At 42.8% G+C, this 110,072-nt stretch overlaps 1 protein-coding gene and 1 pseudogene across 2 annotated transcripts; both read right to left on the bottom strand.

The window, feature by feature from the left end:
• Positions 1–8,008: 8,008 nt before the first annotated feature.
• BICRAL (BRD4 interacting chromatin remodeling complex associated protein like) lies at positions 8,009–104,454 on the bottom strand. 2 transcript variants are annotated; one of them, XM_036248073.1, is made up of 12 exons: positions 104,421–104,454; positions 48,321–48,366; positions 47,585–47,633; positions 47,428–47,496; positions 42,733–44,409; positions 20,538–20,643; positions 19,684–19,784; positions 18,566–18,627; positions 17,572–17,717; positions 16,062–16,156; positions 13,431–13,533; positions 8,009–10,871 (listed from the first exon to the last, which is right to left on the bottom strand). In XM_036248073.1, the coding sequence occupies exons 2-12, from the start codon at positions 48,359–48,361 to the stop codon at positions 10,084–10,086; spliced, it is 3,237 nt and encodes a 1,078-aa protein (XP_036103966.1). In that variant the 5' UTR covers positions 48,362–48,366; positions 104,421–104,454; the 3' UTR covers positions 8,009–10,083. The 2 variants fall into 2 exon arrangements, with proteins under 2 accessions (XP_036103966.1, XP_036103965.1); XM_036248072.1 differs by lacking the exon at positions 104,421–104,454 and adding an exon at positions 49,218–49,964.
• Positions 73,961–74,321, bottom strand: LOC118620958 (annotated as a pseudogene).
• Positions 104,455–110,072: the final 5,618 nt, after the last annotated feature.

Here is a 110,072-nt window from a genome sequence, read left to right as displayed (position 1 = left end):
TAACTGCCTTGCCTTGTCTCACGAAGTCATTGTTTCTCTACCCTTTAAAAGCAAGTGGCAGGTGAAGGTGGGCAGAGCAGACTTTACGGGCTGACCCACTGCTCTCCCACACTGCCAGCATTATTGCCAGCTTAATTGGCTTAAGTAGTGACAGGCAGCCAGGACTCGTTTGTTGTGCAATTTCATATTTATTCTAAGGGTCTAGGGCAATGTCATTATTTGACAGTCGGCACTTACAGGGGTCACCACAGCCTTTATCCTGTACTGTTTAGCTTGTAGTTCCCCTGATCAGATTGGGTGCTCTGAAGGCAGGGAACTTGTCTCATACTTCTCTGAATCTTCTATAGCACCTATCTCAACAATGGACACCTACGGGCTTGTTAACTGAATTCAGGGCATCATATTGGTATGTGTTATGTAACTAGTCCAACCACAAAGATAGTGCCATGCACAGAGCTCACTACCTGATGAATAAATATCAAAGTACAGTACGGTCTTCAGGGTCGCAGACTGTGGTGTGAGGCTCATTCTCACCTCACTACGTGTCTCACTTTGTAACGAGCCAAAAACAAGGGCCACCAAAGTATAAGACATCCATTAGATAGTGATCAAGGAACAAAAGTCAGTATTTTGTAACTTCCCCTGTCTAGAGATAAAAGGTAGGTTCTGTGGTACTGACATGCGCAGAGTATTTCGGGGGTATCAACACTGGCTGAAAGACCTCGGAGGCCAGGATCGGGAAGGTTTGCCAGCGCCAGCAGATGGTGCTAGGAGAGCGCGTATTCGTGCCAAAGCCGGTGCTCCACCAGGCTGATCCGAGAAAAAAGGCTGGAGTCCTCTTCAACCAAAAACTGTTCACTAACTGAACATGTTTACTGAGCTTCGACCATGTGCTCTAACACTAGGTGAGATACAGGGTTTTTTTTTTTTTTTTCCACAGTGAGGTTACTGAATGAGAACATGGCATGGCCATTTACAGCCTCAAGAATATTATTCTTTTTAGCTTGTCCTCAGAGGCCTCTGTTCTCTCTCTCTCTTTTTAAATTCTGATCCGAGGATATTTTAAAATTTATCTTCAGATAGGGCAAGAGGGAAGGAGAGAGAGAGAGAGAGAAACATCAGTGTGACAGAGACACATTGATTGGTTGCCACCTGTACAACCCTGGTTGGGGCTGGGGATGAACCGCAGATGAGGTACGTGCCCTTGGCCGGAATCGAACCCGGGAGTCTTTGGTACATGGGCCAGTGCTCTAACCGCTGAGTCAAGCTGGCCAGGGCCTCTGCTCTCTTTTTGCTTGACCACCTCAATTGTCCATCATAAGGGAATGAGTAAATAAATTATGGCCCGGGCGGTGTGGCTCAGTGGTTGAGCGTCAACCCATGCACCAAGAGGTCGCCAGTTCAATTCCCGGTCAGGACACATGCCCAGGTTGTGGGCCCAATTTCCAGTGTGGGGCATGCAGGAGGCGGCCAATTGATGTTCTCTCTCATCGATGTTTCCCTCTCTCTCGCCCTTCCCTTTTCTCTAAAATCAATAAAGAAAAAAAATTATGGAAGGCCCTGGCCAGGTAGAGTGTTATGATATGTGAAGGTATGGGTTCAAATCCCCAGTCAGGGCACATACAACACAGGAATCAACCAATGAATACATACATAACTGGAACAACAAATCGATATTTCTCTTCCTCTCTAATATCAATAAATTTAAAAATAAACAAATTAAGGAAGACTGTGCACTTATATGCAGTGAGGTAGGTCTTCAAGTTCTGAAATCATAGTGGTAGGTGTTTCTCATTTTTGGCCTGCTGACATCCATTCCCATTTCCTAACAGTGTCCCGTTTCTCTTGTGAACTGTTCTCTCCCTCATCATGTACATTCTGTGCTTCTCAAGCCTGGTGTTTTTTTCAAACTTCCCTTCAGTCCTTACCCTTCCCATAAAACTCCTTTATGCTACCTAACCAGATTGGTTTCTGTTGCTTGCAAACAAAGAATTCTGACTATAATATTCTAAGACATTTTGAAAATGTCTATATTGTATTTGAAAAAGCAAGATACAGAATAGGGTGTAAGAGAGTGGTTTTAGTTTTTTTGTTTTTTGACTATGTACTTTAAAAATTGATATTTTAGAGAGAGGGGAAGGGAGAGAGATAGGAACATTGATATGAAAGAGAAACATTGATTGGCTACCTCCTGCACGCCCCCTACTGAGGATCGAGCCTTCAACCTGAGAATGTGCCCTGACTGGAATCGAACTGGGACCTCTCAGTCCATGGGACAGCACTCAATCCACTGAGCCACTGGCTGGCCTAGGTGTATTTGTGTGTAATAATTTTGGAAGGCTATACAAGAAAGCGTAGATGGGTGTTATGTTTGGAAAATGGGAGTGGGGCCTGGAATGGGAGCAAGACTTACATTTTGTGGTGTGCCCTTTTTTATTTTTTTTTATCACATATTTATTAATTTAATAAAAAGCTCTCTAGGTCATTAGGTTCTTGTGATTTGCCTGTTTTAGAAACTTCTTGACTATATGTTTTTAAGACTCCTTTCAGGACCAACATTTTGTGATTCTCTGAATCGACCCCATGATCCTTTTGCTAACACATCCCACAAAAAGTTATGTCAGTGTTCTCTGCACTTTGGGATTATTTGGAATCCTACTCGCTTTCACTTCGACATTTGAGCAATGCCTTCTCAGTAAGGCAAAACCACCACAGCCAACACACTTGAAAGGGGGCTCCGTCCGTAGTTTCCGACCTGCCCAGGTTGGGACCCTTCTGGCAGCCTCCTCCGTGTTGCTTCAAGCTTTCCCTGCTGCTTCCTCAGTGACTGGGTCACCAGGAAGCACGTGGGAAGCGATTACAGGAGGTCATGGAATAACATCGTTTCATTGTAACGTTGATGAGATGCAGTGAGGAACTTCACTCTTGTTTGTATCAATTAGCTTATGGTAAGATTAGTTTCACTGTACAGTTCCAAGAACCTATCAATGTCCTTAAGTGGAAACTTACTGTAGTGTGAGAGCAGCCAGAGGAGCCTGGAGTTGGGGAAGACAACATGGACAACAGCTTTTTTTCCTTCCTTTTTAAATAAAAGTATGTTTTTATTAATTTCAGAGAGAGGACAGGAGAGGGACAGAGGGATAGAAACACTGATTGGCTGCCTCCTGCCCGTCCCCTACCAGGTATTGAGCCCGAAACCTGGGCATGTGCCCTGACTGGGAATGGAACCTACAACCTCCTGGTGCAGTGGACGATATTCAACCAACTGAGCCACACTGGCCGGGCTGGACAACAGCTTTTGATCATGAAAACAAGCATAAGGGAGCAAATGTGGGAAGGAAAAAGGAGAGAACAGGTGAAGGGCAGCAGCTGTTTGAGGGTTAAGGATAGACACGGGAAAGCTAGGGTAGGAAGGACCAAAACTCAAACCTTCTTTGAGTTGTTGCAGGGATAATGGATCATTAGCTTTTTCTACCTTCCATACTTCTCCAATAACACCTCATTTTACACCAAGAAATGGAGGGTCAGGACAAGTCTTCCTAGTTTATTGGGAGGAAGCTGAGGCAGAGAGGAACTTGCAGTGGTAAGACGCACAGCTGAATTCTAAAGGAGCACTTTATTACATCGGCGGGCTGAAGGGGGCTCTCCCCAAATCGACAGCCCCGAGACTTCTTTGTTGCCCGCTTTTAAATGCACAAACTACAGAAAAAAACTATATTCTCTTGGTGCCACTTTTGGCACCATTAAGGGGCAGGTACTGATAGAAGGGGGCGAGAGGAGCTGTTAGGTCAGGGCAACCATTAATCTCTTTTTTCTCATGGTTCCTCGGAGTTTCCCAAGGCCTTCATTAACCCCTTATCTTTATAGTTTTTGGGTTTCTCAAGGCCTTTATATTTACAAAAAAAGAAACTGCCAGGGTGTATACGTGCAGTAACTGAGGGTCAGAACGGAGTTATTACACAGTAAGGTATCCGGTTGCGTGTTAGATAAAGTCCCGGCACCTGTTTCCAGATTCTGCTGCCAGTGGCACTTTCTACCTGCCCCCGTGCACCGCTTCCCCTGACCTTCGCAGAAGTGGTTTGTACCCAGAGGATCTTGCCTTTGCTAGGGCTGTCGAAGGCCAGGCTAAAGCACATGAGTGTGAGGAATACAGGTCTGGGTTTCACCCGCAGCAATGTAGACACAGACTGTTCATACAACAGAATCTACTGTATACTACAAGCGTGTCTACCATCTGTGTGTGTACTGACCCAGGTTTTCCCACGTAGTTAACACTAGAATTACAAAATTCCTTTACCTTCATCCCTGCAGAAAGCATATTTTTTTTCTCAAACAGAAATCTGGAACCTGTACTAAGAACCAGGACATGGAAATGTGGCTTATAGCTCTCTACCAAGTGGAAGTCCTAAAGAATTTTAGCCCGTTTCTTTTCTCTGGAACTCCAGTCAGTTCTCAAACTAGGTGTAATTATTTGTTTGTTTTCTCTCTTGAAATCATACCTGCACTGCACATGTCCGAGTGTCTAGCACCTGCTCCCCCGGAGTCCTGGAGAGAACACAGGACTGGAGCAGAGCCAGAGCCTAGACCCAGGGCTTCATCCCTTGGGAGAGCAGAGCTAGTCCTGCTTGAGCAATGCTATGCCAGCGACCCAGACAATGGGGTTTCTTTCCTTTTCCTTCCCTTTTCACCCAAGAATCCACTGGCTACTTTCTCCACATCAGGGAGTACTAGGGCCCCTTCCGAAACAAGGCCTCCCAAACCTGGGGCTGAGGGCTTCAACCACCCTCAGAGAAGATGCCTGGTCTCTCCTCTCTGGGCCTGCCCCTGGGGAACAGAGGCTGATCCGAACTAAGCAGCCAGATGATCCCACTTCTAACTCCTCATTCAGGGGGCACCCCCACTACAAAGAGTCCGGAGAGGGACAAGAATGTCATGATGGACATGAATTTATCCTTAGCAAGAAGAGAAGCTCAACATCAGGGCAACACTACAAAAGATATTAAGGGGCCCAGCTGGTGTGGCTCAGTGGTTGAGCGTTGACCCATGCACCAAGAGGTCATGAGTTCAATTCCCAGTCAGGGCACATGCCCAGGTTGTGGGCCCGATCCCCAGTGGGGGGCATGCAGGAGGCGGCCAATCGATGTTCTCTCTCCTTTCCTCTCTCTCTACAATCAATAAAGAAAAAATAAATAAAACAAAAGACATTAAGAGATCTATCCTCTGATGTTAACGATTCAAGCAATACTTACTCTAATTTCTGTTAGTTAGCCCTGGCCAGTTTGGCTCAGTGGTTAGTGTGTCAGCCCGCAGACCAGTGTGTCCCAGGTTTGGTTCCCGCTAAGGGCACATACCTTGGTTGCGGTTTGTCCCCGGCCTCGGTTGGGGTCATGTGGGTGGCAACCAGTCCATGTGCCTCTCTCGTATCGATGTTTCTCTCTCTCTCTCCCTCCTTTTCTCCCTCCTGTTCTATCTGAAGATGAATGCAAAAATGTCCTTGGGTGAGGATAAAAAGATGATAATTTCCGTTAGTTATATGAGGACAGTTTCCTATTTATATACTGACTGTTGCTGAATCTTGTGTTCATGACTGCTACTGCTTTAAGGGTGGAAGGGGAAGCAATGAAACCATTAGGTAAGGGCGTAAGTACAAATTCTAGGCCAGTTTAAGGAGTCTTACACCCTCATCCCTAGAAATACATTTCATCCTCGGGTAGTTTCCCGTATACTTTGGGTAAAATCACTCTCATGAGGACAAGCACTCAGAAGGGCCCCATGGGGCTGATTTGATAGATAAGGTTATTGAGGTATTTCTCAATACAATCTGGCCAAAGGTGTGACTCCAAAGAGAAACATGTTAATTCTGGAACAAGTCTTTTATTTAATTTTTAATTTTTAAAAATTTCGAGAGAGGAAGGTGGGAGTGGGGAGAGAGACAGAAACATCAATGTGAGAAACACAGTTGCCTCCTGCACGCACCCTGACCTGGGATAGAACCTACAACCTTTTGGTGTACGGGATAACGCTCCAACCAACTGAGCCACACTGGCCTGAGCTAATTTTTATTGATTGATTTGAGAGAGAGAAGAAAGGAGAGAAACATCAGTTTGTTGTTCCACTTATTTATGCAGCCATTGGTTGATTCCTGCATGCGCCCTGACCAGGGATTGAAAACACAACCTTGGTGTATGGGGATGACGCTCTAACCAATGAAGCTACCCGGCCAGGGCTGGAACAAGTCTTATTTAACAGTTTTATTTACCTACTGCTTAGCCTTCTTATTTTTCTTTTTCCTCTTAGCTTTCTTGTCCTTGCAGAAACAAAATGAATATATATAAGCAGATACGGAAGAGCCCTGGCTGGTGTGACTCAGCTGGTTGAGCGTCATCCCATGCAACAAGAGTCGCTGGTTCGATTCCAGGTCAGGGCACATGCCAGGTTGTGGGCTTGATTCCTGGTAGGGAGCATGCAGCTCCCTTTCTCTCTAAAATCAATACAAACATACTAAAAAAAAAAAGTCCTGACCAGTGAGGCTCAGTTGGTTGAGGGTGGTCCTGTGCACTGAGAGGTCGGGTCTGATTCCCAGTCAGAGCACATGCCCAGGTTGTGGGCTTGATGCCTGGTCAGGGTGCAGTCGATCAATGTTTCTCTGTCTCTCTCCCTTCCTCTCTATGTAAAAAAGTCAAATTAAAAAATTAAAAGAAAAAAGAATATGTGGAAGAAAACTTTCTACAGATTGAGGCTCACTTATCTAACTTTTCAAACGACCCCATTTTTCCTTCCGTGGTTAAGGAAGGACCCACATGACAGGAGTAGGGATGGAGGCCAGAGATGTAGGTGACTAAACTTCCTGGCTGACCAACTTTGTTTAATTTGTAACTGTTTGGAAAGGCCAATCCGCTGAAATCCTACCCCCTCACTGGTGAGGTTACTTTTTAGCAATGGTAAGTATGTTTAAACAGAACTCCCACTGAACACTTACCCTTTCCTCCAGGTAAAAGCAGCCATTCCTACTTGCAAAATCAAGACAATCACAGTTGCACATTTTCCCAAATCTTTGGCTGTATTGCAATGGTTGTTTCATTTTGTAATCTCCAACTAAACATTTCCTAACCATGAATTAACAATATAGTTACTGACTGGTTTCTTTTAACAGTATTTATCCAACATAACAAAATAAACTGCAATTTGTTATACTTTTTTTACAAAACATTTTATAAATATTTTTACAAAATGTATACAAAGCAATTTCAAGTGAGACATACTATACAAATGAAGGTATTTAAGCAAATAAAGCCCACACCACACTGACAGTGAGTGACGCGTCCTCTTTTAAGTAAAGTCAGTCTGTAAGGCCTCCCTAATCTAACAAAGTCTACTAAATTCTTCAGAGCTAAAATAGTTCTCTTTTCGTAATTGCCACTTTAAAATTTGCTTTATCTTTAGGCAGTACTTAAGGACACAGAAAATCAAATGCTTAATAACAAATACACACTTTTCCACAACAACAGAAAAAGAAAAAAAGAAAAAAAAGAAAAAGAAAAAGAAAATGATTTTTGTTACCGAGTACGAGGAGTTCTAAAACTTAACTGACTATGAACCTGAACAGTTGTGTTGGCCATCCGAGGCTGAGCCCGCCCGCGCCAGAGGGCTCCACATGCGGGTATGACCTCTGTGCGCGTAACCTAATCACAGGAGTAAAATACATTTTGCAATCTTCATTTGTCATTATCTAGAATCTTTCCTCCATAAAAAGTAAACTTACATACAAGGACACAGAAATTTACAAGTTTCATTTTGGTAAATTAGGCTCTCCATTTGATAGACAAACGATGGGGCTTAACAACCCTTTACGATGGTACCGAGCACAGCGAGGCCTGGGCGGCAGGGCAGGAGAGGGAGGAGGTGTGACAAACGCACACAAAGCTGATCTTGTCTCTTGAGAATTCCACTGATTCGCAGTAATTAATGTAATTCATCAGTAGCCTTTGCAAAGGCTTCCAGGTATAAAGTTCCACAATGAGGAGAATTTGATCAGGAGGGACCATCTTTAAGTCTTGCTAGGAATTAGGGGAGCATGAGCCCTAAGGGAAGAAGAGCCTGTGAAATCATGGGGTCCAGGGCAGGGTGCTACCCCAGGGCTGCCCAAACAGAAAGTTTCAACTGGCAACATCAACTTATCTTTCTAATATGTTACAATAAAGGAAAAAGGGGAAATCTGCAACTTGGACATTGGCACAAATAAGGAAAAAATGGTAACCCTAAAATGGCCCAGATTTTCCAGTTTCTGTTGGCTGGGGAGTGGGCGTGGGGAGAAGGTACTCTGCTTTTCTGAGGACTGGCTGTCTCACAGGGCTTGTTGGTGGGACAAAGGGGCAGGGAGATAGGTCTTCTGTTGCTGTGTTTTCTAGTTACCAGAAGCCTTCCTTTCCAGCACAGGGAAACCTGGAAAGGAAATGTCCAACATGATGGCAATGGGAGTCATCCCCATTCTGGGGACAGCCAGAAGCAGGTCCTGGCAACGTGTCAGAGTGGAGACCAGTGGGTGCACCAGAGTGGGAGACCAGGGGTCTCTGAAGCCAGAGACACACACGATAACCGAGAGCGTGCACACACACAGGAGGGAGCGCGGGGACTCGCTGCAACTACAATGACCTCTGGATCGAACAGCTCAGGCACATTCACACATACGTGTGTGATAGTACACAGCAAATACCGTAATGTAGCTTTCCCAAGGACAGGACATAACTGATGGTTACAATGACATTGAGAATGGAAGTAATAAGAGAAATAGGATGACCTGGGACAGGTACAGAAGAAAGGAAAACGGGGAAAGTTCCCTGAAAAGAAATATAAATAAATAAAGCAATAAGTCATGTTCACTAATATGAACATAGGCCAAACACAAACCATGACAGGGCATGTCCTTTGGCTCTCGAGTGGGAGTCCCCCGTCTCAGATCTCTTCATCCCACGGTGGGCTGGCCGGCTGCCTTTGGTTTGTCTGTGTTTTGGTAATGATTGCTGCCAGGGGTGCCTACTGCTTTCAGACAAGAAGCATGAACGAGGCCAAAGTCCCCTTAAGTTTTAAACTGAAAAATTACAACATAGTTTTCAAATGAAAGTGCTTTTGACGCCTGACTATTTGTTGTGGGAGAGGGTGCAAAGAGCGGTTAAATGAAACAAAATCCAGCAACAAACAAAAACGTACATCACATGTTGACTATATCCAATCATAAAATGCAAAACGCTTGTTTTTTTTTCTCAATAGTTAACATATATATGCTTTTACATATATACATATTACATTCCGCATGGCGCCACCCCGGCCTCCCCTGTCCACTGCGCACTCAGCTGGTTTCCATCTTCCTTCTTTGGCCTGGTGCAGGGACCTCAGGCCGTGCTGTTGCTCCGGGGAGCAGAGCACTGGATGGGGCCCAGCACACGCTGACACGCGTGAGGCTCTGCTCCAGGAGCGTGGGAAAAGCACGTGAACAATGAACAGGGAAGCCCTGCTCCTGCTCCAGCTGCCACCTCAGGGCTGTGGGGTCCCGCCCAGCGCCTGCAACTACTGCTCGGAGACGGCTGGGGGGCAACCATGGGTCTCCCCTCCAACAACAAAAAACCCAAAAAGCTAAAATTTGGAGATACAATGGGATATTCTTTAAAAAAGTAGCTTCTATCAGTCCTGTTTGATTTTCTTTAATAAGTCTGTTCTTTTCAAATGACTTATGATTGTCAGAATTTACTCAGGGCCAAGTGTACTATGATCTCATTGAGTTACAGTATTTAAAAAAAAATAAAACAAGTAAACAAACAAACAAAAAGACTAAAAGCACTTTCAGAACACTTGAAATGTGTAGGGCCTCTCAGACTGCTTTCGAACAAGGATTAACTTTACTAAAGGATCTCCCTGTAACCAGACGAGTATTGCTCTTAAACAGAGACCAGGACTGAGATTGGAAAGAATAACCTGTGATGAAAGACCAAGCAGGCTGGAGACAGGAGACGTTCCATTCGCTTTCGCCAGGAAAGACTGTAGCTTGTCCGGGGCGGTCTGGGCGAGGGGAAGGGAGGACTGCTGCTATTAACACTCTAGGATACTATTTACAGCTGCTTCTAAAATGGAGTCAGTTTCTACAACGCCTTCGCTGTGGTCCGGGATGAACTTTTCCAGGCAGTTTTCCTGCGAAGCCATTGGAGAGAAGTTGGGGAAATCTAGCTCAACAGAGCCGCTCATGGCGGGGTCACTCGGGGTCTGCCGCCCCGCCTTTTTGAGTTCCAAGATGTTCTTAAACGTTGTTTCCAAGCTCTTGGTGAGCTGGAGGTCCGGCTGGGGCTCACCTGACCCCTTCATGATGTCTGTGTGTAAAACTTCATTCTTTGGAGAATTCCTCAGAGTCTTGTCCTGGAAGGAATTGTTGCACGTCATCTCCAGGTGGGGGTCGCCGAGGCCGCCGGGGAGTTTGCTCTCCGCGCCGCGATCCGGGCGGGACGCGGCTTTGCGGGGCCCGTCGGGGCCGGCCGCGCACTGGCTGCCCTGCGCCGAGTCCCTCAGGCTGGTTTTCTCCGCCGCCGCGCCCGGGAACGGGGGCATGCCCACCCTGTCACACTTCAGGGCTCTGCCCAGGCATTCCGTTTTTTTAGAAATGTTTCCTTCCGCGGAGACCACGACGTGATTAGGCACTAGATGAAACTGGTCATGATTCACTGGCTCTGCTGTGCCGGGTTTGGCTCGGTCTCTGCTTGGGGCCTTGGCCGGCAGGTGGAGGGAGCTGGCTGCTTTGCTGCCATGCTGCTCGCTCTTGCCAAGCTGCGGCTCCTGGGCAGCTTCATCAGGTTTGAAGGAACAACAGAAATCAGCCTGAAAACCCTCTGGAAATGGGAACAGAAAGAACACGAATGAAGGAGAGAGTAAAGGCGACGCCACAGACCCTCTGGGTCAGGTGCAAAGCGCCCCGCCCCATGGAGACAGCTGCTGTGTCCAAGAAGCTGCAGAGGCACCACACTCGGGGGACATCCTGCAAGTGACCAAGGCTGTGGGCCACAGCTTCCCCACGAGCAGCTTAGACCTCTTTGCAAAGGTAGCTGCTTGATGACAGAGGAGAAAACCAGACGGGCAAAAAGCTCCACTCTGTCTTGCTCTCTTACTGTTATTTTTAGTTATTATCATTTTTAAAAAAATTAATGACTGCTTTGAAACAGTCTGAAAACAGAAATCACATGCTAGGATCAGCCTGGTCTCTCCCTGGGACCAGACAGCTCTAGGATGAGGCTCTGGCAGGGTGGGTGTGATGGACACACTCTCTGTGTTTGGGAGACGGCAGTTCAGTCCCTCTGCACACACCGAGGGGGCCTGCTAACTAGATGCACTTTGCCAGGAGTGCACTGTGAATGTCAGCACGCATCCAGAAGGATGTCTGCTTGGAAGGACAGTGGGGTTTGGAGGAACCATGTCTCTGAGCAAGCACTGAACTGGGCCAGTCTCGAAGAGCCAAGGACAATGGCAAGCGACATGGCAGTAAGGATTTAGGGGGTTGAGGGCGCAGAGGAAGAAGAGAGACTGTTGTTATTATGCAAGGGAAGAGAAAATGCTAACCCTGGAAGTAATGAAAATGAAATAGGGCTTTGATGACATCTGTAAAACCACAAACATAAATTTGTTCACCAAATCCCAAAACAGGAGGTCTAGGGGATATAGCACTGAACTCCAAAAGCAGATTCCATCGACAAAGAACCGGCTGTGCAGGCAGAGCAGAGGGGAAGGGAGCAGGTCCCTGCCCAGTCACACTCACGCCCGAGGAGTGACAAAGTAGGAGGGTTTCTCCACAAACCCAATTCACCAAAAAGCAATAGATTTCAGGTTCTAGGAAAAAAGGTCAGAAATCTATCCTACATTATTCTCTTCTTCTTTGGAAAGATTTGAGGATTCTCCTAGGTACATAGCAATTCTTTTGGACTCTCCCTTTACAGATTATATATTCTCTCTGGAAATTTCTTGAGCCACGCCAAGCACAAGGCAGAACCTTAATCTTTAAGTAACAGAAAAGACATTCATGGACTGAAGTGAAGCCACAGGAACATACAGTAATACTCAAACAATGCTGTTTTGTTCAACACTGTTTCTTTATATCATTGATGAGCAACAAATCCTGATTCCCTGCTGGGGTTACTGTCTCTGTGGAGTGTGCACGTTCTCCCCATGTCTGCGTGGGTTTTCTCCAGGGACTCTGGTTTCCTCCCACATCCCACAGATGTGCACGTGAGGTGAACTGAGTATCTACCCTGCCCGAGTGTGGACGGATGTGATGTGTCGTGTCTTGCCATGGAAGGGCCTCCAGTCCAGGGATGGAAAAAAAGTATCTTACTTGTTTTTATTAATCTTTCTTAAATATATGTATGGCTCACAATTTCACTGGATTCACAGTGCTAATCATTATACAGTGGAACCTCACCGTTCATATTTATTTCAACGTTTAATATTAGAAGTGTTTTAAGTCCTTATTTATAAGTTTGTTGATGTTTCTGTGACCAGAAATACAACTCTTGTTTATATCAATTAATCTATGGTAAAATTTGTTTCCTTAAAGTTGTTTTACATAAAATCGCAATTTCCAAGAAACTATAGACAACATTAAGTCAGAACTTACTGTAATAGTCCAATATAAGAGAGTGGACCAGCTAAAGTATCACAGTAATGCACTGAAATGTATTAAATGTATTTTGAAGTCTTTAGCAACATGACAAAACTTCAGATAGTTCAATGGAAGAAAACTAGAATGAAGTTATATCTAGCATATGGCACGATTATAACTATCTGTAAATGATGCATGCAACTGGGGACCAGAACTAGAAGAAAACTTGGAGAAAATCTATATTTTCATGAATTATTATAATGTTATTTGATTAAAACAATTATAGACACTAGAAAAAAGTAAAAAGAATTCATTTTAAAGGCAGGATGTAGGTCAAACCTAACATGTACATATACTCAGCAGGACCTGGTGGGGTGAGAGAGAAGGACTAATGGGAGCATTACAATTTCCCAGTTTGTGGGCAGGGACTGTGTTCTACGGATTTTTTTCCTCTAACAAATGCCATGTACATGGTAAGATAACCCAATAATTTGCTAAGGTTTAATTGCTTCGGGGAAGGCTTCTGACGTAATGTAGTTCTCAGATATTAGAGAATGACCGAGAAGTTTGAGTTTACAGTGGGGAAAAGAACTACTCTGAATGTAAAATTCCAGTTTGGATTTGTAGACTACAGACCTTCTCAGAGTATTCGTATCCCACTCTCAACTCTGGGTTTGTCCTCCCAGGATTCATGTTCTGCCTTCAGGTTTCGTACCGAAAGTGTGTTCAGACAGACCCCCAAAGGCCTACGGCCCTGGGCCAGGGCGGCAGTGCTCCTCCACCTTCACCAGCGTCTTACCAGGGTCCACAAGTGCCAGACGCTTGTCCCGGGACAGGGACGCTCTCTCCTCCTGGTTGAACATTCTGTCAATCATCACCATCTCAGCAGAGGGATTAATCCGCTGAAAAGGAGAATCCAGTTATTTCAGGTGCCTTTGAACAAGTGCAAACATCTCCCTGCATCTCAGGAACAACTGCTCCAATCAGAAATGAGAGTTTAATGTCTAAGTTCCAGTTGTGTCCCATCCCATTTAGTTTTCCTTGTCACATAGGATGTATTTTTTAAACTGTATTTTTTGGGAAAACATAGTTTACACATTGGTACTAAAGGGGATATGAAAAGTAAGCCTTTCTTCTTCGCCTCTCGGGTGCACCAACCTCGCCCCACCCGCAGTGTCTCTCCCTGGAGGCACCCCCATGCGTAGAGTTTAATACACCTGTCCAAAGATATACTATGTACATATACACATTTATGTTCTTGTTTTATTTTCTGCACACACAAATGTTCTGTACCTTTCTTTCTTTTTTTTTTTTTATCCTCACCCGAGGATATTTTTCCATTTTTTGTACAGATAGAGTGGGAGGGAGAGAGAGGAAGGGAGAGAGAGAGAGAGAAACATCGACGTGAAGGGACACATCGAGTGGCTGCCACCCGCATGACCAACCAGGGCCGGGGACAAACTGCAACCGAAGTACGTGCCCTTAGCGGGAACCGAACCACGGTCTCTCCGGACCGCAGGCCGACGCTCTAACCGCTGAGCCAAACTGGCCAGGGCCTGTACCTTTCTTATTTCCCCTTCTGCTAAATAACATGTTGGAAATCTTTTCATTAGAATGAACTTTTACTTTATACTCTGCTATGCTTTTTTTTTTTTTTTTTTAATTTTTTTTCTTTATTGATTTTAGAGAGAAAGGGAGAGGTAGGGGGAGGTAGAAACATTGATGAGAGAAAACATCGATTGGCCGCCTCCTGCATGCCCCCCACTAGGGACCTGGTCCATAACCTGGGCATGTGCCCTGACCGGAATCAAACCAGTGACCTCTTGGTGCCTGGGTCCGACGCTCAACCACTGAGCCACACCAGCCAGGCTATGCTTTGTTTTTATTAGGGCTTTCCTTAAAATTAAGTTTGTGCTGTACAGAATCAAATCTTTTTTTTTTAAAATATGTTTTTATATGATTTTTCTAGAGAGAGGAAGGGAAAGAGAAACATTGACGTGAGAGAAACATTGACTGGCTGCCTCCTGCACGCCCCCTACTGGAGATCGAGCCCAAAAACCCAGGCATGTGCCCTGACTGGAATTCAACTGGGACCTCTCAGTTCACGGGATGACGCTCAAATCCCTGAGTCACACCAGCTGGTCCAGAATCAAATCTTAAATTACATTTCTGGGTCTTACTTAAATGAAAACTCATGGTGGACACAATTTGACCAAATAAGCGATAGTCTTTTAAAAAATGATAGTCTTTTTGATGTCTCAGAGTTTTGTTTTAGAAATGGTTGTCCGTATAAGAACAATTATTTCAGACTTTGGAGGCATAATTTTAAGTAAAAAAAAAAATACACACACACGCACACACAGTCGGCCTTCGTTTATTGCGGTTAATCAGTTCCAGACTCTACCGCAATAAGTGAGTTTCCACAGAGTAGGAAGCCGCGAAAGTCGAAGCGCCAAGTGGCGAGGGTCAACTGTATATAAAAAACGAATCCTACTCTGTGGAAACTGACTTATTGCGGTAGAGTCTGGAACTGATTAACCGCGATAAACGAAGGCCGACTGTGTGTGCGTGTGTGTGTATTTAAGTAAGCACAAACACACACACCTACATGTTTATACTACACTGTGTATGTGTATAACGTAGTTCCACTAACCCCCTATGGTACATTTCCAAAGTTGATCTCAAACTGAAAACCACTGTAAGAGACCAATTTATAGGTTAAAGCCCATATGATTTTAGAACTGCTTCTAAAATCTCAGACTAGTTTTGGTCTTTCATTTCCTGAGATATCCTACTCTTTTCTCTTATTAACTAGTGCTTTAAAACCAATTTCAGTTCCTCTCTGAGGTGATGAGAATGTTCTGGAATTAGACCGTGATGATGGTTGTGCAATCTTATGTATACACTAAAACCATCAAGATGGATATTTTAAAATTAGGCATGAATTTATATCATGTTAATCAATTAAAATCAAGGTGAAACTAATTTGAACATCCGTCGTCACCTGGTCTTCTCAGAGGTGAACAGCCTTCCCTGGCAGTGCCCCTGCCCTACCTCCCTGGCTGGTGAGGCAGCACACGGCACCCGAGCGGACCAGGGCGTCGGGGGTCCTGGCCTGCATCCTGGCTCTGCTAATGGCCCTACAAACTTACCAGCTGCGTGATCCGGGGCGAACTACTTAACCGCAGCCCTAGCTCCTCACTTGGAGCAACCACAGCAGCACTGCTGGAGACGGAGCACAGAAGCGCAGTACATACAGGCTGCTGGTAGTAGCAGTAACAGTCAAGCATGAGATTTTCTACAAACTTAAATATCTGTGCCTTTTAAACTATGCTGGGGAAATGTAACTCCCTGAAGTTTTTCTCTCTGAATTAGTAGCTGTGACCTGTTGAGTTTTAGAAAACGAGCATGCGTGGTAGCGGAGCTGTACCATGGCATCTTCCAGGAGCAGGCATCGGTACTTGTTGAGCATAGCTTGGGTCCTTTTCAGGAGCTGAGTGGCAACTGTTTCGAATTCATTGTCAACTGTAAAAAGAGACAGAGACAGAAAACTGTAAGAGAGTGCAAATCACCTACTAGGTCTTACATTTCTCATGACTGAAATGCATTATTCTTCCATTGCTCAAACAAGTCATGTGTGTGACGATTTTCTCAGACGAGCGTTTCCGTGATTAAACGGCCCGCTTCTGCACTGATTCTCCTCTCTGTCCACTGGTATGTGACCATGGAATCTCATTTCAATACTAGCTTATATGAACTTTCATTACGAAACCAAAAACAGCCCAGTTGCTGTGGTTCAGTGGTTGAGCATTGACCCATGCACCAAGAGGTTGCTGGTTTGATTCTCGTTCAGGGCACATGCCCAATAAAGAAAATAATTTTTCTTTATTGATTTGAGAGAGAGAGGAAGGAAAAGGGAGAAAGATAGAAACATAGATGACAGAGAACATTGACTGGCTGCCTCCTGCGTGCTGAGGATTCGGCCCACAACCTGGGCATGTGCTCTGACCAGGAATCAAACTGACGACAAAATAATTATACTTGACAACAACAAAAAGAAACCAAAAACAGTACTTTTAACATCATCTATAAAAGAAAACCATATTACACAGACGAGCAACAAATATCAAGCCTCCACTCCCTTCAAATAGCATGAAAAACTAAAACAGTTGAAATAATGAAGTCCTACTGCCTGGACTGGGCAGACAGCTTTATCTAAAGACACAAACTAGTTCCTGATCTTGCAGGTCATGTGCTGTGGCTCTGTCCTTGTCTGCCGTCTCCAAAGGTCTCCCATTTTCTGTTTAACTCGTCTCAGAGTCATCACATCCCTGTTCAGTGCTGGATCTGGCCCTGTTCCCTGGACGTCCCGGGAAGCTCGCAGTGGACTGCGGAGACCACGGTCTCAGCTCTGCGGCCCCGGCGGGGCTGCGGGGCAGGAAAGCAGAGGAGGGAACTGACGGAGGCCAGGCTTGGGAATGGTGGTGGTGAGGAGGAGGAACTAAGCTGCACAGCGGGGAGAGGCGGCGGGGCCAGGCATGAGGAAAGGCTGAGTTTTAGGTCGGGATAGGAGTGCTTATCCTTAACTCTTTTTTTTCCCAGCGCCTAAACACAAGGGCTGTGCCTGAGTCGCTGTGTAGAATACCGAGTTTAGAGCGTCCCATCTACAGCCAGCCGGCAGCCCAAACAATATTTTACATTCATTGTCCCCAAATTTGTCCATAAAAGTCCCTGATGTTTGGGTATCCCTTCAAAGAATACTGAGAAGAATAAGTCACAGCCCTAAACAAGGACTGGGAAACAGAGTGAACTGGGAACGAGTCAGGTCTGTGATGAAAAACAACCTGGCTGCCATCTGGGGGCTAAGGGCTGTCGTTCTGTGGGGCGTCCGCAGAGGATGCCTGGTGTCCAAGTGGCCTGTGGGATGACAGCCTGTTTACCTTTCCTCAAGTCCTCCTCAGTGGGCATGGAGCCCTGGCACACGTGGTAGGAGAGCAGCCTCTGCACCGCGTCACTGAGTGACCGGAACTGACTTTTATCGGGCGTCACCGCGTGGGCTTGGTCCCTCTGTAACTGCTGGAGAATGCTGTAAAAGAGAAACAATGTTACTGGACAGTCATGTTAAGAAACGGAATCCTTTGCATGTGAAGAGAGTAAGACATTCAGGAATGTTATAATTCATAGCACAGCAGTTCTGGTTCTTCAGTTTCACACTTTGTATACCAGGGCGGGTTTAGAGTTTGGTCTAACCCGCTCCGCAGGGGACTCAAACTCAAACTCTGTCCCTGGCCTCAAAAACACTGTTCCCACCAACCATTCATGTGTTGGGCTCACACAGACCTGGGCATTGCCTGAGCATTGACCAACTCCGCTTATGCTAACATTCCTGTTCTGAATTAGTTTATCAAACTGCGCTTCTCCTCAGAGATGCTTAGGGCGACCAAAGGGTATGTGGTATGCTAAACCAGCAAAGACCTCATCTCCTTAGGAACAAGAGAGCAGGCAGTAGGCCCAAACAACATTTGAGGTGTGTATAGGTCCTAATGGAAACAAACTATAGGAAAAGATTTTCAAAGTATATTTTAAAAAATACTATATAGATCTGGCCGGTTTGGCTCAGCGGTTGGAGCGTCAGCCCGTGACAAAGTCTTGGGTTTGATTCCGGTCAAGGGCACATACCTCGGTTACAGTTTGGTCCCTCATCCTGGTTGGGGTCATGCGGGAGGCAGCCAATTTATGTGTCTCTCTCACATCGATGTTTCGCTCTCTCCCTCCCTCCCACTCTATCTGAAGATGGATGGAAAAATATCCTCAGGTGAGGATTTTAAAAAACACAACTATATATATTATTATAACCTGACTTCTGTTGTCTATGTATCGAAGGTTAGAGATTTTGAGAAATGTTCGAAATGAGTCAATTCCAAGGTCACTCACAAAGCTCCTTTCGTTAGTTGTTTTGTAGCAGGCCTCTTTTGTCCTCCCAGATGACCATCCACCTAAAGACAAAACACACCTCTTTAATTCCCTTTTGTTGAAAACATAAGCAGAATACAGTTACACATAAAGGTCCCTATGTTTTGAATACTTTCAACTCTCTAACAAGAGCATATTCGAAGAATGTAGATGTGACCTGCTAAAATGAGCAGGCACGCCCACAGACCCAGGCGGCGAAGCGCACTGCATCGGGCTTCCCGAAAGCGGCACTGTCAACTCCCTGGAAGGACTCAGCGTGGACCTTAAAGCCCGGATCCCCAACTCCCTCTCCAAATGCATCACTATATTTTTGAAGAAGTGCATTTGTGGGTACCAACTCCATGAACGTCTGAAAATGCAGTCGATATTACCTGATTCATCTTCTCAGTGGTAAACAAGGGAGCAAAACTTCTGAGCTCCTGCTTCATACAGAGAGGTGTGCAATCTACTAGGCATTTCTACATCACATTAAGGAAACACATGCGCCTACATCAGAACCTGAGAACTCGCCCAGATCCTTCAATGAGTGGTCCAGACAGGCTCAGACTATAACAAGTTTCATTAACTATTAATTGCTAAGCTTGATGGAGAAGAAACTAAGGTCCTAGTAAGCTGAAAACAACTTTTTTCTGTTCCTCTTTAGATTACTTGAGTTAAAAGACCATAGGGACTACACTTCATGCATTCCTGGTTGTTACTACAGAAAAAAAAAAATCTCTCAGTATATAACTAAGAGGAACAGATCCACTTTTGATATGATAGTAAGTAATATCATTCAACAGTAAACTACATTTTTTGAGTGTCTACTCTGTGTTGGCTGCTGATATTTTATTAATTCATGAAAAATGACAGCACTGTAAACATGTGAGATATAGAAGAGACACATTCATCCTTTAAATTTCAACATAACAAGGCTGGACCGCTGGGAAGGTCTCCAATGAGCACAGTTTTGTGGACACACAGGCAACTGGGCCAGCTGTGGAGACAATGCCAGGCTGCGACAACCAAGCAGAAGATAACAGCTGCATTTTCTTTCAATTATGCTAAACATTAGAAGAAGCTATGTAAACTCTGTCTACCTGCACAGTGGGCTGGCCAGGAGAGGATCCAACTACTTTCTCTTGCTGTGGTTGTGCAGTTCCTAAGGACGCTGGTATAACTTTGCCTCCAGAATCCTGCCCTATTAGAATTAACACATAAGAAAGACAATGCTCAACAGAAACAGTAAATCAGGCCCATCACATAACCCTAGAGTCCCATGCATGCAGGCTATGGAATATTCTGAAAGGGATTTCTTTCTCGTGGATGCTTGATGTGAGGAAGGACAGCAGGAAGTACATTATCTACAAAAGCTCTGGAGGCACAGGTAGGGATTATTAAAGCCCATTTAGGTAATAAGTAGAAATAAATAAATAAATTAATTAATTAATTCATTTAAAAAAGCTGTCAATACTACAGTTTCACATTATCTAAGGTCTGAGGAATCGGCCTCAATCTGTCAGTATTGCCAAACCCACAATACTCATAACTTAAGGAAAGGGAGGCCCAAACAGGGGACTGACTAGGAGTGTTCATGCAGGTGTTCGAAGCTTTAGAAAATATGGAGATACAGGTCACAATATTTTTAGTCTCAGGGGATTCTAAATATACATATCTAAGATAACATGAGGACACTCACAAAGCCACCTGTGCCATATAATATTAGATTTTGTTTCTGAACAGCACATTTTTTTCACATAATGTATCATAATTTAATTAGAAGCATGTTTCCCTTGCTTAGCAGTATATAAAATGATGCTACAGATGCAACGGGAAAGGATGCTCAGAGCGGAGTGAGGTTGAGTCAGAAAGGCTGCATGCAGAAGGGGACGTGAGAAGTGTCCTTGGTGTCGGGAGGACGGGGATGAACTGGGGGGCTTACGACGGTCCTGACCTGGCAGTGCGGAGCTCGAGAGGCCAGGAATCTGTGCTTGCCTCAGGCCGTCTGGGGTCTTGGAAGCAGAAATGGGGGAAGTCTGATTCAAACATTTTTTCTGAGCCTGTAAAAAACATTACCAAGATGGAAAAGATAATTTCATGATTAAAAGCTTTAACAGATTACTTAAAATGCCAACCAAGCCCATAGTGCCTACCTGGCATCGCCTTCAGGTTCGAGTACAAAACAAAACGAAAGCTCTGAAACAGTCTCCGGTCACACCGGGAGACGGGCAGTAGTACCCTTTAAACCTGCAGGCACGCTGTGTTTTGCAGACACTGTTCAGCAGGAGCCGAACAGAAACCAGACTGCTTCCTTCTCACGGAATTGTGCTCGTGAGCTCAAACACAAAGCTGAGCCGGGAACTCGGTTTCTCTCCGCGGTAATTTTATAGCAGACCTGCGAGGATTATGACCCCGACGATCAGTCTGTACGAGGTGTCTGCACTGGCTCCGAGCACCTGCCAGGGCCAAGCGCCAACCCCGGATCCACTGCCGCCACTCACGGTTTCTTCCGCGTAGGTGATCTAACTACTTACACTCCTGCCATCTGCTCTGTCTCTAGTTTGCCTCATATCAATATCAAGTGGCATGTAACTGGGAAATGTAAACTCAACTGAACATGAGCCTAAGAAATAGCATGAGAAAAATTAATCTGATATTTATTATTTTTTGTTAATTCTCAGCTGAGGATGTTTTTCTTTCTTTTTTATTGTTGAAAGTATTACAGATGTTCCCCTTTGATCCCCATTGACCCCCTCCTTCTCGCTCCCATCCCCCTCCTGCCTTCCCCAGACTGGTGTCCCTGTGGATGGGTTGTTCATATATGCATATAAGTTCTTTGGATATATATATATATATTTTTTAATCCTCACCCGAGGATATTTTTCCATTTTTTGTACAGATAGAGTGGGAGGGAGAGAGAGAGAGAAACATCGACGTGAAGGGACACATCGAGTGGCTGCCACTCGCACGACCAACCAGGGCCGGGGACAAACTGCAACCAAAGTAGTGCCCTTAGCGGGAACCGAACCCGGGTCTCTCTGGATCGCAGGCCGACGCTCTAACCGCTGAACCAAACTGGCCAGGGCAATATAAGTTCTTTGGTTTATCTCTTCCCACTCTTCTCACCCCCCATCCCTCTAGAGTTTGTCAGTCTGTTCCCTACTTCCATGATTCTGGATGTTTTTGGTTGACAGCTTATTTTTTTCATTATGTTCCACAAATAAGTGATATTTTCCCATTGATTTTTAGATAGAGTAGAAGGGAGGGAGAGACACAGAGAGAGAGAAACATCGATGTGAGAGAGATACATCAATTGGTTGCCCCCTGCATGACCCGGACTGGGGCCAAGGATAGAACGTGCCACCCAGGTTGCCCTTGACTGGGAATAGAACCTGAGACCCCTCAGTCCACAGGCCGATGCTCTAACCGCTGAGCCAAACCAGCCAGGGCTAAAGGGCTTTACAATACTTTCAATTTGTAATGCTACTTCCTAATGCCTTAGGTTTTCAGAGCCTTTTCTTCAACCCCCCTGCTCTATCTGAAGATAAGTGCAAAAACATCCTCAGTGAGGGTAAAAAAAGAAAGAAAGAAAGTCCCGAGGGGCCAATTCTCCAGTTGTCAAGCATTCCCCCAGAGTAACTCCGCACTCTCCCACTACAGGGAATCTCTTCATTCGGAGGACGCCGGTGTGGAGAGGCCTGGGACAAATGGTGAGCACAGGCCTTCCTCACAAATATTTCCAGGGATGAACACTAAGGGCCACTTTGAAGAAGAAACAAAACATTTGAAAGTTGGAAAATGCCATTCTGTAGGACAAGTCCTCACACTAGGTGGGACTCTTGAGATAATGAGACCAACAGATAAACAGAAAAACCAGAATTAATGCTCAAATGACTGAAGTCCTTACAGCAATGTGGCCAGCACACTCCTTTGGAATCCCTTCACTGCGCCTCGTCCACATGGCACAGGTGAACACAGCCTTACGCTGCAGAGAGAGCACACGCCTTTCGTTTGGAGAAAATGATCTCCCACCTTATTTATCAGACATGACCTGGAATGACTCTTAGCTGTTAAACAGACAAATAAAACAAAACCCATGCATATGTTAAGTAGTAAAACTATAAAGAAAAGCAAGGAAGAGATCTCCATAAAAGTCAGGAGAGGGGCTGAGACTGGGGAGGCACACGGAGGTGGTGGATCCTGGGGGTACTGGTAATATTGTATTTTTTGAGTGGTAACATGGACAGGTATTTGCTTTATACTTATTAACTGTACCTTTATATTTTATGCATATTTTTCTAAATGTGTTATATTTCACAATACAGAAGAGTAAAAAGAAAAAAAACAAGAACAATCTAATCTAAAGCCAAAGCAAGAAACTTTGCCATCATTTGAAGGTACAGAGCACTGTCATGTCTGAGAACATGGTTAGATCTGCAGAGGGCATGCCTCCCTTTGGCGCGTGTTGGGTAAGTGTCTGACAGTCCCCTGCTGGCTGTGTGGGGCTGAGCACTGGCACCTGTGAGTGTTCATCCTCTGATGCCTATGTTCCTCAACGCAGCCTTTCCCTTGGGGTAAAACAGTGGATCCAGTTGTTACGCTGTGTGGGGAATGGAAAGGGTGGGGGTGGGGTGGGTAGGGCCAGGGTGGTGGCAGAATCGGAATCCACTGGGGAACTTGGTCTGGCCCCTACAGTAGAATCGCCTTGATTCCCAGGTCTGCACGTTTGGAAACCTCTGCTCTGTCTCCACAAGTGCACTGGCTGCTCCCAGTCCACTGATTTTTAGGGCAGCACTTTTGTCTGTCTGGTTCACTGCTGTATCCCCAGCACCAGAACAGGGCCTGACACCACAGTGAGCACTCAGTAAACAGTTATTAAATAAAAGTGAGTGGGAACATTTGAGATCTTGTATCTTGGCATAAGCCATCAGTTTGGCTCAAATAAACTCTTATAAGAATTCTCTCTTAAAAAAAAAAAGAAAAAGAGTGAACGTGGCAGCTCTCTCCAGTGTGCCTGTTCCTTTCTCTTCCCCCTCTTCTTACCCCCAGGCACGTCTCCTTTGCCTTTCTCTCTCCTAAACTCTAAAGACCCTTATTTTGCCTAACTTATTTTCTGAGCCCACACAGCCCTGCTGGCTCACCCTTTTAACCTCTGTGAGTTTCTAAATAAACTTTCTCTTATAACTGGAAAAAAGTAACGAGTGAATGAATTTCACTGCAGCAGAAGTCACAGGGGCCTGTCCCTCCTCCTGGTCCAGCTCTCCTCTCCCCAGGAGCCATCAACTTTCTTCTGTTCTCAGCTTTCTCCTATTCCTATGCCCACAGATGAAAATCTTCCAGAAATAACATTTATCGTTCTGTTGTTTTTACTGAACTCTTAGAGAGGACCTGCTCTTGAAATGTATTTTCTTCACAAATAGAGAAACTATTTAAGGATATTTGGTTGAGCTCTTGGCTCCAAACTCTTCCAATATCAATGTACAATTTTAACTCTTCAGACCCCATGAACTATCATGAAACCATAAATCAGAATATTTAATACGTCGATTTCTACCTCTGTGGTACACTTTGAAAGAAGTCAATTACAAATTAGACAGATGACCCAAGCAAAAGATTGGTCATCAATACATCCTTTGAATTGATTTATGACCAAAATGGGAAACTGTGAACAAAAAAGGAGTACTGGAAAGTATCCGTGCAGGGTGATCTGATCATAACTTCCTGACTGGAAAGGTCATGGTGGGTAGCCACACGCCAGGCTTATAACTTTTTAGTAAAAGATTTATCTTTGCCTTAAGTAAGCCCTGTTCACTGTTTCTGCGCATCTAGGTTAACACACATTTGAAATAAGCCATAGCAACCCTCAAGAGAGCACATCATCTGGTTAACTGTCCTGTAATCCAATCCCAGCCTAGCTTTCTCCCACCTCCATGCTCTTTCTTACATTCCTCCTTAATCTCAAATGCATTAAAAAAGTTGCAAAACTGTTATTTTTAGAAGCATCTGAGATCTTGCTCCTGGCATATTTCAATTTGACTCAAATAAACTCTTGTGAAAATTAAAAACAAACAAACAAACAAACAACAAATTAGCAAGATGACAGTTATGCAACAACAGGCATTTGCTGAATGAGGAAGACCATTTGAGATCTGCCCAACCATACTCTCCTCTGGGAAATGTCCCATTGCCACAGAAATGTGTCAGAGCCAGCAAGGTTGGAGAACATACAAAGGTGTGTGGCCTGCCAGAGAATGTAAGGAGCTAAAATCCAGGAGAGGAGCACCTGCTCCCCGCCCATCTAATAGTGCCAAGCCTGTCTGTCAGTGGAGCATAGGGGTGTCTTTTGTTTTCTGGCTCAGAGGGAACAAAGGTCTGCAAGAGCAGCAGAGACCCTGCATGGCCACTTACTGATGTCACCCACAGCCCTCTCCTCTGACCATGGAGGTGCCAATCAGACACTCTCCTGGGACCTCAGAATGGGTGGGGGGAGTAAATACCTAAGGGTAGTGGCTCCTTAATGCAGGTTTATAGACTGATTGTATCAAGACCACCTGGAGAGCTTCTGAAAGACTAATTTTCTAGGTTCCAACCACAAAAATTGATCCAGAAATCCATTGTGGGGCTTAGAAATGTATACGTTTAAAAAGCTCTCAAGGTGACTCTGATGCATTTGTAGTCTCTGTTACATGCTTGGATAATAATGCAGAGCGGGCTTGGGGTGGCCATTTTGGTCCAGGAGAAGAGCGAGAGAGAACAATGAAGGACAGACAAGAGGCCCTGCCATCTTGGGGAGGCCGAGAGAACAGCAGAGAGCCTGCTTTTTGACCCTTGTAAGAAGCTGCACTGTATTTTCTGGACATTTCCCTTTTCTTGGCTAAACGTGTTAGGGTAGGTTTCTGATGGCTGCAACCCAAAGTACCTTGCCTGAGACATCGTGTCTGCTGTGGACACAGCGCTGTGTAGTCAGAGAAGGCAGCGGGACAAGGTCACAGTCTGCTCTCGGAAAGTTTACCATCCGGAAACCAGCCAGGCCCAGAGAACACATTTGCTCAGGGCCCTATGAGTATGGTGTTCGGCCTCGGCGGGGCCCGCGTGCCCGTCCAGCAAGCCTCTTTCCCCTAGCCAGCTCCTTGGCTCATTTTCCATTCAACGCCATTTCATTATTTTCAAACCTGTAAGCCAGGTGAGAACTCATTTAACTTTCAAAGCTACAACCCTACCTGCACTTCCTTTCATCTTTTCCCCTTTCTAGTTACAATGGAAGAGGCATCCCTCCTTTTTTCTACGAAGAATCCCACCAGTGCTCTATAATTCATGTCCTTCTCCTCCATCGGCTTTGAAAAAAGCTCAAGCCCTTCCCGTATCTTAAAATAGTAATTCCCATGACCCCACACATCCTTGTAGTTACTGCTGTCTGTTGCCTTCGTTTCTCTGAAAGCTGTCTGTACTCATTACCATACCTCCTGCTCTCTCCTGGGCCGACTGCAACGAGCTTCTGCACCTATCACTCCATGGAAACAAGTCTTACCAAGGTCGACTACTGCCTCCTTATTGCTGAACCTGTCAGCAACGTTCCAATCCTTAACCCCACCGACTTCTCAGCGACACTTCACTCTGTGGACCTCTTCCCTCCTATCTGCAACATCCCTCAGGCCCCTCTTGCTGGATAAGTCTTCCTTCTCCCTTAGAAGGTCTTGGTCAAAAACTAGTCTCAAGGAAACCTCCCCCAACCATCTTATCTATCTATCTATCTATCTATCTATCTATCTATCTATCTATTTTTAAATCCTCACCCGAGGACGTTTTTCCACTTTTTGTTCAGGTAGAGTGGGAGGGAGTGGGAGGGAGAGAGAGGAAGAGAGAGAGGGAAACATTGACGTGAAAGGGACACATCGAGTGGCTGCCACCCGCACGACCAACCAGGGCCGAGAACAAACTGCAACCAAGGTACGTGCCCTTGGCGGGAACTGAACCCGAGTCTCTCTGGACCACAGGCTGACGCTCTAACTGCTGAGCCAAACCGGCTAGGGCCCCAACCATCTCATTTAAAAAAAAAAAAAAAAATAGCCCTGGCCGGTTTGGCTCAGCGGTTAGAGCGTCGGCCTGCGGTCCTGAGAGACCCGGGTTCGGTTCCCGCTAGGGGCGCGTACTTCGGTTGCAGTTTGTCCCCGGCCCTGGTTGGTCGTGCGGGTTGCAGCCACTCGATGTGTCCCTTCACATCGATGTTTCTCTCTCTTTCTCTGTTCCTCTCTCTCCCTCCCACTCTACCTGAACAAAAAATGGAAAAATGTCCTATGTTGAGTAAAAAAAAAAAAAAAAAAAAAATATATATATATATATATATATATATATATATATATATATTTATTAATTTTAGAGAGAGAGGAAGGGAGAGGGAAAGGGAGAGAGAGAGAGAAAAACATCGATGAGAGAGAACATCGATTGGCCGCCTCCTGCATGCCCCCCACTGGGGATTGGGCCCACAACCTGGGCAAGTGCCCTGACCAGGAATCGAACCAGAGACTTCTTTGGTGCGTGGGTTGACAATCAACCACTGAGCCACACTGGCCGGGTCAACCATCTCATCTGGGTTAGAGGCTCCTTTTCAGAGCTTGGTGCTCTGGACTACTTCTACCAGAGCATTAAAATACTGGTGTGGCTGTTGGCTTATCTGTTGTGTCCCTGAGACATGGCCCAGGGCTGGCCATGGTAGGCACTGAAATACTGCTGAATCACTGAATCAATGAAGGAAACTTTGAACACAGTAAGCCATTAGGCATCTAGTGGGCAGGACAAACAAAAAGTGCAGAGAAGAAATCAAGGGAGGAACTAAAATAGGCTTTTTTCTTCTAGGGGCTTGGCGGGGGGGGGGGGGGCGGTACTGACAGAGGGGGAAGCATTTAAACCAGATAGAAAAGGACATTGAACCTGTATTTAGTATTTATATACATATATATTTAACATGGTGGAGGGTGGGGATTTTGTAAAGAGATCTTTAGAGGAAGCAGTGCCATGAGCCGCCTCCCTTGCTCCTTGCCATTCTCTCTCCTCAAATCCAGTGAGGTACCTATTTATGGGGCGAATGCATGGCATACAATGATGTCTAACCTTTAAAACAGAGTCTCCTAAAAACAAATAGGGTTCCAAGGACCCTGACAACACACTCAAGCTCAACACTGGATTGTAGAGGGTTGTGGAATGATAGACAGCCCCTGGAGTAGAGAAATAATAATCACTTGAAATAAAGATGAAACCACCCAGGTCAAGAGATCTTCTGGGGTCTGAATGGACCACAAACTGGGGGTGGGTGTTGGAAGGAGGAGAGGCAAAGGAGATTATTGTAAATACAGCCCATGCCTTCCCTTTCTCAAGACTTTTTAGCCTGAACTTGGGCTGATTTCAGGACTGGGAGAGGATGTAAAGCTTCCCTACGTCACTGGGATTACTAAAATGATGGAATGAATCTCCTAGGTATTGAATAGAGATTATCCATGATGGAAAGTGACTATAGAATAGTCTCTTCCCCCACAATATATATAATTGTCATGGGGACCAGCTGAGTTTTCATGACCAGCAGAAGGAAACTATATTCAACGCATACATCTTAAATGGGCAGTGGAATACAAAAAGTAAACAAAACAACAAAACACCTTGTGTTTTTATGATTATATCAGTTATTTTGCTTGTTCAACCTGCTCATTATTTATCACTTGTTGAATCTCACAAGCCCAAATATTATTGCCATGATGTTGGATTTCTTTGGGTTTGTATTAATCAGCTTGAGACTTTCTCTGCCTCTTTCCAAAATAAAATTTCAAAAATCTCCTCAATATTTTTTTGGATTAATTTTTCTATGCATTAATTTTTGCTTGAGAGTAGATAAAACCCACTTCTTCAACATCAAATATTCTATTAATAGTGAAAATTATCTTAAGAACTAAGTAAAATTAATATAATCTATCTCTACATTCACTAAGAATACTCTAAGAATACTATTTTAAAGATATACAACATACTTTCCTATGTTACTACATAAATCCAACTAATTATATTTAGAAAATCATCTCCAAATAAAACAACCATGGAAAAAATGAAGAAAAAAAAAAAAAAAAGAAAAGGACATTGACTGACTACCCATCAGCAAAGACCAGAAGCTCACAATGAGTCTGGACTATTTTGGGAATAATGGGGGTCAGCCTGGCTAACCTGGAGGGTTTCCGACAGGAGAACCCGACCTGCCAGGCAGAAAGAGGTTTGTGCTTTCTCCTATGGCAACAGGAAGCTCCCAGATGATTTGGTTCAGGTCATCAAACAAATGTTTTAGGAAGATTAATGTGGTGGAAATGGGGTTTTTGGAAGAGAGCAAAGGCAGATTCATCACCCAGACAAGTGTTACAGTTGTCTAATTAGGATATGAATGGGCCTGGAAGGCATCTAGCCCAGTGGCTCTCTCCTGGCTGCACTTTAGAATCACTTGGGGAGCTTTTGAAAAATGCTGATGCCTGGAGCCCTGTCTTCAGACTATTTAAATCAGAATTTATGGAGGTGAAGCCCAGGCATCCATATTTTTAAAAGCTCCCTGGGTGATTCTATTGCATAGCTAGGGTTCCTTGTTTTCGAGGAGAGAAATCTAGGGCTCAGAGAACTAAGATAAGAACTTAGACCACAAAACCAGTCAATGGCAAAGCAGGACCTACAATTAAGTGCTGACTCCTAATCCCACTTTTGTTTCTCTCAGTATATTGCAGTTCCTCTTTTCTTTTTAAAAAAATATTTTTTCTTTATTGATTTGAAAGAGAGAGAGAATGAGGGAGAGATGGGAACATCGATGAGAGAGAACATCGACTGGCTGCCTCCTGCATGCCCCCTGCTGGAGATCTGGCCACAACATGGGCATGTGCCCTGACCGGGAATCAAACCTGTGACCTCTGGGTGCATGGGTTGATGCTCAACCACTGAGCTACATCAGCCAGGCTTTTTATAAAAAAAAGACAGTCTTCTTTTATTTTATTTTTATTTTTTAATCCTCACCTGAGAATATTCCTCCATTGATTTTCAGATAGAGTGGGGGAGAGGAAGAGAGAAAGAGAGGGAGGGAGGGAGAGAGAGAGAGAGGAAGAGAGAGAGAAACATTGATGTGAGAGAGACACATGGGTTGGTTGCCTCTCACACGACCCACCAAGGGCCGGGGATCGAACCACAACCAAGGTACGTGCCCTTGACCAAAACTGAACTCTTGACTCTTTGGTCCGCAGGCCAATGCTCTAACCGCTGAGCAAAACCGGCCATGGCCAGTCCCTCTTTTTAAAAAAATAACTTTTATTGATTTTTTTTTAGAGAGAGAGGAAGAGAGAAGAGAGAAAAAACATCAATGTGAGAGCAGAACATCAACTGGCTGCCTCCTGCACGCCCCCTACCAGGGATGGAGCCCAAAACCCGGGCACGTGCCCTGGCAGGGAATCAAACCAGTAACCTTTTGATGCACGGACAATGCCCGCCCAACTGACCCACACTGGCCAGGGCTATTGCAGTGCCTCTTAAAAGTCTAGCTCAGATTAAGCTGAATGGAAGTCCTACAACTACGAAATTAAAAAGAAGCCACATCGAGACTGGCAGGAAGGGAGCAGGTGCAGATGGGCTAGTCCCACACCCACGTGAAATGGATAAAAATCAGGACACCTCAACTGTGAAGGTCCTCTCTGAGGAGTGAGGGGTCCCTATCCCACACCAAGATCCCAGCTCAGGGTTCCAGTGCCAGGAAGAGAAGTCCCCATAACTTCTGGCTGGAAAAACCAGTGGGAACTGAGGCTGAGGCTTCTAGAGTCCCAGGCAGCTCCTCTTAAAGGGCCCATGCACAAACTTGGACTTGCACCCTCTGAGCTCTGGCGCAGAGGGGAGGCAGCTTGAAGGGCACCAGAGATGGGTGGGGAGAAACTGAGTTGTTTGGCATTGGGGTGAGGGCTGAAGAGGTGGCTTTCTCCCAGACAGACATGGGGGCAGAGGCAGTTGCTCCTTTGGTGAGCCCTTTTCCCAAGAGGCCAGCAGACAGGGGCCACATCTGGGACTCCAGCAACCTGATTCACACTATTTGCCCCATCCTCGTGATTCCCTGAGGCCATGCCCCACCCAACTTTTAGGCCCCCCCAAGCCGTTTCCAGTGGCTTTACCAAAGGATTGGCCTGTCTTGGCTCATGCTTCAGATTTTCTTAAATTCTCTCAAAGCAGCAGCATCAGGCCTCAGCAAGCCCCATACTTTCACTAAATGGCCCCAGGCCCGGCACTAGGAGTAGCCAGCCTTGGTTCACAACTTGGCTTCGCCTGAGCACCTCCAAGCCCAGCAAAGCAGCAGCCATCTGCAGATCGCTTTGCACCTTACGCCTGGTGGCCGCCAGCAGAACATAGGCAGTAGCTGACCTTGCCCCAGAGCCAGAACACTCAGTGGACAGCATCAAACCATATCAAAGCACCACCACCCAACCACCTCCACAAGTGACACACTCAAGGAGTGGACTCAGTGGGTATCAGAGCCCTGCTGAAGTAAGTCTTGCTCTGTGTAGTGGGGCCCTGCACAGCTCATTCTCCAAGGTAGTCAGAGGTCAGTGGTCAGTGGGCACAGCCGGTCCTTGAAGCTGATCAGCCTGAGTAAATCCCTCCCATTGACATGCCAACAGCAATCAAGATTCAATTACAGCCCTGGCTGGTTTGGCTCAGCGGTTAGAGTGTCGATCTGTGGTCCAGAGAGACCTGGGTTCGGTTCCCGCTAAGGGCATGTACCTCGGTTGCAGTTTGTCCCCGGCCCTGGTTGGTCGTGCGGGTGGCAGCCACTCGATGTGTCCCTTTCACGTCGATGTTTCTCTCTCTCTCTCCTCCACTCTATCTGAACAAAAAATGGAAAAAAAAAAATGTCCTCGGGTGAGGATTAAAAAAAAAAAAAAAGTCAATAGAAAAAGTTCTATTGCTATCGTTCTGCTACACATATGGTAGCTAGATTGTAAAAACAACAACTAATATCGCCCTGGCCGGTTTGGCTCAGCGGTTAGAGCATCAGCCTGCGGTCCTGAAAGACCCGGGTTCGGTTCCCACTAAGGGCAGGTACCTTGGTTGCAGTTTGTCCCCAGCCCTGGTCGGTCGTGCGGGTGGCAGCCACTTGATGTGTCCCTTTCACATCGATGTTTCTCTCTCTCTCTCTCTTCCTCTCTCTCCCTCCCACTCTACCTGAACAAAAAATGTCCTCGGGTGAGGATAAAAAAAAAAAAAAAAAGATTCAATTACAACAGAAGGGTGGACAGTCCACACTAGGGGTGCACCTCGAGGGCACAGCTGGGGTGATCAGGGAGGCTGTGCCACTGGACCCTATAGGACACTACAACAGGACACCTTAGGAAGCCCAGGAGACATAGCAACTCTACCTAATACACAGAAACTAACTCAGGGAGGCAGCTAAAACGAGGAGACAAAGAAACATGTCCCAAATTAAAGAATAGAACAAAACTCCAGGAAAATAACTAAACAAAATGGAGATAAGCAATCTAACAGATGCAAAGTTCAAAACACTGCTTATAAGAATGCTCAGTTAACTTAGTGAGGGCCTCAACAACATAAAAAAGGAGCAGTCAGAAATGAAGGATGCACAGTTAGAAATGAAGGAGGCACTAACTGAAATAAAGAATAATCGCCCTGGCCAGTTTTGCTCAGTGGTTAGATCATCTGCGCGTGGACCAATAAGTCACGGGTTTGATTCTGGTCAAGGGCACGTACCTCAGTTGCATTTGTCTCCGGCCCTGGTTGGGGTTGTGCGAGAGGCAGCCACTCAATGTGTCCCTTTCACATCGATGTCTCTCTTTCCCTCTCTCTCTCTCCCACTCTGTCTGAACAAAAATGGAAAAATGTCTTTGGGTGAGAAGAAAAAAAAAAAGAATAATTTATAGGGAATCAATAGTAGAGTAGGTAAAGCCAAGAAGCAAGCCATTGATTTGGAATATAAGGAAACAAAAATCACTCACTTAGAACAGCAAAAGAAAAAAGAATCCAAAAAAATGAGGACAGTGTAAGGAGCCTCTGGGACAACTTCAAGAGTACCAACATTTGCAACATGGGGGTGCCGGAAGTAGAAGAGAGCAAGAAACTGAAAACCTATTGCCTTGGCCAGTTTGGCTCAGCAGTTGGAGTGATGGCCTGTGGACCAGAGAGTCCGGTTCCCGCTAGGGGCATGTACAAAAAAAAAAAGAAAGAAAGAAATTGAAAACCTATTTGAAAAAATAATGACGGAAAAATGTCCTAACTTGGTGAAGGAAATAGACATACAAATTCAGAAAGCACAGAGGGTCCCAAAGAAGATGAACCCCAAGAGGCCCAAACCAAGACACATCATCATCAAAATGCAAAAGGTTAAGGACAAAGAGAGTATCTTAAAAGCAGCAAGAGAAAAGCAGTTAGTTACCTACAAGGGAGCTCCCATAAAGACTGTCATCTGATTTCTCAAAAGAAACTTTACCGGCCAGAAAGGAGTGGCAAAAAATAGTCAGAGTGATGAAAAACCAAGATTACTCTTGGTTTTTTGAATAGATGGACATATGAAGAGTTTCTCAGACAAGAAAAAGCTAAAGGAGTTCATCACCACCAAACCAGTATTATATGAAATGTTGGAGGATCTTCATGAAGAAAAAGAAGATAAAAAATATGAACAATAAAATGGCAATAAATACATATCTATAGACAATTGAATCCACAAACAAAATGAACAAACAGAACAGAAAGAGACTCATAGATACAGAGAACATTTTGTTGATTGCCAGATGGCAAGAGGGTTTGGAAAATGAGTGAAAAAGGTGAAGGGATTAAGAAGTACAAATTGGTTGTTAGACTGACAAACCTCAGAGGGAAGGGGGTGGGTGAGTGGGGGAAAATAAACCATAGAACTTATATGCATATATGCGTAACCAATGGACACAGATAATAGTGTGCGGAAAAGCAGGAGGGGGGCAGGAGCAGGGAAGAGGGGGTTAGTAGGGACAAAAGGATGAACATCTGTAATACATTCAACAATAAAGATAAGTTATTTTATTATTATTTTTTCTTTACTGATGTTAGAGAGAGGAAGAAGGAGAGATAGAAACAATAATGAGAGAGAACATCGATTGGCTGCCTCCTGCATTTCCCCCACTGCGGACTGGGCCCACAACCTGGGCATGTGCCCTAATGGGAATCTAACCGGTGACCTCTTGGTGCATGGGTCGACGCTCAACCACTGAGCCACACCGGCCGGGCAATAAAGGTAAGTTTTTAAAAAAAAGTCTAGCCCTGGCCAGTGTGGCTCCGCGGTTAGAGCGTGGGCCTGTGGTCCAGAGAGACCCAGGTTCAGTTCCTACTAAGGGCATGTATCTCGTTGCAATTTGTCTCTGGCCCTAGTTGGGTCGTGCGGGTGGCAGCCACTCGATGCGTCCCTTTCACATTGATGTCTCTCTCTCTCTCTCTCTCTCTCTCTCTCTCTCTCTCTCTCTCTCTCTCCCTCTCCCTCTCTATCTGAACAAAAAATGAGAAAATGTCCTCGAGTGAGGATAAAATAAAATAAAAAAGTCTAGCTAAGGCTATGGATGTAGAAAAGGAGAGAAATGGAAAGCAGTATGGTATAGATCAGTGATTTTCAACTGGTGTGCCACACTAAATACTTGAATATTTAATCAGGGGCACTGACCTCTTTTCCCTTAGACTATCCAATAAAAAAATGACCATAGCCAACACAACAACAGCCATCTGGTGTGAATGAATAAAAATTATAAGTAGTTGTTTTTTTTTTGTCAGATTGGCAAAAAAAAAATTTTTTTTTTTTTGGTGTGCTGCAAAAATGTAGCAATTAGTTTATGTATCACGAGATTTAAAAAAAGTTGAAAATCGCTGGTATAGTTAGCAGGTAAAGTCTGCCTTTATACAATCTGCCCACGCTCTGAACCTCCACCTCCGTGAATGTGGGAACAACAGTGCTACTAGTAGCCCCAAGGTAAGGATTAGAAATAATACGTTGTCCATGACACTGTACCTTTGTTAATAGTATGACCATGATTTCCATCATTATTGGAAAGGACAGATATGAGACATTCAAAGAACTTGTAGGATTTGGAAACTTATTAAAGGTTTAGAAGGGGAGGGAAAAGCAGAACATCTAGCTTTTGAAGTCTGGGTGTCTGACGACACAGTGGTCCCACAGTATGGCAGGCAGGCTGAGCGAGAGGAGGAAAGGGAATTCGGGAGGGCAGGCAGGACTGGAGACATCAGCTGGGAACACTCCTGGCAATTTGTACCTAAAGTATGGCAGGCACTGCTCTCAAGGAATGTAAAATCTACTAAATCTTTTTGTGATCTAAGGAGATTTGGACTTAAAATAACTTGTTTACTTTTGCTTGATAGGCTAAACTCTTTCTTGTAAATCTCCTCCTTTAAGCACTGACTTTCAAATGTTAATCCATTTACAAGAAAGTTTAAATCCCGTAAATTACTCTCTGCATTAAGAGATTTAAGTTCGCAGGGCTCCCTGGGGAAATGGCTGATTCTGGGTCTGAGGCGAGGTAATCACAAGACAAGCCTACAGTACCTTGTGCCACAAAGTGCTCAGAGGAGATGGAACATGTCAAAAGTACAGAAGCGGCTTAAGCAGGCCTCTCCTGTTCAAATCTGGGACAGCTTAAACATCAAAAAGAATAAGGAAAGCCATAGATTACAACGCATTAAATACAAAAGAACACAATCTTTTAGAGTTATACACTAAAATATTACAGATACACTTGTATGTCTGGCTTAGATTAACAACAACACTGGGCAGGGGACAGTGAGTAGGGTAGGGATGAGACAAGAGTAGCTGGTCAGCACTGACGCTGACAGAGCGTGAGGGCTCATCACACTACTTTGTCTACTTTTGTTCATGTTTAAAATTCCCCATAATAAAGCCCTGGCCGGTTTGGCTCAGTGGTCAGAGTGTCGGCCTGCAGACAGAAGGGCTGCGTGTTCGATTCCCGGTCAAGGGCACATACCTGGGTTACAGGTTCGATCCCAGCCCCCATCAGGGTCAGGTGTGGGAGGCAACCAATCGATGTGTCTCTCTCACATCAATGTCTCTCTCTCTCTCTCTCATTCTCTCCTTTCCTCCCTTACACTCCATCTAAAAATCAATGGCAAAATATCCTTGGGTGAGGATTAACAACAACAACAACAAAATCTCCATAATCAAGTTTTTAAATGATGAAAAGAAAAGAAAAGAAAAGAAAAGAAAAGAAAAGAAAAGAAAAGAAAAGAAAAGAAAAGAAAAAGCTCTGTTTTATGAAAAAAAATCCCAGCCTGCCCGGCGTGGCTCAATGGTTGAGCATTGACCCAGGCACCAAGAGGTTGCCAGTTCAATTCCCAGTCAGGGCACATGCCCAGGTTGTGGGCCAAATCCCCAGTGGGGGGCATGTAGGAGGCGGCAAACTGACGTTCTCTCTCATCCATGTTTCTATCTCTCTCTCCCTCTCCCTTCCTCTCCCTCTCAAATAAACAAAGAAAAAAAAATTTTTTTTAAAAGAAAATAATCCCAGCCATAACTGTAGATAGGATAACACAATTAGAAAATCATTTTGCAACCACTAATGTCATGTTTGGGCAATGATTATCAATGGAGTCTCAAATCACTGAGTGAGAGGCTGGGGAAACAGGACAGTCACGTGGTCCTAAAACACCATCCTGGGGATCATTTCCTTACAAAGGGAACAAGGTACCTTTGAATGCCTTGAAGAGAAACCTGGCGAAGAGGCTACCTTGACCAAGTGATCACACTTAGAATGATCAACAAGGGGAAAAAGCAACTTTATGTGTCACGTAAAAACCATTTAGCCTGAATCTAGTCACAGACAACTCTACACTGAGGGGCCACTCTACGTGATAGCTGATCTGGCTGCTATAGACTAAAGAGATGTGGCAGTAAATGTTCTCTCTGACTGGTTTCAAGAGCGAAGCATTATTGTAAAGGACATTACTGAGTCACATGGAAGAACTTTGGTATAATTTTACTGAAGTAATGTTAAATTTCTTGGGTATGATAGTGATACTGTGGTTGTGTTGAAGGTCCTTGTTCTTAGGAGATACTTTCAGGACATTAAGCTGGTATCTCCCAAGATAAAGCAAATGCTGTAAAACATAAACACCTGGTGAATCCAGGTGACTGGATAGGCTCACTGTTTTCCTCCAGCTTTTCTGTGGGTCTGAAAGTTTTCATAATAAAAAAGGGGTGGTGGGGAAGTAAGTTCACTCTACAGAAGCTGGTTACATTGGTTGCCTGCAGGCAATTGGGCAGCTGGAGGACAGGAGAAGGAGGCAACATTTTCACTACAGTGTATACACCTTTCTGTACCTTTTGAATTTTGAGTCCAAGGAAGGTATCATCTATACCAAAATAAAGTTTGTATTTAAAAACTTACTCCTCTGTTAATATTAACCCTTTATAGTATCAAAGCTTGCTGAGTTAAATTTCCCCCAATAGACAGACACTAAAGGCAACTGATTACGGTATTTTTGTCCATTAAATGTTCTAGAAAGTAATTAATACAGAAATTTTACAGGAATTATAAAGTAAAAGAGTTGCTGTCAGTGTCTCTGGCCATCTTGGAATTTTTTTATTTTTATTTTTTCCCTTTATTGATTTGAGAGAGAGAGGAAGGAAGAGGGAGAGGGAAATAGAAACATCGATGAGAGAGAACATTAATCAGCTGTCTCCTGCGTGCCCCACACTGGGGATCGGGCCCACAACCTGGGCATGTGCCCTGACAGGGAATCGAACTGGTGACCTTTTGGTGCATGGGTCGTCGCTCAACCACTGAGCCACACCGGCCGGGCCGTCCTGGAATTTAAATGCTAGAGGATACCTCAACACTTCTTTCCCATGCATGTGCACCCACAGCTGCGTCCTCACTCCAGCATACCTGATGCTCAGCTGTTCCAGAAAACCGACAGCACAGACACACCGGCATAAGGAACTGACCTAGTGCCCAGTACTATTTCTTGGCATTAAAATCACAGAGAATTACTTTGCGGCTGCCAGTGTAGGCTTCCTGTTACCTTCGGATAATTGAAAATTTTGGAGGCAGAGAGATATTTTTCCCCCACTGAAGCATTAAAAAGAAAAAAGGAAGGGAAAGAAAAGCAATGACCATGCTGTGGCTGATCAGGTATACTTAATTACAATAACAAACACAAAGCAGATCAATACATACTGATCTAAAATTATCCTCAAGTGGTGCTAGTATTTGCTTGTGTTCTCTGGGAAAATACACAGAACCCAGAAACAGTGTTGGCCTCTGGGAGGGAAACGTGGGGAAGGAAGACTGACTTTCACTCTAAACTATTTTGGAATTGTTTTTAATTTTTACCAATTGCATGTTTTATTTATTTATTTTTTCTTTATTAATTTTTAGAGAGAGAGAAAGGAAGAAGGAGAGAGAGTTAGAAACACTGATGAGAGAGGACATCAACTGGCCGCCTCCTGCATGCCCCCCACTGGGAATCAGGCCCACAACCTGGGCATGTGCCCTGACCAGGAATTGAACCGGTGACTTCTTGGTGCATAGGTCAACGCTCAACCACTGAGCCACACCAGCCAGGCAAAGAAAACATTTTATTTTTATTTTTTTAAATCCTCACCCGAGGATACTTTTTTCCATTTTTATCTTCAGATAGAGTGGGGGAGAAAGAAATAGAGAGAGAAACATCGATTGGTTGCCTTCTGCACAACCCTAACCAGGGCCAGGGACTGAACTGCAACCAAGCTACGTGCCCTTGACTGGAATTGAACCCGCAACTCTTTGGTCCGCGGGCCAACGCTCTACCACTGAGCCAAACCGAAGAGGGCCAAAGAAAACATTTTAAATGGCTACATATTACACTTCATCATACCCAATCGACATTTGAGTTTTTAGAAAAATTTTTTGCATTACTTTGGTTGCAGAGTATCTATGCTCTGTTTGGAGTAAGAAAAGAGGGGAAACAAGAATATATATATACCTGCCTAGTTGTATAAAAATAGCAGGATAAATAAACTAGAAACTAATGAGACTGATGAATCTAGGGGAAGGGTGACAACTGGCAGGAAAGGATGGGGTGGGGCAGCGAGGAAGGACTGGGAGTGAGACTGCTCAGACCTGACTTCTGGGGCCATGCGAATGGTGATGTATTCAAAACAAATTAAACAGATAAAATCAATAAGGATAGTGGGGTAAGAATCCTAAAATGAAATATAAACAGAACTATATTGCAAATGAATAGCATACGAAGGGAGGAAAAAAAAAAAAGAAGTAACCGAAGTAATTTTTGAACACAGCAGTTTGACTATATATGTATCTTTAGGCTAAAGACAGAACTGTAAACCAACACCAAAGTCTAATAAGAGGTTTGTTTTTCACAGTGGCATCGATTAGCAATTCTGAAATTACTTTCACTATGTTCTAGTATTAAGCAGGTAAGTAAACACATTGCAGAGCTGGCTTTCTCATTGCTAGAAAGGGAGTTACAAGTATGAAGAAGGAGACTTGAATAATGAACGCTGTGGTCCGGATTAGAACTGGAAGTATCAACATGGACTATATAATATAGGCTGGTAGATAAATAAATAGTTACAGATATTGGGCATGTGTAATGTACATAAATCCCAGCTGAAACACCTCAGTAGCAATGAGGATGTAGTGCTGAGATCTGTTTTCTAAATACTGTTCTTTACTAGAAGAACTTGCTCCTTTATGAAATGGTTGATTTCAGGGCAGGGGCAGGCAAAGTAAAAGATGGACATGGAACATCTTGTTCTGCCAGAAATTAAAGAACGTGCTCAATGCCAATTTGGACGGGTGCCCACTGGCCATCAAAATAAACTGAGCATTGAGCTCTGGCCAGCGTGGCTCAGTTGGTTGAGCGTCATCCCATGTACGGGGTTGCTGGTTCAATTCCTGGTCAGGGCAGGTGCCTGAGTTTTGGAGCTCGATCCCTGGTAGGGGGCATACAGGAGGCAGCCAATCAATGTTTCTCATATCTATATTTGTCTCTTTCTCTCTCCCTTCCTCTTTCTTTAAAAATCAATTAAAATATTAATAAATAAATAAATAAAATAAAATAAGGATCAAAATAAATGATTGTAACAATTTATAACTCATTGAATAAAATAAGAATCTACAAATCCATAATGATATCAATATATAAGTAAAAGGGGGAGAAGAAAAAACTTTTGCTTAGATTCCAATGCCCACAATTAATGCAGAACAAGTGATGGAATTAGAAAATCTGTATTTGGTGACCATCATAATAATAGCTGATTCAGTAATAATTGATTCAGTCAGGAATTATCAATGGAAGCTTAAACTAGTGTATGCAAATCGAATAAGGAACTGGATATCTACACAGTATCACAGTACTTTCCAGAAGAGACTTATTAAGATGCACCAGACACCATCTTAAGCAAGTGTTCAAAGTTAACATCACCAGGAATGGGACAAGTATACATTATGAAGACACACAATTTCTTTGGCAATCCTACCAAAAATGTATGACCTAAATCTAATCATGAGAAAATATCAGAGAAATCCAAATTCAGGGACATTCCATAAAATAGTTTGTGCTCTTCAAAAATATAAAAGGCATTTAAAAAAAGAAAAAGCATGAAAAAATATATAAAGGGCATGAAAGACAAGGAAAGATAGAGAATTTGTTCCAGATTTAAAGATGTGACAAGTGCCCTGGCCGGTTTGGCTCAGCGGTTAGAGCGTCGACCTGTGGTCCTGGGAGACCCGGGTTCGGTTCCCGCTAAGGGCGCGTACCTCGGTTGCAGTTTGTCCCCGGCCCTGGTTGGGTCTTGTGGGTGGCAGCCACTTGATGTGTCCCTTTCACGTCCATGTTTCTCTCTCTCTCTCTCTTCCTCTCTCTCCCTCCCTCTCTACCTGAACAAAAAAATGGGAAAATGTCCTCGGGTGAGGATAAAAAAAATAAATAAATAAAGATGTGACAAGAAAATCCAGTAATCCTGGATTGGATCCTAGACCATAAAAACAACACAAAATAATTTTCTTCTTTTTTGCTAAAAGGGACATTACTGTGAAAATTGATTAACTCTGAATAAGGTCTGTGGATTAGATGATAATATTGTAATAAAGCTGATTTCTTGATTTTGATAACTGTAGTAAAGTTATATAGGGAAATATCTCTGTTTTTAGAAAATAAACACTGAAGTCCAAAGTATTTAGGGGTCAAGAGACATCATGCTTGCAGTGATACTCTCAAAAAACTGTATGTGAGAGAGAGAGAGAGGGGGAGCGAGAGAGAGAGAGAGAGAATAATAAAACACATGTGGTAAAAATGTGGGGAATCTTGGTAAAGAGTATGTAAAAATTCTTTATACCATTCTTGCAAGTTTAACTTTTCTATAAGTCTGACATTATTATTTTTTTTAAATCCTCACCCGAGGATATTTTTCTATTTATTTTCAGACAGAGTGGGAGGGTGGGAGAAAGAGACAGACACACACACACACACACACACACACACACATCGATGTAAGAGGGACACATCGACTAGCTGCCTCCTACACGACCCCAATGAGGGCCAGGGACCGGACCGCAAGCCAGGTACGTGTCTTGACTGGAATCGAACCCATGATTCCTTGGTCAGCGGGCTGTCTGCTGAGCCAAACCAGCCCGGGCAGGCTGACTTTATTTTAAAACACACACACACACACGTGCACATGCATCCCTTTGATACCAAAAGTAATACACTGAACATCCTTGATCATAAATAATCTTTGCTTCCTTAGGATTCTGGGTGGAATGACTAAATCAAAGGTATACAGTTTAAAATGTATCGATGCCTACGGTACAGAGAGGTTCTGCATACCTCTAAGTGTGGAGGATCGAGGCGCTGGGAATGACCTAGGAGGGCAGACCATGGGGTGAAAGCGGGTGTGGCGCTGGAACTAAGGAACCGCTCACAATGGCTGGGAACCAAAAGCTAGGATGGCAGAGGGGAGTGAGGACTGTCATTTGAGGCTCTTTTCACAAACATAACCCTATTCGGCTTAGCTGATGGCCCACAGTGATCTACCTACACAATGGCATGGGAGGAGCGGGCTCTGGTACGGTCCAGTGCCAGTGCCCGATGTGTCCCTCTATGTGCACTCCTGGTGCAGACCAATCATTCACCACTGAGTCACACTGAGTCCCCGGGCCTTTCCGGCTGGCACCCAAGAACCAGCCATAATTTCTCCACCCAGTACATGGTCATATGACCTAATGGTATGATGTGTAAGTAAATACTCTGAAATAATATATATATATATTTAATCCTCACCTGAGGATATTTTCCCACTGAGCTTTAGAGAGTGGAAGTGAGGAAGGGGGAGAGAGAGAAAGAGAGAGACACTGGAGTGTGAGAGACACATCGACTGGTTGCCACCTACACGACCCCAACTGGGGCCAGGGACGAACCGTAACTGAGGTACGTGCCCTTAGCCAGAATCAAACCTGGGACTCTCTGGTTCTGCAGACTGATGCTCTGACTGCTGAGCCAAACCAGCCAGGGCTAAGATTTCATTTTAAATGCCCATAATATATTCGACCAAGTATATACAGTAAGTCCTCATCTAATGTTGTTAATAGGTTCTGGGGTTTTTAGTGAAACAATGTATAATGAAACCAGTTTTACCATAGGCTAATTGACATATGCAAGAGTTAAGTTCCTCCAGCAACTCATCATTGTAACAAAACAATGTTGAACGAAACCATGTTATCCAAGGACCTGCTGTATATTAACTTAGGCTCTTACTGAATATTTGCTGTTTGCTTTATGTGGATCATCTCATTTAACCCTCCAAATAATACAAATAATAGTATTATTATGTCCATTTCACTGATGAGGAAAATTAAGTCTAGAAAAGTAAGTTAAGGTAAGACTTGCTCCATGTCATAAAGTGTAGATTCAAGTCGTATGTCTCACTCTAAACCACAAAGCTATGCCAGATAAAATATTTTAATTAAGGGGGAAAAGGCAATGAATTCTAAATCAGAAGTCTATCATAAACATTATATTCTATTAAGTACAAGTTTCACTTCTCCATTTGTAATCATCTAAGCATTCACTTGATAAAGGGAACATACCTGACAGAAGAACTGTTGCTGGGTTCCCGCTCCAGGTGTGTTACTGAAGGTGCTGGTACACTTGGAAGAAGAAACTGGAAGACGGTGAGACACACTGACCGGTACTGGAGTCCTGTTTGGCTGGGTCAGCTGATCTCCTGTAAAGTTTGATCCCGATGCACCCGACTGAACCGCGGACCCAAGACTAGGATGGGCAGTGCTGGATGAGCTAACAGGGAACCGACTAGGTCCTGACATGCTTGTCACTGAGGGCATGGTGGTAAAACCAGGTCTTCCTTGGGAGACGCTGCTCTGCCCAGGTGATAGGTGTAATACTGTTGGTGATGCCTGCTGCAAGGGCATCTGTCCACCAACAATCTGAGGGGAGGCATGATTGACTATCACTGGACTTCCAGAGGTGGCAAACGTCTGCCCAGACACTAACTGGACGGCGGTATTCTGGTTGTTGAGCATCTGTCCGGAATATGGTTGGTTGGTCCTGAGCATGTTGGAAGAATTTCTGTTCAACATTACATGCTCTGAAGCCACTTGGCCAGAAATGAGCTGAGAAGGTTGAGTCTGAAGAAGTTGCCCATTTATGGTCTGGACGTGGTGTACCGAGTTGGAACTTACAGAAAGGCTTGTAGGTACGAGGAATTGACTTTGGGGTGTGTGAGGCTGGCCCATGGGAGAATGAATGACGATACTACCCGCAGCGCTGCTCACTGGCTGTGAGGTGACTGGTTTTCTTGTGTTCTGTTGGTTTACTATGTTCACAGACATGTGCGGACCAACTACTGAGCCCTGGGGTGAGCTTGCAGAGGCAAAAGAGATCCCTTGTTGCACATGATGCTGCTGTATTCCCAAATTGTTCACATTGTACGTATTTTGCTGACCCATCTGGATAGGTTTTGGCTGGATATTAATTGGAACTTTATTTGAATTTGGTGCAAGACCCCTTTGTATGATGATATTATGCACAGGTAAAGATGTCTGAAAATTTGTGCTGTTAAATGGAACGGTAACAGGCTGTGCTACTGGACTGGAACTCGAGTTCCCAAACAAGGAGTTGCCATTAGGAGTCTGTCTATGAACCAGAAGCCCTCCACTCACATTTGACGAGGCTTGTTGCCCGCTGCCCTTTAATATGATTTGAGATCCATCTAAGTTATTAATAGTCATCATGGAAGGTTGATTACCAAATGACCCAATTAACTGTATCTGACCAGAACCACTAAGCTGACTGCTATTGGACAAATGCTGGCTGGGAACGCTGATCCCCACGTGGTGCATGAAGCCATGTTGCACACCCACTGTATTGCTTGCAAATGATGCTCCCACAGGCACGTGAGTCACCCCGACAGGCTGCAGCGTCTGACCTGAGTAATTAGAAACATTAGAAGCCTGAGTAAAGGATGCTGATGAAGAAGGATGAAGCTGAGCTTGTGCAAACTGCTGGCTTGAACCTATACTGGCATCCAAATATGCCTCTTCTGCCAACGTCTGCTCAGTGATATTGGCCTCCTGCAAGGATTTCTGAAGAATGTCGAAAGGTTGGTCCTCACTGAGATCAGGAAGAGGAGAAGACTCAAGTTCATCTTCAAGAAACTGAAGGCTACTTGAAAGCGGCAGCCCATCACTGGGCCCTTCTCCAAGCTGGCTGCTCACAGCTTTGAGGGATGACTTAGGGTCAGCATTCTAAAAAAAAACAAAAAAAACCCCAGCAATATGTTACATGGCATATCCAACCTTTGAAAGAGATTCTTATAAAAAAAACCAATCTCACTTTCAGATACAAATGAAGCACAATAGTCTGTTTTTCAAGCACAACTCTCCAAACTGCTCACCTTATTCTGATACTGTATTTCCTTAGAAATGATGTTGAACATTATTTATTTTTTTAAATATTTTAAAATTGATTTTTAGAGAGAGGGGAAGGGAGAGACAGAAACAATAATGTGAGCGTGAAACACTGACTGGCTGCCTCCTGCATGCCCCCTACTGGGACGTGCCCTGACCAGGGATCTAACCAGCAACCTTTCGGTACATGGGACGATGCCCAACCAACTGAGTCACGCTGACCAGGGCTGAACATTGTTTTTGTAATTATGTACATTTATTGCTCTGGTAAAGTATTTTATAGAAAACAGATAAATAATAGGAACATACTGATCATTATTGAAGTTTAGCTTTTTTGTTGTTGTTAATCCTCACCTGAGGATATTTTTCCATTGATTTTTAGACAGAGTGGAAGGGAGAGAGGGAGGGAGGGGGAGAGAGAGAAAGAGAGAGGAAAACATTGATGTGAGATAAACACATTGATTGGTTGTCTCTAGCACTACCCCAACCAGTGCTGGGGATCGAACCTGCAACCCAGGTATGTGTCCTTGACCGGGAATCAAACCCAAGACTCTTTGGTCCTCAGGCCGATGCTCTAACCACTGAGCAAACTAGCCAGGGTCAATATCATATTTTGAGATACTGGCACAGACTTTAATTTTCAGGATTGCTTCCAGTCCAAGGCTTAAGTGGAACTTGGCTGGGTGGGTGTGTATGGAGGAGACAGCCATATCTTGTCCTTTGTACAACAGGAGTCTAAGTGAGTTTGGGGAGTTCAGGGCGTTGTTCTACTAGTGGTCCACAAGGTATCCCAGATTCAGCCCTGTCTTTCAAGGTTTCTCAGAACTCCCCCAGTTCTAACCCCCACCACCCAGGCAAGACTAGTCCAGGAAAAACAAGCTTCCTACATAAAATGAGTAAATGGTCATTTAATTTTTTAGAAGTAATCAGCTGATTATAATGCTTTATAAACTATTTCAGCATCCTATTCAAAAGTGAGTCTGTCAACCTTTATTTGTCAAGCACCCACTTATGTGTTCATTTCTGTCCTTAAGGAATGGGCATCCCCACTAGAGACCACAATCCAGGCACACGACGAGAACTGAACACAGTCACTCATACATAAGAAACACCCACTGGCCCACAGTGTTTCCTGGGACATGTCGAAATTATAAAAGAAAAGGTATGGACTCTGTCCATCATCTTGGAGCCTGTGGAGGTCTATTGGGAACAGGACTTCTATAACGACAAATATGTGTGAAGGGTGTGGTCCAAGGCCATGTTTGCTATAAGTGGGGTCTCTGGAACCACAGGGAGTACACAGCTCTTTGTATTTATTTTTAATCCTCACCCAAGGATATGTTTTTTTATTGATTTTTGGAGAGAGAGAGACAAAGAGAGAAAGAAACATTGATCAGTTGCCTCTGGTACATACCCTGATTAAACCCGCAACCTAAGTATGTATCCTGACCGGGAATCGAACCCACAACCTTTTTGGTGCATGGGATGACACTCCAACCAAATGGGCAACCCAGCCAGGGCACACACAGTTCTTCTTAAAATTGAGGCATTTATGCTCTAGATGAAATTAAATTCTGTCTACGTGTGCAGGCAAAGAACAGCACAGTGACTCCTGGTGGCAAACAACAAAACCAGAGTAACCTGGGGACAGCAACTCCTGCCCATGGAAACAGTGATGTGGCTTGTGCCAAATCTGAAGTAACCTCCTGCTAAGGCCACTGGACACAGAATCCAAGTAATGCTGCAACCCTCAAGGTTTTAAATTTATTGAGAAGTAAAGAAATAAAAGTGAATTTGTTCTCTTGTTAAAAAGAAGATATGAAATCAACAGCTATTTAAAATAAGGTGAAGACGATGTGAATGCACTTAACACTACTGAATTGTACAGGTAAATGATTAAGACAGCAAATTTTATGGTATATGTATTTAACACAATTAAAATTAAAAAAAATTAACAGAAGAAGAAAATTAAAAATAGATCCATCAAGAATGAGAGGTCAAACGAGCAAAACTGTGGAGATTCTCAGCCCTCGGCGAACGAGGCGCTGGGGGCTAGATGATGCAGAGAACTACACAGAAAAGCCAAGACTGGTTCATCTGACCCCCAACCAATCAATAGCTGAAATGGGACTAAGGTGGTCTCAGTCGGATACCATCTTAGGAATTGAAGTACCATAGCTTAAACATAGTAATTGGGGTATCGTCTCCAGGCCGGACTCCCTATCCTCCAGGTCAGGTTTCTTGTCTAGATGCTCCTGGAACTTGAGAATATGGGCCCCAGAACCTGGCGGCCTGGTTAGAACCCTAGCTCTGCAACTCCTGGCTGTGTAATTTGGGGTGGGGGGGCACTAAGCTCTCTGTGCAAAGTTTCGTCATCTACAGATAGAATAAGGATAATAACAGAACCTACTTCATGGAGTTATTGTGAATATTAATGAAGTTAATTATGTTAAATGGTCAGTGCCATGAACATACTAAATGATCAGTAAGTTTCAGTCACTTTTTTCTTGTTTAAGATGAAAATATTTAGCAAGTAACTACAATTAAGAATAGTTTATTTAAAGCTACATAACGAGGTTCAAAACATTGTACTACTACTTTCTTAGATTATAACACTTCTGAGTCAGTTTAAAAAGAAAGTTGAAAGCCTAGGAAAATGGCACAGTAAATCTCAAGTAGCTTATCTTGACTAAATTAAAAGCAGAAAACGTCAACATAATTCAGTAGATTTTCCTTCTATGTCAATTACAAAAGACAAGGTAATACCTCTCATCATGATACAAAGGTAAAACCTCAATTCACAGGCATCAGTGAGACAGAAACACTTGATCACTGCATTCAGTCTCTAATACTCACACTAGAGTTGGCGAAAATTGAATTTGAATTGGCTGCAGAATATCCTGCATTAGTCAAGTCATCATTGCTCTGCAAAGGTACAAATTCAACACAGTGATTACTTGAACCGTAAAGAAGAAACAAAAGTTATATCTGCGATGTGCTAAGTATTACTTACAGATTTATTACTAGGTCCATGTAGAAAATAGTTCAATGCTTGTGGGTCTCTAGAAAACAATGACAAAGGGGAAAGCAACAATAAATATGTTACCTATATTTAAGACTATTTTTTTTCTAGGGTGAAAAGAAAATGACATAATAACCTGAGTAAAATTATCTCCCTATTTAAAAACAATTTTATTAGTAGTTTTTTTGTTTTACTTTTTATTTACTTTTTGGTGTTGTTGTTTCCTATTATTACTCATTTCTGCCTCCTGGGACTTGTTAGAAAATAAATTTAATAAAGCATAAATAAAGCTTTACCTAAGTTTGACCCCTCTCATATCAGTCCCTTTACTTATTAATCCACATTATGACGATTAATTTTTTTTTTTTTTTATCCTCACCCGAGGATATTTTTCCATTTTTTGTACAGATAGAGTGGGAGGGAGAGAGAGGAAGGGAGAGAGAGAGAGAAACATCGACGTGAAGGGACACATCGAGTGGCTGCCACCCTCACGACCAACCAGGGCCGGGGACAAACTGCAACCGAAGTACGTGCCCTTAGCGGGAACTGAACCCGGGTCTCTCTGGACCGCAGGCCGACGCTCTAACCGCTGAGCCAAACCGGCCAGGGCTATGACGATTAATTTTTATTTAAAAAAACCCATCTGGTTTAATATGCTCATTAGGTTGTTTTAGTAGAGCGAACCTCACACATTTGATTTACCCTGATTTTGGAAGGAGCATCTTACCCAATAAGATCAAGGAGACACGAGTCATCATCATCATCCATGACAACTATAAGAAAAGGAATAAAAAAAAACCAGTTTCAGCAAAGTGGATTAAAGCCAGTAGCATCCATGCAACATGAAAATACACTATATACTTTCCTAGATAAATACACTATATACTTTCCTAGATAAATAACTACTTCATGTGAGTTTTTCCTCCAATTGCTTATTATTAATGGGATTTTGTTTTGTTTTTTGGTGGTCATTCAAGAGATTAAGTATTCAATTTAAATAGTTTGTATTGAACACAAATCCTTAACTTACAAGTCAGAAAGGAATCTGGACAAATCAAAGACAGTTGACAGCGACCCCATCACACGCAGATTCCCCAAAGGGGCTGTAAACCATCAACAGCAACTTCCTCAAAATGTATCATGAACAAGGGGAGAAAGAATATTTTTGTTTTGGAAAAAAAAAAAAAAATCTCATGGATACAGAGGTCTCTGAATTTTGTGACTAGCTGTTTCCAAACATGGTGAGTAATCTGGATTTCTGGCCATATTCTTGCTGTCTTTAGGGAAACAGAAAAGCCGGCTCTCCCTGCTCTTCGAGGCAGAAGAGGCATCATCGTCCAGGCAGCACTGCCACAGACTTTGCCCCAAAGGTCCCAGGTTCCTCCCTTGGCAGCAATACTGCCAACTGTTCATTCCAAACAATCTACATCCCAGCACTAGAAAATCTCAACCCAAATTCACGCCAGCTCCGGGCCCAGAACTCCCCCCGCCCCAGCCATCGGCAGCATCTGCTCAGCCAGCACAATGACTGTTCTGGCTCAAACAATAACAACCGACAAATTCCAAGAGCAATTCTCCCCCTTTCTCCTCCCTCCCTGGAGACCCAGAGATGCGGTAAACTTACACTAGTGAGCCGACACCTGGCAACACTGCTTCACACCCATTTCGAGCCATGCGTGGAATAACTTACATCACGGAATGCCAGGGCCAAGAGTTCTGGAGCGGTTGGAAAGGGCAGTGTGTGAACGGCAGTTGGACAGCAATGAAATCCTGAAGAGATGCCCAGAGGAGGGACACACCCGAAGAAGGCAGAGGGATCATTTCTACTAAATGTTTTTTCTCCCTTAAAACTGCCATCTCCTCTCTGCTTCCCCCAAACTGCCATCCTATCAGTCACAAGGCCAAACAAATGTAAAATTGACTCCTGCCACATGGAAGGAAACTTGCTTTCCTCAGGAAGGGTCTGGAAGGGGTAAGTAGCCCTGGGTGTGGGACCTTCCTGTTGGCGGGTGAGTTTGTTCGGTCGCTGAATGCTCCGGGTGACCACAATCCATTCGAGTGAAGCTTCAGGGGACAGGAGAGATGAGGTGTGAGACAGGAAGACAGAGTGGAGAAGCTTATCAAAAGGTAATCTTAGGGCTAGAACTGTGGAAGGGGCAGTTGGTAAGTGGAATTTGCTCTTAGGACTCAGATGTGGAGTTCGTTACTCAAGGGCATGCTAGCCTGACTGTTCTAACACAACAGGAATTTTGAGGAGTGAAAATAGCCCAGGAAGGAAAAACAGAAAAACTGTCATTAAACAGCTACAGAGACATCTGTGTGAAGGGCCTCCTTAACTCTGATGTTTCCTGTGGTAGAACTGTATCAGCCAATTACTATGCCGTGCGCCTGTGTCCCAGACATCACGATTACCTGGACTACATCACGCAAACACGATGTATAATGAAACCTATAAAGTGGATATTATTTCTTTACTTCAACATGACCATTTATTTAGAGTTTCACTGTACTCTTTGTAAGTTTATTTTTTAAAGTATTTAACACTCTCTGGAATAAACTAATTAATAAAAATGTAAGTAAAAGATAACCTAAAAATAACCCCCCCAAAAACCCACAACACTTTCACAACTATCCCAGCTTCCCTCACTACATTACACCTGTTCTAGTTCCTCTAGGGGACTGGATGCCCAGGACTAACAGACAAACTGAGAAAGGAAGCCAGCACCAGTCACTCCACCCAGGTGTCACGGCCACTTTCAAACATAGAGGACACCTGCTACCCCAAAGTTCAAAGTGACAAGCTACTCCTTGAGTATCCAAATAAAAACAATTTACAATACTGGATGCAATGAAAAGCCATCATGCACCTCCCCCGACCAAACCACACGGGTTGCTCAAACACTTGACAGAACGCTCAGCGGGAACCCGCCCTAGTCAGCGGCATGGGCCCTACAGACAGGCCTACCTACCCCTTCACCCCCCTTGGATAGAACTCTATGAGCCTTTATACTCAGTGCCACCCTGAGACGTCTACTTTTTAAAGGGCCACACTCATTTCTGATTTTAAACAGTTTCAAAGAGCCGATCCTTATCCATCGCCAGCTCTACACAGTGACAAAGTACAGCCATCTTACAGCTTAATCCAGTAGCTCCTTTCCCCAGGAAAGGCCCACCAAAGAACAGTTACCAAAGTACAGCTGCACAGTTTGCCTATTGTTCTAAAGTGGGAAGATAGTGTGAGGATCAGAAACTGACTCAAAAGTGAAAATGTGTTCAATTTTCTGTGGAAAGGCCTCCCTTTACTTCTGGACCCCTGTTAAGACTCTCTTCTCATTTTTTTTTTTTTTTTTAAGTTCTGATGATGACATGCAGGTTACTCTATTTTTTATGTATTTATTTTTATCCTCATGGAGGACATTTTTCCATTTTTTGTTCAGATAGAGTGGAGAGAGAGATAAACATTGAGGTGAAAGGGACACATCGAGTGGCTGCCTCCCGCATGACCCCAACTGGGGCCGGGGACAAACTGCAACCCTAAGCAGGTTCGTGCCCTTAGTGGGAACCGAACCCAGGACTCTCTGGACCGCAGGCCGACGCTCTAACTGCTGAGCCAAACCGGCCAGGGTAAGGCTCTTTTCTCATTAAAGTAACAACTCTGAAATCGCTCGATGGGCCTCTGGCAAGAGGTGCATTTATAAGGCTGCATGACATGCAAGTCCCCCTCTAAAGGGAAATCCCTAGATGAGTGGTTAGAAAGCACCCCTTGGCCCACAACACCTGGGTGAGACACTGCCCTCAGGAAAGCAGCAGGACCTGTCATGTAGGGAAGGGGCTGTAGCTCCCCACTAGGCAGGGCCCCTAGAGTTCAGAAATCATTGCCCCAGATAGCTGACTACCACTCTTAAAAAATTAAAGCTAACATGTATTTATTTATTTTGTTAATTCTCACCTGAGGATATTTTTCCATTGATTTTTAAAGAGAGTAGGAGGGAGAGTGAGAGGGAGAGAGAAAGAGAAACATTGATGTGGGAGAGACACACTGATTGGCTGCCTCTGGCACACACCCCGACCAGGGCTGGGTATTGAACCTGCAACCCAGGTACATGCCCTTGACTGGGAATCGAACTCTTTGGTGTGCAGGCTGAGGCTCTAATCACTGAGTCACACCGGCCAGGGCTGAATAATACTTTTAATCAAGAGGACATAGTGTATCCACTTGGCCTTTCCCACCAACAAAACAAAACAAAATAAAAAACCAGTGTAAAAGTGACATTTCAAATCAGGGAAACATATGTTAGCCATATAGACAAAAGAAAGTGGACCCATACCTCACATCTTACACAAAAATAAATTTCAGATGAATCTAAGAGTTAATTGGGGTGGGAGTGGGGGAACAGAACCTTTAAGTACTAGACTGACACATGGGAGAAATTGTTTTTTATAATCTTGGAGTGGGGGATGTCTAAGTATGTCACAAGACAGTCATAAAAGAAAAAACTGACAAATTTGATGACATACATTAAAAAAAAAAATCCTCACCCGAGAATATTTTCGCATTTATCTTTAGACAGAGGGAGAGGGAGAGAGACAGAGAGAGAAAGAAAGAGACATTAATCTGAGACACAGACATAGACTGGCCGCCCCCACTTGCCCACAACCAGGGCCAGGGACCGAACCACAGCTGAACTACGTGCCCTTGACCAGAACTGAACCCACAGCTCTTTGGTCCAAGGGGCCGACGCTCTAACTGCTGAGCCATATTGGCCAGGGAAATGACATAGAATTTTAAATTCTTCATGATAAAAGAAAAAACCATAAACGGAGCCAAAACTAAAACAATCAAAAAACTTAAGTGGGAAGTATCCCTTCAGTTCATATTACAAAGTGCTCTTCTCCCTGATACACAAAGAGTGGCTATAAATAAGAGAGAGAGAGAGAGAGAGAGAAAGAGAGAGAGAGAGAGAGAGAGAAAGAGAGAGAGAGAGAGAGAGAGAGAGAGAAAGAGAGAGAGAGAGAGAGAGAGAGAAGAAAGAAAGAAAGAAAGAAGAAAGAAAGAAAGAAAGAAAGAAAAAAACTACCCTACAGAAAAGCAAGGGGTATGAACAATTAATTCATAAGAAAGGAAAGATAGCCCCTAAAAGCCCCTAAATATATAAAAATCATCAGCTTCATCTAGAATAAGAGAAGTATACCATAATCTTGGAGTGAGGGAAGTCTAAAAAGGTCACAAGACAAACTTATCCATGGTTTTACTCTCCATGGTTTAGTTATCCAAGGTCAAACTCAATCCAAAAATATTAAATGAAAAATTCCAGAAATAAACAATTCGTAAGTTTGAAACTGCACGCTGTTCACAGTAGCATGATGAACTCTCACTGCCCTGCTCTGTCCCCCTAGGCACGTGAGCCGTCCCTTTGTCCAGCATCTCCACGCTGCGCATGTTCCCTGCCTGTTAGTTACTCAGTAGCTGCCTCAGTTGTCAGAGCCACGGTCACAGTACCGCAGTGCTTGTGTTCAAGTCACCTTTATTTTACTTTATAATGGTCTCAAAGCACAAGATTAGTGATGCTGGCAATTTGGAAATGCCAAAGAGAAGCCATAAAGTATATATGTGTGTAGGGGGGAAAATAGTATATAGAGGGTTCAGCAACTGTCCATGGTTTCAGGCACAGGGAAGCAAGAATTGGAACGTATTCCCTTGTGGATAAAGGGGACTACTGTAAATTAAAATTACAAGATACCATTTTCTGTCAGATGGCAAAGATGAAGTTAGGTGAAGAACTATGCTGGTCAGGGAGTGGGGAACGGGAATGTTTATACTTAGGTAGTGACAGTGTAAACTCCTAACTCCAGAGAAGCACGTTAGCAATATCTTTCAAAATTTCAAGTGCATACATCATTTCACTTGGCAAATATATTTCTGAGTTTGTCCTGCAAACATTCCTGCACGTGTGTGCAATAATATGTGTATAAGAATATCCAGTGCAGCATTACTGGTTTTAGCAAGACTATAAAAAACCTAGAAGTCATGGATATAGGGTTTCTTTTCTTTTTTAAAAAATATTTTTATTAATTATTTAGAGAGAGGAAGAGTGGGAGAGAGAGAGAAAAACATCGATGTGTGAGAGAGAGAAACATCGCTGCCTCCTGCATGTCCCACACTGGGAATGGAACCCACAACCTGGGCAGGTGCCCTGACCGGGAATTGAACTGGGACCAGTCCATGGGATGACGCTCAATCCACTGAACCACACCAGCAGGGCAGGAGTTTCTTTTTGGGGTGATGAACATATTCTGGAATTAAACCACTAAATTGTGCACTTTAGAAGGGTACATTTTATGCCCTGGCTGGTTTGGCTCAGTGGGTAGAACATCGGCCCACCTACCAAAGAGTCACAGGTTCGATTCAGGTCAAGGGCAGGTACTTTGGTTGTGGTTTGTCCTGGTCCTGGTTGGGGTCGTATGGGAGGCAACCAATTGATGTGTCTTTCTCACATCGATGTTTCTCTCTCTCTCCTTCTCGCTCCCTCCTTCCCACTCTATCTGAAAATAAATAAATAAAAATAAAAAGGTACATTTTATGGTACAGAAATTATATCTGAATTTAAAATAATTTTTAAAAACCCTAAGTGTTGATAATGAGAGAGACTTTTAAAATTAACTATGGTTCACCCACACAGTGGAACACTACATAGCCATTAAAAGTAATGAGGCAGCTTTATACAAACTGACTTGGAAAGAAACACGGTGAATGGAAAAAGAAAGGCACAGAACACTGTGTATACTAAACTCCCAAGTACAGGGTGTGGAGAATATATATATAGGTGCTTAGAAATGTTCCGATTCTGATATGAAGCACAAATAACCAGTAACATTAGTGACTTCTGGGTGTATAGGAGCAGAGGAAGGTATATACTTCATTTACAGGTCTTTTTAAAAAAATATTTATTGTTGAAAGTATTACAGATGCCACCCCACCCCCCCCGGTCTTTTTTTAATCCTCACCCGAGGACATTTTTTTTTTTTTCATTTTTTGTTCAGATAGAGTGGGAGGGTAAGAGAGGAAGAGAGAGAGAGAGAAGTATCAATGTGAAAGGGACACATCGAATGGCTGCCACCTGCACGACCCAACCAGGGCCGGGGACAAACTGCAACTGAGGTACATGCCCTTAGCGGGAACCGAACCCGGGCCTCTCTGGACCACAGGCTGACGCTCTAACTGCTGAGCCAAACCGGCCAGGGCCCCCCTCTAGGTCTTTTTGTATATTCTGAATGTTAGGCCACATACACATAGGCCTATTTTAAAAATAAGTACAATTAATAAAACAAAGAGGAGGGGGGAGACTCTTGAAACACAAGAACCTCAAGTCAGGCTTACCCTCCGTAGGGAAGCATACCAGATATCAAATACAACAGACCCTTGAAGTGGGGGTTAGGGTGCCAACATTCCCCCAGCAGTAAAAAATCTACATATAACTTTGATTCTCCAAAAACTTAACTACAATCGCTCTTCTGTATCCATGGAGGATTGGTTCCAGGACCCCCCAGGAGACCAAAATCCAAGAATGCCCAAGTCCCTTAAATAAAACAGAGTAGAACAGTGCATACAATCAGCCCTCTTCGTCCATGGAGTCCTAACTGTGGAATGAAAATATTGTTTTGATCTGTGGTGGGTTGAATTTGTGGATACAAAACCCAGGGATATGAAGGACTGATTGTATATTTATTGAAAAAAATCGTGTGCATTTCAACACATGTTGTCCAAGGGTCAAATGAACTCAGAAATTTAAAGCAGTCTAGTGGCCTCAAGAATAATCTACATCAGCTACCTTGAGAGAAGTATCTTAAAGACAGTTTGATTTTCATTAAGATCACAGATATCAAAGACTTCCAAGGCAGAGCTATAAAGAAAGATGACAGGCTATTAAGAATTTTTTTCACACAGCAGTAAATAATCTCGGCTCTCATATCAAGAATCACTGGTCTCAAGAACAGATATTTCAGGAAAACTAGCTGAACAAATCAATTCTACTTATAAGCTAGCAGCAGTAGAGGAACACTTTTTTTTTTTTTTTTATCCTCACCCGAGGACATTTTTCCATTTTTTGTTCAGGTAGAGTAGGAGGGGGAGAGAGGAACAGAGAGAGAGAGAAACATCGACGTGAAGGGACACATCGAGTGGCTGCCACCCGCACGACTGACCAGAGCCGGGGACAAACTGCAACCGAGGTACATGCCCTTATCGGGAACCGAACCCGGGTCTCTCGGGACCGCAGGCCGACGCTCTAACCGCTGAGCCAAACCGGCCAGGGCAGTAGAGGAACACTTTTGAAGTCATAACAAGATTTCAAATACTTCACAAACTGAACTTTGGTATATGACTGCTATAACAAATGCTTTGGTTCTCTTCTTTGTCATTTTTCTTCTTACAAAAACACAACCTAGTGCAAATGATTAATAAACTAAAACTTTAGCCCAGCCGGTGTGGCTCAGTGGTTGAGCATCGACCCATGCATCAAGAGGTCGCAGGTACGATTCCTGGTCAGGACACATGCCCAGGTTGTGGGCCAAATCCCCAATGAGGGGCATGCAGGAGGCAGCCAATCGATGTTCTCTCTCATCAATGTTTCTCTCTCTCTCTCCCTCTCCCTTCCTTTCTCTCTCAAATCAATAAAGAAAAAATAAAAATAAGTTAAAACTTTAAGACCACCAAGAATCAATAGGCTATCTAATCAACATAGAAAAAAATACTGACATTTGCTTTATTTGTATTAATTTAGTATATTATCAGTACATGCCAAAATTTCCCAATAGTTTACAAATTTACCTGTAAAAGATATTAAGGTTATGCCAGATGAGTACTAAACTTATCAGGGCGATCACTTCGTAAGTTATATAAATGACAAATCACTCTGTTGTATTCCTGAAACTAATATGTCAACTACTTCTGAAAATAAAGAGATGTTGAGGTTAGTAGAGGGAACACGGAGGAACTTTATTTAAGCAGTTATGAACTATGGAATGGTTACAGTCTCCAGAACCATGTGTTCTCTGCCTGAGTTACTGCAGGTATAATGAGCTTAATAACTTATATTTTATTTTTTTAATCCTCACCTGAGGATATTTTTCCATTTATCTTTGGAGAGAGTGAGAGGGAAAGAGAGGGAGAGAAAGGGAGAGAGAGAGAAACATCGACGTGAAAGGGACATATTTACTGGCTGTCTCCCACATGACCCCGACCAGGGCCGGGGAAAAACTGCAACCGAGGTACCTGCCCTTGACCGAAATAGAACCTGCGACTCTTTGATCCGTGGGCCAATGCTCTACCACTGAGCCAAACCGGCCAGGGTATAACTTTTATTTTTATCTACATATTTACCATTTCTAGTGCTGTTCATTCCTTTGAGTAAATCCAGATTTTCATTTGGTATCATTTTCCTTCTCCTGAAGGAATTCCTTTAATATTTTTGTAGTGCAGATGTACTGGTGATGAATTATTTCTGCTCTAGTATAACTTAAAAATTTTTTTTTCTTTATTGATTTTAGAGAGAGAGGAAGGGAGAGGGAAAGAGAGATAGAAACATTGATGAGAGAAAATATCGACTGGCCACCTCCTGTACCCACCCTTCCCCTCCAGGGGATCTGGCCCACACCTGGGCATGTCCCCTGACTGGGAATCAAGCCAGCGACCTCTTGGTGCGTGGGCTGACGCTCAACCGCTGAGCCACACCAGCCGGGCTTTTTTATATCCTTAAAGTGTTTATTTTGCCTTCCTTTAAAAAAAAATCCTTAACCGAGGGTAAGTTTTAATGGACTTTTTTTTAGAGAGAGAGTGAGAGAGAAACATAAACGTGAGAAACATCATTTGGTTGCCTCCTATACGCATCCCAACCAGGGATAGAACCTGCAACCTTTTGGTGTATGGGATGATGCTCCAACCGAGTCACCCAACCATGGGTGACTTCAAAAATGCCTTCATTTTTGAAATGTATTTTCCTTGGGCATATAGTTCTAGGTTGAATATATTTTTCTTTTCTTTCAGTTCTTAAAGCTATTGCCACACTGTTTCTGGCTTGCATTATTTGCAAAGAGAAGTATGCTCTCATTCTTATTTTTGTTCTTTTGTACATAATAGGTCTCTCCTCTCCCTGATGCTGTAAAGAGCTCTCTCTTTATCACTGGTTTTAAGCAATTTGATTATGATATGCCTTGACATCGTTTTTTTCATTCTTCTTGTGCTTGGGGTTCATTATACTTCCAGGATCTGTAAGCTTATAGTTTTCCTCCAATTTAGAAAAACTTCAGCCATTACTTCATATATTTTGTCCCTAGCCCTCCTTTAGGGACCCCAGTTACATGTATATAATTAGGCTGCTTGAATTTGCTCCACAGCTCACTAATGTTTTGTTTTGCTTTGTTTTTCTCCTCAGTTCTTTTATCTCTCTAGTTTCCATTTAGAAGTTTCCATCCCTGTGTCTTCAAGTGCACTAGTCTTTTCTTCTGCAGTGTCTAATTTGATATGAATCCCATCCAATGTATTTTTATTTTCAAACACTATAGTTTTCATCTCTAGAAGTTGGATCTTTTTTATATCTTCCATATCTTTATTTAATATATTAAATCTTTTCTCTACATTGTTGAACTTATGCAAAACAGTGATAACATTTTAATATCCTTCTATACTAATTCTATCATTTGTATCACTTCTGGGTCTGTTTCTATTGATTGATTTTCCCCCCTCTTTATTATGGGTGGTATTTTCCTGCTTCTCTGTATGCCTGGTCATTTTTTTCTTAAATCTTAACCTGAGGGTATTTTTCCATTTATTTTCAGACAGAGTGGGAGACACACACATACACACACACACACACACACACACACACACACACACACCAGTTGGCTGCTTCCTGCATGACCCCAACCAGGGCCAGGGACAGAACTGCAACTGAGTTATGTGCCCTTGACCAGAATCAAACCCTCAACTCTTTGGGCCACAGGCTGATGCTCTAACTGCTGAGCTAAACCAGCCAGGGCACATGCCTGGTAATTTTTTATTGGATGACAGGCATTGTTAATTTTACATTATTGAGTTAATTTTACATTATTGAGTATTGATATTTTTGTATCCCTAGAGATATTTTTGAACCTTGTTTAGGACACAACTAAGTTACTTGTAAACAGTCTGATTCTCTTGAGGTTGCTTTTACACTCTGTCAATCTGTCAGTCTTTAGGATAATTTTGCCCTATACTGAGGCAATACCTGTTTGAGTACTTCACATGAAGTCCCAGGAATTACAAGAATTTTTACACTCTTGCAGGTGGGAACACAAATTATTCTCTGCCCTGTGTGAGCTCCAAGTTTTGTTTTCCCCAACCCTTTGGTCTTTCCCATGACTTGGGGAGTTCTCCTGCACACACGTACTGATCAGTTATGAGCTGCAGACCCAAGGGAGACACTATATAAACCTCCAAGGTTTTCCCTCTGTACAGCTCTCTCTTCACTCCAGTGGGTTAAAATATTCACTGTTCATTTAACACACCTACTGTGTGCCAGGAACTGTGTTAAGGGCTAGAAATATCAAATGAGTACTCTGTCCTATGAGTTTTAGCCTCTTTCACCTCCCAGACACATCAGCTTAACTCAAGGAGACTCCATCTGAGTTCCCTTTCCCTGTGCTGTGTCTAAAAACTCCCTCCAGACAGTAAGTTGAGCAATTATAGGGCTCACCTCATTAGTTTTCCATTTCTCAGGAGTCACTGTCCAGTGCTGCCTAATATCTAATGTCTAAACACCATTGTTTTATATATTTAATCTGATTTTAACTTTTCTTTATGCAGGATGGTAAATTCAGTCCCTGTTACTCCATCTTGGCCCAATTGCCATTTTTGTTCATCCTCACCCAAGGACACTTTTGCATTTATCTTTAGATAGAGCGGGAGGGAGAGAGGGAGGGAGAACGAGCGAGAAACAAGCATGTGAGAGAGACACATCGAGTGGCTGCCACCCGCACCACCCCAACCAGGGCCGGGGACAAACTGCAACTGAGATACGTGTCCTTAGCAGGAACTGAACCCAGGACTCTCTGGTCCACAGGCAGATGCTCTGATTGCTGAGCCAAACTGGCCAGAGACCTGTTGCCATTTTTTAAGGTTAAAAAAAAAATCACGGGTGGGAGTGGGGATGAGGGGGTCAATGGGGAAAAAAGGGGGACATCTATAATACTTTCAACAATAAAAAAAAAAAGGGGGAAAAAAATCACTCCAGGAGGTAAGAACAGTTTATATGAGTTCATTAGCATGGGTTAAAGGATCAAGCATCCTGAAAGAGGAAGAGAAGGAGAAAGGAAAGAGCAAATTGCTTGCAGTTTTATTCTATGCCTCTTTGTTTTCTATCCTGAAGAATAGCTTAGGAAATGGGGAAAACTGCTTCTTTAATTCCTTTTTTTCTCTACTTAAAAAAAAATTTTTTTCCTTTATTGATTTTTAGAGAGAGAGAAAGGGACAGGGAGAGAGAGAGAGAAACATCAATGAGAGAGAACATCGACTGGCCGCCTCCTGCATACCCCTCACTAGGGACCGGGCCCACAACCTGGGCATGTGCCTTGACCAGGAATCGAACCAGTGACCTCTTGGTGCATGGGTTGATGCTCAACTACTGAGCCACACCAGCCAGGCTTATTCCTATCTTTAATAAAGTTGTTTAGTGGATGAAAAGAACATTCATTATTCGTTTAAAAAACACTTAGCACCTATAATGTGCCAGGTACTGTGTTAAGGGCTGGGAATACCAAACGACTATGACATAAAATGTAATCATAAATGTCATACCCTTAACATTTTTGTAGAACTATAAAAGTGAGGCTGAAAAATGTATTATTGGTTTAAGTAAACAATTTTCCAATGAGTATCACGATCTAAGAGTTGTAATAGCCACCTACCCAGGGCAAGTGACTGCTATGTCAAATAGGATGTAAAAGCTTCTCTTCTACTCCTTTACTACATTGTAATTGTATGAGCTGGTAAGTTTTGTAATTGTAAGACTGTGTGAAGCCTCTGGCATGGGTCCTGATTTATGGATGTCACGGTTCTTTTGGAAGAAAGACATGAGACAATTCGCTACAATGCAACGTGTCAAGTGCTTGAGTTTCTGAAGGGTTCCCAAGCTTCTCCAGGTGAAGTCACTGGGCATTTTTGTGAAATAATGACATTTTACTAGAAGAAAACATGACTATAGTTTCACAGTTGTACCCATTTGCAATAAAAAGAAGCTGTCAAACTCAACATGATGGGCTCTGAGTTTTTCAGTAATTATTCAACCAAGAACTTCATCCAGTGTGTCACCCACTACAGCCTTCTAGCAGCAAGAAAGAAAAAGTGGAAAACACAAAGAAACATTATTAGAAGAAAAATTTAGGAATTAAAAATTCCTCAGAGTCAGAAAAGACAAGCATTAATGTTGGCAGTGTTAGACACTGGGTCAGCTCATGAAGTGCAGAATCTGAAGGCCTTTTACAGTGCTTTAATTTCCACTCAGAATGTGGCTGGGTCGAAATAAATGTAGTATGTTATGCAATCCAGCTGGATAAACAATGGCTCTAACATGGGGGAGAACAGTGACTGACTTCAGGGTTGGGGAGAAGTCTGACAAGGCTTTCCAGAGCTGGGGACTCTTGGGGGAGAACAATGAATTTGAAAGTCAGAGGGCTTTGCCCTGGCTGGTTTGGCTCAGCGGGTTGAGTCCCGGATTCAGATTTGGTTCCCACTAAGGGCACGTACCTCTGCTGCGGTTTGTCCCCGCCCCAGTTGGGGTCATGTGGGTGGCAACCATTTGATGTGTCTCTCTCACACTGATGTTTCTCTCTCTCTTCCTCCCTTCTCCCTCCCGCTCTATCTGAAGATAAATGCGAAAATGTCCTCGGGTGAGGATAAAAAAAAAAAAAAAGCCCCACGAAAGTCAGAGGGCTTGTTTTGGATACTGACACTGACTAGCCTTGTGATTATTGACAAGCTCCAATCTCTCAGGGCACAGTCTCCTATTCCTAAATGAAATTAGTAGCCACATTAGTGATTTTTTGAGCTTTGTTGCCTGGGGACCTAAGATTCTCCAAAGTGTACAAGAGATGTCTTAAAGGCCTAAGAGCTGCGGGTGGAGGCACCCTGACACTCCCTCCTCTCCCCTTCAGCTGAGTGACTCGACTCTTATTCAACTGGGAGGGAAAAGTTTGAAAACCATTTAATTTATCCATCTTCCAAAACTCAATGGTTTTTCATGTGTTGTGAAGGAATGACTATCAATGATGGTCAATCTGAAAATGGAAATACGAGGATCCATAGAAATCAAGACATTCATGCTTATTTTAGCAAGCCAGAGAATACAGTAGGCCCCCCCTTATCCAGCGTTTTGCTTCCCAAGGTTTCAATTATCTAGTCATCGGCCCAAAAATATTAAATGGAAAATTCCAGAAGTAAACCATTCATAAGTTTAAACTATGTGCAGTTAGGAGTATCATGACAGAGTCTTGTGCTGTCCTGCTGTCTGGCCCGAGACATGAATCATCCCTTTGTCCAGTGTATCCTGTGTAGTCGCTACCCACTTAGTAGTCACTTAGTAGCCTCTTGGTTATATCAGATCGACCTGTGATATCACAGTGCTTATATTCAAGTAACCCGTACTTCACTTAGCAATGGCCCCAAATCACAAGAGCAGTGATGCTGCAAATTCAGATATGCCAAACAGAAGCTGTGAAGTGTATGTATGTACAGGCGGCAAAAAAAGTATATTTATCTTGCGGGAGGCAACCAGTCAATGTGTTGCCTCACGTCGATGTTTCTCTCTCTCTCCCTTCCACTCTATCTGAAGATAAATAGAAAAATGTCCTCGGGTAAGGATTTAAAAAAAAAAGTATATTTAGGTTTTGGTACGATCCATGGTTTCAGACATCTAATTGGGGTCTTGGTACACGTGCCCCTTGGATAAGAGGAGACTACTGTAGTGAAAAATACTGTTTGATTACTATATCAAACTTTTTAAAGAAAAATTCTAGCATAGTGTTAATGATCTGAAGTTAACACTATAGAACCATTAATCACACAGTTTCAATGTTTCTCAAACTGGGGTCTGAGGAAATAGACTTGGGTGGTTTGAGTTCTCAAGTTTGAAAAACATTAATAGATTCTAAAATCATCCAGAAATATACACACTGAAAAATTTCAGGGCTCATTCAAAAATCGACTTACCATGTTTGCTAAGGGCCTCTCAAAATCTTGAGCTCCCACAGTTACCTACTGACAGTCCTGTGTGTACATGCAGCCTGACTGATGCAACCCAGTCCTGGGGAAAGCATTTCCAGGCCTCTCTCCACCCTCCTCTAATCTCAACTGCCGATTCTGTGCTGGGCTGGGTGGAGGGGTGCGTCCCAGGTCTAAACAAAGTAGGGCATCAGAAGAGACTGTTGCTGAGTTCCAAAAGTCTTTGCTGAACCTATATTCAGACCTGTGGTGGTACAAGAGACACCAGACTCTGACATGAACACAGGCCTCAGGGCATAGGCGATGCACTGAACTGTGCCCATTCAGTCACACCGCCCAGCCAGAGGTGGGAAAGAGCTCTGGGTGTTATTTATGGCTCTGTTACAGTGGACTAGAAGACTGACCTCAAATATAATGTTACCAATAGACCATCACCTAGAAATTAACAGTATAAGACAATATTATAGTGCTACCTTGAAAAGCAGGAATATTATCATATTCATCTTCATATTCCCAGCAAACTGCACATAAACAAGTATAATAAATACTGAATAAACATTTGGGTTTAAATATAGGGCAGCTGTATTGTATGCAAAGATTGTGTTCCTAAAGCCCTTGCATAATTAAAAACTCACACAATTCGCCCAGCCGGTGTGGCTCACTGGTGGAGCGCTAACCCATGCACCAAGAGGTCACTGGTTCCATTCCCAGGCAGGGCACATGCCCAGGTTGTGGGCCAAATCCCTAGTGGAGGGCATGCAGGAGGCGGCCAATCGATGTTTCTATCTCTCGCTCCCTCTCCCTTCTTCTCTCTCAAAACTCAATAAGGAAAACAAAAACAAAAACTCACACAATTCTAGATTAGTCCTGACATAGAAAGTTATAACTACCTAGACTTCACCATCATTGAAATTTTGCAATTCCTGATGAATTATAAATATATTACATTATGTCAAAAATTTTTAGATGTACTAATAAAATGGGGATTGTATTTTTAGAAAGGACCTGTATCTTCCAGCCGGTGTGGCTCAGGGGATGAGCATCAACCTATGCACCAGGAGGTCCCCAGTTCAATTCCCGGTCAGGGCACATGCCTGGGTTTCATTCTCCATCCCCATTAGGGGGCGCACAGGAGGCAGCTGATTGACATTTCCCTCATCATTGATGTTTCTCTCTCTCACTCCCTCTCCCTTTCTCTCTCTGAAATCAATAAAGACATATTAAAAAAAAAAAAAAGGATCCATTATCTTTTAGTGATCCATACTGAAATAGGTGTAAAGGAACTAACATGATGTCTAGGATTTGTTTCAAAATAATATAGACTGACCCTGGCCAGTTTAGCTCAGTGGTCTGCGGTCCAGAGAGACCCAGGAACCAGGTTTGGTTCCTGCTAAAGGCATGCAGTTTGTCCCCAGTCCTGGTTGGTTCATGCGGGTGGCAACCACTTGATGTGTTCCTTTCACATCGATGTTTCTCTCTCTCTCTCTCTCCCCCTCCCACTCTAACTGAACAAAAAATGGAAAAAATGTCCTCAGGAGAGGATAAATAAAATAAATAAATAAATAATAATATAGACCAGAGTTGGTTATTAAAAACTGGCCCTGGTCGGTTTGGCTCAGCAGTAGAACGTTAGCCCGAGGACCAATGAGTCATGGGTTCATTTCCGGCCAAGGACATGTATCTCGGTTGCAGTCTTCCCCAGCCCTGGTCGGGTCGTTCAGGAGGCAACCCGTCGATGTGTGTCTCTCTCATCGATGTTTCTCTCTCTCTCCCATCCTCTCCCTCTCTCCCACTCTATCTGAAGATAAACAGAAAAATATCCTCGGGTAAGGATAAAAAAATAAAAATCAAAAAGTCATATGGAATCCTGTCTCCCCACACTTCCAGAGATTCTGATTTACCAAAAATTTGGTGCTACAATGAGGTTTTCTCTCTGACCCACTGAGGTTGGTCTCTCTTTCCCCCTATGCTATAGAATACACTCAGGCAAAATTCGGGCAAACTGGGGAACCTATCCCCAGCTGCAGTCAGGTGGGTCCTGCAAACAGGGCCTCTGGTCAGCTCAGAAACATAAACTGAGACTGTTAACTCTCCAAACTCGGGAATAGTTCACTTTCTTGTAATCTGACTGAAGAAAAATGCTGTAGGTAAAATCTTATTTGGGATGTATCACCTGGACCACCTTCAATATCAGTCTCTTTCTACTCCTACCCATCAAATAATTCCTTTATTTCTTCTGTACTGTAGTTACTCATATTTACTTTAGAATGTCAGCTCCACCAGGACGGAGGTTCGTGTCTGTCCACTGATGAGCCTTGGCACCAAGAGCAGCACCTAGCACATGGCAGGAGCTCAGCGAACATTATTTTTCTCACTCCCCCAAGCTTTATTGAGATATAATAGACAAATAAGATAGTGTCAGTGTGATGAGTTGATGTATGTATATACTGTGAATGATGATCACAATAAGGTTAGTGAACACATCCATCACCTCACCTAGTTACCTTTGTGTGTGTGGTGTAAACATCTAAAATCTACTCACTTAACAAACTTCAAGTATATAATACTGTACTGTTAACTACAGTCTCCATGTTATACATTAAATCCCCAAAACTTGTTCATCTTATAACTGAAAATTTGTACCCTTTGACCAACTTCTCTCCACTTCTCCTACCCACCCCAAAGCCCCTGGCAACCACCAATCTACTCTGTTTCTACAAGTTCGATTGTTTTCAGATTCCACATATGAGACCACACAATATTATTTATCTTTGTCTGACTTCTTTCACTTAGCTTATGTTTATGCCCTCAAGGTTCATCCATGTTGTTACAAATGGCAGGATTTCCGTCTTTATGGTTGAATAATATTCCTGTGTGTATCACAATTTCTTTACCCATTCATCTACTGACAGATACTTAGTTGTTTCCATATTTTGGCTATTGTAAATAATGCTGCAATAACATGGGGTGCAAATATCACTGAGATATGATTTCATTTCCTTCAGATATATATCTAGAAGTGGGATTGCTAGATCATATGGTAGCTCTATTCTTTTTTTTTTTTTTAAATCCTCACCCAAGGATATTTTTCCATTTTTTGTACAGATAGAATGGGAGGGAGAGAGAGGAAGAGAGAGAGTGAGAAACATCGACGTGAAGGGACACATCAAGTGGCTGCCACCCGCACGACCAACCAGGCCGGGGACAAACTGCAACCGAATTACGTGCCCTTAGCGGGAACCGAACCCGGGTCTCTCCGGACCACAGGCCGACGCTCTAACCGCTGAGCCAAACTGGCCAGGGCTGGTAGCTCTATTCTTAATTTTTTGAGGAACCTCCACACTGTTTTCCATAATGGCTGCACCAATTTACATCCCTTCCAACAGTGCATTAGGGCTCCCTTTTGTCCTCACCTTCACTGTCATCTCTTGTCATTTTGATAATAGTCATTCGAACAGGTACGAGGTAATATCTCATTATGGTCAATGAACATTTAAAGAAAGCGAAACTCTCGCCCTTTCCAACATGTTGGCAAAACCTGCACCAGGATCAGGCACGGCAGGGAAAGCTGATTTTCTTTTCCTTAGAACCCACTTCCATTTGCCAAGGACACACCCTTATTTTGGAGACCAGGTTATTTCTATGGGAGACAATTTAAAGTGGAAAATAAAGAATTATATGTAAAACTAGAATGTACAATGGGCTAAAGTTATTTCCCACTATTCCCCTACACTCTCTTCCAGCCAAACTGCCACTCTCCTGGTCCCCAAACACAATGCACACTTTCCCAGCAGCTGTCTTCATCTAGGTGACAATTTTTCCTACCTAAAATGCTCTTCTTCCTCTTCTATATCTACTGAAATTCCACCTATTATTCAAAACTTAGCTTGACCCTACCTCTGTGAATCCTTCACTGACAGCCCTGTGTGGTCTTTAGGATTCTCTTACCCAGAATTCTAAAAGCAACAACTCTGTCTTTTGACAGTGGTCAAACACTGCTCTGTGTGATTATCTTCATTATCCTACCTTCTGTTTCCAACTAAAGCAGAGCTCAAACATTTCTTTCTTTATTGATTTTAGAAAGAGAAGAAAGAGGGAGAGAGAGACAGAGACATCAATGAGAGAGAACATCAATTGGCTACCTCCTGCATGGCCCCCACTGGGGATCGGGCCCACAACCTAGGTCTGTGCCCTGACCAGGAATCGAACTGGCAACCTCTTGGTGCATGGGTCGATGCTCAACCACTGAGCCACACCGGCTGGGCTCAACAGAACTCAAATTTAAACAAAAGCAGTATAAAGTACTATGAGTACTGATGAGAGAGAAATTAATTCTTCCATCCAAGCAACTTTTAGACAGTATGGTTTTTTGGCATCAGTGAACTTAAAGTACTGGCCGATTATAATAGGCTCCAGCCTCATTTTGTACCTCTACCCACCCCACCCTCTCCCGTAAGGAACCCCTTGGCTCTTTGCCATCTTGACCATTAGATGTCCCCCAAACTTATCATAACATTTATTCAGTTCTTTGGCTTTGCACTTGCCCTTCTACTTAGAAAACAAAAAATCTTCCACTCACCCCCAAGTGCTCAACTGGCAGTGCCTAAACTTATCTTTGAAGGCTTTGAGTAAAGTGATATTGCCTTTCTTTACTTATTTTTTAAATCCCCAAGCAAAATTAATGGTTCACTTATTTGTATCCATGGAGTAAGTTTGACATGTTACTAGTACAACACGTGTATGACAAAACTGTTTTTGTGATTTACAAATTATTAGCTTACAAATTCTATTAAAGCTGAATCAGTTTCTTTTCATCTTTGTGTTACCAGCATTTAGTACAATACCAGCATTTAGTACAACGCCCACTAAATGTGTTTTACTCAACTAAATCACTTTTGTAAGATTTTGGTCTAAAGAGTAAGTTTCTTCCAGCAGTTACGTTAGTTCGTTATCATTTAGTTTCCAAGAACAGGCAGCTAGGCTACACTTGAGCACTTTTTCTCAACCATAAAGCACAGGTCTTGAGATGCAGGGCTGGTCATCCATCATCCGGGATCAGCTGGCTCACGCTGGGCCCGTATGTATCTAGCCACACATTCCTGCTGTGCAGAAAAAGCTACGAGAAGTCACTTGATCCCCATCTCTGCTCCAGGTCAGATGGTTCAACTCTCTGAGGCCTAAGGAAATGTCATTCTTTAAGATCCACAGGACAAAGATTGTGTATCCTTCTATGATAATCCATGTACTATTTAATAAACTTCCTTCAAACAGGGATTTTATGTACTGAAATAAAGAATTCCTTGGAGCCCCTAAATATTTAGCAGGGTCATTTATTGTATTAATAATAGTCCTGTTCATTAAAAGACTCAGAAGCAAAACTCTAAGTTGAAGAGTCTCTGGCATAGTCAGGTGGGGCATTTTGAGGGCATCAAGACCAGAACTTACATTAAAGAAAAGACAACTCTACAAGATAAGAAAAAACAGATGCCCTGCCAAAATGTTTTTATAATTTCTTTATTGTGTTTTATAAGAGACTGAACATTTTAATGATTATGGAAAACAATACATGAGATATGAATGATAAATAATACAAGGTGCTGCTATCCTGATTGTGTTAAATATTAAATAAAATTCAACTGAAAATATCTTGGTAATAATTCATACTACTTTAGTACATAGGATAATATGTATTAAAAAGATGTCAATTCTCTACAGTTATACTATTAAATTTCTTTTATTTATTTATTTTATTGATGTGAGAGAGAGAGAAACATCGATTTGTTTGTTGTTCTACTTATTTATGCATTTAATTAGTTGATTCTTGTATGTGCCCTGACCGGGGATCTAACCTGCAACTTTGGTGTATCAGGAAGACACTCTAACCAACTGAGCTACCTGGCTAGGGCAACACTACTAAATTTCAAATTTAAAAAATTCTTGGCCCAGCCGGTGTGGTTCAGTGGTTGAGCATCGACCCACGCACCAAGAAATCGCTAGTTCGATTCCTGGTCAGGGCACATGCCCAGGTTGTGGGCCTGATCCCCAGTGGGGGGCATGCCGGAAATGGCCAATTGATGTGCTTTCTTTATGTTTCTATCTTTCTCTCCCTCTCCCTTCCTCTCTCTCTAAAAATCAATAAAGAAAAAAAAAAAATTCTTGTATTATATTTCAAAATACAAGGTGAATTTGTTTTAATCATGATTGACAGATTTATTACTGTTCTTCCACTAAAAATAATCAGTCATTTAGACAAGCAGATTTAGCAAAAGGAAGCAATGCCACATTGAAACTAACCATCCATAAGATAAACCTGGTTCTGTATCAACCAAACACATAAACAAACATTTTAGGAATAAGAATGAAAAACTAGAAGAGCCCAAAGTCAGTCTTACACGCATCCTCTCCATAAAAACAAACTATCTGAATATTAAACAGAAACTGCTCTAACACTATTTTGATTTCTAGTTTCATTTAGAAAAATATATCTTTTATTAAATGAAATGGAGCCCTGGCCAGTTTGGCTCAGCGGTTAAAGCATCGGCCTGCGGTCCGGAGAGACCCGGGTTCGGTTCCCGCTAAGGGCACGTACTTCGGTTGCAGTTTGTCCCCGGCCCTGGTTGGTCATGCGGGTGGCAGCCACTCAATGTGTCCCTTCACGTCGATGTTTCTCTCTCTCTCTCCCTTCCTCTCTCTCCCTCCCACTCTATCTGTACAAAAAATGAAAAAATATCCTCGGGTGAGGATTAAAAAAATAATAATAATAAATGAAATGGAACCCTGGCCAGTTGCTCAATGGTTAGAGCATCCCTCTCACATCAATGTTTCTCTCTCTCCCCTCCTCACTTCCAATCTAAAAATCAACGGAAAAATTATTTTTAAAAAATGAATTGGAGAGCTGGCCAGTTTGGCTCAGCAGTTAGAGCGTCATCCTATGGACCAAAGAGTCACGGGTTCCATTCCCAGTCAAGGGCAAGTACCTGAGTTGCAGGTTCAATTCCCAGCACTGGTCTGATTCGTGTGAGAGGCAACCGATTGATGTGTGTCTCTCACATTAATTTTTTTTTTTTTATCCTCACCTGAGGACAGTTTTCCATTTTTTGTTCAGATAGAGTGGGAAGGACAGAGAGGAAGAGAGAGAGAAACATCGACATGAAAGGGACACCTCGAGTGGCTGCCTCCTGCATGACCCAACCAGGGCCGGGGACAAACTGCAACCGAGGTACATGCCCTTAGCGGGAACCGAACCCGGGCCTCTCTGGACCGCAGGCCAACACTCTAACCGCTGAGCCAAACTGGCCAGGGTACATTGATTTTTTTTTTTCTCTCTTCCTCCCTCCCTCCCTTCCTTCCACACTGTCTAAAAATCAATGAAAAAATATCCTCAGGTGAGGATTAACAAAAAAATAAATAAATAAAAATCAACTTAAAAAATAAAATGGAGATTTATCTAAGTAACTGGTGTTTTTCCTAATAGAAAAGGGATTACTTTTAGAAAACATTTCAAATGTAGTAAAAGCAAAAATCCTACCAATGTGGCTTTTTCTACTTTAAAAAATAGTGGATATTGATGCACAATATCAGTCATAAATAGTAAAAAGAGCTGCTGTTTGCACTCCCATACCCAAAATTAATTAAAATACAGTTTGGTAATAATTAAGCTATTAAAATAAAAACTGCCTAAAGTTTTCTATATTTCCTCAAATATAATAGGACACCATTGCTATGTGTTAGTTTGTATGTTATCCCTATATATGAAACTGCTTTAAAAAATACTTGGAGCCCTGGCCAGTGAGGCTCAGTTGGTTGGAGCGTCACCCGTGCACTAGTCAGAGCACAGACCTAAGCTGCCAGTACGGTTAGGGCGCATTCAGGAGGCAACTGATCAACGTTTCTCTCTATCCCCCCCCCCCCCCAAACCAATTTAAAAAATACTTTGAGTCTGGCAGGTGTGACTCAGTGATTGAGTGTCAACTCATGCACCAAGAAAGAGGTCGCCAGTTTGATCCCCAGTCAGGACACATGCCCAGGTTGTGGGCCAAATCCCCAGTATGGGGCATGCAGGAGGCAGCCAATCGATGTTCTCTCTCATTGATGTTTCTATCTCTTTCTCCTTCTCACTTCCTCTCTCTCTAAAAATCAATAAAGAAAAAATAATAATAAAAAACAAAACAAAAAAACTACTTTAAAAAATACTTTGAATTGGCAGTAATTATAAACAATTCTTTTCTTTCATTAAACATTAGTATTAGCAATCTGGTTGAAGTTATGCAAACTCTTGACTCTCATTGCTCTCTGTCAATGAGTAACATTCAAAATATGTCGGTTTTACAGTATGTTCCAGGAAAAACAAGCCCTATGAAACAACTAACAATATCAACAAACAAAATTCCATTTTACAAAGTCAATAATGTTACCAAGGAAGAGATGCCGAGGATTCCCTTTTATAAAAGCAGATGCAAAAGGAAGATGTGTAGACAAAATCAAATTTTTAAGGAGGAAAAAATGAGAGGAACTTTTTTAAAGCTTAAAAATGATTTAAGAAAGACTATGAACAAATATATGTGTAGCATATTCCCCCAAGCAAGATTTCAGTTTCTACAAAAACTTCAAAGATGAATTCATCTCACCTTCCTAAACTCCATTTAGAGACTCAGACTTCTATCTAGTGTGAATATACCAGTGAACTGAAATCTTTTACATACCCTAAGAAATACCATGTGAACTGAAATTCATATTTATAGTTATTTCTATCAGAGACCTTTAGGATACTGAGTGTCAGTTGGGAGGAGGAAAAAGCCCTGGAAAAGAACGGTGATGATGGCTGCACAATGATGTGAATGTGCTTCATGCCACAAACTGCACTTAAAATGGTTAGAATAGTAAATTTTATGTTATGTGTATTTTACCACAATAAAAAAAGAATAAAGTATCCATGAATATTCTTACTAAAAAAATAAGACCATAAGGGCTTATTTGAATATAACTATAGTTGCCCTGGCCGGTTTTGCTCAGTGGTTAGAGCACTGGCCCGAAGACCAAAGAGCCTCAGGTTCGATTCCGGCCAAGTGCATGTACCTCAGCTGCAGTTCGGTCCCCAGCCCTGGTTGGGGTGCTGCGGGAGGCAACAAATTGATGTATCTCCCTCACATCTATTTTTCTCTCTCTTTCTCCCCTTCCTACTCTATTTGAAGATAAATGGGAAAGAAAAATATCTTTGGGTGAGGATTAAAAAAACACACAATATAACTATAGTTGACCCTTGATTGAATAATGCAGGGGTTGGGGTGCTGACTCCCCATGTTGTCAAAACTCCACACATACTTTTTTTAATTTTTATTTTATTTATTTATTTTTTATCCTCACCTGAGGACATTTTTGCATTTATTTTCAGATAGAGCGGGAGGGAAAGAGGGAGGAAGAGAAAGAGAGAAACATCGACATGAGAGAGACACATCAAGTGACTGCTACCCACACAACCCAAACTGGGGCCGGGGACAAATCACAACCGAGGTACGTGCCCTTAGCAGAAATCGAATCGGGTCTCTCTGGTCTGCGGGCTGACGCTCTAACTGCTGAGCCAAACCGGCCAGAGCCACTAATACCTTTTGATTTCCCAAAAACTTAAGTCATCCCTCAGTATTTACAGGGAGGTGGTTCCAGGACCCACCATAGATACCAAATTTCATGGATACTCAAGTCCTTTACATAAAATGGCATAGAACAATGCATACAATCCGCCCTCTGCATCTGCGGACTCCCAACCTCGGATGGAAAGCAGTACACATATTTATTGAAAGAAAGGGCGAAAAAAGTTGAAGCAGATCACCCCACAACCTCTGACAGACATCAGATGAGGCTAGAGAAAGAAATCCCTAAAGGAAGGAGGAGGGTTCTTAACCCTTTGTATGCCTTTTGACTGTCTGGTGAGGCTAATGTCTTAGAGTAATATTTCAAGATGTATAATATATGTAGGATTAAAAAAAAAATAGTTATAAAATATTTTAAAATTGTAATATATATGTGATTCTTCACCAACGAACTGATATACAAGATTTAGTGGTGAGTCTAGTAACTACTATCATTTGGAAGATAGTAATCTTTCAAGATACTTGCAAATATTACGTGGAAAAAAAAAACAAAAAAGTTCTACTGGTAATAAATTCCCAGGCACTGTTAATACTACTGTGGTTTGTGGCCTTCATTCATAGATTTAGGAAATGATAAATTTCAATTGGAGTCTAGTATAAGTAACACGTAATTTTTTTCACATCCAAGTTCATGGGTACTTATCCCCCAATTCTATCCACAGAACCTTCAGGGCTCTGTTCATGGAGCCCTTGCCTTGTTGGGGTCCAGGGAAGTTGTTCAAGATGAGAAATGAATAAACTCAACAACGAAATTCCAAACATCTGAATATAATCTACAAGATATTTTTATACTGGCTAAGCACACAGCGGTCATTTCTACGCGCTATTTTGATGCACTCCTTTGCAATGCCACATGCACAGGTTTTAACAGTGCAGAGAGGACACTCTTCAGTATCACCAGTTATCAAAGAATTCCCTGAATGAGGAAGGTCAAGTACGCCAATTTTCAGTAAGCCTAGTAGAGAGCAATGGAAATACATTTTATAATTAAAAAGCCTGAGATTGCAGTGGAAAGCCCATCAAAACTCTCAACCTTGGACCAGAGTGAGACACAAAGGCAATTTTTTTTTTTAATCCTCACTACATCTAGCCTCATCTGATGTCTGTCAGAGGTTGGGGGTGATCTGCTTCAACTTTTTTCACCCTTTCTTTCAATAAATATGCTTGAGGATATGCTTGAGGGGGGAGAAACATGGATCAGTAGCTTTCCACACGCGCCCCGACTGGGTGTTGAACCCACAACCTAGGTATGTGCCCTGACCAGGACAACCTCTTGGTGCACAGGGCAAAGCTCAACTAACTGAGCCATTTTAGTGGGGCTACATAGGCAAATTTCATCTGATAAGCATAAAAGTCTTTTCTGGAAGACTCAGTCAAAATTCACATCTTCCTTCTCCCAAACATCCAGTGTGGAAGACAGTTACACAAATCATGTACTTTTCCACTTTTTTTAGTTTTATGTTTACCAAATCCATTTTATTTATTTACTTTCCAATAAATTTAAATCCTTGAAGGGTACAGCATTACACGGATTCTGTGGCCAGTGGCCTTAGCGGGAAGGTTGCTTTGGAATTTAGCATGAACCATGCCACTAGTTCCATGAGCACAAGTTACCTTTCCCCAGATGACTCTGGTTTTGTTTGATTTACCACCAGGAATCACTATGCTGTTCTTTGCTTTGTACACATAAGCACATCTCTTGCCAAGGCAGAATTCAGTTTCATCTCGAGCATAAACACCTTCAATTTTAAGAGAAGCTGTGCTCCCTCTGGTTCCGAAGACCCCGCTTATAACTGGCAGAAATGGCCTTGGACCACAGCCTTCCAGACATACTTGTCCTTACAGAAGTCCTGTTCCCAGCAGCCTCCACAGAGTCCAAGAGGGTAGAAAAAGCTTTTCCATTTTTTACATTAATGCTGGGAGCTGAATCAATGTCTAAATAAACATCCTTTTCCATACTCACTCCTGGGCTATCCTGTTATAGATTATTGAACCCTCATAAGAGTCAGGTGACTTAAAACAGCCTCCAGTGGTCTAAGAATAAAATACTAGATTTCTTTTTTAAGGCCAACTCAGTATGATTTATTGCTATTTATTTTTTTATCCTCACCTAAGGACATTTTTTGGGGCATTTATCTTTAGATAGAGTGGGAGGGAGAAAGGGAGAAAGAGAGAGGGAGAATCATCGATGTGAGAGAGACACATTGACTGGTTGCCACCCACACGACCCCAACTGGGGCCGGGGACAAACTGCAACCAAGGTACATGCCCTTAGCAGGTACCAAACCTGGGACTCTCTGGTCCACAGACCGATGGTCTGACCGATGGTCTAACCGCTGGCCAGGGCTCAATATGGTTTTTTTAAATTGGTTTCTTTCTCTTTAAAACCACATCATTCTGAAGGTGGCAGTCTCATGTGCCAGAATTGAATGGTGTTAGGGTAAAGTGTATAACTGATTTAGAACACTGTCCCATCTCCTGAGAGATTTGGGCCTACCATACAGCCCCTTTCCTTGGGAAAGAGAGATTTTTCATTTAGTAGATAGGTTGACCCTATCTTATATCACTTCTGGGTCATTTAAAATAGGACAGACCCATAGTTCTATTATCACTGTTATTCAGTATCATCTTTTTTTTTTTTTTTTTTTAATCCTTACCCAAGGACACTCTTCCATATTTTGTTCAGAGTGGGAGGGAGAGAGAGAGAGAAACATCGACGTGAAAGGGACACATCGAGTGGCTGCCACCCGCACGACCCAACCAGGGCCGGGAGCAGACTGCAACCGAGGCACGCGCCCTTAGTGGGAACTGAACCCGGGTCTCTCTGGACCGCAGGCCAAACTGCTGAGCCAAACCGGCCAGAGCTAGTACCTTCTTTTTGGACAAATTAGGATAGCATTTTATTTCATCTTTTTCCTTTTCTCTTCTTTTTTTTTGGTTGGTGTTTAGAATAGTATTTTCTTGCTTCATTATATCTTCATAATCTTTCCTTAAAAACACCTTATTTCCCTCTCTAAAGATTTAAGTTCTTAGATTTTGCCTCAGTAAAATGATCTTTCTATGGAGGTTTGGCATTATTTAACTTTTCCTTAAACTTCTAATGTTAGCTTGTAACTTATGTTAATGCTGCTCTTAACAACATCATAATTTTCCTTAAGAAAGCATATTGAAATAGCATGATATATTAACAGTATTGTTATAATTTATCATAATGATAACAAAGACTCGATTCAATGATTATTTATTAAAATAAGTCTGTGCTGGAGGGACAGTGTAAAGGATTAAAGAAACACAAAAGATCCACACAAGTTATAAAGTGTCCCAGCTCTTAAGTAGCTGATTATCTTATTGGAAAGGTAAGATACCTACATCTGAAATAATTTTCTAAACCGCAAGAAGGCACTATTAATGTACATGAAAATAAACATATGCTGGTAGGGATATTTACGACGCTCTAACCGCTGAACCAAACCGGCCAGGGCAAAAAAAAATTTTTTTATTTAGTATTTCTTGAGATCATCATTTCAACATTTAACTAATATAAAATTAATGAAATATGTACATTCTTTTTCACACACAGTCTTTAAAATTTGGTGTGACTTCACACTTAAAGCACATCACAGTGGTGCCACACTTCAAGTGATACTAGTCATATGCGGCTAGCGGTCATCATATTGGACAGTTCAGGTTTATAGACCTACAGAACTTTGTTTTCTGAATGTTTGCAGAAGATTAAAAAAAATTATTTTAGAGAGGAAGGGAGAGGAGAGAGAAAGAGAGAGAGAGAGCAACATCTATCGGTTGCCTCCCACACATGTCCCAACTGGGGATCAACTGAACCTGCCACCTGGGTATGTTCCCTGATAGGAAATCGAACCAACCATCTTTTGGTGTATGGGAAATGCTCCAATCAACTGAGGCACAGAACTGGCAGGACTGTGGGAGATTTCTTTTTAAATATGTTTTTATTGATTTTTTAGAGAGACAGGAAGGGAGAGATAGAAACATCGATGTGAGAAACATCGATCGGTTGCCGCCTGTACCCTCCCCACCCGAGATGGAGCCCACAACCTGGGCATGTGCCCTGACAGGGAATCAAACCAGGACCTCTCAGTCCATGGGATGATGCTCAAACCACTCAGACACACTGGCCAAGCGGGAGATTTTTTAATTCTAAGAAAATAATATGTACAACTTGGAAGACTTCTAGAACTTCTTTTATGAAAAACACTGGCCTAGAGGTTCATTTCCCCTTTGTGAGCCCCTATGGATAGCCACAAGGTGGGAATCTTTAAGAAGATTTAAGAACAGTTAAAGAGGTATGAATAATATTTACCCTGATTACTTATATAGGATTTCTTAGAGATTTTGTTTGTGGGATTTTTTATGAAAGAGGGTTGGAAGGGAGTTGTTATAACTCTTATTTTCACTAGAAAATGCCCCCCCCAAACAGATTTAATTTGGAAAAGGAAAAAAGTTAAATATTAAAAATCAGTTCCAAAGATAACCCTAGTCTAGCCATTAGACTAAAATAATCCTAATTTTCAACATGGAAGTAGGGCACAGACTGACATCCCTCAGAAGACGGGGTGGGAAGAGATAAACCACAGAACCTATATGCATGTATGCATGACCAATGGACATGGACAACTAAGCCGGGGACGGGGCGGGGGTGGGGTGGGGAGGGGGGTGCCAATGGGGTAAAAAAGGTAAACTATCTGTAACAAAAAAATAAATAATTAATTAAAAAAATAAAATAAAATAATCCTAATTTTCTAAGAAAGTCCGTCAATGTTATATTCCTCTTACCATATTTAAAAATTTTTAAATGTTTATAAAAATAAGTTATTTCTTCATGTTTGTGTAAAATGACCTTAATTACATGGAGGAAAAATATCCAAAAATAAAGTATTTAAAAACGAAAGCAAGCAAACTATTTGCTGAAAGGACACTACGCTGGCGCTCTCAGGGAGGCCTCGCGGCTGCCCCCATTGTCACAGCCCAGGAAACCAACACCAGCTCTAGGCCAGCCGTCCCCAGTCACCTGGGAGCTCATTAAAATGCAAATGCTCAGGCCCACCTCAGACCTACTGGCCAAGAACTGGGAGGTGTTAAACAACCTCCCCGGGTAATTCTGATGCACACTCAAGTTTGAGAACCACCAGATCAGCAGAGAACTAGTATTAAAATCAGTCTATCTCGGAACATTTTGTATTTTTTAGATTTTTTGTTTTAAGGGGGTGGCTGGGAATGTGTGTATGTGTTATAAAATTCACTGTCTTATACCATTTTTTTTATACTTACCCGAGGACATTTTGTTGCATTGCAGATAGAGCAAGAAGGGAGAGAGAGAAATATCGACGTCGTAAGAGAGACACATCGATTGGTCACCACCCACATGACCCCAACTGGGGCCGGGGTCAAACTGTAATCGAAGTATGTGTCCTTAGCGGGAACCGAACTGAGGACTCTCTGGTCCATGGGCCGACGCTCTAACCGTTGAGCCAAATTGGCCAGGGCTTATATAATTTTTAAGTACACATTTCAGTGGCAATAATTTACATTATTGTGCAACGGACCATCACCACCATCCACCCCCAGAAGTCTTTTCATCTTGTAAAACTGTAACCTTATACCTATTAAACACTAACTCCCCCCCATCTCCTCTCCCCAGCCTCTGGCAATCACCATTCCACTTTGTGAGGCTATGAATTTGATTACTTTTGGTCCTTCATATACATGGAATCTAGAAATGCTTTTCACCCAACACCCTCAATTGCATAAAGTTTGGAAAGTACAGAAATGTACAGAAAAGAAAATGAAAATTACTTATGATTCCACAGCCTAGAGGTGACTGCTATGGACTAAACTGTGTCCCTCCAAAACAGTATGCTGAAATCCTAACTCCCAATGTGACTGTATTTGGAGACAGGGTGTTTGGTTATTACAGTGAAATGTCACAAGTGTAGGACCTTAATCCAATAGGGCAGGTGCTCTTATAAGAAGAGGAAGAGACACTGGAGCTCCTGCGGGGATGGGAGAGAACACTGCTGTCTGCAAAGCAGGTAGAGGGCTTTCCCAGCCACCAGATCAGTGGGCACCCAGATCTGGGACTGCCCAGGCTCCAGAACTGTGAGAAAATAAATTTCCGTTGTTTATGCCACCAGGTCAATGGTATTTTGTTACAGCAGCCCAAGGAAACTAATTCCTTGGAACATTCTGAGTCTTTTCTTTAGTCAATTTTATTTGTTAAGGTATGTTTTTACTTTTAAATGAAACCGAAGCTGACAGTCTATTATTCACTTTCCCAGCAGTTTCCAAACCTGTGCTCTGCTGAACAGTGTTTATCAGGACATTAATTTTTGGAAAGTGGGTTTTAAAGTGACATCAGGCTTCTACTGCTAAATTTCTCAAAGCCTTTTCTACACTGAACTGGGACTATCACCTGGCCAGAGTGGCTCAGGGGTTGACCCATGTACCAAGTGGTCGCTCGTTCGACTTCCGGCTGGTCAGGGCACATGCCCAGGGTGTGGGCCCGATCCCCAGTGGGGGGCATGCAGGACACGGCCAGACGATGTTCTCTCTCATTGATGTCTCTCTCTCTCTCTTCCTCTCCCTTCCTCTCTCTCTAAAATCAATAAAGAAAAAAATATTTTCTTTTAAATTTTAAAAAATAAACAAACTGGGACTATCAAGAAGGGAATCTGTTAGATTTGATCTCTGAATATATTGTTGGGGAAAAACTCTGTGCTACATTCTCTGCTGTTTTGATAAAAGTACTGCTAGACAACTAACAGGAATTTCAAGAGGCAATGCCCAGTCCTGGAAGGAAATATTGGCAGACAGGCATAGTTCACTTTAAACAAAAAGTCTATTTTATTTTCTAAGGGGGCCATTGATTCATTCACTGTTAGTAGAATAGTCTAATTAAACAGTGCTTTAGCCCTGGCCGGTTTGGCTCAGCGGTTAGAGCGTCGGCCTGCGGTCCTGAGAGACCCGGGTTCGGTTCCCGCTAAGGGCGCGTACCTCGGTTGCAGTCTGTCCCCGGCCCTGGTCGGTTGTGCGGGTGGCAGCCACTCGATGTGTTCCTTTCACATCGATGTTTCTCTCTCTCTCTCTCTTCCTCTCTCTCCCTCCCGCTCTATCTGAACAAAAAATGGAAAAGTGTCCTCGGGTGAGGATAAAAAAAAAAATAAAAAAAAAAAAATAAACAGTGCTTTAATATGACTTTTTTATAACAATAATAATTTTAAAAACAGTGATAGTTAAGACCCAAATGGGGCAAGCACTATGTTTTATGATTTTTGGGGTTTTTTTAATCCTCACCCAAGGATACTTTTCCATTGATTTTTTTTTTTTTTTAAGATAGACTGGAAGGCAGGGAGGAAAGGAGAGAGAGAGAAACATCTATATGAGAGAGATACATCGATTGGTTGCCTCCCGCATGACTCCAACTGGGGTCGGAGATTGACCCCATGACTCTTTTGGTTTGCAGGTGACACTCTAACCGCTGAGCCAAACCGGTCAAAGCTATGTTTATGTTTTATATACATGACCTCATTTAATCCTTACAAACTCCCTCTGAAAGGTATATCTCAATCCAGATGTAGTAACTAAGGCACAGCTTCCATGCCCAGAGAGGTTATGTAACTTACTCAAGACAGCACAGCAATAAAAACAACAAGAGTTGGAATTCAGATCTGTCTGGTTCCAAAGCTATTATTAACTACAATGCTTCTTCCTTTGAAAAACTTTTATGATTTATTAATAAGTGAGGGGAAAATTCAAATACTTTGGCCTTGCATTTAGAGCATTTCACAAACTGATCCCAATGTCCCATCCCAGGCTTCCTTAACTTTTCCTCTCCTTTTACAAACTTCTCACTCCATCCAAAGACATTTCCTCACTGTCTTGCACCTCTCATACACAGCTCACTTAATGTAGTTCTTTCCCACCTAAATTCCTCCGCTTATGCCATCTCCTGCTCAACAAATTCCATTTCCCAGATGTAACCCTTGACTGCTTGTTCTCTATGCCCCACACCCCATCCATCAAGAAATGCTACTGAGCCCTGGCCAGTTTGGCTCAGCAGTTAGAGCATCAGCCTGCGGTCCAGAGAGACCCAGGTTCGGTTCCCGCTAAGGGCGCGTACCTCGGTTGCAGTATGTCCCCGGCCCTGGTTGGTCGTGTGGGTGGCAGCCCTTTCACATTAATGTTTCTAACTCTCTCTCCCTCCCTCCCACTCTATCTGAACAAAAAATGGAAAAATGTCCTCGGGTGAGAATAAGAAAAAATAAAAAAAATAAAAAATAAGAAAAAGAAATGCTATTGAGTCCTGGTAGGGTGGTTCAGTTGGTTAGAGTGTCATTTAGTACACCAAAAAGGGTTGCGGTTCAATCCCTGGTCAGGGGACATACAGGAGGCAACAGATTGAAGCTTCTCTCTCTCTCTCTCTCTCAAATCAATAAAACATATCCTTGGACGAGAATTCTATTTTTTAAAATGCCATTAACTATACTTCCAAATAGATCCAGATCTCAACCACATACAGCCTCCACTGCCATCTCCCTCGTCCAAGCTATCATCTCCCATCTGGTCTCTCTGCTCCCTTCTTTTACTCCCTACAATCTATTCTTTTTTTTTTTTTTCTTTATTGATTTTAGAGCGAGAGGAACATTGATGAGAGAGAACATCCAATGGCCGCCTCCTGTATGCCCCATACTGGGGATTTGGCCCACAACCTGGGCATGTGTCCTGACCGGGAATCGAACTGACTACCTCTTGGTGCATGGGTCAATGCTCAACCACTGAGCCACACCGGCCGAGCCCTACAATCTATTCTTAACCAGACTCCAGGGTAAGCCTTAAACAGAAATCAAAACCCTCCAATGTATCCCCATTTCCCTTATGGTAAAAATCAAAATCCTTTCCTATGCTCAAAATCCTTTTCTAGCCCTGGCTGGTGTGGCTCAGTTGGTTGGGCGTCCTCCTGCGCACCAAAAGGTGGCTGGTTCAGTTTCGATTAGGACACATGCCCAGGTTGCAGGCTCTATCCCTGGTAGGAGGTGTGCAGGAGGCAGCCAATCAATGTTTTGCACTTGCATTGATGCTCCCCCCTTCCTTTCTCTCTAAAAATCAATTTAAAATCTTTTTTAAAAATTCTTTTCTATGTGAAGCTCTACGCTACTCTCCCTCCTACCCCTACCTCTCTGACCTCTGATTCTAGCCCTTGCTGAATTGCCATGACCTGAATTCACCAGGCATGCTCAAATATCAGGTCCTTTGCACTGGCTGCTCTCTGCCCGAATGCTGTTCCTTCGGATATCCTCAGGCTCAGCTCTTACTTCTTCAAGTCTCTGCTCATAAGATCATGACCTACCATGACCCTTTCACACCCCTCAGCACTTTACATCTTCCTTATCTTGCATTATTTTCTCCCTATAATTTACTACAAAGTTCACCTAGGTTTACTGTCTGTCCTCCCATGAGAATAGGTCTTTTGTTCACTGAGGTATCCTGGAGCCTAAAGTACACATTCACCTGGCACACATTAGGTGCCCAACAGTATTTGCTGTATGAATGATGGATGGATGGTCTCAAGCATCCATCCATTATTCATACAGTCAAAGACTCTCTCCTTTGCTCTCACTTGTACCACTCATTTGGCACTTACCATGTACTGTAGTGTATTTTTCTGTTACCTATTAACTACCTAGCGAGATTATGTGTTCCTGTACTCTCCAAGTGCCCTGTACAAAATTTGGACTTCATAAATATTTGATGATGAAATATTAAGGCAGAGCCTTTTTCTTTCATATTAGGTAATTACAGTAATAATTTTTCAAATTCTAATTAGAAAAGAAACATTCTGAAAATCAGTATGATATAAGAAAAACCTCAAATATTTAATTTTAAATTCATCTTAAAAGGATGAAAATATTTTATATGTATGTGTATATAATGCATATACATTATACCAAATCCATGTTATGCTCTGAAAATATTTGCTTTGTGACTTTTATAGCATCTTGTATCCTGAAGACATTCCTGAGAGTCAAGCTCTAGGTAACATTTTGATAGTAGGGCTCATTTGAAACACAGAACATACTTTATTATTTTTTTTTTTTACTTTTTTTATACATCCTATTTACTTTATTTTTTTAATTTATTTTAATTTATTTTTTTAATTTTATTTTTGTTACAGATGTTTCTCCTTTTTTACCCCACTGGCACCCTCTTCCCCATCCCCTCTGCCCTGTCCCCGGCTTTGTTGTCCATGTCCATTGGTTACGCATACATGCATATTAAGTTCTGTGGTTTATCTCTTCCCACCCCCACCTCCCCCTCTTCTGAGGGTTGTCTGTACCCTACTTCCATGTTTCTGGGTCTACCCTATTCCTCAGACTGTTATGTTCATTATATTCCATATATAAGTGAGATCATGTGGTATTTGTCTTTTTCTGCTTGGCTTGTTTCACTAAGGATAATACTTTCCAGCTCCCTCTATGTCATCTCAAAGGATAAGAGATCTTTCTTTCTTACAGCTGCATAGTACTCCATTGTGTATATGTACCACAGTTATTTTAATCCATTTGTCTACTGCTGGATACTTGGGTTGTTTCCAGATCTTAGCTATTATAAATAGTGCTGCTATGAACATGGGGGTACATATATTCTTCCTGATTGGTGTTTCAGGCTTCTTAGTGTATATTCCTAGAAGCAGGATTACTGGGTCAAATGGAAGTTCAATTTTTAATTTTCTGAGGTAACACTATAGTGTTTTCCATAGTGGCTGCACCAGTCTGCATTCCCACCAGCAGTGGACTAGAGTCCCCCTTTTCTCCACACCCTCGCCAACACTTGTTGTTTGATGATTTGTTGATGGCGACCATTCTGACAGGTTTGAGGTGATACCTCATTGTTGTTTTAATTTGCATCTCTCTGATGATTAGTGATGTTGAGCATTTCTTCATATGTCTCTTGGCCATTTGTATGTCCTGTTTGGAGAGGTGTCTATTCAGCTCCTCTGCCCATTTTTTAATTGGGTTCTTTGTCTTCCTTTTGTTGAGTTGTATGAGTACTCTATATATTTTGGAAATTAACCCCTTATCTGATATATCATTGGCAATGATGTTCTCCCATACAGTGGGTTGCCTTTCCATTTTGATGATTGTTTCTTTTGCTGTGCAGAAGCTTTTTAGTTTGATGTAGTCCCATGTGTTCATTTTTCCTTTGTTTCTGTTGCCTTAGGTGATGTATCAGTGAAAATTCTGCTGCGTATGATGTCCAAAATTTTGATGCCTACATTTTCTTCTAGAATTTTTATGGATTCACGGGCCACATTTAAGTCTTTTATCCATTTTGAGATTATTTTTGCGTATGATGTAAGTTGATGGTCTAGTTTCATTTTTTTGCATGTAGCTGTCCAATTTTCCCAACACCATTTATTGAAGAGGGTGTTTTTACTCCACTGTATGCTCTTGCTACCTTTGTCAAATATTAATTGAGCATATTGCCTTGGGTCCATTTCTGGGTTCTCTGTTCTGTTCCATTGGTCTATCTGCCTGTTCTTGTGCCAGTACCAGGCTGTTTTGATTACAGTCGCTTTGTAGTATAACCTGATATCTGGTATTGTGATCCCACCTACTTTGTCCTTCTTTTTCAAAATTGCTGTGGCTATTCGGGGACTTTTTTGGTTCCATATGAACTTTTGAAGTATTTGTTCTAGTTCTGTGAAATATGTCATTGGTATTTTGATGGGGATTGCATTGAATCTATAGATTGCTTTGGGTAGTATGGTCATTCTAATGATGTTAATTCTTCCAATCCATGAACAAGGTATGTGCTTCCACTTTTTTATATCTTCCTCTATTTCTTTTTTCAATGTCCTGTAGTGTTCTGAAAATAGGTCCTTTACTTCTTTGGTTAAGTTTATTCCTATGTATCTTAATTTTTTTGCCACGAATGGTAAATGGGATTGTTTTTTCAGTTTCTCTTTCTGTGAGTTCATCATTGGTGTATACGAATGCCATCGATTTCTTGACGTTAATTTTGTATCCTGCTACTTTGCAAAATGCATTTATTTAGTAGATTTTTGATGGAGTCTTTAGGGTTTTCTATATATAATATCATGTCATCTGTAAATAATGACAGTTTTACTTCCTCCTTTCCAATTTGGATCCCTTTTATTTTTCCCTCCTGTCTGATTGCTGTGGCTAAGACTTCCAGCACTATGTTAAATAAGAGTGGCGAAAGTGGACACCCCTGTCTTGTTCCTGTTCTTAAGGGAAATGTTTTTAGTTTCTGTCCATTGAGTATGATGTTGGCTGTAGGTCTTTCATATATGGCCTTTATTATGTCGAGATATGATCCCTCTATTCCTACATTGCTGAGCGTTTTTATCAGAAATGGATGCTGGATCTTGTCAAATGCTTTTTCAGTGTCTATTGATATGATCATGTGGTTTTTATTCTTCATTTTGTTTATGTGGTGTTATCACATTTATTGATTTGCAAATGTTGTACCAGCCTTGCATCCCTGGAATGAATCCCACTTGGTCATGGTGAATAATTTTTTTGATGTATTGCTGGATCCGATTTGCTAGTATTTCGTTCAGGATTTTGGCGTCTAAGTTCATCAGGGATATTGGCCTATAGTTTTCTTTCTTTGTAGTGTCTTTTTCTGGTTTTGAAATTAGAATTATGCTGGTCTCATAAAAAGAATTTGGAAGTCTTCCTTCTTCTTGAATTTTTTGAAATAGTTTGAGGAGAATGGATGTTAGTTCTTTTTTGAATGCTTGGTATAACTCCCCTGTGAAGTTGTCCGGGCCTGGGCTTTTGTTTGCTTGGAGAGTCTTGATTACCTCTTCAATTTCCTGAGGTGTTATTGGTCTGTTCAAGTTTTCTATCTCTTCCTGGTCCAGTTTTGGGAGACTGTGTGTTTCTAGAAATTTGTCCATTTCGCTTAGATTGTCATATTTGTTGCCATATAGTTGTTCATAGTAGCTGTTAACAATCTTTTGTATTTCTGTGGTGTTGGTTGTTACTTCTCCTCTTTCATTTCTGATTTTGTGTATTTGAGTTCTCTGTTTCTTGGTGAGTCTAGCTAAGAGTCCATCAATCTTGTTTATCTTTTAGAAAAACCAGCTCTTTGTTTCATTGATCCTTTGAATTGTTTTTTTGGTCTCTATGTCATTTATTTCTGCTCTGATCTTTACTATTTCCTTCCTTCTACTTGCTCTGGGGCTTTCTTTTTGTTTGCTTTCTAATTCTTTAAGTTGTGAGGTTAGACAGTCAATGAGAAAGTTTTCTTGTTTCTTGAGGTAGGCCTGTAGTGCTATGAACTTCCCTCTCAGAACTGCTTTTGCTGCATCCCATAGATTTTGTGTTGTTGTGTGTTCATTTTCATTGGTTTCCAGAAAGCTTATAATTTCTTCCTTGATTTCCTCGGCAACCCATTCATTGTTTAATAACATGCTATTTAGCCTCCATGTGTTCAAATGTCTTTGCATGTTCTTGTTGCAATTGATTTCTAGTTTCATGCCATTGTGATCTGAGAAGATGCTTGGTATGATTTCAATCTTCTTGAACTTGTAGAGATTTTGTGTCCTATCATGTGGTCTATCTTAGAGAATGTCCCATGTGCACTTGAGAAGAATGTGAATTCTGTAGTTTGGGGTATAATTCTCTGTAGATATCTATTAAATCCATTTGGTCTAGCACTTCATTTAGAGTCTCTGTTTCCTTGCTAACTTTTTGTCTAGAGGATCTATCCAGTGGTGTCAACGGGGTGTTGAAGTCCCCTGCTATGATTGTATTGTTATCGATTTCTCCTTTGAAGTCCTCCAGATGATTTTTAATATATTTTGGTGCTCCTATATTGGGTGCATATATGTTTACCAAGGTTATATCTTCCTGTTGGATAGATCCTTTCAATATTATGTAGTGGCCTTCTTTGTCTCTGGTTATGGCCTTCATTTTGAAATCTATTTTATCAGGTATGAGTATTGCTACCCCAGCTTTTTTTTTGCTTTCCGTTTGCTTGGAAAATTTTTTTCCATCCCTTCACTTTCAACCTATGTGAGTTTTTTGTTGTGAGGTGGGTCTCTTGTAAACAACATATAGATGAGTCATGCTTTCTTATCCAATCAGCTACTCGGTGTCTTTTTATCAGAGCATTCAATCCATTTACATTTAAGGCGATTATTGATATGTACTTATTTATTGCCAATTTTGTTTAGTTTGGTTATACTTTTCTTCCTATCCCTTCTAATTATAGCAGTCCTTGTAACATTTCTTGCAGTGCTGGTTTGGTGCTAATGTATGCCCCGTCTTTTTTTGTCTGGGAAGCTTTTTATTTGACTTTCTATTTTGATTGATAGCCTTGCTGGGTAGAGTAGTCTTGGATTCAGATCCTTGTTTTTCATGACCTTGATTACCTCATGCTATTCCCTTCTGGCCTGTAGTGTTTCTTGTGAGAAGTCAGCTGAGAGCCTTATGGGGTTTCCTTTGTAGGTAACCTGTTCCTTATCTCTTGCTGCTTTTACGATTCTCTCTTTGTCTTTAATTTTTGGCATTTTAATCACTATGTGTCTTGGTGTGGGCCTGTTTGGGTTCTTCTTACTTGGGGCTCTGTGTGCTTCTTGAGCTTGAATGCCTTCTTCCTTCACTAAATTAGGGAAGTTTTCTGTCACTATTTCTTTTAATATATACTCTAACCCATGCTCATTTTCTTCTTCTTCGGGGACTCGTATGATGCAAATATTATTACGTTTCCAGTTGTCCCACAGTTCTCTTAAGCTATCTTCCTGTTTTTTAATCGTTTTTTCCTTTTGGTTTTCTGATTGGTTGATTTTTTCTACCCTGTCTTCTAATTTACTGATCCGGTCCTCAGCTTCCTCTACTCTGCTCTTTAGACCTTCCAATGTGTTCTTTATTTCTGATATGTCACTCTTGATCTCTTCTTGGTGGTTTTTAATTTCCAATTGGTTTATTTTCAGCATCTCTATGTCCTTACACATGCTGTTGAGCTTCCTCAAGATCATGGCTCCCTCTCCTGGGTTTAGATGAGCGAGGGAGGACCCACATTAAACACCACTGTCAAGTCTTACTTTCCTGGTTAGAGTTGCTAGCCCAGGAAAGGTACTGTTATCCTCTAGCTTTTTGCCTGGAGGCTAGCAGTCCAGGTTACTTGAAGAGTTTTGGGTTGTCAGTTGGTTGAAAAACTCCCTCAGGTGCTCAGTGTAAGGGGATTTCACGAGGGTGGGGCAGATGCTGGTTGTTAATGAGCCTCAATTAGCATTTCAATGACCCACAGGGTGGGGTTGGATCTCCAAGGGAGGAGCCGCTGCCTCTCCCCAGAGCCCTGGGAAGGAGCAATATGGCCACCGTCCTGCGTGGCTGCAACTCAGCAAAAGCTCTGAGTGCCCTCCAAATCCCGAGTGTCCCGACACAGTTCCAGTCCAGTCTGCCCTCCCCCTGCCAGAGCCCAAGGTGAGTGGCTGTGGCTGTTTCAGCCTCTGTCCCGGCTCTGCGCTGTGGAACCGCTTGGGACTTTAACCCGAGGGCGCTGCTCCCAGCTAAGGCCGCTGCTGTCTTGGGCTCCCAGCCCCCCTCTCACACCTTTGCAATCCTACCAGGATCGAGTCAGTGTCCCTGGTTATATGGTCCTCGAAAGCTGCTTTTCTGTTGCTTTTTCTCGTTGATTTGTCTGTGTTATAGTTGTAATTCCAGTTTGGTCCTGGGAGACGGTCTGTGTAGCTTCCATTCACTCTGCCGCCATTTTGGAATCCTCTCCACAGAACATACTTTAAATAATAATTATGAGTTGGAAATTTATGTAACATGTGACAAGAATAAAAATTAATATCAAATAGGTTTTAAGTCACACTGTTTTTCTTTTTGTAATCCTCACCTAAGGATATTTTTTCTTTTTATAGAGGGGGAGGGAGGGAGGGAGAGAGAGAGAAACATCGACACGAGAAGGACACATTGACTGGTTGCCTCCCACACAACCTCGACCAGGGCTGGGGATGAACCACAACTGAAGTACATGTCCTTGACCAGAATCGAACCCACAACTCATTGGTCTGTGGGCCGACCCTATAACTGCTGAGCCAAACCGGCCAGGGCTATGTTACACTGTTTGATCTAGTGATAACCAAGTTCTAGCTGGGTAGCATCTAACTGTAATGAAGAAACCATGCTCTATAAAACAATTGGTCTAAATTTATACTGCACATGTATTCAGAGAACTAAAGTACTCTTGAGCACAGCATAGACAAGGCTCTGACACTGGATGACCCGGGCAGCTGGCTGCAGCACAGCACCCTGTGAGGCTGGAGGGGAGCCTGAAACAGACCCCTGCGTGGCTTTTCTAAGTTCTTTGCTAATTATACATCTACTGCAACCTTAAAACTTGAACATGACAGTACAAATGTAAAAAAAAAATGGATAGTGATATATTAGTATTCATAAAATATCATATAAAAAGGTAAATGTTTTCTCTGGTGTATTTTGTGTGGCACAGTGGCCATTCTACATTTCCAAGTAAGTTAAGGTTCTCCCCCACCCCTCTCCAAACAACATGGCCACCCAAATCTCACTTTTCTCTGTATTATTCTCTGGACATTTACTTTCAGATGGTTTTACTTACATAATGTAGGCCATAACAAAAAATAATTCTAAGTATGTATCACCTGACATATAAAGTCAGATTAATAAAGAGAAACAAGTAAAATAGTTTTAAAATTTGTAAAAAGGGACTTCCGGTCAAGATGGCGGGTAGGTAAACGTAGTATCGTGTCCTCCCACAACCACATCAGAGTTACAACTACAGAACAACCATCATTCAAAACCGCCTGGAATCAAGCTGAATTGCAGTCCTACAACTACGGAATTAAAGCAGCAGCCACATCCAGACTGGTAGGAGGGGCGGAGGCAGACGGGCTGGTCCCACACCCACGTGTGGTGGATAAAATCAGGATGACGCCTCGGCTGGGATGGTCCTCCCTGAGGATTGAGGGGTCCCCGTCTCACAGCAGGCACCCAGCTCAGGGTTCCAGTGCCTGGAAGAGAATCCCCATAACTTCTGGTTGGAAAAACCAGTGAGAACTGAGGCTCAGGGAGACTGAGGCAGCTGGAGCCCCAGGCAGCTCCTCTTAAAGGGCCCGCGCACGGACTTACTCAGACTCACTCCTTCTGGGCTCCAGCACTGGTGTGCAGTTTGAAAGGCACCAGAGACATATGGGCTCACACTGTTTGCCTTGTCCTGGTGATTCCCTGAGGCCCTGCCCCACCCAACTTTCAGACCCATCCAATATTTTTCCAAAGAATTTACCATAGGAGTGGCCTGTCTTGGATCCTGCTTCAGATTTTCCTAAAATCTCTCAAACAAGCAGCATCTTGTCTCAGCAAGCCCCAAACCTCTTGTTAAGTGGCCTCAGGCCTGGCCACTAGAAGCAGCCAGCCTTAGTTCACAACTTGGCTTTGCCTGGGCACCTTCAAGTCCAGCACAAGCAGCAGCCATTGACAGATCACACTGTAGCTTATGCTGGGTGGCCCTGGCTAGAACACAGGCAGAGGCTGACCTTGCCCCAGAGCCAGCACACCCAGTGGACAGCTTCAGACCACACTGAAGAACCGCCACCCAACCACCTCTACTAGTGACACACTCAAGGAGTGGACTCAGTGGGTATCAGAGCCCTGATGAAGTAAGTCTTGCTCTGTGTGGTTGGCCCCTGCACAGCTGATCCTCCAAGGTAGTCAGAGACCAGTGGTCATTGGGCACAGCCAGTCCTTGCAGCTGATCAGCCTGAGTAAATCCCTCCCATTGATGTGCCAACAGCAATCAAGACTCAATTACAACAGAAGGGTGAACAGTTCACACTAGGGGTGCACCTCGAGGGCCCAGCTGGGGTGATCCGGGAGGCTGTGCCACTGGATCCCACAGGACACCTACAATAATAGGCCACCCTATGAAGCCTAGGAGACATAGCAACTCTACTTAATATATAGAGACAAACACAGGGAGGCAACCAAAATGAGAAGACAAAGAAACATGTCCCAAATAAAAGAACAGAACAAAACTCCAGGAAAAGAACTAAACACCATGGAGATAAGCAATCAATCAGATGCAGAATTCAAAACACTGGCTATAAGGATGCTCAAGGAACTTAGTAAGAACTTAAAGGCACTTAAGGAGAACTCCAAGGAACTTAGTAAGAACATCAACAACATAAAAAATGACCAGTCAGAAATGAAGGATGCACTAACTGAAATAAAGAATAATTTACAGGGAATCAATTGTAGAGTAGGTGAAATTAAGAAGCAAACCATCAATTTGGAATATAAGGAAGAAAAAACACCCAATCAGAACAGCAAAAAGAAAAAAGAATCCAAAAAAATGAGGATAGTATAAGAAGCCTCTGGAAAAACTTCAAGCATGCCAACATTTGCATCATGGAGGTGCCAGAAGGAGAAAAGAGGGAGCAAAAAATTGAAAACCTGTTTGAAAAAATAATGACAGAAAACTTCCTTAACTTGGTGAAAGAAACAGACATACAAGTCCAGGAAGCACAGAGCCCCAAACAAGATGAACCCCAAGAGGCCAACACATCATAAACAAAATGCAAAAGTTTCAAGACAAAGAGAATTTTTTTTTTTAAGAATCAAAAGATGCCAGTTTTTGTTTATTGGGAAACATGCACTGGTAAAGGGATCATAGTTTCTCATGTCATTTCAGTGACGTGGGTATGCTGTGAGTCATTGCCCATGCATAAATAATTTATCCACTTTGCCTCTCTTGTTTTGAGAGGAGAAACACAGTTTCAAAATGGCCTCAATGGAGAATAGCACAGAGGTGAATGAATTTAGAATCTTGGGACTGACTGACACCCCAGAGCTGCAGGTCCCACTCTTCATTATATTCACGCTTGTGTATCTCATCACTGTCATGGGACATCTTGGGATGATCACCTTAATTCTGCTGGATTCTTTTTTTTTTTTTTTTTTTAATTTATTTTTGTTACAGATGTTTCTCCTTTTTTTCCCCATTGACACCCTCCTCCCCATCCCCCCCACCCCATCCCCAACTTTGTTGTTTGTGTCCATCGGTTATGCGTACATGCATATAAGTTCTGTGGTTTATCTCTCCCCCTCCCCTTCTGAGGGTTGTCAGTCTGTACCCTACTTCCACGTCTCTGAGTCTACTCTGTTCTTCAGACTGTTATGTTCATTATACTCCACAAATAAGTGAGATCGTGTGATAGACAAAGAGAATCTTAAAAGCAGCAAGAGAAAAGCAGTTAGTTACCTACAAAAGAACTCCCATAAGATTGCCAGCTGATTTCTCAAAAGAAACTCTGCAGCCCAGAAAGGAATGGCAAGAGATATTCAATGTAATGAAAAGCAACAACCTACATCCAAGATTACTCTATTCTGCAAAGCTATCATTTAGAATCGATGGACATATCAAGAGTTTCCCAGACAAGAAAAAGCTAAAGAAGTCCATCACCACCAAACCAGTATTATATGAAATGTTGAAGGATCTTCTTGAAGAACAAAAATATGAACAATAAAATGGCAATAAACACATATCTATCAACAATTGAAGCTACTAACAAAATGATCAAGCAGAACAGAAACAGACTCATAGATTCAGAGAACTTTTTGTTGCTTGCCAGATGGGAGGGGGCTGAGAGGATGGGTGAAAAAGATGAAGGAATTAAGAAGTACAAATTGGTTGTTAGACTGAGTAACCTCAAAGGGAAGAGAGGAGGGAGGGTGGGGTGAGATAAACCAAAGAACTTCTATGCATATATGCATAACCAGTGGACATAGACAATAGTGTGGGGAAGGCAGGAGGGGGGCAGAACTGGGGAGGAGGGTGTAAATGGGGGAGGAAAGGGGGGGATATCTGCAATACATTCAACTATAAAGATCTATTTCAAATAAATAAATAAATAAATAGCCCTGGCCGGTTTTGCTCAGTGGTTAGAATGCTGGCCTGCAGTCCGGAGAGACCCGCGTTTGGTTCCCACTAAGGGCATGTACCTCGGTTGCAGTTTGTCCCCAGCCCTGGTTGGGTCGTGTGGGTGGCAGCCACTCAATGTGTCCCTTTCACGTCGATATTTCTCTCTCTCTCTCTCTCTCTCCCTCCCACTCTATCTGAACAAAAAATGGAAAAATGTCCTCGGGTGAGGATAAAAAATAAATAATAAATAGATAGATAGATAGATAGATAGATAAATAAATAAATATTTGTAAATAAAAAAAGTAACCTGAGGTCTATGGCTAGAAGCTCCGAACACATCCCATTGTAAATCTCCCTTTTTAAAGTGTGATCACACCAAGGGAAAAGGGGTTGGACTTTCATGAATCTTTTTGCTCCTAACATTCTCACAGTTTGGGAGAATCAGAATACAAATGGGAAATAAGATCAAACCAATCTATTTCTGAATATATTTCTTTGCATGTCTAGGAAACATCAGAGTTAAATGAAATCTAAATAGAGCAGCACTCATTTATTCTAAATCCTAAAAGAATTATTTCCAAATTTAAAAAAACCATGCATACACACTAAAAAATAACTTTCTCACCCTGGCCAGTTTGGCTTAGCAGTTAGAGCATCAGCCAGAAGACCAAAGGGTATCTCTCTCAGGTTCGATTCTGGTCAAGTACACGTACTTGGGTTGCAGGTTCAATCCCTGGCCCCAGACAAGGTCCCGTGGGAGGCAACCAATAGATGTCTCCCTCACATCAAGGTTTCTCTCTCTCTACCTCCCTTACACGCTCTCTAAAAAAAAAGTAATAAATAAAAAATCAACGGGAAAATATCCTCAGGTGAGGATTAAAAAAATAATAACTTTCTCTATACATGGAAAGAATCACTTTAAAATTTAAAGACATTTCTCCACATTAGAAACAAAAAAAATCTATTCTGCCTCCCAGGCTAATTTAAAAAACGAAAATTTACTTGAGAAAATTTTCCTTGATATTCTAACTTTGTATGTATGTAATACCTTTGTTTGCAAAAAACAAATATAAAGATTTTAAATTTAATCTCTCGAAATGGCATCCAGGTTTATCTAGTTCTACTATTTAAGAAATTATTTCTGAAAAGAATAAATTAGAAACTACTCTAAACTATATCTGTAAAACTTTCAGGTACATTGCACTAAAACTAAGTTTAGTCAACAACTATAGCTTCTCTTTTTTAATTCAGGAGAGATAATTAAGGCTTTAAAAATTATTGCTAAGGGCTGGGAGCTGGGAATTGAGAAAAAAAATAGAGAAAATTTATCCAGGGACAACAGTGTGAGGGTTGCAGGGGTGAGAGGGGATGGGAGAGGTGGAGGAGTTTACAGGGGGGATAAATGGTGACTGGAGACTTGACCGGGGGTGATGAGCACACAATACAGTGCACAGATGATGTGTTGTGGAACTGTGTACCTGAAACCTGTATAGTTTTCTTAACCATTGTCACCCCAATAAATTCAATAAAAAGGGGAGAAATATTGCTTAAAAAACCACTGTTAGGGGTGGCTCAAATGCTATAAAATAGTTTCTAAGGAGCACTGAATACCTATTCTAAAATAAAACTTAAGAAATCAGATAAATGATTTATCTTTGGTTGATTTCAATACATACAGTAACAGTCTCAATACTCCTTCCTCATGTTCAAAATATTTAGTCTTCATAACAAATTTTGAAATTCTCTCCCACAATACACTTTCCACATATTTTGAAATTCTTCATCTCCCTAAATTAGGCTTACTACTAATAAGTAGTTAAAGGGTTGGTTCTCACTGGGCAAAGAGGAAAATTCAACTTAGTTCTTGCAGCCTTGCGTGAAGAACTACTTCAGACTATTCAGTGAGCAACATAATGCTCAAGAGCTCAGCCCAAATGAACTCAAGAATCCTCAGTGAGAATGTTTCTAGATATTTTACTACTGTTGCCTATCAGGGCTAAGCTTTATTGTAGGGTAAAAAGAAAAATAATTTGTCTCACTGGTCACAAGAGAGTAAATGTGCCTTATAGTCAACCTACAATAAGGCCTTTGAAAAATAATGTTTCTTTAAAGTAAATCACACTTAGTATATTTTAAATACTTCCCTCCCAAATCTGTACTGTAATTACTGTGCTTATATTGACAATATTTAAACACAAGAACAAGGTGAGCTACACAATATCAATTTTAAATAAGGTCTTATTTTTTAAAGATTCTCTTTTCCAATCAGGATTTTTAAGTGAAAGATATGATTCATAACCCCTGATTGCTACCAAATATAGAGCTACAATGGTCCCTATGTTTGACTCACTATATTATGCAAATAAAAATTGCGTTATCTGCAGAAGGAGCAAAATAACTGCTTTGACCTAAAATTTGACTATCCACCTAAGTAGATTGTTTTCTTTGGTCACAATTTTTAAAAAATATATTTTATTAATTTTTTGGAGAGAGGAAGAGAGAGAGAGATAGAAACATGGATGTGAGAGAGAAACATTGATCAGCTGCCTTCTGCACACTCCCTGCTGGGGATCGAGCTCAAAACCTGGACATATGACCTAACAAGGAATCGAACCAGACCACATGTCATGAGACGATGCTCAATCCACAGCCACACTGGCTGGGCTCTTTGGGCACAATTTTTAGTTAGCCATTAAATCACTAGTTTTCCCTGTTCTGCCTTTGAAACAAAGGTCATCCAATTTTAAGACCTCAAAATGTTTACCTAGTAGGTAATCATTTATAGATCAAATTTTATACATGGGCTTAATACCAATGGCAAAATGATGATGCATGGGTCTGCAGTATATTAAAATCCCAGCTCTAACCTGTAGTGATGTAACCATATTTATCCTCTAAACTTCAGCTTTATTATCTAGAAAATGAAGACAAAACTGATCTACAGGGTTCTTGTCAGAATTTAGTAATATTAAACCCATTAGGGCTTAAAATAATATTAAGGTTCAACAAATATTATTTCTCTTTCTCCCATATACTTTTTCCCCCTTGTGAAAATGTTTCAATGTTCCAAACTTTGTTAGGAAACAAAGTTTAATTGCCGATGATACAATGAAGCATACTGGATATTGGTTGAACTGAAATAAGCCTTTTCTAGAAGGGCAACCTTTCATACCTCATTCCCACACAGAGTTTTATTATCAGGTATATAAGTGTGTATTCAAGGTAACCAAAGAACCCACACAAAGAGAAAATGTTCAATTTATAACTTTATTTAAAAGAAATTTATAATTTAAACATCACAACTATATAAGTTGAATTTTATTAGTATTAAGGGGACCTGGTACAGGGAGCTCTCAGGATCTTTTCCTGAATGGAAGCACATACGAGGTAAAAAAAATAATAATAAAAATAGATCAAAGCCCCAGCTGCTTCTCCCCAAGACCTTTTTCTTTCACCGTCCCTTACAGCATATGTGAACAGCCTCTGAGCTCTCTTGAACTGCACTCCAAATGGACAAGCCACCCCAGCAGAGCCACATCCGGGGCTCCATCTCCATTTGGCAAGATACCACTTACAAGGTTTCCAGTTTAGGGCTTTCCTTTAAAGTCCACATTTCATTCATTTTCTATGAGCTCTCGTACTCTTCACATTTGTTTAACAACCCCCACCACTTCTGCCACACACCCCCACTCACTGTACTTTCCATTTCTGCTATAGAATGCTATTCATCGCGAGAACTAAATCATGCAGATGGATCTGGTGTTACTAATTCACACTGCCTCACCACAGCTAAGTACCATTTTATAAAATCTATTTCCCCCCACATCTGATACATTCTGCAAATTTACTCCTCTCTCCTTAAACTCAAAACCTTCTGTCTCTTTCCCTGACATATGTCCTTGCTATCATCTCAGTGAAGGTTGTAGACATCTATTTTGAGATCTATCATCTACCCTACTCTCCTGCTCTCTAATTTCACATTACAGTTACTTATTCTATAGACAATTAGGGAACAGAGGAACCTCATAAAAAGGTGAATGACAGATTCAGAGGAAAGAACAGAGAAAGGGAGGTTAAGAGGCATGGTACACACTTCTATGCCCTGGCCGGTTTGGCTCAGCAGTTAGAGCGTCGGCCTGTGGACTAGCAAGTCCCGGGTTCGGTTCCCACTAAAGGCACATACCTTGGTTGCAGTTTGTCCCTGTCCCGATTGGGGTTGTGTGGGTGGCGACCAGTTGATGTCTCTCTCTCACATCGATGTTTCTCTCTCTCTCTCTCTTCCCTTCCCTCTTCCCTCCCGCTCTGTCTGAAGATAAATGCTAAAGTGTCCTTGGATGAATATAAAAAAAAAAAAAATTTTTTAAAGGCATGCCACACACTTCTACTTGGTATTGTTTGAATCTTTATTTAATATGTTTTTATTTTTATTTTTTTAGAGAGAGAGGAAGGGAGATAGAAACATCGATTGGCTACCTCCCACACACCCCCTACTGGGGATTGAGCCCGAAACCCCGGCATGCGCCCTGACTGGGACTCCAACCGGGACCTCTCAGTCCATGGGACGATGCTCAATTCACTGAGCCACACTGGCTAGGTGGTTGTTTAAATATAATTTTATTAACCAGTCACTCTAATAAATTCAATTTTTAAAAAGAAAAAAGAAACTTCTCTCCCTCTCTACCCTCCAAATAATCTGATTTTTCTCACCACCTGCAGAGATCAGAATGTCAAACGCTAACAATAATCACATCCAACAGTCTTTCTCACATATCCCTCTAATAGTATAAGGCACTGCTGATCTCCACCTGTCTCTAAAGCCTGTTTCCCTTTGGTTCCCATCATTCTGCTATACCTGGATTCTCTAAGTATTTATTCAGAAAATGTTTCCTGAGTGCTAACTTGTTTTAAATGCTATGCTAAGCCCTGGCTGGTTTGGCTCAGCAGTTAGAGCGTCTGCCCACAGACCAATGAGTCGTGGGTTCGATTCCAGTCAAGAGCATGAACCTTGGTTGCAGTTTGTCCCCGGCCCTGGTCAGCCTCGGGTGGGAGGCAGCCATTCGATTTGTCTGTCACACATCAATGTCTCTTTCTCTCTCTCTTTCCCTACCTCCCACTCTATCTGAAGATAAATAGAAAAATATCCTCAAGTGAGTATTTAAATGCTATGCTAAATGCTTAAAATAAATCAGTGAACAAAGAAATAACATAAGATCATTGGGTCCCCAGAATCTCTGTCTGTAGGTGACTAGTCCACATACTCAACATTTGGGACCATGGTATGAGGGAATACTTTCTCCTTAGTCTCAGTAATTTGAGATTTGGTTTCTAAAGCTACTTTCTTCCATAGAAAATACAGTACTTTGGAAATCAAGTCCAAGGCAGTATGCAAATAACATATGTACCTGCCACAATGTTTAAATGTTAATTCTTTTACTGTGGTAAAATATACATGATTTACCATTTTAAGTGTAGAGTTCAGTGGCATTAAAGTACATTCTTTGTTGGGTGACTGTTGCCACCATTCTGCTCCAGAACTTCATTACCCCAAATTGAAATTCTGTATCCACTAACTCATTTTTAACCAAGAACGATTTTCATGGTTAAATGCACGGCCCCACCATTAGCTCCTCTTGCTTTGCGACCGAGCTAACGGTCCAAGGCCCACCACTGCAACAGCCTCCGCTCCCAGCTCCTCTCTTGCTCCGTCATACTTGGGAGGCAAAACTACAATCCTGGTTAAACTGCTCACCCACCTGCTGTTTCCTTTGTAATAGCTGAAGGTCCCTGGTAGAAAACCATACAACTAACAAAGCTGACTGGTCTCACTTTAAATTCAGACCCCAAGCTACAGCCAGGCATTCAATCATGCCCAGCAGTACTGCCTCGGTTTCCAGTGAGTTTACTGTCCTGCTGTCGGAGCAGCGGTGCCCTTCTCCTCAAACCACCCACCCTTCTTTTTCAAGTTGCTAACCTTGCCTCAGACTTCACCGAGAAAACAAAAAACATATGCTCTACCTCCATTTCATAAACTTCACACTTGTGCCCATATTCTCTGCCTCTCCCCTGCTACTGCAAGTCTTCTTGTTCCCACCAAAGGCAGACCCTCCCTCTTCCGTTCTGAATTCCTTCCCACCTTCTCAAGAATTCTGCTCTTTTGATAGTCTTACCTCTCTTCTGCCTTAGTCTCTCCCTCTCTATCAGCGACTCTCATTAGCCTATTTGAACATGCTCTTCTATTTCCCATCATTTTATATCTATATATATGATCTGTTTTTATTGTTTTGTTTTTCAGAGAGAGAGGGAGAGATAGAAACATCGATGGGCTGGGGATTAAGCCTGCAACCCAAGCAGGTGCCCTGACCAGGAATCGAACCAGGACCTCTCAGTCCATGGGAGGACACCCAATCCACTAAGCCACACTGGCTGGGATAAACTAATTTTTTTTTTTAATCATCACCCGAGGATATTTTTCCATCTATTTTCGAAGTTGGGAAGGAGGGAGAGACACACATATCGATTAGTTGCCTCCCACACGAGCCCAACTAGGGCGTGCTCTTGACCAAAATCGAACCCGTAACTCTTTGGTCCAAGGGCCAATGCTCTAACCACTGAGCAACCGGCCAGGGCATCACATCATTTTTTTTTTTTAATCCTCACCTAAGGACATTTTTCCATTTTTTGTTCAGATAGAGTGGGAGGGAGAGAGAGGAAGAGAGAAAGAGAGAGAAACATTGACATGAAAGGGACACATCAAGTGGCTGCCACCCACATGACCAACCAGGGCCAGGGACAAACTGCAACCGAGGTATGCGCCCTTAGCGGGAACCGAACCCGGTTCCCTCTGGACCGCAGGTCCACGCTCTAACCACTGAGCCAAACTGGCCAGGGCCACATCATTTTTTTTAAAAAAGGATCTTTGACCCCACTTCTCTCCCCAATCACTGCTGTGCTGTTCCTGTCTCTACTTCACAACAAAACTTCCCCAACAGGCGGTCTACATTTGCTTCACTTCCCATTCTCTCAGTGTGTTCCAATCTGGCTCCCAGCCCCATATGCCACTAAAACTACTTATCAAGCAGCCACCTCCACATTGCCAAGTCCAAGTGGACATTTCTCTATCCTCACTGTTTACTTCTCAGCAGCAGTTGGCAGAGGGACCAGACCCTTTCTTGAAAAGGGTAACTCACTCTCCCACTTTAATGGCCAAAACTTCTGTCTCCTTTAGCCACTGGAAGTGTTTTAGGGATTGATCTTAAGGACTCTATGATCACAAATAACCTTAACCAGTTTCATGACATACCATGTGTGTGCTAGTGAATCACAAAATTTATGCCCACTCCTCTCAGCTGGCTCGACTTGAATATTCACTGCCTACTTGACTTTCCACTTTGATGTCTCACAAATATTTTAAAAAGCATAGCAGGTTCCACCCAGAATGCTTGTTACTCACCCCTCCCCACCTGTCCCTCTTCCAGTCTTCTCCAACCAGCAATGGCAACATCAACCCCCAAGGCACAGGCCAGAAGCCTGAAGGCATCCTGGATTCCTCTCCTTCCATAGCCAATCCATTAAGCAAATACTTCTGGCCACCTCCAAAATACATCTCCTAGCTCCATCTCCACTGCCACTGTATTTGTTAAGATACCAAGATCCAGCTGACTACTGCAGTAGCCTCTTGCTTCCTCTTGCTTCACATAGCAGCCAGTGAGCTTTAAAAACAAAAACAAATCACTGCCCCAATTAAAGCCCTTCAAAAGCTTCTCATTCTCATTAAATAAAATCCCAAACTCCTTGTACTGTAATCCAAGAGGCCCTGTAGGCTCTCTCCAACTCCATCTCATCTCAGTCCATACTCCTCCCACTCACTCTGTTCTAACACCCATGACCTTCTGGCCCTTTCTGGTCTTTGCACTTGTTCCCAGGCCAGGAATGTCTCCCCCAGCTTTCCCATGGCTAGCACGAGCTTATGTTTCAAGTCCCAGCTCAACGTCACCTCTTCAAAGGGATGCTCCTTGACTCTTGCTAGCTAGTCATTTCCTACAAGTCTTTTTAGATTCACTAGCTAAATAACTTCTAATCATTTTTCTTAACCTGTAATTATGTTGACCATTTGTTTATTTCCTGTTTTCCCCACTATAATGCAAATTCCATGAGGGCAGAGGTCTTGTCTCTTTTTTAAAATATATATATTTATTGAGTTTGAGAGAAAAGGGAGAGGGAGATGGAAACATCGATGAGAGACACACATATACAGGTCGCCTCCTGCATGCCCCCTGCATGACCCCCACTGGGGATTAAGCCTGCAACCTGGGCACGTGCCCTGACCAGGAACCTGTGACACAATGCTCAACCACTGAGCGACACTGGCTGGGCTTGTCTTGAATTCCACTAAAGGCTACTTTAGAATAAAGACACTACTCTTTCCTTCTAAGCAGGTTTATTTTAGATTTCTCTTCCTTTCAAGCTTTATTGGATTTTAGTCAAAGAATATAATTACTTTGGCATTTACTGTGAAAAACAAGGGGAGAGAAGCCAAACAGGCAAAGACTAGAACTCCACCCACCCACTGGTCTAGACTGGACATGGACTGCACACAGGTCTTCAATAGCTGCTCCGTACAGAATTTTTAAAATGTGGACATTTAATTTTTACTCAAAAAATCAAAGTTTTCAACCATTTCCCCTAGCAATTATTAAACACAACAGTGATTTGAGAATAAAGACAGGGACGCACAAAATAAGTCAAGTATGTAGTCCTTGCTCCAGAGAAGTTAATGATTTCATCACTGATTTAGTTGGTTTCTCATTTTGGTCAGGTTGGCTAGTCAACACCACTGGTTCTGATGTTTCTTCCTGACCTCCTGTGTCTTTATGCATACTTTTCTTGTCAGGTCTCATGTTTAGAATAATTTTCCCATCCTACTTTCTGAAACCCAAAAGATAAAATTCAAAATTAAGGGGGAAAAAAACAACAAAACACCTTTATTCTAAGGATTTATCTCTAGACTTATATTTTAGGATCTTTTCTACCCTATTCCTAATTTCTTTATCAATTCCAGATTCAATTTTATTTTTGTTACATAACTGTCTTGAATGAACTAGATGGCCCATCTAGAACTAGAAGCCTGTATTTAACTTCTCAATAGAATGAGATCATAGGTTTTTAAAAAATATACTCTGATTTTAAAGTCTTAGGATACTTAACAGCCTTCTTTCTGTAAGAAAATAGTTTTGACACTTTGATAAGTGGCAGCTACAAGAGAAAAATAAAAATGAGACTGATGCAAGCAATATACACCCTAACCTTTTGAAAAAAAACAAAACACTGGCCCTAACAAATAAGGAAGAGGTGATGTTGCAAATCTCTTGAAAAACATCTCCCCAGTGGATTCTACTGCTCAGATTTGGAAACTTTAGGTGCGGAGCCAAGAACATTGGTTTTTGGGATCCAATGTCAATCCTACCACTTAAATCTGCAAGATCTTGAGCATTTCGTCTATCTTAGTTCCCTCCCTGGTAAAGAAAGAATAAAATCAGTATTGCGGGGCTGATCTGGTAAATAGGAATTAAATAAAGCACTAAGCACTGTTCTCAGAGTATCATAGAGTGGATTAAAAAAAAAACAACAGCACACTCACTGTTGCCACTATGTTACTTTTATCCATCTCTGTGGACTCGAAGAAATCAAAGCTTTGCAGACTTTTTTCCTCTTCCCAACAATCTTTTCAGTAACAATTAAAACAAAGTTAAAACCTACACTTTTGTTAGATACTTATATGGATGCTTTTAAGGAAACACTTTAACCACTTAGTGAGTTAGGGAACTTACAGTGAGTGATAAGAGACTACCTAGAACACAGGGCAGTTTTTGTTTTGTTTTTTGGAGGAAGAGAAAGAAAAAATCTCGGAGTGTTTCAAAGCCAGTTTAATTTTTCAGATCAGAGCTCTTTTAATTTACTACTGTTGGGAATAGGTACTATGACGGCCAACAAGAAGTTTCCAATCACTGGAGCCTATTACCTTCCCATAATCTGACAACTAGATAAATGTCTCCCCAGGGTTATTTTAAAATACAACCAACCAAAAATAAAAAATAAAACTAATGTAGGGTAGCTACAGAGAACCACGTTACTGGAAGGCAGACAGAATTCTCCTGGACTCGATTTTTTTTTTTTGCAATTTTGTAGCCTGGTTTGACTCCACTCTTAAAATTAGTTGGGAGAGGGCGAAGGAAAAGCCTCCGTGCCCTGCCGCGGCCGGGCCAGGGGCGACCGATCGGGCCAGCGTGAGGCCGCAGAGGGCGGACAGGGAACCTCACCCCAGCGGTGGCCGCGGGGCCGCGGGCTCAGGGAGCGAAACCACCGGCGCCCTGGCCGGACCGCAGCCCCCTCCGCCCTCACCGGCGGGAAGGAGCGGGGCGCCGCCGGCCCCAGGCCCTCGCCTTCCCCCCGAGCGGCGGCCTCGTCCTCGGGCCCGGGGAAGGACGAGGCCACGCGGGCCCGACCCCACCGGCAGCGCTCAGCACCGAGCGCGGCTCCCCCTCGCCCCGAACCTCAGCGCCCGGCCGGCGAAGGGCCCGCAGAGGGCGCCGCCCGCGCCGCCAGGGAAGATGGCGCCGGCGGAGCAACTGCGCCACCAGCCCTGGCGACCGGCCAGGCCAAGCGCCATCTTAGCACCTTCCCACCGCCGCCACCACCCCCTCCGCAAGGTCCCGCATTCGGGGCGACTCGGGGGGCGCGGACCGCATCGGGCCCGCGCACTCCCGGCCCAAACAGTGCCCCCAGAGTCTGTCCTCTTCGGCCCGGCGGCGGGGGCCCGCGAGAGGAGCCGGCTGGGCCGCGGGTCCTCCGCGCCGCCGGGCTGCTGCGGCCCGGCCGGGGTCCTCGGCGGCGCTCCGGGCTCGGGCGGCGAGGCGGCGGGACCGGCAGCCCGGCAGAGGGGCGCCGAGGAGCGGGCGGGGCGGCCGGCCGGCCCCGAGCTCTCCCTGCCGCCGCCCGGCCCGCTCTCCTCGCCCGGCCGCCCGCAAAGGCGACGAGGAAAACCGGCTGGAAAGAAACCCGGTCCCCGCCGCCACCTCCTTCCCTCCCTCTCCCCTCCCCCTGCCGAGACGCGGGGTCCATCTTGCCGAGAAGAAAGAAAATGCGATTCACACCCAAGAGCTTCCGAGAGAGAAGAGAAACGAGGGGGGGAAAGCAGAGGGGAGGAGATTGGAAAGGCTGATTTTTCTTCCTCGCCCGCCGTCACTCTGGGCCCTCCCTGCCCCCTGCTCGGGCCCCGCCGCGCCGTCCTCCCCTCGCCGAGCCCCGCTCCCTCCTCCTGGCTCCCGGCGGCTCTGGGGGGCGGAAAACACACTCGCTCTCGCGCACACAACTAATTTTAAACCGGCTCAATCAATGAGTCATTAAAAGGCTTCCCTCCCCTCTCCTCCCCACCACCAACCGCCACGCCACCCCCTTCCCAGGCTCTCCCTCTCCCCGCTCCAGAAATTTGCATCCGCGGGAAGGAAAAAAAAAAGGCGCCGGGGCCCCCACCCCGCCGCGGCGCCCCCGGCCCGGCCCCGCCGCCGTCTGCCCGCGCCCCCGCCCGAGACACTGAACTTGGTCTTCCCGGGCCCGGGCGGCGCTGGGAAAGGCATCAACACTCGATTCCCCTTTTCTCCGTGTCCATTAAACATCCACCCACCACCACCATCACCCACCCACAAACCCACCTCCCCCCCCCAAAAAAAACACAGCCTTAGCCAATAGCTCTCTGGGCTGAAACCTAATATCCTGGTTTTGGCAAGTCGGTGTTTAATTTGCTCCTCTTTCTTTTCTGTCTGTCTGGAGATAGATCTCCAGTCCCCCCTCCCTCGCTTGTCCCCTCCCCGAAGGAAAGAGGCAGAGGAAGGAGGTTGTGTGGTTTTTTTTGCTCCTTGAAATTTTTATCACAAAATTATAATACACTCAAAGGGAAACTCACCGTCATGAAAAAGCAGTGCCTTGTCAACGGGGTTTCTGCGCCATCGCACCAGGGGCGGCGGCGGCGGCGGCGGGCGCGGGGCGCGGGGCGCGGGCGCGGGAGCTCCCGGCCGAGCGGCGCCGGCCACACGCGCTCCGCTCTCTCTCTCTCGCTCACCCCCGCGCCGGGCGGCGGGCGCCCGCTCCCCGCGCCCGCCCGGCCTGCATGCTCTGCGCCCGGGCGAACCGCTCGCCTGCTCGTCTACCTCCAAACTTCGGTTCTCGCCTAGCAAAAAAATGTCAAGATTAGGATTTTTTTAATTAAAAAAAAAATTTTTTTTTAATCAAGCTCCCAAAGATGTTAAATTTCTGTTCCCTTTGGGATTTTTTTGTTTTTGTTAACTTCAGAAATGTAGTGGTTTACTCAAGAAACAGGTTTATTTGGCTCTTAAAAAAAAATCTACAAGATACGTGCTCTTCTCCGCAGGCGCCCTACACACACACACACACACACACACACACACACACACTCCCTCCCTCCCTCCCTCCAGTTTTAGCGGGGGGGGGGGGTGTTAAAAACAAAAAAACAATATTTGTTTAGAACTCTAATTAGAACAAGCCCCGGTAAATACTTTTTTTTTCTTGCATATGCTTTTAAAAAACACTAAAACGTCCCTTTTAACTTGGTTATTTGGCAAATAACCGATTCGATCTAACTTTTAAATGGACTAAGCTTTCCTTGCAACACCCTCTTCCCATTCCAAAACGCCGTAAAACCTTATCTGTGAAACCTGTGTGTTAACATTAAACAGAAAAAACAAAACAACTTGAGCGGCCAAGATGAAGGTGAAGGACTAAGTCACTCTCAAAACATCCAATTCCTACTGCCTTCTCTTTATATGTAGATATCCTTTATCGCCACATTTGTGGAACTTTCATTACATAATCTCCCGTCTTAAAAAGGGAGCTACCCAACCTTTTAAGTGTAATTACCACCCATTTTAAATCTCGAATCCCATTGTTTGAGAGTCTCCATAAACCATCTGGCACAGAGAGCATTTAAGTAAATGTTAACTATGATAGTGTGGATTGGGAGAGGGACCTTTGTGGTCTAGAGTAACTGCATTTATTTTTCCTGTAAATGCCCACGAAAATATAGTGGGGGGGGGGAGGATTGTTGTCATTTAGTTTAAATAAACATCAAGGATAGATAAAGGATAAATGTATAAGTGTGTGATTCATATTTTTAAAAATACATATGTAAACTCCAGAAATGTTCCAAAATTATTTTAAATTAGTTTGTAACGCATATAGCAATGGGGTCCTGTGATAAACAGAGTGCTCAAAACCATGTTCCCCAAATATTTAGTGAGTTCTAAATAAAATCCAAATTTAAATTATTTACATGAAATATTGTTTAGTTTCTATATCCCTTTAGCATCAAAAAAGGTCATGGCAGCCCACCTTGCTTGTTTATTTAAGGATACTGTAACTATACTATATTGCACACACACACAAAAAATGGCAAGGTTAGCATACAGTGTTACCATATTCAAGATAGAAGATCTTTTTAAAAAACAAACCATATCTTGGTCTAGTAACTGACACCCCATCCTTCACAATGTATGCATGAGTTGAATTTAGACTTGAGTGATTTTCTATCACATAGTATCATCGAGGTGTTTTCTCACATGTTTCACAGCCAGCTAGGCCTTCCTGGAACAGTAGTCTTTGCATACATTAGCATATTTCTATACACTTGACAGTTGGACCAGCCAGTTTTCTAATTGGCTTGGGAATTTTTAAACATGTTTTAAAGTGCCTTTGGATTGGTTGGAATTCCATTATAATACCCCCCTTTCGAAGGATTACATTTCAAAAGAGTCCATTATTCATAGCAATTAGGACCCACCAAGCAAGTTTTACAGCTGTTACTCCGCAGCTCCCATGAAATACTAACAGATTTCATAAAGCTATTCTCCCAAGTCGGCTGGCCGAAACCCTGGAAGAAACACAAATCTGACTTCGAAAGATCACCAAACAAAACTAAATTCATATGCCCATAAAGAGTATGGATATTGCAGGCTTTTTAAAGAATGTACAAATATAAGAGCAGTGACATTTATTAACATGAAAACCTGTAGAATAAGGCTTAATTATCCTGATTTTGCAGATAAGGCCCCTAATGGTTTTAGTAATTTGCCTGGAGTCATCAGCCTAGTAAGGGCTGGTGGGGGAAACTCAGGTCAGGTTGATTCTCTTCAAGCCCTGAAAAAGATTTTGGGAACAAGCAATCCTTACTGTTCGAATGTAAACAGTGTCCAGAGCTGTGGCCTAGGCAGAGGAGACAACCCTCTACTTTGTTAAGACCTATTTTGAGGATACCAGTTATCAAATCTAATTTAAATTTTTGAGGGGTTGCAAAATATTGGGACAGCAGTGGGGAGAACTTCAGATTCACCGGGCACCACCAAAATTGAAATGATTTAATATCAAAAAAAAACAAAACAAAGAACAACTGTTTAGTTTTTCCCATGTGATTAAAAACTTAACATTTTAAACAAGGAATATGCCTTTGCATGTACAATTTTAAAAAATGTTTTTCTTTAACCCTCACCCAAGGATATTTTTCCATTTATTTTCAGAGTGGGGGGGAGGAAATGAGAGAGAGAGAGAGAGAAACATCAATGTGAGAGGGACACATCAACTGGTTGCCTCCCGCATGACCCCAACCAGGACCAGGGACCAAACCGAAACCAAGGTACGTGCCCTTGACTGGAATCGAACCCATAACTCTTTGGTCTAAGGGCCGACGCTGAGCCAAACTGGCTAGGGCGTGTATGTACAATTTACATTTTGGCTTATATAGACAGGATTTCGATATCTAGATGTAAGATTGGGAAACTTTTTAAGAGGAATGTTCTTAAAATGGCTTAATTATATGCAAATAATTGTACTGCCTACAATTTAATTATGTACAATTAAATGATCGCTCCTATGGTTCCTATCTGTGTAGGTGACCTAGAAAGAATGGCAACTGGACACGGGGGGAAAAAAGAGGTTGTAATTATAGTTGAAATGTTCTAGCATGAGTCTGGGCCTCCAAATAAGCCCAATGTCCACAAAACAATTAAAAGTGAAAATGCTTTGTGTGTGTGTGTTCTCCCTCCAGATGTTTCCCTCGTTGGCTGGCCACTCTCAGAGGGGGTGAATGCAAATGCTAGAGCTGAGGTGGTGATACACATGACCAGATGTGCCCATATCACAGAAATATCAAAATATGCCAGATGAGTTAGTAAGTGTGCTATGTAGTATCTGTGAAACAAAAATGTAAGAATTACCATAAATAAGGTGCAAACCTTTACTTGTACCTCTAGAGGAACTTACATGCTGGGCATTAGTGCACTGGCTCTGTACTCAGACTGAGCCGGGTTCAAATTCTACCTATGTCACACACCAGGTGTGTGGCTTCAGGCAAGTCACTTCACCCCTCAGCACTTCAACTTCCTCCTCTATAAAACAGGGATAATTATAGTACCCATGTCTAAAAGTTATTTTAAGGATTCAGGAACTAGTGCTTGTAAAATGTCTATCATGGCGTCTTATTTTAGTTTTGTCAGTTGAACCATGTAAAATCTTCCCATGTAAGGTCCCGGTGACAATCTCATGTGACAAGGCAGCCTCAGAGGCTCCCCATTCTCTAAGGGCCTAGAGTACTTAGTATGTAGTTTGCTCACAACCAGCACCTGAATGACAAAAGAGAAACAACCCCATCCACAAGATGTATAAGAATGCAAGAAACGAGTGTGTCTATCTAGAAGCCTATATATAGGCGTGGGCAAATATAGTTTTACAGTTGTGAGTACCTGAAACACAGTTTATTCTTTTCTTTTTTTTTCTTTTTTATCCTCACCCGAGGACATTTTTTTCCATTTTTTGCACAGATAGAGTGGGAGGGAGAGAGAGAGGAAGAGAGAGAGAGAGAGAGAGAAACATCGACGTGAAAGGGACACATCGAGTGGCTGCCACCCGCACGACCAACCAGGGCCGGGGACAAACTGCAACCAAGGTACATGCCCTTAGCCGGAACCGAACCCGGGTCTCTCCGGACCGCAGGCCGATGCTCTAACCACTGAGCAAAACCGGCCAGGGCCAGAGTCAGAGTTTATTCTTGTATTATTATTTATTAATTATTCTTTTCCATACAAATAACCATAAATCTATTTTGCCCACTCTGTTTTAAGGGTGTACAGTAAGTCTCCCTGAACCACATAAAACCAATTGATCACAGGTAGTATAGCCTTATCATTTAAAGTTCTCCCCCACCCCCACAAGTTAGAGCTTTGTCATTGCCACTTTCTAGCCATGTGATCTTGGCATACTTTTTTCACTTCACTTACCTCAGTTTCCTAATCTGTAAAATAAAAGTAACAATACCTACATCTCAGGTTGGTAGGGGAACAGTTAAATGATATTAGGTAAACTAAACCCTGGCTTTAGTGCCTGGCATACAGTAAATGCTCAATAATAGTTGCCATTATTGTTGTGGTTAATACTATTATTAGAAGTAACGTGGAAGTGTTTTCAAAGTAGTGATAAACAAACAACCTCTTTTGAGTGATCACAAATGTTTTCATTACTTTGCCTACATTATTATTTTATTTGATACACGAATAAACACTTTAAATCTTCCTTGTAGAGACTAAGGCTATTCTAGTCATGACATATTTCAAGCTGGCTATTTTCCCTGACAGATTTTAAAATAAAAATCTGAACTCCTACATGTCTCTAGTAGAAGGATAAGGAGTCTGAGCAGAACTGTTGTTTAAAAAGAGGCATTCAGCACTCCCCTGGCCTTGCTCTTATACATCCAGCCAGTTTCCCCACAGAATGTGTGAGGGGGAGGCCAGCCGGCAGGTTAGGAGGGCACCACACGCTGCTGGAAGGCAGGGCTGGGAGACGTCACTCACCAGTTCCCAGGCCCTGGTGGCGCTCTGCCAGAACTCTCAGCTCTGCAAAACAGCTTTCCTTCCACTCCACCATGACACCAGGGATGGTGGTCTCATGGCTGCAGGTTACTTCTACGAAGCACCCTCAGAATTTGGTGAGCAAGAGTCTCTGAGAGGGTATCCACAGAAAGGGGCTTGCTCAAAAATGAAACTACCAAGAAGTAAGACATCTGAAAATGGAACCACGCCTAAAAGATGACTTGTGAATACAAGCTGAAGCAAAGAAATAAGTAGGTACAAAACAGGCACCAAGATATATCGTCAACACTGAAGGAAAAAGAAAAGAAAAAGCATAACCCACATAAGTATTTTGATCACTAAAGAGCTACATTCTTATTTGAGCACAGGAAAGCAAATCAGGCATTTTAGGAGTCCACATGAAATACTCTTCAGACCATACAATTCTCTCTTTCCGAAATCTTTTAATTACTTGTTCCATTTCCCAGGTACTCTGATACTATAAAGATGACACCCTGAGCAAAGGTACAAGTACTCTGCCCTGGCCAGTTTTGCTCAGTGGTTAGAGCATCTGCCTATAGACTGAAGGGTCGCAGGTTTGATTCTGGTCAAGGGCACGTACCTGGGTTGCAGGTTCAATCCCTGGCCCAGCTCAGGTCGTGCATGAGGCAACCAGTCAATGTGTGTCTCTCACATTGATGTTTCTC

This window comes from Molossus molossus, unplaced genomic scaffold (genome assembly GCF_014108415.1).
Source record: "Molossus molossus isolate mMolMol1 unplaced genomic scaffold, mMolMol1.p scaffold_m16_p_8, whole genome shotgun sequence".
NCBI classification, from domain to species: Eukaryota; Metazoa; Chordata; class Mammalia; order Chiroptera; family Molossidae; genus Molossus; species Molossus molossus.
The sequence above is the reverse complement of the archived record's forward strand: the minus strand, read 5'-3'. Positions and strand labels throughout refer to the sequence as shown.

Bases quoted from the DNA above. Each gene is read 5' to 3' on its own strand.
- BICRAL (XM_036248073.1), bottom strand. From the start codon at position 48,361: ATGGATGATGATGATGACTCGTGTCTCCTTGATCTTATTGG. The intron at 18,628-19,683 runs GTAGACAGAGTT...TTTTGTCTTTAG, and splicing joins CTGGCCAGCCCACTGTGCAG to GTGGATGGTCATCTGGGAGG. The intron at 17,718-18,565 runs GTGAGTGACCTT...TCTCTTTTACAG, and splicing joins CAACTAACGAAAGGAGCTTT to CATTCTCCAGCAGTTACAGA.